Source organism: Triturus cristatus, chromosome 7, assembly GCF_964204655.1.
Source record: "Triturus cristatus chromosome 7, aTriCri1.1, whole genome shotgun sequence".
In the NCBI taxonomy this organism is placed as follows: Eukaryota; Metazoa; Chordata; class Amphibia; order Caudata; family Salamandridae; genus Triturus; species Triturus cristatus.
This window is the reverse complement of record NC_140590.1, coordinates 1019766295-1019910473: the sequence shown is the minus strand read 5'-3', so window position 1 is coordinate 1019910473 and position 144179 is coordinate 1019766295. Positions and strand designations below refer to the sequence as shown.

Genomic DNA, 144179 nt, shown 5'->3' with positions numbered 1-144179 from the left:
CATGGGCAACAGGTGCATCTTAATAGTGGCAGTAAAACACTAAAGTCTTATACTTTTGTAATCTCACCCATTGGTCTCTATGGAGCAACCTAGTCATATTGTAGAAAAAACAGCAGTGTTAAGGCTTTTGTGTGTATGCTTTTGTCAAGCACCAGGTGAGTGTTGCAGACCAATCCATGGAGGCTCCTCCTTCTGTACACTGCTTAGAGGTGCAGTGCCAGCCTATGGTAGTTACAGATCCATCTTACCTCAAACAACAGGTGCTGGAGAAGACAGTTTCTCCTACATCTTCCTAAGTCACCCTTAGCGGTTGCCCGTGTAGCAACCCAAGAAGAGGGCAGGAAGCGTTGTTTCACATTGCTCGCATCTTTAGTTAGCACACATGGATTAACCTTGTAATGGTTTTTGTGCATTCCCTGCACCATGACATGCTCCCTATTCCACCCACAGAGTGCACTGCTCTTGGAAGGGTGATGTAACCGTCTATACTATTCTGCGCACCTCATCGCCAGCCTAAAGCACTCTGCATACATCTCTGTGACAAAGAAATCCCTTAGTTGTCTCCTGGTTAAGGAGTGCAAATACTTTAAAGGACTCACGAAACCTCACATAGGTGCACACAGGACTATCACAATGAATTGTTCATTCTCACCAGCTATCCAGGGCTTGGCGTCAGCCCATTGCCCATCATTGGTTGGCTTTCTAGTCAGTCTCATTTACCAGCTTCTAATTTGATGGCTTTTCATCCCCCTGTTGTGTTTGTCCGTCACTGGAGCATGGTTTCTTTACTAACCTTTTGTTTTGATTGGATGTCTTGTATCCTTCCACTACTCACATTACACAAGCTATTTTGCTTTTAGAACTCCATTGTAGTCATGCAATTTTCTTGCTCTCTCATTCTGTGTTTGCTGGTTCCTCCTTTACACCCCAGGGCCACCATATATTAACATAAATTAAAAGAAGATGGCTCAAAATGTTCCAGTTCTTAATAGCAGTGACAACTTTTGTGCACCTATACATTTTTAAATGTCTGATATGCCAACATGCTCCTGTTTATGTATATAATAAACAAATCAAAATCCAGTGAGACTTTATCTAGGAACTCCCACCCTTTTGGTTGAGGCCCCCCTGATGGTACCACCCTAGCGGGGTGTGGATAGGCACCAATGATGAAGCATGCTACGATAAAGTGAGTGAGGCATTTATTTCAATATCTTTGAGTACTTTGAAATACCTAGGAAGTAGCATCCCCTTTGGACTTTGTCCGTCTCCTTTCTTCTCCTATTTGGCCCAGTTGCCCATTTGTGAAAATAGTGATTTTGGTTGATCGTAACTGGGCATGTAGTTTCTTGCTCTTCCTTTGTCAAAATATAATTTAAACTTGTGACCATTTTGTACTAAGCAGTCCATCGAAACTAGGACTATGCAAAATCATAGTCACATTGCCGTAAATGTACTCCTGAATCTCTGTATTGTGGATTATTTTTTACATATTTTCATTTTTTTTCATTTCACATAACATGCAATTCTGTCTCATTTTGCCTGCTGGATGCTGGTTTACATAGAGACTTTTTTTCTCCTCAAACTTGACATTTTCTCATTGAACTAGACATTTTCTCCTTCGTTTATAACTTGTTGTTAGTGAAATATACCTTTGTGGTTACTGGACTTACCAGCAAACTGTATTTCTCATAACACATATATTTTTGGGAAAATGATGCCTATTTCACAAACAGAATTACACATTTTGCACACCCCTAATCTGAACACACTAAAATATCAATTTATGTATATACTGATCCCTAAAGGAAATATATTTCATGTTATTTTTGTATTCTAAATTATAAGCAACTCATTAAACCTCATATAATTGTACATATTTAACATATGTACTTATTTAGTCATATAAATAATGCAATTAATTATAATTTAAACGTACATTTAAATATATCAATTCAAAGTAAATTATTGGTTTATTTCCTATTAAATTAATTCATATTAACTTAGTTTTAATTCATGATGTTATGTATTATTGTGTTTAATTACGACCCTTCTTCTGTCGATACGCTCCCAGCAAAAGATGCAATGGTAGTTTTAAGAAGTTGGCCTGGTATATGCTGTCCACTAATTATAGTGGGCACCCTGCACCAGTCCAAACAACCCCTTATTGGTAATAGGTTAAAGACAACCTTTATTGAAAGCTATCCTAGTGGTAGCTATGGAGAGCAGCCTTTAGGCTAAGTCTTGAAGGAATGTAAAGCAGCTTGTTTTACCAGTCTATAAACTCTTGAATGGCTAAATGAAAGACAGCCACACCAGGTATATATATAAAATATATGTATTTATTTCTAAACACACCCTCCTAGTCTCTTTATGAGGCTAGAGGTCAAAACACATAAGTTACACTTCGAATATGACAGTAAAATAGCACAAATACACGTCAGGCTCTAGGGGCGAGCCAAACCATATACTAAAATAGTGGTATAAGAACCATGACTTAACTAGACACAAGGCCTAGAGAATGTAGAATCACTGGGACCCCAAGGAACCACCCAAGGTAGTGACACTGGGGACCCACGAGGACCGTGTGCAGTGTGAGAACACAGCCGCGGGCTCCAGTTAGCTTCTATGGGGAAAGTCGCAGTTAGATTTTTAAAGATTAGGGACACTTAGAAATGAGTCAGGACCAAACCTTTTGGGACTTAGGAAGTTCTAGGGTCAACATCCACGGGAGCACCGGAGTACTCGTGTTACCTCTCCCAGGGAAGCCGGGTGCATAGGTGTCAAATAGTGTCGGGTCGTCGATTTCAATGGGAGCTGGCAAAGAAGTGCTGCTGCCAGGAAGATGCGAAGTGTCCGAAGAGATCCAAGCCTGGATCGAAGTCGAGAAGAACCTGAAAGCAGAGGGGACAGAGTCTGGGTCACTAGCCAGTGAACAGGAGGACGATAGGCGGAGGCCCACCGATGTCGGGTGATTTCAGGCGAAGGAGGTGAAGCTTGACTCTTCAGCCACGAGGACCAGGAGGCGTCGAGGATGACCAGGAGCTGGATTCAAGCTCTCCCACAAAGGATGTCGAGTGCTGCAGCGTTGGTGCCAGGATTGGACACAACAAGCCTCGGCAACAGCAACCCACGCAGAAAGAAGAAAGATGCTTTGGTGCAGACCAGCAAGGTCTGAGGGACTCACCACTTGGTTGGGAGTCAGGGCACGTCTGGAGCAACCAGGGAAGCCCAAGGAAAATCAAAGTTACCCCCTCAGCGACCCACCAGTCGATGGACCAGGGATTGTGAAGGGGCCTTGAGAGGAAACACAAAATGGGGGCCCACGGGTCACTCGGGGTGACTAGGCCGACAATTTTCGGTGGATTCTCTGCTCGAGATGTTAATGCACTTGCAAAAGTGCACGGTGACCAGGAGTTCCGGTTCCACACTACTCATGAGGGCTGCAGGTCTCAGCTTTGCTGGGGACTCGGGTCGGCCTCTGAGATGTCTGGAAATCCTCTTCCTGGGCTGCAATTACTTCGGAGTCCAGCGGGAGCTTCTGAGATGTAGACCAGCAAATTGCTTCGTTGGTGCCTGCCAAGCAGGGGAGTCACTCCTTGACCCCAAAGGAGATTTCTTCAGTCCTCTAGTCTTTAGTAGAGCGTCGAAGTTCCAGGATTCAACTTCAGAGTTTCGTCCAGGGATATCTAAAGTTCTGGTTACAGAGGTTCCTTACTTATACCTAAGGAAGGGGTTGGACTAGCTCTGGGGACCCACCTATGGGAGGATTTGGAAAGAGGGGTGGCTACACCCATTTCCTTTGTCCAGTTTCGCGCCAGAGCAGGGGATGGAAGCCCCTGAACCGGTTTGAGCTGGACTATGCACAGGGACACCAAATGTGCCCCCAGTGCAGGACTTCAAAGCACTCTGCCCCAATACACATCATCAGGAAACCTTTTGTCCAGGCCTCCCCTGCCGTAGTTTCGGTCAGCAGCAGGAGGCCAGACCCGTGTCTGTGGCTGCAGCATTCATTTTGTGAGGCCAGGGCTCTATTAGATTTCTACCGGGTATACCAGTACTGCCATGTCTCTCCCTCTAGAAAGGTGGGATCATATCGTCACATCAAGAACTGATGTGGGGGTATGATTCCAAGGTGTTTGACACCAAACACGACATGTTTCCGTGCAGCTAGTCCAAAGTTAGCATTAACCGTTTAAGATATAATGCACTTAAGAGTATATGATCAGGCTGCACCACTGACAAACCCGGAGAAGAGATTCCGAAGGCTGCAGAGGGGCTCAGCTCATGCCTGGGCACCCTCTCACATATAACCACGCACCCTGCCTTCAAGATTGATAAGGCCCGTCGGCCTCTCCGGTGACGAGAGCTTGGCTTCAGGAGGTTGATAAATGTATGATCGCAGAAAAAGAAGTTTTTATAATCCGGGGATGCCCGAAGAAGTGGGATAGAAAATGGGGCAAGTGGAATGTTTATCGTGGTAATCTCTGTATCTCCCCGACGTTGGAGCTGGAAATGAGGCGTGGGGGTGATCGTGCAGCGGAGACCCTGTCAATGTGATCTTTCTGCCACTGTCCATGCTTGTTCATTGATTGCTGAAAAATTGATTATAATGTATGCGTAACTACAATTGGAATTAATACAAAATAAAATAAAAAATAAAAATATAAAAAATAAAAAAGATTGATAAGGCCTGCCATGGGGTGACTGATAGGTTACTATGTGCAGTGATAGGTGAGGTATAGTGAACCTATACCTCAGTAAGGGGTGCATGCACCACCTTACCCAGGCTGCAGGAGCAGACCTGTGGTGTCATTTTGAAGGGCTTTCCAGGGGTGGCACAATACATGTTTCTGCACCTGGTAGGCCTCTGGGGTACCTATGCCCTGGGTACATAGTATACCATTTACTAGGGACTCACAAGGGTACCCCAGTATCCAATCTGGAGTGTACCTAAAGTACATGCAATCAATTTATAAGAGAAAGCAGATAGGCTGGGAACCTGAATAGCAGGTTCCCAGCCAAACTAATCAAAACACCAGGAAAAAAGTGGGGGCAATCATGTAGTCAGATTCCACCTTCCTACATAACCCCCCAAACGAAAGGAGATAAGGCTAACCTTGGCCAGTTGAACCTTTATTGACTAAGTGGCCATATACGAAAGTACCTGCACTAGCATGGTTACCCCCTGTCTTATGGTCCACTAAGCTATCCCTCACCCTAAGGGTATGAGAGGGTCTCCACCATGGGGAATTTCTACCTGTGGTGTGTTTTGGTAAAGTAAAAGGCTGGTGAGGTGTCTGAGTAGGGAAGTGAGGCCCTAATAAAGTTGGTCTCAGCTTCCTCAGATCACTGGTCACCATGTATGCCTCTCTTTCCATGACTGAGTTGCACTTTGCTCTAAGGGTCAACCTTTGGCTGCCTACAGCTGGGGGTTGGGTCCCTTTGGGGGGAACACTGGAGGGACAGGGCAGGTTTGGATCCTTTTGGTCCCAGGTTTACCCTTGCCCATGAGAGTCCTTCTGGGGAAGGTCCCTACACAAAGGTATGGGGGATCCCTCAGTGTGTTAAAGAATTTTCACCTGGCTAGGGCTACTAGACTGTGTGCCCATAATCTGCTGATTGGGGGGTTCCTCTGGACAGGGGGCCCTGTGGGGTCCGGTGACCTACCTGACCTCTGCAGCCCTGGGCTGACTGAGGCAGGTTAGAGAGGGGCAGGTTACCTGCTCCAGACTGGGTACCATCTTGGAAGGGTCCCCTGCCATCAGAGGTGTTTCCAGGACAGGCCTGACTACCTCTGGGGCAGTTCCTTCACTAGGGGTAGGATCAGTTCCCTGAGGAGGCTGGCCCTTACCTAAAGTCTGGGGAGATGAAGACTATCCTTCAACACTTGTGCTCTCTTGTGGAGGAGAGTGGGCCATTCTTTCAGGCTCCATCACTCCAAAATTTCTCTAGGGTTGGGTTGTGGCCATCACAGCCCCACCAACTTTCTCAGGGAGGCCTACCGTTCTTAAATGGGCCTGTATCTCAACTTCAGCCCAGGCTGAAATTTCCAGATCATTGCCCAACAGCAATCTACAGGTAAGTTTGGGGACACTGCCACTCTCTTTGGGCCAGTGACCCCTCCCCAGCGTAGATTGACTATGGCCATGGGATGATCTGTCCTGATACCATCTATGTTGGTCACCTGGTACTTAAACTCAGGTAAAAGCTGTTGAGGGGGGCTAGTTTACCTGTCACCCCTGTGTCCCTGAATTCCAAAGCTTTTTGACCATTGATCAAGGGCTCCTGTCTGTATTTGTCCAAAGGGGTTGGGACCCATGGTAAAAGTGGCAAATCCCATGCCACCATCACAGACTGAGGAAACTTGTGAGGGGACCTGTCTGAACTAGGGCCCATCTCTGTTCCCCATGAGAATGCACCTAACTTTTTGGGTGCAATATTACTGCCTGGGGGATTACTACTAGTACTACCAGGAGGAGTGGTAATATTAGTTGGAGGAACAGTTTCTTTATTGCCAATCCTGGGGCAACAGGGATCAGTTTTCCAGTGGCCAGGCGTTTTACAAACATGGCAATATGGTTTCTTTTCAGGGGAGGAAGGAGTTTGGGACCCACCCCCAGGGGAGGACTTTTGGGGCCCTGTAGGGGACTTATCTTTAGATTTATTCCCACCTTTCTCTTGGGACTTGGTAGAATCTTTCTTCTGGTCACTACCCTGATTTTTAGGCCTTGCCCTGGTTCTAACCCATTTGTCTGCCTTCTTTCCCAATTCTTGGGGAGAGGTCAGATCAGAGTCCACCAGGTACTGGTGTAAAAGCTGGTTTTGACAATTATTAAGGATCTGCTCCCTCATAATCAAATTGTACAATTCTTGAAAGTCGTGCACTTTGCTGCCATGTATCCAACCTTCCAGAGCCCTAGTAGCACAATCTACAAAGACAACCCAGTCTTGGGTCTGAGCCTTTTGGGTATCTCTGAACTCTATCCTGTGTTGTTCAGTGGTTAGGCCAAACCCTTCAATCAATGCACTTTTCAGACTGCTATAATCATCTGCCTCCTCCTCTCTAACAGTGAGGAGCTTATCTCTGCCTTTGTCTGCAAAGGAGAGCCATAAGATTGCTGCCCTCTGCTCCTGGGGAACCCTTTGTACTTTACAGGCCCTTTCCAGTGCAGTTATCCATTTTTGGATGTCATCCCCACTCTGGTAGGGAGGGACAATCTTATTCAGGTTTCTATGGTCATGAGACCTCTCCCTATCTCTAGGGATGTTGCTGCCACCATGGAACGTCCCAACTTTTTCTAGCTCTGTAGAGCTCTAGGCCCTCCTTATCTAGGGCTACCTGCTTTCTTCTAATTTCAAGCTGAGCTTCCTCATACTTCAGCAGTCTCTCCCTCCTCTCCTGTGTGGTTTCCCTCCTATGAGAATAGAGGTCCCTATAGATGAAACAGAATGGTTAGACTCCACTGAGGGAGATCTAGACCTTCTAGGCCCACCACCAACTCTTCCCAGGAGGGACAAAGAGGGGGCCAGTGTGACTCTCCCCCTCTTCTTCCAGGGGAGCTGGACTTTCCAGGTCAAGATCATTGTCATCTTCCTGGTCAGCCTTAGGGGTCAGGTCATAGGGAATTTCACCCCTAGGCCCTTCCTCATGTGCTGTCCCACCCACTCTGCCTGCCCCTTCAGACCCTATAGGTCTTCTGAGATCATCCAGCCTGAGTAACTCTATGAGATGCTGGGTGGTTGGACTTTTGCCTGTCTTCAGTTTCCTAGTAGTGCATAATGCTCTCATTTCCATGAATGGGAGGTTATCATACTTGGAGACAAGAAGCCCATTGGCTTTTGGCAGGGACCCACTGGTTCCTGGCCTTGAAGACATTACTAGTGAGGTGTGGTGTATTGCACTACCTACTCTAGTGTGGCCTACTAAACTCTCTTGAGTTGTAGAAAGGGTGTGCTAAGCCCTTAACACACAACTCTAAGTTCAGTAGAACTTACTGTATTCTAAAGCTTGTATTATATGTACCTAGGGTACCTTTAGTGGTTTTCAGTTAGTCACTCAATTGAGATTATCTGGTAAAACAATAGCAAGCTGTGGGTTCCCTGTGTCACTTCTTTGGGTGGTTCCTTGGGGTTCCAGCGATTCTACAGGCTCTAGGCCTTGTGTCTAGTTAAGTCGTGGTTCTTATACCACTATTTTAGTATATGGTTTGGCTCGCCCCTAGGGCTTGACATGTATTTGTGCTATTTTACTGTCATATTTGAAGTGTAACTTATGTGTTTTGACCTCTAGCTTCCTAAAGAGACTAGGAGGGTGTGTTTAGAATTAAATACATGTATGTTATATATATATACCTGGTGTGGTTGTCTTTCATTTAGCCATTCAAGAGATTATAGACTGGTAAAACAAGCTGCTTACATTCCAGTGTTTCATAGCACACTTGTTCTCCATGCTTAATGATAAATATTCTTATAATTCATTTGCAGTTTGATCCTGGAGTTTCTATCCGTATCTCCTAGGTCCCGAGTGTCTGTCTAGATATGCTAATGCCGGAAAAGCTAAGAATATTTATCATTAAACAAGTGTGCTATGAAAAATTGATCAAGCCTTAACTTTATGAATATCTAGAAAATACCTCCATTATTGAATTGTCAAATATCTGAATAGATGGATTATTCCATGGCCTGATCTACCAAATTCTCTAAGTGGAAAGCACTGTACAATGGGGCTAGAGAGAGATTTATCTCTGATGAATACATTCCTTTGATGATTCTAAATTGACGGAGACAGTTGATAAAGAACAGGATATAACTCTACGTTAACAACTCACTGAATCCCTAGTCCACAATATAGAGTCAAGGGATTGGTATTGGTCCTGAAGAAGGTGATTCTAATTTGTCTATCACCGAAACGTATGTAGACCATAGACTACACATCGGGGAATCCTACTCAAAAAATCATATGAAGAGACAATCAAGAAGAAATGAGAATAAACTGAGTTGTGTTTTTTGAGAAGTTGGCCTGGTATATGCTGGTCACTAGTTAAAGTGGCCACCTTGCACCAGTACAATTCCACTCTTATGGTAGATAGGTTTAAGACAACCTTTTAAAGAGAGCTATCCTAGTGGTAGCTGTGGAGAGCAGCCTTCAGGCTAAGTCTCAGAGGAATGTAAAGCAGCTTGTTTTACCTTATAATCTCTTGAATCACTAAATGAAAGGACACCGCACAGGTATATATATAAATTATATATGTATTTATTACTAGACACACTCTACTAATCTCTTTATGAGATTAGAAGTCAAGGACATATGCACAAATCAACATTTCACAACAAATTAAGCACTTATATGGTTGGGGCCCTAGGGGCGTACTAGACCATATACTAAAAAAGAGGTATAAGAAGAACGACTTGAGAAGGGAGAAGGCCTAAGGTCTTCAGAAGCGCTGGGGCCTCACTAATCCACCCAAGGCAGGTAAGTAAAGGACCCATGGGAGACGCATGCAGTGTGAGAACCCAGCAACGGATCCCAATAGACTTCAAAGGAGCAAGTCGCGGTTGGAATTTTAAAGTTTTAGGATACTTCGGGAGAGTCTACAAGCAAGTCACTTACAGGGTAAGTAGTTCTAGAGCCAACACACACAGGAGCACCGGAGTACTCGAGTTACCTCACCCAGGGAAGCCGGGTGCATAGGTATCTTTTGGTGTCGGGTCGCGGCATCGTTTTCAATGGGAGCCAAAGAAGACTTGCTGCTTGTGAAGACAGAAGAAGTGTCCGGTGGAATCCAAGGCTGGATTCTGAAGAAAGAAGACCTGAAAGCAGTGGAGACAGTGTTAAAAGTCACTTGCCAGTGACTTGGGGCACGGAAGCTGGATGCCCACAGTAGTCGGGTGATTTCAGGTGATCACGGGTGTCTTGACTCTTCAGCCACGAGGTCCAGGAGGCTTTGACAATGACCAGGAGCTGGATTCGGAGTGTCCCACAAAGTTTGCAGCTTACTGAGGTGTCGGCAACTGGATTGGAGCCAACAAGCCTTGGCAACAGCAAGTCTCATGGAATGTGAAGATAGTCAGTGGTGCAAACCAGCAAGGGACTCACCCAGCGAAGGTAAGTCAGGGCAGGCCTGGAGCAACCAGGGGAGCCCTTTGGTTCTGTAGAAAAGTCTTCAGGGGACCCACAAGCCAACCAGCAAGGGATCGTGAAGACACCTCGGGAGGATTCACTTCACAGGAGCCCACGGTCACTCGGGACAAGGTAGGCCACTGATTCTCGGTGGAAACCCTGCTGGAGGCTTGGACCACATGTGGTCCAATGCACAAGTTCGTAGAACATCGTGATGGGGTTGCACTCGACAATAGTGCACGGTACCTGGTTATTGCTGTTCCTCGTCACTCGTGTGGTCCACTCGCCTCAGTTTTGCTGGGGACTCACAATGGCCATCGAGAAGTCAGGAAATCCCCTTCCGGGCCTGCAGGGACTTCGGACTCTGGCGGGAGCAGGAAAGTTTGTGACCGTGTATGCAAAGTTTTGATGCCTGCCAAGCAGGGGAGTCACTCCTTGACTCCAAGGGAGATTCTTCAGTCTTCCAAAGGTAGTGGAACGTCGAAGGTCCAGGATTCTTCTTCAGAGCGTCATCCAGGGATATCTAGTTTGCAATGGCAAGGGTTCCTTAACTTATAATACAAGGAAGGGAGGGACTAGCTCAATGACCACTCCTATGGGAGGGTCAGGGTAGTGGGTGGCTACACCCACTTCCCTTTGTCCAGTTTCGCACCAGAGCAGGGGCTGGTAGCCCCTGAACCGGTTTGAGCTGGCATATGCACAGAGGAGCCTACTACTCCACAGTGCATGACTTCAAAGCACTCTAGGAGTGCACCCACCCAGCCCCAATACACTAAATCCTGTCTGGAAGGTGGTTACACCTCCCTGTGACAGGATGCCTATTGTTGGGCCTCCTCCACTGCGAGTTTCGGTCAGCAGCAGGAGGGCAGCCCAGTGTCTGTGCTGGTGGCATCCATTTTGTGATGCCAGGGCTCTTCAGGATTCTACCGTGTTTCCACAGTAGGTACATGTCTATCCCTCTAGAAGGGTGGGATCATACTCCCACACCAGTTACTGGTGTGGGGGTATGATTCCAAAAGCGTTTGACACCAAACACAACATGTTTTGATGCAGCCATCCCAAAGTTGGTGAGATATAGGGAAGCTATACCTCAGTGAGGAGTGCTAACACTACCTCACCCAGGCTGCAGTAGCAGGCCTGTGGTGTCAGATTTAGTCTGCTTCCCAGGAGTGGCATAATACATGCTTCAGCCCCTGGTAGGCCTGTGAAGTACCTATGCCCTTGGTACCTAAGGTACCATATACTAGGGGCTCATAAGGTACCACAGTATCAAATCACTAGTGCATCTAATATGCACTCCAAGTTGTTTAGAGAGAACAGAGAGGCTGGGGCCCTGATTAGCACAGACCCAGCCAGACTATAGCCAGAAACCAGTGTAAACATCTGAAAAAAAGTGGGGACAACATAAGTGCAGATCCTACTCTCCTACACAACCTCCCGCAAACTCAGGGACACTAAACTAACCTTGACCAGTTGAGTCTTCGTGTTCTAAGTGGAAATACCTTGAGAGTCCATCTGCATTGGCATGTTGGGTCCCAGGTCTATGTTCCACTGTATAGTCCATCCCCTGTAGGGAAATGGACCACCTTAAAAGTTTTGGGTTTTCACCTTTCATCTGTTTAAGCCATAGGAGGGGCTTGTGGTCAGTCTGGACTGTGAAGTGAGTGCCAAACAAGTATGGCCTCAGCTTCTTCAGGGCCCACACCACAGCAAAGGCCTCCCTCTATAGCTGACCAACGTTTCCCTCTAGGGGTCAGCCTTCTGCTAATAAAAGCTACTGGCTGGTCTTGACCTTCATCATTCAGTTGAGACAGTACAGCTCCCACACCCAGCTCAGAAGCATCTGTTTGGACAATGAACTTTTTGGTGTAGTCTGGACTCTGTAAGATGGGGGCAGTGCAAATGGCCTGCTTTATGTCTTCAAATGCCTTTGACAGCTATCTGTCCACTGAAACTTTTTTGGCATTTTCTTTGAGGTAAGATCATTTAAGGGGTCGCTATAGATCCATATCCCTTAACAAACCTCCTATAGTGCCCAGTCAGACCCAAAAAGGCTCTCACCTGTGTCTGGGTGGTTGGAGCAACCCATTCCATGATGGTTTGGATTTTGCTCTGTAAAGGTTGAACCTGGCCTCCACCTACAAGGTGGCCCAGGTACACAACCTGACTCTGTCCTATCTGGCACTTAGTGGCCTTGATAGTGAGGGCTGCTTTTTGCAGAGCCTCCAAAACATTTCTGAGGTGGACCAGGTGATCCTGCCAGGAGGAACTAAAGACAGCAATATCATCTAGATAAGCTGAGCAATAAGTTTCCATACCAGTCAGAACTTTGTTCACCAACCTCTAAAAAGTGGCAGGTGCATTTTTCAAACCAAAGGGCATTACCACAAAGTGATAGTGCCCACCGGGGTTGAAAATACAGTTTTGGCCTTGCATTCCTCAACTAACCTGATCTGCCAGTAGCCAGCTGTTAGGTCAAATGTACTCAGATACTTGGCTGAGGCCAAAGTATCAATCAATTCATCTGCCCTTGGAATTGGATAGGCATCAGTCCTGGTGACTGCATTGAGGCCTCTGTAGTCTACACAAAACCTCATTTCTTCCTTACCACCCTGGGTATGAGGTTTGGGTACTAGGACTACTGGACTAGCCCAAGGGCTAACTGAAGGCTCAATCACACCTAGTTCCAACATTTTCTGGACTTCAGTCCTGATACAGTCCCTGACGTGGTCAGGTTGCCTGTAGATTTTACTCTTGACAGGCAGACTGTCTCCAATGTCCACCTCATGGGTGCACCAGGAAGTCTGACTAGGGATCAGGCTAAACATATGTCTAAACTGTTGCAAAACTTGTCTGCATTCAGTTTGCTGATGATCAGTGAGGCTGCTTGCCAAAGCAACACCATCTACTGACCCATCATCAGGGTTCTGTGAGAGCAGGTCAGGGAGAGGGTCACTCTCCTCCTCCTGTTCCTCATCAGTTGCCATGAGCAAGCCCATGTCAGCCCTGTCAACATATGGCTTCAATCTGTTGACTTGGAGCACCCTAAGGGGGCTCCTGGGAGTTCTAAGATCCACCAGATAGGCGACTTCTCCCTTTTTCTCAACAATTGTATGGGGGCCACTCCACTTGTCTTCTTGGAGAGCTGCTGGGGCCACAGGCTCCAACACCCACACTGTCCTGGATGGTATACAGTCAGCACAGCCTTTTGGTCATGCCAAGTTTTTTGTAGTTCTTGGCTGGCCTCCAGGTTTTTAGTTGACTTCATGTATTCGACCATCCTGGAGCGGAGACCAAGTACATAGTCCATCACATCCTGTTTGGGAGGTTTGACAGGTAACTCCCAGCCCTCCTTCACCAAACATAATGGACCTTTTACAGGATGCCCAAACAGAAGTTCAAAAGGGCTGTAGCCAACCCCCTTCTGTGGAACCTCTCTGTATGCAAACAGAAGGCAGGGAAGTAAAAGGTCCCATTTTCGCCTAAGCTTTTCTGGGAGGCCTTTAATCATTCCTTTAGGGTTTTGTTGAAGCGTTCAACTAACCCATTGCATTGTGGGTGATAGGGAGTAGTGAATTTATAATTTACACCACACTCCTTCCACATTGCTTTTAGATATCCTGACATGAAGTTGGTAGCTTTGTCAGATATGACCTCCTTTGGGAAACCCACTCTGGAGAAAACTCCAATGAGGGCTCTTGCCACCACAGGGGCTGTGGTGGTCCTCAGGGGAATTGCTTCTGGGTACCTGGTGGCATGATCCACTACCACCAGGAAAAACCTGTGCCCAGATGCTGTTGGAGGGTCAAGGGGACCAACAATGTCAATCCCTACCCTTTCAAAGGGTACCTCCACCACAGGTAGTGGTATCAGGGGGGCCTTTCTTGTGCCACCTGACTTGCCACTGGCTTGGCAAATGACACAGGAGCGACAAAACTCCTTGGTGTCCTCTGACATATGTGGCCAATGAAAATGTGGAACAAGCCTGTCCCAGGTCTTGTTTTGCCCCAAGTGTCCTGCTAAAGGGATGTCATGTGCTAGGGTTAAGAGGAATCCCCTAAACTTCTGAGGTATTACCAACCTCCTGGTGGCTCCAGGGGTTGGATCTCTAGCCTCAGAATATAGGAGTCCCTCATCCCAATAAACTTTATGGAACCTACTAGCACTCCCAGCAGCCTGCTGTCTGAGGGGTTCAAGAGAGGGGCAGCACTGTAGCTCTTTGCTCAGATCTTCCCTAGAAGGGCCCCCTGCCCCCAAGAACTCAACCTGATCAGGCTCAAGTCACTCTGGGGCAGTTCCTTCTTCAGGATCTGCTTCTCCTCCCTTAGGAGGGGAATCTGTGATCTGAGACGGAGGGGAAGGCCCTGCCTTAACCCTGCTGCTCCTCCTCTTGGGTAGCATCTGGTCCATAGTTTCGGGATCCAGAGCTGGTTCAGCTTTATGCATTTTGGCCAGTGACCTGGTCACAACAAATACCTCTGCAGGTATGCCCAAAATCTCAGCATGAGTCTATAACTCTACTTCAGACCAGGCTGAAGTCTCTAGATCATTGCCCAATAGACATTCGACAGGGAGGTCTGCACTGACTACTACCGTCTTGAGGCCAGTTACCCCTCCCCAGGAGAAATTCACAATTGCCAGACTATGGTTGGTCCTGACATTGCTTGCATTGGTAACATGGTACATTTCACTCAGGATGATCTGCCCAGGGTCCACAAGATCCTCTGCCACCATGGTGACACTAGCACCTGTGTCCCTGAATGCCAAAGCCTGTTTGCCATTTATTATAGGCTGCTGTTTGTATTTGCCCAGATTACTGGTGCTCACTAGAAAAGACATATCAATGTCTCCATCACACATCAGCAATGCCTGAGTGGGTACTCTGACTAGGCCAGAGTCCACTTCAGAACCCAGGGTCAACCCTACTACACCCTTATTCTGATTACCACCTCCACCAGTAGCTTTACTAGGGGGAACAGTTGCCTTAGGGGCAGGAGTGGTGGTGGTTTGGTCTTTGGACTTGTTACAGTCAGAAGTCCAGTGCCCTTTCTGTTTACAGAATTTGCACCAGAGCTTCTTTTGGCCTTTTCCCTTGTTGGACTGTGAATCCCCACCAGATGCAGATTTTTGGGGCCCTTGTGAAGACTTCTGGTCTTTTGACTTATCCCCACCTTTCTCAGAGCCCTTAGGATCTTGCTTCTTTGTGTCACCCCCTTGGTTCTGGGTTTTCTGCCTCACCCTGGTTCTGACCCATTTGTCTGCCTTCTTTCCCAATTCTTGAGGAGAGGTCAGATCAGCGTCCACCAGGTACTGATGCAACAACTGGTTTTGGCAATTATTAAGGATCTGTTCTCTCATCATAAGATTATACAATCCCTTAAAATCAGTAACTCTACTACCAACCAGCCAACCGTCAAGAGCCTTGGTTGCACAATCAATAAAAAGTCAGTCCAGTCCTGATTCTGTGCTTTCTGGGTGTCTCTGGCCTTCAACCTGTACTGTTCAGTGGTTAAGCCAACCCCATCTATCAATGCACTCTTCAGGACTTCATAATCATCAGCATCCTCTTCTCTAACAGTGAGGAGCTTGTCTCTACCTTTATCAGAAAAGGAGAGCCACAAGATTGCTGCCCACTGTTTCTGGGGGGCCTGTTGTACTCTACAGGCCCTCTCCATAGCAGTTATCCATTTGTTGATATCATCCCCACTCTGGTAGGGAGGAACAACCTTGGACATGTTCCTATGATCTGGAATGTAATCTCTGACTCTAGGGACACTGTGGCTGCCACCAGGGGGTTTTCTAACCCCTCTTTTCTAGAAGCTCTCTGGAGCTCAAATGCTTCTCTATCTAATGCCAACTGCTTGGCCTTGAGGGCAACTCTTGCTTCCTCATACTGTAACAGTTTGTACATTCTTTCAGAAGAGGTCTCTCTTCTAGGAAGATATAAGTTCCTCTGCTGGACAGATTCCCTGCCAGAGTGATATGAGTGGTCAGATTCCCTTGAAGGGGACCTATGCCTCTCTTCCACTATGTCAGTTCTCTTAGGGAGAATTCCTCTGTCCTTTTCAGATCCCTGTGGATCTGGCCCTTCAACCACAGAGTCCAGGTCATCTTGATTTTCATCATCAGACCCAGAGACTATAGCTGACCCACCCCCTGATTCAGACCCCTTAGCTCCTAGAGCTAATCTAAGATCATCTGCTGTCAGCAGATCTATCAGGTGTAGTGTGGAGGGACTCTGTCCTATCCTCACGTGCCTTGCAGCACACATGGCTTTCAAGTCAAAGAAAGTCGTGTTCTTATACTGAGGTTGGGTGGACCCACTGGTTCCAACCCTTAAGGACATTCTAGTGTTGTGCTGTGTTGTACTGCCTACACTAGTTTTGTGGCCTACGGATCCTAGCTTGAGCTGTAGCAGGGATTTGCTATCCCTTCACTCACAGCTCTAAGCTCAGTAGAACTTGTTGATACTAAGCTTGACTTTATATGTACCTTGAGTACCTTTAGTGGTTTTCAGTTAGTAATTCAAATAGAGATTTTCTGGTAAAAAAAATGGCAAGCTGTAATACCACACGCTGCCCACCAATGTGAGAAGTTGGCCTGGTATATGCTGGTCACTAGTTAAAGTGGCCACCTTGCACCAGTACAATTTGACTCTTATGGTAGATAGGTTTAAGACAACCTTTTAAAGAAAGCTATCCTAGTGATAGCTGTGGTGAGCAGCCTTCAGGCTAAGTCTCAGAGGAATGTAAAGCAGCTTGTTTTACCTTAAAATCTCTTGAATCACTAAATGAAAGGACACCACACAGGTATATATATAAAATATATATGTATTTATTACTAGACACACTCTACTAATCTCTTTATGAGATTAGAAGTCAAGGAAATATGCACAAATCACCATTTCACAACAAATTAAGCACTTACATGGCTGAGACCCTACGGGCGTACCAGACCATATACTAAAAAAGAGGTATAAGAAGAACGACTTGAGAAGGCCTAAGGTCTTCAGAAGCGCTGGGGCCTCACTAATCCACCCAAGGCAGGTAAGTAAAGGACCCACGGGAGTCGCATGCAGTGTGAGAACACAGCGCGGATCCCAATAGACTTCAATGGAGCAAGTCGCGGTTGGAATTTTAAAGTTTTAGGATACTTCGGGAGAGTCTACAAGCAAGTCACTTAAAGGGTAAGTAGTTCTAGAGCCAACACACATGGCAGCCCCGGAGTACTCGAGTTACCTCACCCAGGGAAGCCGGGTGCATAGGTGTCTTTTGGTGTCAGGTCACGCCGTCGTTTTCAATGGGAGCCAAAGAAGACTTGCTGCTTGTGAAGACAGAAGAAGTGTCAGGTGGAATCCAAGGCTGGATTCTGAAGAAAGAAGACCTGAAAGCAGTGGAGACAGTGTTCAAAGTCACTTGCCAGTGACCCGGGCCAGGAAGCTGGATGCCCACAGTAGTCGGGTGATTTCAGGTGATCACAGGTTTCTTGACTCTTCAGCCACGAGGTCCAGGAGGCGTCGATGATGACCAGGAGCTGGATTCGGAGTGTACCACAAAGTCTGCAGCTTACTGAGGTGTCGGCAACCGGATTGGAGCCAACAAGCCTTGGCAACAGCAAGTCTTGTGGAATGTGAAGAAAGTCAGCGGTGCAGACCAGCAAGGTCTGAGGGACTCATCCAGCAAGGGTAAGTTAGGGCAGGTCTGGAGCAACCAGGGGAGCCCTTTGGTTCTGTAGAAAAGTCTTCAGGGGCCCACAAGCCAACCAGCAAGGGATCGCAAAGATGTCTCGGGAGGATTCACTTCACAGGAGCCCACAGTCACTCAGGACAAGGTAGGCCACTGATTCTCAGTGGAAATCCTGCTGGAGGCTTGGACCACATGTGGTCTAATGCACAAGTTTGTAAAACGTCGTGAAGGGGTTGCACTCGACAATAGTGCACGGTACCCAGGTATTGCTGTTCCTCGTCACTCGTGGGGTCCACTCACCTCAGTTTTGCTAGGGAGTCACAATGGCCGTCAGGAAGTCAGGAAATCTACTTCCAGGGCTGCAGGGACTTCGGACTCCGGCGGGAGCGGGAAAGTTTGCAACCATTGATGCAAAGTTTTGGTGCCTGCCAAGCAGGGAAGTCACTCCTTGACTCCAAGGGAGATTCTTTAGTCTTCCAAAGGTAGTGAAACGTCAAAGTTCCAGGATTCTTCTTCAGAGCATCGTCCAGGGATATCTAGTTTGCAATGGCAAGGGTTCCCTGACTTATACTACAAGGGAGGGAGGGACTAGCTCTATGACCACTCCTATGGGAGGGTCAGGGGAGTGGGTGGCTACACCCACTTCCCTTTGTCCAGTTTCACGCCAGAGCAGGGGCTGGTAGCCCCTAAACCGGTTTGAGCTGGCATATGCACAGAGGAGCCAACTGCTCCCCCAGTGCAGGACTTCAAAGCACTCTTGGAGTGCACCTCACTTTGCCACAGGATTCAAGCAAGCCTGGCTGAAGACAGCTGAAATGCTAGAAACCGGTCCTAGGAAGCTTGTTTCCGGTCCAGGGGAGGCATGGCTTGGCAGTTCGGGCTGGACTGTTCCCATGAGGCACAGTGTCAGACTGATTTGCATATGGTCATGTCTGAACTGGGGTGGCAGAGTGGGCTAAAGAACGGTGATGGATCAAACCCAGATCTGTTGACTGGGTGTGAGTGTTTGATTGGTTCTGATGCTCCGTCCATCACCACCCCCTTTTGTACCGCTTTGTTCGCCATAAGTTGGCAGGGTATGCTCAGACGTGAGTCCCATACTCACTTTGCCACAGGATTCAAGCAAGCCTGGCTTAAGACAGCTGAAATGCTAGAAACCGGTCCTAGGAAGCTTGTTTCCGGTCCAGGGAAGGCATGGCTTTGCAGTTCGGGCTGGACTGTTCCCAGGAGGCACAGTGTCAGACTGATTTGCATATGGCCATGTCTGAACTGGGGTGGCAGAGTGGGCTAAAGAACGGTGATGGATCAAATCCAGATCTGTTGACTGGGTGTGAGTGTTTGATTGGTTCTGATGCTCTGTCCATCATCACCCCCTTTTGTACCCACCCAGCCCCAATACACTAAATCCTATCTGGAAGGTGGTTCACCTCCCTGTGACAGGATGCCTATTGTTGGGCTTCCTCCACTGCGAGTTTCGGTCAGCAGTAGGAGAGCAGCCCAGTGTCTGTGCTGGTGGCATCCATTTTGTGATGCCAGGGCTCTTCAGGATTCTACTGTGTTTCCACAGTAGGTACATGTCTATCCCTCTAGAAGGTTGGGATCATACTCCCACACCAGTTACTGGTGTGGGGGTATGATTCCAAAGCGGTTGACACCAAACACGACATGTTTTGATGCAGCCATCCCAAAGTTAGCATTTACTGCTAGGTTATAATGCACTTAAGAGTATATGGTTTAACCGCATCCCCAAACAGCCACAGAGAATAGACTCTGAGAGCTGCAGAGGAGCCCTGCAGAGGCACCCCCTCACATGTAAACCAAGCACCCTGCCCTCAGGATTGATGGGGCCTGCCTTAGGGGTGACTGATAGGCTTATATGTCAGTGTATGGTGAGATATAGGGAAGCTATACCTAAGTGAGGAGTGCTAACACTACCTCACCCGGGCTGCAGTAGCAGGCCTGTGGTGTCAGATTTAGTCTGCTTCCCAGGGGTGGCATAATACATGTTTCAGCCCCTGGTAGGCCTGTGAAGTACCTATGCCCTTGGTACCTAAGGTACCATATACTAGGGGCTCATAAGGTACCACAGTATCCAATCACTAGTGCATCTAATATGCACTCCAAGTTGTTTAGAGAGAACAGAGAGGCTGGGGCCCTGATTAGCAGGGACCAAGCCAGACTATAGCCAGAAACCAGTGTAAACATCAGAAAAAAAGTGGGGGCAACATAAGTGCAGATCCTACTCTCCTACATCTTTGTTAAATCTATTAGGCATATGTAGCTAGTAGGATCCCAATCTGGATGTGTATTTTATTGTTCATTTTTTGGTGTGGTATGTTTCAGAGTATGTTTGATGGGAATGAGAGTTGTGAATACATGGTTTGATGGTCTCGTTTAGGGGTTTTCTTCAAATCAATATCTTAATTTATGGTAAATGTTTTAGTGATGTGTAAATAATGTTTCTATGACTATATAAACATAAAATTGAGAAAAAGTACTTTTTGATATGTACAATAAATAAATAACTTGTGATAGAAAAATAAAAAATCTAAAAGTAATAACTATATGTGACGAATTGTTTGTTCATGGGGAAATGTCATCTTTATGAGTAATTACCATTGTGAAAATAACGATAGATCAGATAAGAGGTTGTGTCTAATACGGTCATGGGGGGCTTCATCAAAAAAGACTGTTGCACCAGTTGCCACGAGCACTAAAGACGGCCCTGGTCAGACCCACTCTTCAGTACACTCCTGGTCATGTGTATGCTACAGAAGAAGGACGCCCTGCTGCTTGAGGCATGCCCTGCTTCCTGAGAAGGAAGACTGGACCTGCACACTTCATCCCAAGCTGAAGTGACTCCAAGGGCCTGCTGACTGACCTCTTACTCTGGCCTACATGGGCTCAACAAGCTCCAGAGGCCTTTCTGCAATGCCCAGCAGACCTGCTGCAACTGGACCTGTCTGGACTTGGAACTGGACCTACCTTAGCCCTGTTGACCTCTGCTTGAGTGAGTTTCTGATCCCCAAGAAGTGCCTCCCAGGTCCTAGACCCTTGGTGTGCCATCAGTTGAACTCCTCCTGACAGAAAAGAAGAAATTCTGAGGTTTTGGGCTGTTTGTTACTGTGAACTGGTCCATTGTTGCCAAGACCTTCCCACCTGTGCCGACTGTTAGTGAGAAGCCCCTGTTAACTGGACTTTATCCAGTATTGGGGTATCTTTCATAGATTCACATGCCTGAATCATTCCCCGTCGCCGAGGCGGGAGTCCCCGGTAAATAAAAAAGTAGTGCCAAAATGCTAGTAGTAGTAGTAGGCCCAAAGAAAAGGCCCAAAGCCTGTATCTTAGCAGCCTATCTACCTCATTATGCAAAAAGAACCAAGAATTTGGTAACAACCAATCAGACACCAGCACCCTTCTAGAACCCTCTCAGCAGAGCCAGTTCTCCTCAGATTTTCACCGCACGTCGTGTGGAAGGGAGTCTCCCTTAGTGCCTCTCAGTTTTCTTTCAACTTGCTTCAGCATGTCAGACAAGAAGGCTTTATTTAAGTCCTGCAGGACCTGCACCAAGAAGAGAGTCCATGTTGATGATCAACATGTAGACTGCATCTACTGCCTCTACCCTAAACATGAGGCAAAAGATTGCAAGATTTGCCGCACCTTCCCTACAAAAACTCTCAGGGATAGGGAGGCGAGAGTGCTTTTGTGGCTTAAATCCTCTTCGGCTGAGGAGGATGACAAAGCCTCTACTTCTAGCAAGAGAGCTAGATCGCAGGACAGCTCTTCCAGCGATGGGAAGAAGCGTCAGAAATCGCATCATTCTACTTCTGATGCGCACTCTCCTCAGGAATCTACAGTCAAGCAAACTGTGAGTAAAAGCCTTTCAAAATCTTTGGCTTACTCTCAATCTTCAGTTTCTGTCACCTCGTCTGCTTCTTCATTGACGCAAACATTCACGACGACGGCGCTTACCTCACCTATTATGTCTACGAAGATTACTATCCTCTCAAAGAAGCCCACCGTCGAGGGGTCGTCGACGAAGTCCTCGTCGACGAAGTCCGCAGTACCGCCGTCGACGATTCCGCCATTAAAAAGCCTGTCGACGTCGAGCTCGTCGACGAAGAGCTCGTCGACGAAGATTCCATCGTCGACGAAGATCCCGTCGACGAAGAGCTCGTCGACGTCGAGCCCGTCGACGAAGAGCTCGTCGACGAAGATTCCATCGACGAAGACCCCGTCAACGTCGAGCCCGTCGACGAAGGGCTCGTCGACGAAGATTCCATCGACGTCGAGCCCGTCGACGACGGCTCCGTCGACGTCGAGCCCGTCGACGACGAGCCAGTCGACGACGATAGCACCATCTACGATACCGTCGACGATCCCGTCGACGATCCCGTCTACCACAGCCCCGTCGACGACGACCTCGTCGACGATGATCTCTACTCCAGTTTCCACCAGGACTTTTCAACTAAAGTCTTTTCAAAGGCAGGACATTTCACCGCTTACTCCCTCGCATCTCCTGGAAACTTATGTGCAGTGTGAAGATGATGATTATGTGGACGACGAGGACGAAGGGCCCTTTGGGGTTGCTCGCCATCCTTCGGAACTGCACATCAAATGTCAGGAGGACGATGAGGATGAGGATTATCAAGGGCATTACTATCAGGAAGACATAATCGTTCCGCATCATAGACCCTGCTACACACAAACTCGTAGGAATGAGATGTCACATCTGCCTCCTACTTTGATACAAGACCTACAGGCCATGCTTGCAGATTATAAGCAGCGTTTTCCACCGCAGCCAAACGTTCCACAGGTTCCACAGACTGCGCCGCAGCCGGACCCATTGCCTCTGCCTGAGGGTCCAGCCCCAATGCCTCAACTGCCTGATCCTCCACAGGACCCGCATCAGGATACAACCTCGGAGGAGGAATACGAAGAGGGCGAGTTGCCAGACCCAGCAGACCCTTGGGATTCATATATAATCCCTATGCCTTCGCCACCTACCCCTCTACCATCTGATTCGCCTCCAGAAGATATAGGGGGGTTCCATAACCTTATGCAGCGAGCTGCGACCAGGTTCAGCTTGCCGGTTACCATTGAGCAGTCTGACTGTTTTCTGCATGATTTTAAGGAGGAGTCAAGGAAGGTTACGAGAGCTATCCCTATCATTGACTATATTTGGAAAGAAGGGGTTAAGATCATGAAAAACCCGGCATCAGTACCAGCGGTGCTTCCACGGATTGACAAAAAATACCGTGCTCCAGCCGACAGTCCCTCTTGTCTCACTGGTCAACCGCGTCCAGACTCGGTTATATCTCAGGCAGCCCAACAAAAGTCTAAGAATCCGGCAGCACCGGTCACTACACCACCGGATAGGGAAGGACGCCGACTGGATCTAATTGGGAAAAAAATTTCAACTATGGCAGCTGCTTCCATCAGGGCAGCCAACTCCCTAGCGATAATTGGGTGTTATGACCGCCAGATGTGGTCAGAAATGGCAAGCTTTATCGACCTCATCCCAGAGGATAACAGGCAAGATGCTCGAAAGATTTTGTTGGAGGGTGAGCGTGCAGCCTCAGAGACTATCGACTGCGCACTGGATATTGCGAATACTAACTTTCGCCAGTTGGCTGGGGCTGCGGTTCTTAGGCGCCAGGGTTGGCTGAAAGCTACCACGTTCAGACCAGAGGTCCAGACAAAAATATTGGACATGGCCTATGATGGCGAATCATTGTTTGGAAAACACATAGATGATGCGCTCCAAGCAATTAAAACGGATACTGATACTGCAAGATCGTTGGGCTCCTTGCAATACAAAAGAGGTACCTTCAGAGGAGCAAGGGGCCGTGGATTTTCTTCCAGAGGAAGTTATCATACCCAACAAAATAGGTACCAGCCTCAGTATCGGCAATCATATCAGTCTTCCTACAGACAGACCAATACATCTGGTTTCTCTCGTCAAGGCGGACGAAAAAGATCGCAGAATCAGGGAAGAGACACCTCACGGAAGCAATGATTTCTGCAGGGCGCCTTTCACTCCTTTTCCCCTCCCTGTGGGTGCAAAAATTTCAACTTTTGCGACCAGGTGCCAAGAAATTACGTCGGACCAGTGGGTTCTGGACCTGGTTCACAACGGTCATACCTTAGAGTTTGTCACCAAACCACCCAACAAACCACCCAAGGGACCCCCTCCCCCTCGTCTTCACTTACTATTCAAAGAAGCTTTAACAATGCTCCTCAAGAACGCAATCGAGAAGGTTCCTGCGCTTCAAAAGGGGACAGGTTTCTATTCCCGCTTTTTTCTCATCAAGAAGAAATCAGGGGAGTGGCGCCCAATCTTAGACCTTCGCAATCTGAACAGATTCCTCAAGAAGCAGGGATTTCGCATGGTCACTCTGGCGGAAATTCTAGGTTGCCTCAACGAGGGAGATTTTCTAGCTTCCTTAGATATGGAAGACGCTTACTTTCACATCCCAATACATCCGAAGCATCGCAAGTATCTTCGCTTCACAGTGGCTGGCGCCCATTACCAGTTCAAGGTGCTCCCGTTTGGGTTAAAATCTGCCCCAAGGATCTTTACGAAGTGCCTAGCTCCAGTGGCAGCAGTGTTGCGCTCCCAAGGAATCCAAGTCTTTCCGTATTTAGACGACTGGCTAATAAAGGGTCCTTCGGAAAGATCAGTCAAGACTGCCGTGACAACATCTCTTCGTCTGTTCCATTCTCTGGGGCTTACGATCAACAGGAGCAAATCTCAATTACAACCAAGGCAGATCCTTCCTTTTTTGGGCGCGCTGTTAGATACCGTCCGCTGCAAGGCATTCTTGTCTCACGAACGGCAGGTTCGTCTTCAAAACTTAGCAATCCGAATTTCCAAAAGAAAGTCAGTTTCTGTCCGGATGTTCGCGTCGCTGCTAGGGATGTGCTCCTCTGCAATACACCTCGTTCCTCTGGCGCGGCTCCCCATGCGACCCTTGCAGGAGGAGTTACACCTTCAGTGGCAGCAGGTGAAGGGCTCCTTCGACGACATCATCAGAGTCACTTCAGGCATGAAGAGCGCTCTACGTTGGTGGTCCCATGTTCCCAACTTATCAGAAGGACTTACTTTCATTCAGAAAATTCCAGACTTTGTCCTCACTACCGATGCTTCCATGGAAGGATGGGGAGGTCATCTCCAAGATTTACAGATACAGGGGAAGTGGTCCCCAGAGTACAAAAACAAACACATCAACAGTCTGGAATTGCGAGCAATTTTTCTGTCTCTGCAAGCTTTCCTTCCAAGGATTGCAGGTTCTTCGGTTCTGATTCGAACCGACAATACCACCAGCATGTTCTACGTGAACAAACAAGGAGGAACAAGATCAGCAACTTTGTCCACGGAAGCTCAGGAGTTGTGGGAATGGGTCACACTCCACAACATAACCCTCAGAGCAGAACATGTCAGAGGTCTCTGCAATACATTAGCGGACACGCTCAGCAGATCCCAATCAGATTGCCACGAATGGGAGCTAGAGCAAGCTCAGGTGCTCAGAATATTCAGAGCTTGGGGAACACCACCGCTGGATTTGTTCGCCACGAAGGAGAACAAGAAATGCCGCTTCTATGCCAGCAGATACCCTCAACAGGGCTCAAGGGGGAATGCCCTGTCCATGCGATGGTCAGGGATTTGTGCTTACGCTTTTCCCCCGATACCCCTGATACCGAGGGTCATACGCAAGATGAAGTTGAAGGGCTGTCGTCTCATCTTGATTGCACCCAGATGGCCACGCCAATACTGGTTTCAGGAGCTCCTATTGCTATCACAGGACCAGCCGATCAGTCTTCGCCCGACGCCCACAATGCTGTCAAGGAACAAGGGTCAGGTTCTCCACCCGGACCCTCAGTCCCTACATTTACACGCATGGCTCCTGACTTCTTAGAGTTTAAGGACCTGGATATCCCTCAGGACTGTAGGGATATATTAACAAAATCACGAGCTCAGAGCACGATAAAAACTTACCGTCTAAAATGGAAACGGTTTTGCTGCTGGTGTGAAGCAAAGCAGGTGCACCCGGTGGATGACCCTGCAGAAAAGATCCTTCCTTACTTGTTACACCTGGCAAGATCTGGGCTTTCTTTCCCTTCAGTCAAAGTCCACTTAGCTGCACTTTCAAGATTCAGAAGGGGTGCTCATGGCCCTTCTCTTTGTTCATCCTCTTTAATTAAACAGTTTATGAAAGGACTATTCCGAGAGTTTCCTCCGGTCAGACTTCCGCCACCGGAATGGGAACTCAACACAGTCTTATTGCAGTTAATGAAGCATCCATTCGAGCCCATCCACAAGGCTGACCTAAAATTCCTTACATGGAAGGTTGCTTTACTTCTGGCTTTAACATCAGCTCGAAGAGTGAGTGAAATTCAGGCGTTTACTGTAAAGGAACCTTTTCTACGCTTCACTCAAGACTACGTGCACCTCCGAACTAATCCAACGTTTATACCTAAGGTGCCTTCACAGTTTCATCTTAATGAACCAGTGACGTTAAAGACTTTCTTTCCTAATCCATCCACCCCAGTGGAACGAGCCTTACATTCTCTCGATATCAAGAGATGTCTTAAATTCTATCTTCTGAAAACAAAGAACCTCAGAAAGTCTGATCAATTATTCGTGGCTTATGGCCAAACTACTCTGGGAAAGGCGGTTACAAAATCCACCATTGCCAGATGGATAGCATCTACAATACTTTTCTGCCATGACAAGGCTCACAGGCCTCTGTTGAGGAAACCCAAGGCCCATTCCACGAGGACAGTAGCAGCGTCTACAGCATTGTTTGCTGGTGTGACTCTAGAAAATATCTGCCGTGCTGCGACGTGGAAAAATGTCCACACTTTTACCAGACATTACTGCCTCCAATCTACGCATCGTGATGATACAGCAGTTGGGCAAGCTGTACTACGACATCTGTTTCTTTGAGATACCTTCAGGTACCCTTTTTTCATATTTTAATATGTAAGATGTTGATATCTTTAATATAACAATGCAATGTGTTACAATGATGATTTGCTTTCATGTTAACATGCTTTTCTCTTTATAGATGGCATATTTTGAATTTTAAGATCTTTTCTTATACCTCTTGTTAACAAGCTGTGGATGCAATTAGGGAGTATCAGCACTAGTCTCCCGCCATCCGCAAACGACTGTATACTTGGTATACTGCTCGCTATTCTGATTCAGGCATGTGAATCTATGAAAGATACCCCAATACTGGATAAGAAAACAAGTTACTTACCTGTAACTACAGTTATCCAGTATTGGTATCTTTCATAGATTCACATGCACCCACCCTCCTCCCCGTAGAGTCAGTTCTATATAATTTGGGACGTTCACTTCCCACTTGTGCTACGAAAATCTGAGGAGAACTGGCTCTGCTGAGAGGGTTCTAGAAGGGTGCTGGTGTCTGATTGGTTGTTACCAAATTCTTGGTTCTTTTTGCATAATGAGGTAGATAGGCTGCTAAGATACAGGCTTTGGGCCTTTTCTTTGGGCCTACTACTACTACTAGCATTTTGGCACTACTTTTTTATTTACCGGGGACTCCCGCCTCGGCGACGGGGAATGATTCAGGCATGTGAATCTATGAAAGATACCAATACTGGATAACTGTAGTTACAGGTAAGTAACTTGTTTTCCTTCTTGCTACAGCGACCATCCATGTTGACCAGCAGCAGCCCCTGGTGATCGCCAATGCAAATCTCCAGCAGTGACTATCCGAGACGCCTGACAGAATCTTCGCACTACAGGGATGACCGTTCAAAACCCCTGCTCCCCTTTTCTCGCTATATTGTCACCCATCCGCGATGCTCGCCCTGATCCTTGCAGTCTCTTCCACTGCATATGGAACACTTGTCGCTGGACCTTAGAAGGCAGCTCTTTCAATTGGACTACTCTGGTCCCTCTATCCGGCCTACGCTCCATTTCGGTCAGCGATTCTCACTCTGTCTTGCACAACCGGATATCCGTGAGTGGCGCTAGATTGACAGGCAGGCAGGCAGACAGGCAGACAGAATCTTTAAATCACTTACCGGCAAAGTACTCCCCATGTGAAGGCAGTAACACTTATCTGCGATGTGATGACACCTGATGTACTTAATGTGATGTAATGACTGTTCTTTTGCTTTTGTTCTCTGTGTGTAGCATGTCACATTTCTTTTTTCACTGCAGCAGGATTTTTATTAAATGTTTGGTCAGGATTCAGAAGATGAGCTGCTAATTGCCCTTGTTTGTTACGCCCTTTATACAGTTCTTATGATGATGCATATGGTTTAACACTCGTTATGTTATTGCATAACTCCTGAGCTTGCATCTATTACATCTAAATGTTGTACTGGGGCCTTGACACTTTGTATGGCCTTTAATGACAAGCTGTAACACCGATACTGTGAAATATTCCTCTCTATCCTAGTTGCTCTGTACTTTAAATACCACAAAGGTAGTTAGGGCCTCAATTACAAGTGGGCCATTAAATTGCTGTTCCTGTACAAACACCTGTTTATGAAGGGATTACAATTATAAATTGTGTGAAGTTTATTGCTTCTCAGTAAAATGTAATTCCTTCACTGATGTCATTAATTAACACTAATGCTGCTAAATATCCCACTATATCCCTATTGTTCTGCTTGGCAACCAGTGCTTGACTGAATTGCTTAAACTGTACTCGTACCCATTTCCTGTACTACAGTGTTAGTCAGTGCATAGACGTTTTAAGGCATGGGCAAAGTGTTCTCTGGCCAGGACCCTTGCCCCAGCCTTTCAGTGGGCCCCTGATAGACCTAGCTCTGTTCTGTAGAGAGTCGTGTCCCGAAGGCCTTAAATAATTCTTAAACAGATTGTTTTAAATACCATTTTCCTTTAATTCATTTTTATGTGTTTGATGTGTGAGAGTCTATTACAGCCATTTTGCAGAGAAATGTGTTTCTATTTCATGCAACATCCATTAAAAAAGTTTAATTTTCAGAACAAAACAGGACCTCACATATGAGAATGGGAGGGTGGCACAGAGATCATTTGCAGTAATATTAGCGAGCAGCTGCTGTGTTACAATATTGACAACACACAGCACTATCCCTAAATATTAGATGTAAACACATTTAGAATATGGAGGAGTGTGATTGTGCACTGTCAGTGACCTGGCCAAAGAGGGCATGAAATAGCCAGTGGCGGCTCACACAGGTAAGAGCAGTAAGGCAGGGCAGGTTGGGGGGGGCCGACGCGGAGATGCGACGAGCCCAACATAAGTAGTTTTATTTATGTATTTAATATTACTTATTCTGTCATCTGTTGAATTCCACCACGCCCCCACCCCGCCCCACCCCTCTTACCTGAACAGGAGCCCCCAAAATATGTTTGGCCCAGGGCCCCAAATAACCTTCAGATGTCTCTGAGTCAGTGCCATAACCCCTAGTGCAAGGATGAAAATGTCTCGAAATAACGGCACTCAGTACCAGATAGCTCTTGCCTGTTTAAAGCATTGTCCTAGCTACTTTTCGGATTGTGATATACAGCCATAATCAAGGTTCAGTGGGTCCCTCAGGCCTCTGGACACTGGTGTCACTGTACCTGCTGCACCAGTGGAGGCTACTTGATGTACTATTTCTGTTTAGTAGTGCTATGCAAATCTACTCTGCCGCATGATGTGTCCACACTGCTGAACAACTCTCATGATCCTAAATGATGCCCGGTGTGCCCCGCTCTAGAATCATCCTCATGTAGCGCCATATACACGACCTGCTTCCGTATACAAGACAAGTTCTACTGTATATATTCTACTGCTGGACAGCGATTCCACGGCCTTTAGGCCCGGTTCCACTGCTTTAAAACTATGCAAATAAAAAAGGTATCGTTTGGTACACGAGATTGGGGATTTCTCTCTAAAGGGGAAAGGATGTGGTGCATCGGCGAGACTGCTGACTTTGGTGCTGGAAACCAGGGCTCGAGCCTCGGGGTCGCGTCCACATCCTGTGATTCTGGGCAAATCACTTAATCTCCCCGTGCCTGAATATGTAATGTAAATACGGTGCTCCAATACCTTCGGGTCGAGTTCGCGCTATATAAAAGATGCAAAAAAACATAAAGCAGGAGGGGCCTGCATGAGTTTAAGCGTCCTGTTTGGGTGGGCGTGCCTGTTTTGTTGGGCGTGGCCTGTTTCGAAGTGCGGGGGCTGCTTCAAGGGAATTATTCAGTCAAGGGCGGGGAGTAGTTGGGTGAGTAATGCAGCGAGGGCGGAGCTCGGTTCTCGAAGCCCTGCCCGCTCCGCGGGAGCTCCGCCAGCCCTGCTGCTCTGTGAGGCGGTGGCACTACCAGCGCGAGCCCCGGCGGAGGTAGCGCGAGCCGGGAGCTGCGGTGTTCTGGGGCGCCGTGACTGCGAGAGCTGCAGCTGGGGAAGTCGGCCGTGGCTCATGGACCCGAGCCATGGGCAACACGGCGCACAAGACCCTGCCAGGTATGGGGCAGGGCGGGCAGAGTGACACACAGGCGTGGGTGCCTCCTGGTCACTGGAGTACCAGATCCCACGGGACAGTGCCGGGACAGGCCAGTGCTATCCGGGGTACGGACGTGCTACCGGTGGACCCTTCAGTGAACCGGGATGTGGAGCGTCCTGCCCACCACGAAAGGTGCAACGGTGGCTTCTCATACCCGTGCAGTCCACACAGGGTGCGACCCTAGGGATGTTTGCACTCGTCTGGTCCTTCAGAGCGTGTGTGCTGGTGTCGTCCTCCGCCATCCATTTTACATGTCCTAGTTGGGGCTGGACGCCCCTCACTGAAGTCTGTAGCGCGGGGTCTCGGGTGTTTATTAAAGTGCATTTAGTATAGTTAGAAGTGTCAGCCTCAGTTCCCTCCTCTCCAAAGCTTTGAGTGAACAGTGTACTCTTGGGCAGGGCTCAAGTGTGAGTTTCGGTTTTCCACGACTGGTTTGTTCGCTGTGCTCTAAATGGTGTGCTGAGTGATGGTGAGAGGGTATGGGCCTCTACTCACACATGTAGTGTTACTTTTACCAGTATTGTAGTCCAAAGGTGTGGGGAGTGTGAGTTGAGGATACCTGATTGTCTGCACGGGGCGTTGTATACCAACCCGGCGATGGAGTCCACGCGTAAACTATATTAATTATTTCTGGTCTGTTGTTGGATAGGCAGCACGGCAGTGATGTAGTCTGGTTTCTGTACATTTTGACTTCCACTTACTTGGGACACATTCCACCTGCCTACTTTTGGTGCGAGAGTGATTGGCAGGTGTGATGGGCGGTGTTAATCCAATGTCCTTTTCGGTAAATGCCCCAGCGACTGGATCCGCGCAAAGGCTCGAGATGGCAGGTGCACGTGGTGCTGGGGTGCCGGTCTGTCTTTGTATAGTCTTTGCTCCTGAAGAGGCACGCGTGTGCCCGGTGCCTCTCTATTCCCCTGCTGTGCGCTTGTGTTTGTGAACGGGGTGCTTTTGTTTGCCAGCCAGGCGTGCTTTTCTTTTAGTCTGCTTTGGATGGCAGATGGGGGGCTCCAGGGTGGCCTTGTCTTCCGGTCTTGTTCCGCGGAGCTGTGGAGGAGAGCGAACAGTGACACTGAGAGACGTGTTTGTGATAAGGTTGCTAGTCTTTGTGTACGACGTATCTCTCAAGTGTATCCTAGCGCTTTCGAATGCTTGATTCTGTTTTTGCACTATGTTGGGCGTTCTATGTATGTGTCGCCGTGAATAGCTCCCGGTCAGACCTTTTGCTTTCCGCTGTCTGCATCTTTTGTTACGGGGGTCTTGAAGCCTACATTGAAGCGGTGGGCGGAGCCTAGTCCTCCAGGTCAGTGTTTCTATATATTTCTTACACTGGGTGTACTTGCGCTGTCAGATCCTTTACTGTTTTACTGAGGCGTATACTGGGGAACGAGAACAAAGATGTTTGCCGAGGATCACACAATTTACTGAAACAGAGGTGCCCTGATTTGAAAGAAGTTTCTTCCACTATATTAGAATCCTTTATATGATTACCAATGTGTACATTTGTGCTGCGAGGCGATCAGTGGGACTACGACCCCCAACTTTAACCAGATTTGATCCCAAGCACAACAGCAAACTGCTCCCTCCAGGGCTGGACATGCTGTGATACTTATGAACCTTCTGTTTTAGCTCCATCCGTATAACTCGTGCCCAGTACTGACCATCCCTGTATGGCTCACTGAAAGTGAGGCAATTCCTAGACCTGGGTTTTAATTGTACGGTACCGGTCACAATTGTGCGCCACTGCTCTGCTCGGGAGCTGAGCTGCTTTGATAGGCTAGCACAATGCAGACATGTGTCGGGTGTAAGCCGCAGCTTTAACGCAGGTGCCTGCCGTGCTCGTTCGGTTTCAAGCGCTAGCACAAAAGGCACTTTGTTGTGTGATACAAATATTCCTGGAATTACCTTTCTAAAAGGGGCCACGGTGTGCATAGCTGGTTGGGTGAAAAACGGCAGTAGACCCACCATTCCAGCCGCTTTATAAACATTCATTATTGCTACTGTGCTTTCAGGCACGGTTTTTACCATGTCGGCGCTTTACTGTCCAGTTATTATTAGAAAAATATCTGCGCATGTGGAGCCTGCTAATGGTAACTTCCTGTCTAAGTGGGCCTGCTTGTGTAGAAGGCTTCAATTTACGGAGTCGGTCCGCTTACTGTCCTGATCCAGCCCCACCCCTTGCTGAAACTGGTATTCTTTTAATTTTTGCCAGTCATATAGCCCTCCGTAAATTGAATGGTCGCCTAGCGCCTAAACAAAACTAGCGTGTAGTGCGTCCAGCAGCCACAGTGGCCTACAATGATTCGTTTGCCTTTGTTCGTCGCTAGCGCACGTAGGCATGCTCTTTCTTGGGGTCTTCACAATGGGACCTGCGACAGCTGGGGAGCCTCCTTGGCCCCAGGAGGGCAGCGACAACAAATCCAAGGGGCACTGAGACATCTGCTCGCGCAGCTGAGCTTCAGGCACGTGGTCTGCACACTAAAGAGCGTCCCTGCGCATGGAAACCCCAAAAAAGGAACTATTCTGATTGTGTGCAAAGTCAGCTGTCCAGTCGCACAGGAGCAGGTCGCAGCTCGACAAATGTCTCTTCACAAAGCGCGGCCTACTTTGTGCGCTGTCTGTGGGTTTTAAGTGTTCGTGTATGATTGCTGTGAGTTTACATTTTAAATCGCTTTCATACAGTTCGATGTTGACCTATTAACGTACAAGTAATCCCCGTCTACCCAGTTCCACAAAATCAGTTGAAGCAAGTCATGTAATTTAAGTGAGAGCGAGGGTCTGTGCACAGTGGCTTTGTTGTATAGTGCTACCGATGAGTGGCTGCAGTTTCGGGGAACTTTAGGCTGATAGTGCACAAAATCACAGGATGGTACCAAACATTCGTTTAACTATACTACTTTAGCAAATGCGTTTGAGGGTGTGGAGTTGGGCTACATGTTACATTGGGTTAGTTTAATAGTGTCTGGATATTTCCAATTAACATCTGTGATAATTCCCCCAACTGGTAGTTATTGTTTGCTATTCATTTTTTTGGGGGGTGGGGGGGGGGGGCTACGACAAAGTGGACTGTTCTATTCTTTTTTTTAAAGGTATTAAATGAGAACACAGTGTTCAGATTATAAATCCAGCATCTATATGAAACATTGCTGAACAATTAAACATGATGTAAATAAAAGTATATGTTAACATGGCGAAATATGAGCATGGTATTTTGAAACTGGGGTGAGGGTATGACAAAAAGTAGACTTTGGACAAGACAGCAAGCATACTGGACTAAGATACAAACACCAGAACCAACAGATGAGACATCGCACCGAAATAATATATAAACAGTGATTTATAACACTGTCTTTCCTCAGTATTACAGATATACATACATACTGCCTTGCTGTCAAATTTCAATGTTTCTTCCTGGTCAGGAATCCAGAAAGCAACTTTTTCCAGCTTAGCCAATGGATAAGTAGGTGACATCTAGTTGCTGAATAGTGGTTTCTTTGTTCCAATAATAGCTTTGATCAGACAATTCCTCCGATAAATATTTAAAGATTAAAAAGAACGGTGCCATTGAAATGTACATTTTTTGTTGAGGGTGATCTTTTGTTGCTTACATAAAAGCTTGTGTTACTGTGTGAGTTAATGGCATTGATATGCCCAAGATCAGAGGGATTAAGTGTGAGCCACCACTGCATTGATTATGACCAACTGGTTAGGTTATTGCTGTCCATGTAGAGCCGTTCCAATGTTCCCTCACAGGTAGTTATGATAGCTACAGGATTAGTTCATTGGTTCTTTTCTTGAATAGGTGTCGGAGTCTTTTTCACTGAGTAGCCGGTGATAGGCTTTGATGTGCAAGGTGAAACCTATCTTTGCAGCAGGCAAGTCATCGCGCTATGGTACATGAGAGTGCTGAGTTTGATAGGTTATTGAGCCTTCCCCACTAGTCAGCGCATTGGTAGTGTGCTGGGAGGGGAGCATCACCTCACAAATAGGATAGTGCTTCTGACTGCAGGTATCAGACCGAAATTCATCTTGCTATGGCACTGTTGTGTCGGTAGTGAACTCTGAGTGAGGATTGCATACCCCAACATGACCCTCAGCTTCAACCCTAATGATTCATCAATATGCCTGAGATTTTGGGATAGAAATTATGTAACCTTTGTCCCTCCAGAGAAATTACAGGGCGGACTGCTTGTCCCACCCTTGACATGTAAAGAGGTCATGTGGCAAGAAGTCGAACCTAACAAATGGAAACAAAGGCCCTGGGTTCCTATATTCATTCCTGTCCTTACTTTCATGTCACAGGCTTGCATGTCTCATTTTGTTGGATTCCCTCTGCCATTCAGCAGAGCAAATTTGAATAACTCATCTTGGGGATTCTGGTGTTTGTTTGGCGGCAACAACCCAGAATGGTACTTAATGGCATAGTTGATGATGATATTTTCCACTAAACTGGTTATCCCTGAACCCAACAGCGTTGGCATTGCATGCTGCCTGATTTTACTACTAGTGCCATATATATGTAGCCACTTGGCGTACCATTGCCTCTGAGGGACAAACTGGCCCCACAGTTTTGAGTGCTGCAAACGGTCATCTGTGATGAACTATTTTACCGCTATATTCGGAGGTGAGCCAAGGCCACCTTTCACATCACTGAGAAGTGTGGCCTGCTCCTGCATAGTCCGGGCTCGAGATCTTGGACCACAAGGTCTGAGCAGTCTGTTAACTTAGTGGTGCGGCCTTCACAGGTGCAAGAAGATAATATTAAATAGGGACCTACTTTCACCTGTGATAAGGAGTGTGGCCTATGAAGTCTTGCACTCAAAATTATTTTATAAGCACAGCTCTTCATCTTTGATTGGTCAATGTCTTCGGTGTGTTTTTGGTAAGACGTCAGGGGCATTGAGACTCTCTCAAATTAAGATATTGTGAAAGTAAGAGAAGCGCCTAGACTCGCTTTATCCAACCTAAGCGCTGTACACCAATGGATACCCAAAGTGGCATGTCGTCACTTCACAGTTTCATTTCAGGGAGTATTCCCCATACACGCTTGTGTAGCTGTGGCACAGAGGCTCATAACTTTGGTGGTAGAGCTGTGAGACACAAGGTCATGCCTCATGATGCAGCCGAGTTCTGAAGCCTACTATAGTGCTTTCTTTACATGTGTATTATTTTATGTGGTCTTATGTACAAGCACAGTGCCAAACTTTGTAGGCAAGGTTCAATGTTGCAGATGACCTAGTAGCTTTGTGGCAGCCAGGCCCTGAGTGAGTACATTGTGAACATGTCCACCTGCCAGGGGTGGTGCTGCATGGCCGGTCAGACTTGGTTACTTATTGGAAGGCAGCAGTTGTAACCATATGGGTAACTTAGAGCATTCCTTTCCTTAATGCTTTGAGATGTAAATGAGAGAACTGCATGGAATGTTCATTGTTGTACTTGTACAAAATGGCCAATCCTTGGGATGTACAAGCATTGGAGCCCTGGTGACTTAACCAGGATGAAAGTTCAAACTCAGCAGTGCTTCGAAGGGTCTGGGGTACGCTGGTACATGCAGTGCTTTACATCAGCAGGCATTTCCCATGGCAGAGCGCCAGTATTTCCATGAGAAATGTCTGTTCATTTAAAGAACTGGATTAATGCACAGAAAGCTTTGTGCATGCACGTGGGAAAATATTTCATCTTTCTTCTCTACCACGCATAAGACCTTGGATGTGCTTATAAGGCAACAGCGAGTTTTACACGGGTTCGGTCGATTCATGGAAATCTCCTTTTCTATCTTTCTTTGGTTTGTATCGCTTTACATGTGCACATTGACATGTATTTCTTCATAATGTACTGTAGGGCCTTAGTTCTAAACACATCCTTTCAGGACATAGAAACGTCTGTGGTATCAAATTCAGAACCGCATGTCCCTCAAACGACATCATCCGCTCCCGAGCATGCTCCGTTTCTTTGTCTCTCTCTGCCGAGGGCTTCTTCGTCCTGGAAGTGGTCCCCCCACTGCCCCCTCAGGTTTGAAGGAGGAATCTATGGAAGCCCGGACATCCAGCGGACAATACGAGGATGCACATGGCCTCCTTGCCCTGAATACATGCTTGATGGATAGCCGCTGATGCTAGAAGAGCCTAAATAAGTTTCCAATGCTTTGTAAACATTCTGGAAACCACTGCATGTCCCTGAGGACAGATGGAAATATTTGCTTTCCTGTCAGGAATGCGTTCATTAACCTCTCCTGCAGCCATTCTTTTGTATATTTGGACTAATGGGTTATTTTATCAGTTTTTTTTTCGTGCTCTGTGGGCGAGTGGTTGTTGAACAGCGCAACGAAGAGGTGTTCGCAATGGATGAAATTCAAAAATACTCCAGATTAACACACAATCTGAAACTTGAAATACTTATTAACCCAGTGGCAGGCTATACCCCCCTCTTCTGAATGCGGGTCTTTGTGTGCATAACTGAGGCATTGATTTCTTCTTGTATACTGCGGCAGGAGCCATGAGAAGCCGGTCTCCAAGTGATTTAATGTGAAAAAATGAGTGTTTAACATTTGAAGAGGGTGGAAGGGACATGCAGACATGTGCACGAGCAACCCATGAACGAATTTGTGATATCTTCAGAATCTTCAAACGTATGTCACAGTATCATTGGTAGCTTTACTGTTTTGCCCATCGTCCTTACTGGATGTTGCCCCAGTCCAAAATCCAATTGCTTCTTTTGGTAGGTTAAGCCTAAATGTCGTTTTTTTTCTAGTTTCTCACGATGGTCTTTTGGATGCTTCTAAGCACTTCGAGCCCTATCAGATCAAGTAGCTGCATCATATGGAGACACCATGTTCTGCATGTGTTCCCAGCCTCTTTGGGGAAGCCTTGGTAGGTACTCTGGTCTCCTGCTTCCATGGCCATCTAGTTAAGTAGGCTTGCAAACCTACATGTGTGGAGGTGCTTTCAATTCCCTGCGTACAGAGCCAAGTTGGACACATAGAGAAAGGAGTATTTAGTTTCAGATAAAACCTCTTTTAAGCTTTTCACAATCTTTGGTACATCTCCATCTTTTTCTGAGACCCACTTGCTCATTGTGGTTAGTACTTGCAGACCAGAATCTGAAATACAGTACAAAAGAGTGTTGACAGTGTGGTTGATTCACAATCCTTCTTCGTTGTGCTTTTGTGTGCTTTGCTCTTGTTGGCATAGTTTTGGGGTTCAAGTGTTGGAGCAATGGAAGTGGAGAGAATGGTGGCTCTCTAGCTGTACATGTGGCTACATCTCGCTTTGTGTTCTGTAAATTGATCTCAATATAGTCCAGGTTTTCATCCACATTGCTAATGTATGCCAGTCAAATAGAAAACAAGCATTTGCAAAGCGAGTCGTTCTTATCTGTGGGATCTATTGGCTTTGCCACTGGTTTTTAGCGACGCTGTACAGAATTCTAGGTGCGGTGCAGCATTGCTAAAGAGGAGCAAAAAAAGCATGTGATGTGGTCAGAGATATTATTTAGTAGCACCCACACTACACGGCTACAAAATGATGCAGGTCCTTTATTCTTTTTTTACCAATCCAAGTTAGATTGGTAAATAAAAAAAGTAGCTGACAGGCATTTTATTTTTTAGTGAGTGGGAGCAACATGGAGGTTGTGATGGGGGGCGAAAGAAACACGGATAACTGGTGTGCAGAAACAACACAGGATGCAGATGGTGAAACCAACATGGAGAGCTAGAGGAGAAGTACACGACTCAACGAGAGAGAAACGTGGAGCTGTGGAGGAGAAGCACAAGGACAAGAACGAAATGGGGGAGAAACACAAAAGGGCAATCGTATCATTGGGGGGGCTGAGGGAGAATCACACTGGTGAGGAAGAGCATGGGGGCAGGCGGAGAGGGAGTAAGTACACCAAAGAATCAACTGAAAAACGCTGGCACTCCCATAGAATGCTCAACCAGAAAGGAAAAAGTGGGACTAAAGTAAGACGGTGAAGGAAAGCCCACACAAGTTAACAAATAAAAGGCTAGTAAATTGTGAGAGTGACAAAGCCAAACAATGTTGTGCAAGGAGCGGGATCTAAGCTCACTGTAAACTGACAACAGGTATTTTCGTAAGCAGGTTTTACGGTCTGGTATGCAAGTCCTAAAGATGTGTTGGCCATCTTTCATAACAGTTGCTTCAGCCTCCTGCAGGAGAGTTTTCTAGATTCGGGGATATACTGTTGGGGACCAGTAACTTCCTTTAGCGGTGAGCGCGCTTTCAAGACTTGAGCCAGAGGCCTAGCTCAGGTCAAGGTCCTTTTAAACTCTCAAGCCAATAATGAGCCGAACTTTAACCCCTTCAATGCCCGCCCCTTTCCCCGCCCTGTGCCGGCCGTTGTATTAGCGGGCGGGGTCTATGACGAGCTGGACTCGTCATGGGCACAGCGCCACCGCGGCCCATGACGAGTCCAGCTCGTCATGGGCACTGAAGGGGTTAATGTGGCCTTCTGCCTGCCAAACGCTCTCTACCACCATGCACCAAGAATTAAAACCAAGCACAAACGTCGGTGTTAAAATGGAGAGAAAGAGGTAGCCATCCAGTGGGTGAATTGCCTAATGTTTAAACCATAAAACATGAGGCCAGCGCTGGCTTTCCCACTTGACCAAACTGTGTGATCCTAGCAAAAATTTATATTTGACAAAGCCTCCTTTTTTTTTCTTCATTAGCACTTATCAAGGCACCTTTCAATATGTGAGTTTGGGATGTGCGCTGTACAAAAAATCCCTGATGTATATATGTGAAACTGTCATATTTTCACATGATGTTTGTTGCATGATTCAGATGCCAACTATTGACAGGGCTTAGCTCGTGCGCGGTTCTTAGCGCCAAGCCAATGCCATTGGCTCGGGTCTCCCTGTTAATTTGTTAGCTCGCCCACCTCTAACTTCCTCCTCATGAACTATGAGCCAATTGCAGTCGAAGCTGGTAAACTTCACACAACAGCTTCCATATGAATGGTCTTGTGAGCCACTGTGGGCCGCATTCGTTTATAACTTACACTATCCATCCCATGTGCGCACTCATTTGTCATTTAGAACAATCTACAAATTGCAGAGGAGTTGAAGGTATATCTTGCCTAGACGGGATGTACATCGGAATAATCACAGGGAGTTGTCAGGTAAGTCCTTGTTGTCTTATGTAACAATAGCGTAAGATGTGTAATTAACTGATATGTCTAAAAGATGTTAGTCACATAGTAATTGAGTGAACACGTGGGCATCCGATGTAGTCGAGGACAAAGGTTCAGTCCCTGTCCTAGGCACGCCTTTCCTGCAATGAGGACAAAATATATTTTCTGTTTGACCCTTGTCCCGTCAGTCAGTTTTTAAATCTGTTAAATCAATTCCTTTATTTTTACTTCTTTTTTCCCCTTAAGTTCTCGTTAACGCAAAGTATATTGCCATTTTCTGATGAACGACTGCTGCCCTCCCATGCTTTCTTGCTTTCATTTAATCTGCTTGGTTGAATTAACAAGACCTGGTGTTATTGAACTTATTCTGGGCTTTCAGTTAGCCTTTGAAATTGTCATATCTGACAAATATGGGGTCCCTACCATCTTTTTGGCATCATCTACGCATTCATTACTTTTGAAGTGGTCTAAAATTTGATTTTCTTTAAAAACTTTATGGAGGTAAAATGTTATAACAGAGTAGAGAGTCATGCAGGAGGACTGTTTTAGGATGCATGCCTGTCCCTTTGTGTGCGCTTCGGCTGACAATGTGAGGTCGATTTATTTTAAATAGACTCGTTTTGAAATGTGTTGTAGCATGTGGGAACTCATTCATATTTTTGGAGACAAGTATTCATGAGCTGACTTATGAGAATCCCAAGTGAAATCCAAAGCAAGACATTGACTCTCAACATTTATGTATACACTTCTTCCTTGTTTTTGTAAAATTATCTTGAGCTGAATCCAAGATTGTAATGGTTGCTACATTTGAGGTTTTATTTTTTGGCACAGTGTTGGCTATTCATTGTCATTTTTTTTGCAAGATTTTTGTTGTTTGTCTTCTGCGTCACCACTAAACAAGGGGATTGATTTTGGCACTTGTACAGCTGCTGAAACTGACGGGCTTTAAGTTGTATTTAGCCTTAAGTATATTCATCATTGGTACTAAACTCTGGCCCTCACTATGCGTAGCCCTGTTAATTGCGATTTGTGCGATAATGTCTGTTAATGTGCATATCACAGTTATTAATTTTCTGGTAAATACCTTTGGGTCTACCCAGCTGATTTGTATTTGCGGGGTGGAGGGATGCCCGGCATTTAGTACGGTAAGTCTCAATATCCACAATTTATTTTCCAAAACTCATAATTGGATTGTATTTATCGCAACTGATAAATTCCGACTTGGCAGAGTCAGATTTTACCAGCTATGATATCACTCCAATTACTGGGCGGCTTATATTGACAGCCTCTAGGAAGACTGCTGGTTAAAGCTGACAGTGCCACAATCTCTTATTCAAGAAGTAGGTTGATTGTGGGTAAAAGATGTTCACGGCAGACAAAGATTGCAGTTCTCTTACTATCTTTATCTGCTTTTTACATGACCATCCATGATACTAGCGGGTGAATTTGGGTATATTTAATTATTTAAATGGCCTTCATATAGAATGCTATGGGTTTCCTACCTTCCTTGCTCAGTAGATTCTCGGATCAGTTGCTTTTAAAGACTGTCTGTTACTCAGGGCAGTAGTTTGTGAAGACAGTCTGTTAATGGAATTAGGTCAATGACAGTGGAAAGCCAGTGCTTTCCTTTTTTTAGATGAGTTCCGGAACTGTGGCTAAAGAAAGCACCACACAGAACTCTCAGATGGCATGATTTCTCTGCAGTTGCTTCCCTCTCACGCGCGATCACTCCGGCATGACCACTGTCCGATCAATGTTTATCATTGATCAAGGTAAGAATGGCTTGGATTCTAAAGATACACCCCGGACCACAACATTACAGAAAGTCTTGTAAATGGATGATGGAAATACGGGCTTTTGATCATACCAAAATATGCTTTTTTTCTCGACAAGCAGCTCCTAGAAAGCAGTAATGGCTGAAGAAACGTGTTTCAATGTTTATGGTCGGAAATATAGCTGGCATGTCTGTAGTTCCTTCAATGTCTGTAGTTACAGAAGGTGAAAACTCTTCCTTTCAACTATTAGATGCTGGTTACTTGGACAGGTTCTCTCTTTTAGGTATTTTTCAACTCTTATGGACAGGTGTTGCTATTTTTGGGGAACACCACCATGTTTGGTAGTGAATGAACACTTTTGCCATTTTAACTGGAGTTCCCAAGGAAGGCATATAGAAGAAAAATAGATTAACTGCATATGAAATATTGGTCATTCTACATTTGCAAAACATGCTACACCATATCTTCTTTTTAATTTAATCTGTCTTGTAGGTGTGGGGAGTAACTGGTCACTTTTTGTCGTTATTAAAGCATTTACAGGTGTAATTTGTGTAGGGGAGTAAGGCTTGGAATGGAGGACTAACTTTTAAAACCTGGCGTTAACCAAAACCTTTTGTTTCTAATAACAATATTTGTACAAAGCATATTTACACAGTGCTTTCAGTCAGCCTTCTTTATTCATTCACTGGTCTGACGTAGCGTCCATCACTTTAAGCTTCTACCCTCAACAGCATACTGCAATGACTCAGGAGCAGTTCACTTCAGCCATTCACATACCTGACTGACTCAAGTATTCCTCTTCAGTGACAGAGCTGCAAAGAAAAGTGTGGCAAAGGGAAATCCTCAAAATAAGAGGGGATCAGAGTGTGCAGAAGGCTATCATTTTGTAATTAAACATTGTTGGTTGATTTAAAAGCCCTGGCAAATTTGAGCTCCTGTTTACCTGCTGAAGGTTACAAAATGAGTGGCAATGGTCTTTTGGAAGTTGTAAAGGATTCCTACGGAAATATATAGCCCTTCCACTGCCGAAATTATTATTTCTGTTACTTTGGAATATTGAGATGAATAGATATTTTTTCTGCTCTCCAAAGATTTCCAAATTAGCATTTTCCAGTTGTCCTCCATCTAGGAAAAGTATCATCTCCTCAGCTATGTAGCTCGATGAGATCTCGTTGGTGGTCTGGGACAATTTATTTTTTTGCTGTGTACTTTTGAAAAGCTATGTCCAGGGGCACTACGGATGTGCTTTTGACACTGTCAGTCACCCGCTGCTGTTAAGGTGGTAACTAGCATTTTGGAGGTATCCACAACGTAGCGCTTATGTTTCAGTCATTTCTCACTGACTGGAAAACCCCAGCAGTCAAGCACCCCTTCCTTCTGTGAATAATTCAGCCACAAGAACTTCAAGACTTAGCATGTTACCTTTTTCTTTCCAAAATGTCTCCATCATCCAGCAACGTACAATAACTATCTTTATTCTATAGTCAATCATACGGGTATGACACTCCAGTATCTATCACTGCATATGACCAGGCAAATTAAAAAAGCTCCTATAGTAACAGTTTGAACTGGAAAGATATGAATTCAGAACCACTAACTTTAAAGGAATGCCTTCATAGCCAGACACATTCAAACACAATCCTGCAGTTATACAACCTTATGTAGCAAATTCCCCTCTGTGGAAGAACAAAATAACTAAAAAAACAATGACCTCCCTGTTACCTGAGGAACTGAGGAGGATAACATTGATAAAATCACCTTTGATGTGGTTGGTACACACGACTGCCCAGTGGCCATGTCTGCAGGTCACGAAGATCTCCCTCAAGCTGCTTGACCTCGCCCTTTTTGGAAGACACCTGGGTGACCCAGGAGCAGACAGGTACAGACAGGGAGGGAATCTTCTATGGCACCCACTGCGCTGTGTCTCCTTGTGCCACCCAGGTGAGTCCTCCAGCTGGGGAGATGTCTCCTGAGGGCTTCCTTCCCGGTCAGGATGGCTTCCAGGTGTCAAGCTCTCTGCCTACTTTGTCGGTGAGGTTGTCTTCATCCGTAACTGGAACAGTTAGGAATAAGGCGCAGTGTAATTGAGGGAGAAGAATTTTTTTCCTGCTAATAAAGTGGGGTTTTTTTGTCATAGGAAATGTAGCCAGCGTTCTTAAGGAAAAAGGGGTTACCTTGCTGTATTGTCTATACAGAAATTCAGTCAACACGTAGACTTTGAACATGTAGCATCACGAAGCTGCGGTGCCTGTTGCGCCTACTAAATGTTTTCTAACATGACATGTGGCATAACTTTGGAAAAGCCTTTACCTCTGGTCTACATGCAGTAAGTTTGTGTGCATGGCCTGCCACACATGCAGTGTTTCAGCTTCTTCTTATTTCACAATGCTGTATGAGGTAATCTCCTCTAAAACAAGGCCTTCCATGCCTAAAGCGTTCAAGATAAGGTAAAGATGCTTGCGTGATTACTCACAGCGGCTTAACCATGCAGGTAATAGCCAACTATTTGACCCTTATAGGAGGCAAATACTATGCTGCATGGCACAACTATCCCTGTATCTCTTCTTGGAGACACTCACACTTACAGAGCCCTGGGTATTATTGAGACACCTCCACTTTAGTCCAACTCCTTAAGGAATGTCTTGGAGTTTGAGCTAAGTCCATTAATTCTGCATAGTGACTGGCTCAAACTTTAAGGATTGTTGTTGTGGTTATCTTGTTTTCACGTGGTCTGTATACGTGTGGGTGAACTGCATTCGTTTAAGATCTATACATATTTCATTTAAGACAGTTATAGCTTATTTGATACATCGTGATATTCTGGCATTTTCTCTTAAGGGATGTGAGGGCATAAAGGGGCTTGGACAGACCTCCTTTTCTTACGAAGATCAATATAAAAAAAGAATTGGGGATCTTATATGTGGAAAGCCAAGACTATTCATCTATTCTCATATATAGCATTGCACGGTCATGTGTATTACCCTTGTTGAGTGTGGGAAGGGGGCATGATTTACAAGATGCAGTGGGTCATAATGCCCCTTCATCAAGAGTAATGAATAGTATATTTTACTCTGCATATCTTCTTTATTGGTTTATGTTATGCGTTTTTTCTTGTATAGTGCTTACCGCAAGGGTTTTAAATACAAGACCACTATGATTTAAATATATGCAGAGATATAGTCACAATAATTACGCCTTATGGGTGTGACCCCCATTGTCTTCTCTAAACATATTCTAGAGAATGAAATATGTTCGATAATCGACTGTTTTCTCGATTCAGTTAACTTGTAGTGCAGTAATATCTTTTGTAAAAGCATTAGTTGTCCTATTGGGGTGTAGTTTGGAGATAACCATGTAAGTCCGAATTCTATATGTGTTATTAGTCAAAACTGATTTTTCTTTGGAAAAAGTCAAAACCATTTCCTAAATTAGCACGCAATGAGGTGGTTTAATCATTGACTTTGGCGAACCTGTGACCTCATTTGCTCCACTGCCCCCACCCGTGGGAGCCATCCTGAGTTCATTCTTGCCTGATCAATAATTTTTCAGTAGCACTGACTGGGTGATGTGAGTTGATGAATTGCTTATCCATTCCTTCCTTTGCCAGGCATATTGGATGCTTGGTCAATGTGTGCACTTCCTCACGCTGTTCTTGCTCGTGTTGTGCACACTGCCACATTTGTTCTATCGCAGTCTTCATTAGCGATAGTGGTTGTGTCAAATATATTGTTGATAGCCTTGGCTGTGAGTGAGAGAAAGCGAGTCATGATCATAGAGAGTGGTTAATTGAGAGAACACAGACCAACTTCACAGATATTGGCTATGTCAATAATATAACATAGAGCTTTGGATAGTAGACAGTGCAAGTCTTCTTGAGGGACATTGGCTGCGAGTGAGAGAATGCGAGGCTCCATCGGGTATATTGGCTGTGAGTGAAAGAGTATGCAAGCCAACTTAAGGGATATCGTCTATGTCAATAATACAGGTGAGGGCTTTGAATGTGAGAACGCCACCCTCCATCAGGGATATTGACTGTATCAATGATACATGTGAGGGCATTGACGCTGTCAGAGATGTACATGAGAGTATCAAAGTCACCTTCTGGAGTATTACCTGTGCCTATGACGTATGCTAGAGCAATGACTGTGTCGGTCATATACATGAGCACAGCATAGCCTCCATCAGGGTCATCCTAGACCTCGACTATGTTGCGTACAACTGAGTCAGGTGGGTTTGCAAAGCCCTGTTGTGTCTCGCTGACGGCCATCTTAAGTTTTTAAAAACGTGTCTGTTTTATGAAACATGATCACTTCCCTGGCTCTTATTGAAGAGCTGGTAAAGTAGGCCATCGCTCCCAGGATGAACATTTCTTTGACAACATTTTATGGCTTCCCACGGCTCTGTTTTCCATACCACAGCATGGCTGCTTATTTCTGACTGAAGTCCGTATCGGGCAATGTTTGTCTTTTCATGTCCTCCATGAAGAAAGCTTAATTAGTCAGAACAGTTTATCGGGAGCTATGCGTGCTCCTGAAGCATCGCTGGGCTTGGGCGATGCAATAAGGCGGCTGCCCCCCCCCCAAATTTGTTTTTAAAAGACTGCTCTTTCAGAGAGCGGGAGATGCAAGTGGCCCTACGTGTGACTTCTAGTCCGAGAGTGGAAGCTACTTCATATTGTGGCACTGACCAACAATTGCCTTTTGCAGAATGTATCATCTGTATGGCACACTGATTGGGTGACTGAGAAATAGGAAGAAAAGGCCATCCTCTCTATGGTGAAGTAGAAAAGATCCGATTTCAGTGATAACCTACGCAGACAAGAACCATGCTGACTTTATCGAGGCACTTAATCCCCAGAATCGAGACACCAGAAGAGGCTGTGGGTAGACACATTTCCCTGAGCAACAACTGATATTTAGGTCTGACAATAGCCAAGATATTTTGTTTTTTATACAAGTATACATTCTACATACTTATTTATAAGAACTTTTAGTCTGCCGTCTTCATCCATTTGTCTGCTGTGGTGTCATTCATATTTTGCTTCTGCCCGCCACAGTATTTCTCATGAGGCACAGGGTCAGCACACTTTGTACATTAGAAATTGACACATATCTGCCTTGACTGGGTTTGTCTTTAGTGCCAAGAACAGCCTGAGACACTTCTATCCGCCCCTCAACCGGGCCACCAAAAAACAAAGCTATTGCTGACACTAGTGTTCTGGGGAGCTTTCATTTCCCGTTATGGATATCGGCTGTGCAGGGCCACCAAACACGTGAAGGGGTTTCCAGTTCATTGTTTTTTCCACTGTGAGATTGTGTGAATGAAGCAGACATCGTGGGTAGGTCTTCTGACTATGAGAGTTCGCATTATGCTATTGCATAATGTACACTTCCACACAATACATAGTCCCCTTCAGTGCAATGAACTACTGGTGCAATTCTTGCTTTAAATAACAATAATACCAAAAAAAAATTATATATATATGTGTGTGTGTGTGTGTAGTCTCTCTTAGGCAATGCTTGTTTTCATACATTGTGAGCCTTCATAGAAGAAACTTTTGCAAACAAAATAAGATTTGGCAAGGCCAAAAACGTCAGCAGCCAACGGCAAACCTATTGTCTTTGCCAGTGTTTGTTTACGTTTAAGATCCAAGCACAAGCTCTAACCTTAACTGCACAACGCACCAGACACAGTTTATGTAACCATAGATGTCCATGACAGGGGGTAAAAAACAAGACAGGTCTTCTTCTGTATGCTCCCTACACCCCATGATAGGAAATGAACTGCCCCTCCATCTTCTGAGACTTGCCACCCACACTATTGCCCTTCCTCTTCTCCCCAGCATTACACTGAAGCCCGGCTCATACTTCCTGCGTCTTTGTCCTGTCTTGCTTTGTGCAGTTTACCCGCTGTTCTATGTGTAAATGTGTAAGCATGTCCTACCTGCTCCTGATTTTCTTCACAAGTAATTAAGACTTGCTATGTGTGATAATGGCCTCATAACCTTTGTGCTGTGTACCCCGCTCCCCTGACCCCTAGAGCAAGGTTCACTCCATATGGTTACCGCTAATAAAACAAATAAGTAATTTATGCTGTGCCAGCAATTATGCCAATATTTAATGAAATTAGTTGGTTGGCGTTCTGTGTGTTTATATCTGTAAGTTTCCATGTTTTAGTATGGTTTGGCAAAGCCCTCATGTTTTCCAGGTCCACAGGTGAGTAACTCATCCACTTTAGGTTTCGACTTAGCTTTCTTAGACTTGTAGTCCTGTTTATTCTATTGTGGAGTCAGGACTTAAAGGCCTGGAATGCAAGGCTAAAAGTTGTACTGTGAACTACTCGTGCTCCTTGAAAAGGTTTGGGTGCAACAGAGGCCTTGCTTAGACGTTCTTAGCAGTTGTCACTGCCACCCAGTGTGCAAAGTTTGTATTCTCTGTGCCGCTTGGAGTGCCAATAACTAGTTTGTAGCGTGAATAGGTCACTAGTTGCATAATCTTCTGTCTGACTATTCTTGTTAAATTGGAAGATGTCAGGTTATACTTTCCTATCTTCAAACTTGACTATAGTTGAGCACCTCCTAAGAAATGTTTCCGATGAAGAACATTGGAAAAGATTCTGCCTCACTGAGCACCTCCTAAGAAATGTTTCCGATGAAGAACATTGGAAAAGATTCTGCCTCACTGATCAGACTCTTGTCGGCATCAAAGATTTGTTTTTATCCTCTTCATCTCTTTGATGTAATTGAAAGGAGATACGCACTTCTCTGTGACACTTGTCTTCCACATCGGTAGATATCTGAGCTCGCAGATCGCCTCAAGTGGACTGGCATGCATAGCTCCGTTCCTTACATTCGAGTGGACAGGTGTTTATGTTGTTTTAAAGGTATGTTGAGATTAACAGATTTACCCGGATTCAGGGGATGAAGGCTCACTCCTGACTCGAACCTAGTTCCTCTGTTCCATAGTCAGCAGCTCTGAGGTTACCGCATTGCCTCAGGCTTACAAGAAAATAGAACGATCTGCCGACTGTGCTTGGTCCTGAAAGGCCGGAAGGGCCGGGGCATTGACGGTCATGATTTCCACAAAGACCAGTTTCCCACTGCTCCCAACAGACATCCATGCCTGGCACCGCGGCCCCTCTTGTACCCGGAGCCTTCCAGTTGGCTATAAGGATCTCGACCTGTCAGCGCTTAAATTTGATCCCAGGCAGGTTTAACCCTTGCACTCGGGCCAGCAACTGTTTCCAGGCACGCTGGTTTGTTTTTGTACACGGAGAGCGCTCTCAACACTGACTAGCAACCTAGCCTTAAGGAACCCTTTCCTATGCCAACTAAGGGAGCATAGAGCGAGGAGCCCTACGGTGAGGTGTGTGCTGTAGGACCACATGTTTCTGAAAGGATGAGGCCTAGTGCTTTAAAAACACTGACGCACGCACGCAATGAAATGCTTAAAGTTCAGTCATCATCGAGTGCCAATAATCTGCTTTTCTGATTTAGGAGCACTGGGGTCATTTGCAGCATAGTGCATGCCTTAAGGACACAGTGTTCAAGCTGCATGGGATCTGACACAGACCTTTTCTAGCGTGTCAGCACTTCCCTTTAGGTATACAAAGTTTTTTTTGTTAACTTCATGTTGTAATCTAATTAGTTCCTCGTTATTAACAAGCTAACTATATCCCTTCTGGCCCTGAGAATATACATACTTGGAAGGAGTTAATCCCTAGGGTGTGAATACTTGAAATAATTAATGCATTCTACCAACCCTGGAACAGTGTTTCAAGTTTACAATAAACCGGCATTGACCAGCTAATCGTTAAGCATTTCATAGCGAAAATATTTTTAGCAAGCTCCATTAACACGCAACACAGGTGCGGCATGGGCAGCAGCAGTGCAAGATTCCCTAACATAAAAGGACTGGTACATTGCAAGAGGCAGCTGAACAATTCTCAGTCTCTCCTCCTCTCATTCATTCCAGGTTCACAGTAACCGAGCATTGGCCAGCTATTTTTTTCTGTATTTGTATAGTGAAAAATATTTTATCAAGATTCATGCTCAGTGGTACTCGTTGCTTGCAAATACTGCAGTTACTGCATTTATGATTCCATGTGGCTTTAGTCCTCATTAAGATTGCTTTTTGGTGTGGTTTCTCCTCTCTATACGTTTGTACCATTTTGTGTATACTCATAAAGGAAAAAATAATAATTCTCTCCGCCCAAGGGGGTTAACTCATCCAATAGTTGTTTTAAACATATTAAAGGGCCAAGGCCCCTTGAATTAAGATGATGCGCTGAATGGTCTGAACTCAAGACGTATTGTATAGATAAGGTATGATACGAAGAGATATGTGGAGATAGTAATATTGAGAAGTAAAAACAAGAGCGAAGGAGATAGTGTTATAAATTGGATGTTTAGAATTTTCCTTTCCTTTTTTGTAGTTTCCTTTGCTATACCTCTGGGATTTTAAACTCTAAAAGATTGGGATGTATCCAGTCCTGTCTGGATTCCACTATTAAGCTGGATCCTTAGTAGGGACACTTAAGAATAAAAGGTGGGTGAGCATAACAGAATGACGTATGGTTGCTATTCAATGTAAATGGGGACAGTGAGCTATAATGATCCACCGGAGTGGAGTATGTCATTCTATAGATTGGTTATGAATGGATCTAATTTGTCTGGATAGTGTGCAGTGGAGTGTGAATACTATCAGCTGTTAAGATCAGAAATTCCCATGGTTATTGAACTTTTGGCCTGTAGTACCACTTTTGTGTTATGTTTGTGTAAACTTTTAATTTTGGAAAAGGTAAATATTTATAACTGAATAAATCTTTGAATACTGTAGTAATTTTGGCTATTTTTGTTCAGGTTTTAACTGGTTTTAGGTATATATGTGTGGGAGATATAATTCTGTCCTGAAGAAGGTGGTTAAGTTCTTAGTTATCCATCGAAACGCGTCAACATACAACTTGGACTAAATCTGATGAACTTTGGGATGCAATAGATGACGATTATTGGGAACATCATGTATCTAGGATTGTGATTCAAACTGATTAGTAGTAGATAAAGAATTATGTGGGTGGTCTTATGTGTCTCTCCATTTGCATGGTTTTAATTATGTTTTTTTAATACAATTTTCATTGTTTGCGTTGTACTTTGTTAATGATGTTAAATAATGCCAGAAGAAGCTGTAAAATTCACTGGGATACCGCAAGATGATCATTGCTGTATTACTCTTCATCTATGATAAGGCTGGATGTCTTTTGGCATATGTGGCATTAAAGTTCTTCGCAGTGTGACACTTTTGCGGTACCTAATTTTGTTCTCACTGGGTGCAAAATATTGTGTTGAACAATTGTGACAGGCTTGAGTGAGTGATCTCAAGTGTTTGAGTGTTAAATATTGAGTTTCAAGGGGGCGTTTTTGACTTGATGGGCTTGTAAGGTGCTCTGTCCCTTTGGACGTGGAGTCACTATCTTTTGTTTCAGTCAGTGTGAATGTATGAATATGTGTGTGTGTGTGTATATATGTATATATATATATATATATATATATATATATATATATATATATATATATATATATATATATATACACTTACACGAATGTTTATAATGTGTTTTACCTCAGTGTATTGTTTTATTATGGCATTATAGGTGGGGGGTGTTTGTTTCACGTGGGTTTTGTATGTCAGGATGTTCTTTGGATGGTATTTATGCCCTGGAGGGTGTTGTTTCACTAGGATATTGCTGCGCACCTGGCAGTATGGTGCATGCTGCTCTTTGAGGGTTCTTCACACATGTTGGTGATTTTCCATGCCTGGTGCTCATCCAAGGACTGCATGAAGCGGCTAACCCTGTCTACCTCCAGGGCTGAAGCCTAGATAAGTCATTTAGAAACGTACACTACATTTTGGCCATTTTTATCATGTATTGCCTAACATTAAATAGTGATAAAGTTTCTGGTAAATCAAATGTAATCTCTTTCTGGTAAATCAAATGTAATCTCCCTACCTTATCCGCGCTATGCTTTTTAGGTCCCTTCTGGTTTTTTTTTTCTCTTAAAAAATGTGCTCATCTTGTGCATTGCTTTCCCTTTATGATCCCTACTGCAGGTGATTTTGGGGTAACCCAGTGTGCCAAGTAAGCCTCCCGCTTCCCGTGAAGAGGCCTCGTATACTAAGGAAAGGTTTCTGTGGCCTATACCCAGCCCATAAGGTGCCGTGTAGCTGAGGCAGTGCTGTCGCCATATATCTGTACTTAAAACTCGTGATATGCATTCCAATATTATCTTTAGATCTGTGTATTTAAAAAAAAAAAATTAAGAAAGTGAATCATGTAGTGTATTACATAAAGGTTTTTAGTGAACAAACCAGCTGTAGAAAATGGAGTTGAATTATGACATTGAGCATTGAGGCTTCACACGCTTTAACGTGCGTTCTCTCTTTGATCTTAAGTTATGAATGTTGGATTCCTGTAACTTAAACACAGAAGGGAAAGAGGGCCCGTCCTCATTACGTCAGTTGTAAAATGGTGCTGTTTAAAATAACAAGCTTTGGCAAAGCCAATAAGCCTCGCCTTTTGAACCTGTTGGCTTCATCAATGCTTTTTATTGATGCTGTTCAGCGACGGCAAAAAAATAAATAAATATATATGTGTGTGTGTGTGTGTGTATGTATATATATATAAAATTCACTGAAAAAACCATAGGTTTCACACATGTTATAGTTAGCGGAAATTTTACTGATAAAAAACCAGTGAAATTCCCCCGTTATAGTTAGTGCAGGCAACTATAACTCACGCGACCGCAATCCTCTGCTGATGCTAATACTGTATTTAGACACTTATTTGCCCATGTCTTCTTCCATACATTTTTAGCTATACATATATTACAAATATTTTTTTTTCATAAAGACACATATGTCATCAGCAGAAGATTGCGGTCGCGTGAGTTATAGTTGCCTGTACTAACTATAACGGGGGAATTTCACTGGTTTTTTATCAGTAAAATTTCCGCTAACTATAACATGTGTGAAACCTATGGTTTTTTCAGTGAATTTGCAAGGTTTTTTAAATGCTAATTCCTAACTATAACGTGTGTGAAACCTATGGTTTTTTCAGTGAATTTGTACGTTTTTTTAAATGCTAAGTTACTTTACGCCATTCGTGGCGTGCGCGCCCACTTAACGCAGTTCGTTCCGTGCGCGCACGGTGCGCTTCGCGCACCGTGCGCGCACAGTAAGCACGCGGTGCGCTTCGCACTTTACGCAGTTAGTACCGTGCACGCACGGTGGGCACGCGGTGCGCTACGCGCACCGCGTGCCCACGTTACGCTAGATGGGCCATGTACGCTAGATGGGCCATGTACGCTAGATGGGCCATGTACGCACGATGCGCTTCGCGCACCGTGCGCACATGGAGGACATATGATGCACTTCGTTTTGAAAGGTAATATTTTAATTTTTCGTAATTTTTATAAGCCATGGTGGAGAGAGTGTGGATAATTTTTTCTTTTATTATTTTTTAAAAAAATATTATAGTTTATCACACCCATTATAAGCCATGCACAATTGGTGGCCTTCGGCCACCAATTGCACACGGGGAGAGTGTGGATAGTTTTTTTTTTTTATAATTTTTTACCGTACGCATACGGTAAGCGTAATCGGCGAAATTAGCGAAAAAATAAAAATTACATTTTTGCCCTTGGGGGATCTTTGGGGACTCCCTCAACATGGCTATGTGTGTGGGAGCTGTCTAAACAGCCCCTTTACATGTTTTTGGGCTTTATTTTAAAACCTAACTCTCAGTGCGAGAGAGAAAATGGCGGCCGCCGCTTCCTGGTTTCGGCCGATTCGAATGTTTACTAAGATCTAAGAGCCAATCAGAATCGCGCTCGCGCACGCCACCGTACGCGTACGGTAAGCGTACCGTAAGCGCACCGTAAGCTGGCTCAGATATATATATTGATTTAAAGGCTATTTTCTCAGAATCTACTGAACAGATTTACACCAAACCTACAAAAGGCACTTCCTTGACCTGAGGACTACCTCTCTGCCAAATTTCTAGTAATTCTGTTCAGCCGTTCGGGCTGTAGCCCTGTCTAAAGGTCCTATGGAAAAATGCATGGGAAAAACGCGTTTTGGGACCCCCCTTTTATCTCAGCCCCCGCTTGACGAATCCCCCCGAGACTTTCAGGGTAGGAGCGGAGCGTAGCGCCCCACCTATTTTGAAAAATTCGCGAGGATTCGTCGACCGGCGCCAAAGTTATTCAAAATAGAATGTTGCGGATTTCCTATGGAAACGTGGTCCTAACTATAACTACCTACTGGCGACCGCCAGTAGGTAATAATATATATATATATATATATATATATATATATATCACCAAACTCTCCTCCCTTCAGAGATGAGCAAAGGACACAACGGGGTTTCAATGGCTGTTTATTTGAAAATTGGACGGCATGACCGGTTTCGGCTGGACGCCTTTCTCAAAGGCCTCAGTTCCAAATCCAAGTTCCCTGAAAGGTTTCTGAAATATGCCCCTCCTATCCAAAGATGAAGGGCTCACCTGCAACCCCTTTGCCTGCAGCACGTCACGAAAGTCCAAATACCAGAACTACGTGTCCCATGATTCAGCGTGATGGTAAGTACCTTGTTGCAGCAGGAAAACTCGTGGAAAACTTCAGGACATAAACAGCCTCGAGTCCCCAACTTCCAGCCGACCCCATCCACTGAAACCCAGGCTGGAAACATAAGGACAGTGCCAGCGTCTCCCCAAGCAGTCTTGGTCCGCCATTTGGTGGAAGTCTCTCGGTTCCCTTGAATTGAGGTGGCGGGTCTCGAACATCCGATTCCTCGGCCATAACAACAGATTCACTTGCTCATGAAGTCGAGACCACTTTGCGGAAGGGTCCTCTGTTGCGCGCCACGAGCAGTGCGTTTTATATGGCATATATCCAATTGCAACTGCTCTGGTCAAAACCACGGACCCGTGGAGGGTGGTGCATATACCGGGAGAGCACCCGGTAAACAAGTACCTCAAATCCGTTTCACGCCGCGAAAATGATGCACTCTCAGGAAACAACGAAAATAGTAATTCAGGAAGTCAAATGTGCTTCTACGCTATGCGTTTCGGCAGTTACGCCTTGCTCACGCGATGGAAGTATGATTCATGTCACCAATACATATACAATGTGACCACCACGTACAATGTTGCAATAGACAGAGGACTTGCAATGCAAAACAACCGTTGTACTCATTACAAACAGCAGCCATGTTGGAATAGGTTTGTTTCAGTAATGGGATGTGTTTTACAGGTGTCATACGTACGTTGCTCCTGTAGTGTACCACGAATACTATGTGTTTAAAAAAGTATAAACATATGATAGTTACACATGTGTGGAAAAATAACATCACAAATTGTAAACATTACTTGTGAATTGTACCAACATACTTTTTGTACCACAATATTTTTACGATAGAAATGCAGCGCGTAAATCACAAAATTCATTCAGGTTGTTGTTTGGTAGTAACATTGCTCAGTCCCTAGGGAGCACCTAAACTTGAGAACTGCCCAGAGTTCTCTGCTTCTTTTTTGCATAATTTATTTGTCACTCTATACCTGAAAGGGTATTTTGTTTACTTATACTGGGTGCTCCCTTGTGTCTGGACAAAGTTATACCTCTCTAAAGAGCCCTAATTAGAGCAAAACACTGTGTCAGGGGTTGCTTTTACTCATTTCATGTTGGCTTGGTTGGTATTTTACCAATTCTGAGCTGTAATACTGTGCCTGAAGTGGTAAATGGCTTTTGTCATTTTACAGCTCGGCAAGGACAGCACTGTGCTAGTCCTATGCTTCAAGACTTTGCTGTAGAAATGGCAAAAGACTTTGTCCATTTCTATCTCGGCGTGGATGGCACTGTGCTAATCCTATGCTTAAAGACTTAGATAGAAAAGCAGACATTTGAGGTGAGCAGATCTAGAGTGTCGCTGGTGTTGCGAGTGCTCTATACAGGAGCTGCTTTCTACCTAAACTTGAAAACTACCCAGAGTTCTCTGCTTCCTTTTTTCATAATTTATTTGTCACTCTATGCCTGAAAGGGTATTTCTTTGATATATAGCACTTTGACTCTCCAAACCTCCTTCCGACAAGAAGAGAGACACGAACCACTATATATATATCGAATCATGTCTATTGATACTTCTCCATTTATCCTCCACTTTCGACACGGTTAAGCATGACAACCTATTGTTCCTACTGGAACGAAGGATGGGTCTAACTGGCCCAGTGTTACAATGGTTCACCTCTTTCCTAAATAACAGAACCCAAAGAGTCAAGATAAAGCAATCACTTTCTCAACCCTCCATGGTCACCATAGGGGTTCCACAGGGCTCAGCACTTTCACCCATTCTTTTTAATGTATTTATTTCTAAAGTTTTATATAGCGCCTACTCATAGAACCCCTGACAAACGCACTGAACTCTGCGAACATTCTATATCACATGTATGCGGACGACACACAACTGTATATGAAAATCTCCTCTCCAGATGACTTCATCTCCCTCAACGCTATTTTATATAATACTCAAAGTTGGCTCGCTGGCAACCACCTCATGCTTAACACCAAAAAAACAGAATTCCTTCTCAACTCACCCCTAATCACACACCCAAGATAGACTTATGGCTGAAGCATCTAACTTCCTTTGACTGCACTCCCCACATCATTGACTCCGCGAAATCCTTAGGAGTCACCCTAGACAAACACTTGAATATGCAGGCGCAAATCAATAATGCCACCAATGGAGCTAATCATCAGATGAGTATCCTAAGGAAACTTAAACTCTTCCTCCCACAGACCGACTTAAAAATGGCGGTACAAGCCCTAGTGTTACCAAGATAGGACTATGGAAGCACCACTCTATGCGGTCTTCCCAAATACAAGCTGGCCCTACTGAGGGCATCTCTTAACGCTGCGGCCAGACTGGTCTAAGAAACTAAAAGAAATAACCACATTTCTCCGACCTTGAAAGCTCTGAGCTGGCTACCCATACGAGGCAAGACTACAACTAAAGATCTCCTGCATGACTCATAAAGCCCTGCGTAGCAATACCCCCAGTTACTTAGCACAAAAGCTAGAGCGGTCGGAAGGATGCAGACAATCGCAAAGTGCAAGTTCACTACTACTGAAACCACAATCCTTCCATAAAAAGAGAACAACTGGTTGCAGAGCATTCTCACTGATCGCACCAAAGATTTGGAACTCCCTACCTGCAGATGTACGCAGAATCTCTTCCTTTACCTCCTTCAAAAAAGAAGTAAAAATGCTTCTAATGAACAAATTCACATCCTAAGACTTTAATTCTTTGATGACTACTAGCCACCTATGCTATCCATATACCACTGTCTACCTCTTTTGTATTGAATGGCGAATATCGAATGTATGTATATTATGTATATTACCCCAATCATCTAATGTTTAATAACTGTGTATTGTAAAGCGCTCTGATACCCTTGTGGGTTGTGTTCGCGCTATATAAAACTTTATAAATATATATAAATATATATATATATAATATGGGTGTGTATTATTATATGTGTGTGTATACATGTCACAACACTAAGGCAGCACATCGGGTTGGAGAAGAGGTCCACCACTCCGAACAGGCCCCGTCCTTTTCGGATTCGGGGGCGTTTTTTTTGCAACTTTTCTAATTATCTCCTCCAGCCAATGGCAAGAGGAGAACACGCCCCTGAATCCGAAAGCGCCGCTGCCTTTCTCCGAGGCATTTCTGCTTCGCCTCGGAGAAAGGCAGTGGTGCGTCATCCCCGTCCACTTGGATATCCGTGCTAAACTCACACTTCTTCACTCCAAGTCGAGTAATAAGTGACACATGTGCTTCCGTTGTATTCTTGCTAAGTAATCCGAGATAAAGGTGCTTGATTGCACAGAAACACTGGATTTAACTGCTGTGTAACACAGACCGGCGGGAGTGAGTCTCGATTCATAGAAGGGGCCTCTGACGGTAATCGAAGCTGCCATATATCTTTAACCAAGTGGGAGGAGACCAGAGCAGCAGCCGAACACGGGAGCCGACAGCAGGGTGAGAGGACGAGCACACCACTGCCTTTCTCCGAGGTTAATGCCTCAGAGAAACGCAGTGGCAATGGCAGCTTCGATTACTGTCAGAGGCCCCTTATGTTGTTCGTTCCTGATATTGTTGAATCGCATCACTTTTTAGCTTGAAATGAAAGAAATATTTCCCGAAACTCGTAAAGTACTTTCAAATGGTAAAAAAGACTGAACTTTGTCTATAGCCTTGCTGTGTGCCATATTCAGTATTACATTACGGTACGAATGCACCATTCCAAGATGGCTACTCCACTCACGACATCGGGTTAGTCGTTCCCTGATCTTCCGGATGACACTCATTTCAGCGCCTGCGCATTGAAGTCGGCTGAGAGCTATCTGCGCAGAACGCTTTCCATTCTGCTTGTTGACCGCCACCATGGTGAGTCGAACTGCGATCTGCTCTGGGGCAAAAGTGGTTGTAAGAGGGCAGGGTGGTGGCTAGGAAGAAAGACGGGGGTCGCGGTAACATTTGGGGTGCAACTCGTGTGTTTTGAGGAGAGGCAGAGCTGTGTACCTTAGGTGAATGGCAGGGACAACCACATATCCGCTTCGTGCAGCCCGGGCACTGGCCTCCGTGGACGTCCATGCGCCGGCGAAAAACTAGTTTCACAGCTGGCTCTCTGAGATTAGTGTTCGCGGTAACATCCGCTTCATTTGAAGAAAGAATACTTGACAAGCAGATGCAGGTTGAAAAATGTAATTAAGCTTGTAGGAAAATAAGGAGCCCACAACGTGCGCAGCCAACCCGCCATCAGTGTCTCAACTGAAGACGCAGCCACACATTACAAGCATATAGGTTTCCAAACACAAAGAACGTGCACGTGAAAATCATAACTAAGACATGCACCTGAAGATCATTCAAGTAAACATTTCACTAGTGAAAGAGCTCAAGGCCGCTCACGAGAGAACACCATAACACACAGAAGAACTCGAGAGTGGGACATGTACTTTGAAAGTACAGTACAAGACGCATTCCAAAAATTGGTGCTCTGAATTACTTTGTAGTGCCATTTTTCAAAGTGTAATGGTTTAATACATTTAAACCAGTTGGGCATCAAACACCTTCCCTCAATCGTTATGATGTACCGTTTAAAATCCGACAGCTTGACCTCTGCAGCTTGGCTTCTGAACCTTGGCCTATGACCCAGGTGTCTCAGAGTAATTTTGCAATCAAGTGATGCAAATATTTCATTATGTTTTAACGAAGAGCTGAAGGTGGGTTGAACTTGTAATGCTGTAATACCCTCCTTTAGAGTTCACTGGCAAGTGGAAGTATCTACAGCTAATTTAACCCCCTTTAATTAAGGAAACCCTTTAAAGGACTGCTAGTTAATTGAGCCCACGGACACGATGTAAATATTGCCAGAAGATTCAAGCCTATGGTATTTTCCGGTGGGAATGATGTCACACGTATATTGCTGTTTTATGGTTTTAACGTAAATTATGGTGGAACTATTCTAAATTGTGCTTGAGAATCATAACTCAACGCCGCTGCTATAAATAACTAACTGCGGTATTGCCTGCGTCCTTCCATCTTCAACACAGTATTCATAGTTTAATCCATGCACTCTACAACTGGATCTATGGTAGCGGTGACATTTGAAGTAGCAAAAAGTAAATATGTGTCAAATTTTGAGGTTACTGTGTGGCTCTGTGTGTGTGTGTGTGTGTGTGTGTGTGGCTCTGTGTGTGTGTGTGGGGGGGTGGCTCTGTGTGTGTGGGGGAGGGTCTGTGTGTGTGTGGGTGGCTCTCTGTGTGTGTGGCTCTGTGTGTGTGGGTGGCTTTTTTTGTAGGTGGCTCTATGCGTGGTGGGTCTGTCTGTGTGTGGGTAACTCTGTGTGTGGGTGCCTCTATTTGTGTGTGGGTTGCTCTATGTGAGTGGCTCTGTGTGTGTGGCTCTGTGTGTGTGGATGGCTTTGGGTGTGGGTGCAAATGCAATAGGTCTCGCATTTGAGAGTGATTAAGCTATTGACACTGTAAATAACAGTGCTGTTTCTTTAAATGTTTTAAAAACAAAAACATAAACAAACATAATGTCATGAGCAGTGCCAATAACTTTAACAATGCCGAGACCATTGCATTGTAAATGCTTGTTATTTACTGTTGCAAGATGGCAGATGCTACTTGGAGAAGTAAATAAAAAAAATAATAAGCATCCTCAAAAGCATTAATTTTTAAAGCGGTTCAGTCTGGCTGCAACTTGAAGCTGCCAGTCCCTCCAAATAAAATCTAGAAAAATATGTATTTTATGCAGGATGGTGGGGCACAACAGAGGGGAAGCTATGTAGGAGCTTGAGTTGGAGGAAATAAAAACAAAATCAAGAACAACAGGGTGGGAGAAGCTATGGATGAGGTGAGGTGGTAGGGAGCAGCATGAAGCACTCTGGTGATGGTTCTATAGGATGGGGGAAGAGAGTGCGCAAAGGAGAGAGCAAGAAAAGTCAAGCACTTTAAAGCACCCTAAAAGAAAAAAAATAGGCGGTAAGGGAGGACAGTGGCAGTGTCTCCCGACTCCGCTTGGCGTCAGGTAAACCCTTGTCAGAGCGGAGCATTGAGCATCGAGCAGTCAGCATATGTAGCGTGTTATTGGCATTGTTTAATACGATTTTAAAATCACTTGCGGCGTTATTTTAACTTGCACGCATAATTACAACCACTTTCATCTTGGGTTGTATTTTATTTAGTGGACAGCCTATTGTTCATTTCTGTACTGTGAGGGGCTCTGGGGGCCGGATTCTGTCTTAGCTCGGTGTTTCAGCCTACCCGCCCTGGTCCGACTCGGTAGCCAATACCGTTGAGCGGAGGGCGGGCAGACAAGAGCAAGACACGCCCAGTAACCCCGGAACTGTCGAGCGGTTAGCGCTCTAACATCACTCCACACAGGGCTATTTAGGCGGCGAGGAGGTCCGGTCATTTGCGGTAAGGGAGGACAGTGGCAGTGTCTCCCGACTCCGCTTGGCGTCAGGTAAACCCTTGTCAGAGCGGAGCATTGAGCATCGAGCAGTCAGCATATGTAGCGTGTTATTGGCATTGTTTAATACGATTTTAAAATCACTTGCGGCGTTATTTTAACTTGCACGCATAATTACAACCACTTTCATCTTGGGTTGTATTTTATTTAGTGGACAGCCTATTGTTCATTTCTGTACTGTGAGGGGCTCTGGGGGCCGGATTCTGTCTTAGCTCGGTGTTTCAGCCTACCCGCCCTGGTCCGACTCGGTAGCCAATACCGTTGAGCGGAGGGCGGGCAGACAAGAGCAAGACACGCCCAGTAACCCCGGAACTGTCGAGCGGTTAGCGCTCTAACATCACTCCACACAGGGCTATTTAGCCCCTCGGAGGTCATAGCGCGCAGCGGTTGCGCGCAGAGGGGCGCCATTGACGGCGCCGAAGACAAGCCAAAGACCTGCCCGTCTGCGCCCGTCCGCGACTGGACGGGGCCAGGGGCTATGGGGCCAAACAACACTGACCACCCATCTTCGCCTACTCCAAGGATGACCTATTCAGCACAGGTACTTCATGAGATAGGCGGAAATCAACATCAGCTACAAGAGTGTATGATGGGAAGGTGTCTCCAGTTAGACAGCCCATTTTCTTGCCGCTTTTGTCGAGCTCAGTTTGGCATATTTATTGAGGAGACTTGCCTAATAAAAGTACCTACTCTGCTAGCATTAATACGAATGGAAGTAAAACCGTTGTCGGAAGTAAAAACCTACTCTGTAATATTAGGTCTCTTCCCAAACATACGTCAGAAGTGTGGGATTTAATTTCTACTAGTGAGCCGGATTTTTGTTTTTTCACAGAAACTTGGCTCAAACCCCATTCTAATCCAGCGATTACGTTAGCAATTCCCTCAGGCTACAAAATAATTAGGCTGGACCGCTCTAGTAAGGTAGGAGGGGGGATAGCCATTGTACACAAACAAGACATTCATTGTACCATCTTGGCTGAATTGAGCTCGCCAGTTATTGAATTATTGGTTTTTAAATTGTATTATTCTCCTAAAAACATTCAGATGGGTGCTTTAGTATATCGCCCCCCAGGACCATGCACTAATTTTTCTAATACGTTAATTGAGGTTCTTGCCCCTCATATTAGCATTGACAGGGACTTTTTAATGGTAGGGGATTTTAACATACACAGTGATCTGAAAGACTGCAAAGAGGCACAGTCTGTGTTAAATGATCTATCTCTACTTGGGCTAACCCAAAGGAACTTTGGGCCAACGCACCGGGCAGGACACACATTAGACCTGATTCTATCCAAATTCCCTGCAGTCACATGTTCTCCTCCCACTCAAGTAAGTTGGACTGACCATTATATTATTGAATTTTATTCTTCCCACCCTAATAACACTTTGCACAGACCAATTTCTCTTCCTTGTCTTCGACGGCAGTGGCACAAAGTTAATAAAGAAGTCTTTACCAGTAACTTTATAGAGCCCTCTGTTACTATGTTAGAAAATGTGGAAAGTGCTCTAAAAAAGCTGGAAACGGCTTCTAGAGCAGCCATAGATAAGATAGCCCCCATAAAGAGTTTTAAATCTCGGCCTGCTAATAAACAGGAAATCTGGTTCTCCAAAGACCTTAAAACATTAAAACAAGCAGCCAGGAAGCTGGAGAAAATATGGAGGACCTCCCATTTGGAGAGTGATAGAAAGCACTATTGGGACTCATTATCCAGCTATCATAAAGCAATCCGGAGTGCGAGGAAAATTCATATAACATCTCAAATCACGGCAGCAGGGAATTCTCCCAGGGTCCTTTACCAGGTGCTCAGCTCGTTTGTTACACCAGTAGCATGTGAAAGCACCGAACTTGCGTCTCAAGAGCTCTGTAATGGTATATCATCTTTTTTCTCCAATAAAATTGACACTATTTATGAGAAAATTGTGGAATCTAATAATGCCATGGCCACTGACACAGTTTCTGCCTTTCAAAACACAGAATTCGATCATGGCATAAACACTCTGGACACCTTTCCCTCCATTACTTATGAGGATCTATCTGTATTGGTCAAACAGATTAAAAGTGGTAGTCCAGACGATATTATTCCAGCCAGATTAATGCCCACTCTATTTGACACACTATGTCCCACGATCATTAAACTCATTAATCTGTCCCTGAGCACAGGATCTGTCCCCAAAGAATGGAAACGTGCACTAGTCAGGCCTATCAGGAAAAATACCACCACTGCTTGGACCGAATTATCCAACCTAAGGCCAATTTCACTGTTACCTTTTCTGGGGAAACTTACAGAAAAGTATGTTAATAGACTCCTTTCCAGCTTTATCGAAACTGTGGGCGGCCTTGACCATTCTCAAACTGGTTTCAGGCCAAAACACAGTACAGAGTCTACATTACTGTCTGTTATGGACGACCTGCACATGCTCCAAGATAAAGGCTATTCTGTGATCTTAGTCTTATTAGATCTATCAGCAGCGTTCGACACCGTGTCTCATAACATTCTTATTGACCGGTTGTCGAACGTGGGGGTTAAGAACAAAGCCCTGGCATGGCTGAGAAGCTTCCTTTCTGATCGCACCCAGACTGTCACCATGGGTACGTATCGCTCAGCAGAGGTAAAAGTCTTGAAAGGGGTACCACAGGGCTCTTGTCTAAGCCCAACGCTTTTCAACATCTCTGTGGCTCCCCTGGCAAGAGTGATGCGTAAATTTGGCTTCATCCCCGTGTCATATGCTGATGACACGCAGCTCCTCTTCCCTTTTAAGACTCTTACCTCGGAATTGAGGAGCTCTTTCTCTGCAGGCATGGAAGCTGTAGCAAGTTGGATGTCCACCAACTACTTACAGTGTAACGTTAGTAAAACGGAGGTCATGCTGTTCGGTGAAGCGAAAATACTCTGGACTCCAGACTGGTGGCCTCCTGGTCTAGGCGTAGCACCTGACCCCAAACAGATCGTTAAAAACTTGGGGATTCGCCTTGACCAGGATTTGTCACTAAAACAACATACGAATTATGTCGCAGGCGTATGTTTCCATATTATTAGCCTGCTACGTAAAGTCTTTCCATTGCTGCCTGACCAATTCAGGAAGACGCTGGTGCAGGCCCTTGTTATGAGTCGGATCGACTACTGCAACGGTCTCTTGCTCTCTGCAAATGAGGGAGTATTGAATAGACTTCAGGTAATACAAAATACTGCGGCTCGCCTTGTTCTTAATGCCCCTTTAAGAACAGCATCAAAGCCACTTTTAGAAGAACTCCACTGGCTCTCTATCCGCCAAAGGATAAAATGTAAAACTTGCTGCCTAATACACAAGAGCCTAAATAGACAAGGTCCACTATATCTGGAAAAGAAATTTATTCCATATATTCCATCCAGAATGCTCAGATCCAGCAATGGGCATTTACTGGTAGTGCCGCGTGCCAAGAAGGCCAGGCACGGAAGTAAGGCACTATCAGTGTTGGGACCTAAATTGTGGAATTGTCTCCCTGTAGCTATTCGTTCCTGCTCCGAACACTTGATGTTTAGGAAACAACTTAAAACATTGTTGTTCACAAATGCGATGTAGTGACTTCCGCATGTTCCACTCTTGATAAAGGACTATCCCGTCAGAAGCGCAGAGATACTCCAGCTGGAGTCAATTCTAGCGCTATAAAAACCTGCAAATAAATAAATAGTTCTCCGAGTGTGAGCACTGGAAGGATGCAAGCCACTCAATGAAAACGTTTGTAAAGAAGCTGTGCTCCAAGTAATAGACAAACAAACACATGAAAAAGAATGGGTAAAGCCTTTAAGTAAGAAGTAAGCAAATGAGTGACAAGAAAGCCAGCCAATGGCAAGCAGTAGGCTGTCCATAAGTCCACTGTAAATTTTTGGTATGGTCCATAAGAGGTATTTCGCACACAGACAGCTACAATCTGTCTAAGTGAGAGCTAAATAAAATCAAACCGCACATTTAGTTGACAGTTTGTAAGAAATGCAGCTGAGAAAGCTTACCAAAGATAAAGCGTGGGAGAATCCTTAGCAAGAATTCTGGTGCCATTCTGCACAGTCACAGTACAGTGGTTTTCTTACATACTGCACTGAGACGACGTACATCTATTTGAAATGGTCCACAGGTCTCAGAACATTTCCAAGTTGAAAGGTTGAGCTACCGTGTTAGGCTCCTGAAAGGGCTTCTGCAATGTTGGCTTTGAAGATTTAACTGTGGATGCAGCAATGCCTTTCTGTAAGGAATGCACGGGGCGCAGGGCTTCCTGGCTGGTGGGAATGAGGCATGTTCAGTGATGCTCTGTGAGGTGGTGCTTTGAATTAACATTCTACACTCAAGGCTCGAAGCACTAAGGTACGTTTGTGTAATGGTGTCCCATGCTTGAAAATGCGCCGGCTCTTCAAAGTTTCTGCATTAGGGGTGTTTAATGCAGACAGCAAAGGCAGCGCCATTCCAAGGGAGTAGGTCAACCTTAATAAGTATATTGAGCTTTTTGCGCATTTCCTGTGGCTGCTGGACTACCAAATGGTTCGAAGGTGGGATGTGGATTGGCCTCTTGTGTGGCAGCATTAGTCCTACAGCTGCTGTTCATAGACCTTCAAGGCTTCTGCAGGAAAAGTGAGCCAACGCCCTTTGAGTACAAACTGGCCCCATCCTCTGCCCCCTTTGGTAAATTGATGGAATTCCTGCTCCAGATCTGTTAGTCATTTGAACATTTTCTACTTCCAAGAACTTCTACATCCAACCAAGCACAATTTGTGGGGAAGAGTTCTGGTATATTATGTTATGGTGTGTGTTGTTGTGTTGTACAGTTCTCTCTCACCCAAAAGGGTATCCTGGTCTTGAAGAGTCACAGGTTAACGTCTAAAAAAACTGTTTCTTCAAGCCGTTCGGATTGGGAAAGAAATTGGCCAGGGCACCCATTAGCAAATCAGACCGCTAAAAAGGTGATGCACATATGCAAATTGTCTCAGTTTTGAACTTGCACAGGCATGAGGTATAGCAGTGACGGCTGCTGTGGCATTTAAGTGGGGGAGCAGCAAGGGGGAGCACACGCAGGGGAAGAATGAAAAAAATAATGCTTACCTGCATTCTGCATCACCGATGCTCTTCTGGCCTATGCTCCTCCTTGCGCTGTGATTGGTGTGAGCGCCATAGTTAGGAGCTCACTAAGGGCCTACGAACCTCTGCTTGTTCTCCACCCAAGCTGTAACGCACAGCTTGGGTGGAGAGATCGAAGAGTGCATGACAGTTTGGACAGCCTGCCATGTGCACTTGAAGCATCGCCACCACTCCTCCTCGGACCTTCCTGCAGCTGTGTCGATGTTTGGAAATGGACGCCAATTATCCTCCTAACAGCGACATGTTAATTTCCTCTAGCCAAGTCCAGGCGTCTTCCTGTCCCTTTGGCAACCAACAGTACACGGACATTTCTTCACATAGCAACAAGCAATACATTCGTGGCTAAGGAAGCCAGGTAGGATGCATTTTGAGCGGCAGAACTAGTTTTTGTTTAGTGGCGCTGAAAGATTTTGACTGCCACCGAAGCTGTCTAAAAAACTCTTTATCAAAATGTGTTCATAATTTCTAATTTACCACTGATGCATATAAGTTATTGGCAAGCGTACAATATAGTAGCAAACATTGGAAATGCCAATAAGTCTGGATTTAATATGCAAACGTATCCAGCGTTAGCCCATTAGAGTGAGACAATTGGCGGGACGGATGGTGCCTCAGGACTTGAGACGGCCACAGGAGTGGGCAGAGAGGGTTATGGTTGTAAAGTAGGCCCACATGTAGTTTAATGCAAGCACTCAATTGGGTGGCGGAAGGATGCACAAAAACAGCCAAAAGCATTAGGTGAGAGATGAATACTCCAGTGGACTAAGCGCCAACATCTGAAGCCAGTGACGGAATGAGGCTGGCTGAAGAAAGGCAAGGACTGGAAGGGGCAGACCTAAAGTCCACTCAATGAATGTTGTAAGCGGTATGTCTGTTTGATAGCTACACTGTCAAATCCCACACCTAAAAAACAGCAAAAACCTATCCTGCTGTCCCCTGCTGTTCCTATAAGAGTGATCTGAGCCACACATCGGTAGGCTCACAGGCCTTCAAAGTAAACTTGTAGTTCTCGCAGCTGAGAGATGAGCGTGAAAAGTGGTATTTTTTAAGGGGCGTGTGCCCACTTGTGGGCATAGCTTAGTTGAAAGGGTACTGTGAACAAATCAAATCATCGGCAAATTAAAATTGTGAGTCATGGTAAGGAGTCGGAATAGCGCTGGCACAAATAGAGAAATTACATCTAATTATGTAATGTGTGTATCATGGTGTATATTTATAACCTTTACCCTGCCTGTGGGATGTGACATTCTAAATTAAGGTATGTACGTACACACAAGGATCCTGAATGAATGTTGGAAGTCAGTGAGGGATTGTGTTCTTTAAATAATATGTGGAGCAAAAAAGATTTTTGGAGAATGTATAAATCTACCTTGATTTTATGGGAATGTGGAAATCGTCAATGTAGGGCACACCGTTGGTGTTAGACACCAGCAGACTTCCAACCATGGCAATCCTCCTGCTATATTGAATCAAAAGCTGAGCATCTCCATCAAATTTAACTTGTTTTCCATTTCCGCCACATGCCATCCAGCCAGCTTGCTAGGTTTGGTAAGGCCGCAAGTAGGTCAAGGTAGCTGCAGTCCAGCTGAGGTTCAAGCCAGACTGGCCTCCGCCCCTAGCTCAAGAGGCCCATTCTTACCCTTTTCATTGTCCTGGAAGAGAGCTCACTCTGCCCTACACATCCAGGCAATCCCCAACTCCGCCCTACACATCTAGGCAATCCTTTGTTCAGTTTGCAATTGTTTTTTTTGTGGGGGGAGTGGTGGGGGGGGGCTTTGATTCTTCATTTTTTTTGTTCTCCTTTTCCAATCGTTCTCTTTTTTATTCTCTGTTTCTGCTTGCTATTGGTGTTACTGCCTCATTATTTATGTCCCCTCCATTCTGATGGCCAAAGTTGGATAGCCACATCACCCACATGAAACCAGAAAAAGTAAGGTATTTTAGTGATCGTCTGCCTACTGCGCAAGCCAATCATGGCCATCTGAGGTCAGCTTTTAACCACTCCAGGCTTCACGGTTCCACCAGCTCAAGATTTGCATGGAAACGCAGTGCTATTTTCATTATGGTTAACACCAGATGTCGTTCTCCAACCAAAAACGAAGTGGTGTGCTTTTGTAGCACTCAATGTTTAACATCACTTATGGAATTTGCAATAAATAAGGAGGTTTTGGGGGTGGAAAATCTAAGGCTTGGACTGCCCTTTACAGACCCTAATAGCCTGACGGGTGGTGATGGTGTGGTTGTTGTCCCTTTATGGCTGCTTACACTTTCCACTCCCTCCGCATAATGGACCCTGTAATATCTCTGATGCAATTGGCTGTACATTCATTAGCCCTGCTGAAAGTTCACACCTGTTTGCATTATGACCCATATCCTAGTGAGGTTTCGGTTTTGGGATCACACATGATCCTTCCGGCTCTAGAAGGCCAACGTTGGCTTTCTTTTCTGGGCAGATTACTACTCGGATGGCTGTGTGACAGTGGATACATCCTGCCTTGCACTGTTCCAGTAGTTCTATGATTGGCAGGGAGTAATGTGCTCCCCCAGACGTAATCTTTTCAAGGGGAAATGTATTTAAATCCCCAGGCACTCCTAAAATGGCCAGCCTACTAACTCATAAGTATCAAATATATTAGAAAAGTACACATCACATGGAGCTAAATTGCAACTTTGGCGTTGCACGGGCTGTCTTCTGGGATTTGGATTGGGGCATCTGTGGCTTCAATATATGCTATTTTCACTTTTATGTTTGAACTTGCATGCTAACACCCATTATCAATCTAAAATAAACAGCTCAGTTTGTATACATCTCTTAATCCCAGTTTTATACTGGTCTGTAAATGCTTCTAATTTTTGTCAGTTCAGGAAGCTAGCCTGCTTTGCACAGGATCACACAGATAGTTCAAAATGAGGAAGATGAAAGCAGGACTAGGTTTCCTTGTGGCTGACAGTCAGCAGCTTGTCCGCGAGACCACACTTCCTCTTCATTTGCCTGTGGCTTTCTTTCGTGAGAGTCGCTGACGCCTGCTTTGCCTGCCGGGGTTATTCTCGTGAGTGTGGTTTCGCCCCCTGCAGTTACTGCCTTCCTCCTCCGTCGACCACGTGATGCTTTTACAGACTCCCAGGCTGCTTGTTTATGGCCATGCCTTGACTCCCACCCCACCCCTGCCTGCAGATGGCCTGTTTGCCAAATGTTGACCTGAGTGATTGATGCCCCAGACTACCCGGCCCAGGGGTGGGTTAATTTATGGCCAGGGTGGATAAACGTCTCGTACTGTTTGCCCATGATAGCGAAAACTACGCATTTTCACCGGAAGGGGGTAATAAAGTTTCAACGACAGATTTCAGCTTCGATTCTGTTTGTTAAGTCTAGTTTACACCCTCTGGAGCACAGGTGTTCAGAGGGACGTTCACCTGGGCGAAGACTGGGGAAGGGGACGGCGGCGGAGGGACAGGGGGAATCTCGGGTCATCTTCCTTTCATTTGTGAAGTGTATTTGTCACCTTCTTTTTTAAATGCCGACAGTACCTTAAATATGAACTTTACCTCAAGGTGTGTTCTTCATATTTGTGCTAATTAACCGTTGACCTCTATGGGGCATATTTTCAGACTATGGTGGCACGTCAAGGGGTGAAATAACAAAGCGAATGTTCACGTTACTTCGAGAGTACCGCCCTTTTGAAAACCACGTTTGTACTTTTTTGTCAGTTCAGGTGTTGCACAGGTTCGACTTACCCCTTGCACACTAGCTAAAACATTACTTCGAACCTCACGAACTACGCTACTGACTGCAGGATCTCCGGGAATTCGAATGTCGATTCCATGTTTTTTTTCTTCTTTTTTTCATTTTCTCTAAATCACAATTTCTATATAAGTAATTGAATGTGACAGCTGATACCACCAGCACACATTTTCTTAAATTCAAATGATACTCCTCTTATAGGGTAGCTTTATGCGTGATGTATTTAAGCACAGCAGATTTGTGGGTTTTGGACTCTGGTTAGTGGCGATGTGGAGAAAAGAATGATGTCATTTTCAAAGTCATTAGTTATGTTACTGGTCATTTAATTTACTCACAATGTATACGGGGGGGGGGGCTGGGTTGGGCTGCCTATTTACTTTCTTAAGTTTTCAGTTCTGTGTTGTCACTTTGAATGTTTTAACAGTGTGGCAATTGTGTGTATGTGTTATGCACATATAAAAATGTGAGATACTTCATAATCTTGCCGGCCACTCTATCCAGTCCATTTTGGCTGGGATTTCATTTGGAGGGCAAAGGAATGACTACTTTTGATTTGGGGGCTTGCTTCGTGAAACCTAAGCACTAAAGTATTCACTTATTGGAGTGCTTGATAGAAGGCTGGTAGTTTGTATCCTTCCTTCATTCAGTGAGTGAGCTACAGAAATGAGACCCACTGGGAGTGGTTGCTTTTTTTCAGTAAGATGTCCGAAACAGAGCATCTGTGTGCAGCATGATAAGGATGCATTTACTATGTAAAAATGTGTATGGAATATCGATGATGCATGTCATTTATAGAGAACCCAGAACATAGTAGCAGACTGTTGCAATACACCCCTTCGTCTCCAGGCTTTAGTACTTGAACAGAATTTCACAAATAAACTGTTCTGTTTTCGATACTTACCTCTGGCCCCTCATAATTATGTTTGGTTTTTAAAATGTACATTAAAATGTCAGAACGACCGGGCAGCAGAAGGATGTTTGAGTTTAACCTATATGTTGATATACCATTTAGGGACCATGCTAAAGCGTACAATGGGTTTTTGGCCAGGCTGTTGCTCACCTTTGGCTGGCTTTCTTGGCACTCAAATTTGCTTGCTTATTATTAAATGGTTTTCCTTCCTCTTCTTGTGTTTGTCCCACCTACCTCCCCTGGAGCATAGCTTCTTTTTCGGGTTCAATCCTACATCTGTTATGTTATGTTAATATATATTTGTAAAGCGCCAAATCACCAGCGGTCTCTAAGCGCTACCACAATGACCCTGAACCCAGAAGTCCCCTACTGCCGGATGATCGAGCAGAGATGGGGTAAGCGTATCCAAATCACTCAGTAAATAAGATGGTCTTCAATTTCCTCCTAAAAGGAAGTAACGTGGCTTCCCCACGTAAGCTCTCCGGTAGCTTGTTCCAGAGCTGGGGGATCACCACAGAGAAAGCCCGCCCCCTCCCCAGTGTAGCTCTATTGAAACGCGAAGAGGTCAGCAAATTTCTCCCGGATGAACGGAGACAACGACTAGGCACATAGAGCTGGGTGCTGCTCCCATAGTGAGCTTTGTGTGCAATGCACAGGCCCTTAAACCTGACCCTCTGCTTAATAGGAAGCCAGTGTAATTGTTGTAGCAGGGGTGTGGCGCTAGTTCTTCTTGGCAACTTAAAAATCAGTCATGCCGCGTCATTTAATGTCACCTGAAGTTTCCCCAGGAGTTTCTCAGGGAGCCCAATATAGACTGCGTTGCCATAATCCAGGCACGACAAAATTAATGCTGACACAAACGGTACACATGGTGGTGAATGACAGCAAGGGTACCAGTTTCCGAAATTGTCTCATCAGACTCACGCAGCTCCCCATAACCGTAGCTACCTGATTGTTCATTGTTAGCTTGGTATCTAACCTGATACCCAAGCTCTTCACAACCGGCACTGGTATCTTGTGGCCAGAAGAGACTGGACCAGGGGTTAGCCCCTGTGCCAAGGGCAAGCACCTCTCTCTTGTCTGGGTTTACCCTGAGCGAATTGGAGGTCATCCAGTTCATAGTGAACCGGAGGATGTTCTGTACATTAAGCCGCAGCCAGGGCGATACTTCTACTTGGCCCGAGAACGCGGATGTCTTCACACCTTAAATCTCTCCACTGGCTCCTGATCTGCAAGAGGATCTTTTTCAAGGCCCTCGTTCTGGCTTTCAAGGCACTTCATGATACTGGAGCCCCTTATCTAAGGAAGAAAGTTCAATTCTATCTTCGTCTGCGCTCCCTATGATCCGCTTCCCTGTCGCTGGCACGGGCCCCTGTGTTCCGCCGATCTCGAATAGGAGGTCGATCTTACCAGGTTCAAGTCGCCAAACTGTGGAACTGTATGCCGCCTAAGTTAAAATTGATACAAGATCTTCTACCTTTTAGGAAGTCTCGAAAACTTGGCTGTTCCATCAGTAGCCTTTGCGCTGTCGCTCCCACTTCAGCTGCCACACTAAACTAGTTCCGGGACACTCTGTTGAGTAGCTGCGCGCTCTACAAATAACATAACATTACATAACAAGCTGTGCCTGGGTGGAATTGTCAATGCACGCAATTAGCTGAGTGTCGTCGGCATAATTAAAACACCTGACAGTCCAGTTTTGCCAACTCTTCTACCAATGGCTGAAGATAGATATTAAAAAGCAACAGTGACCATGCCGAGCCCTGCGGGACCCCACACGGCAAGGCGGCATACCTGGATGTACGGTCACCCAGTTGGACTTTTTGGGACTGATGCTCCAGGAAGGAAATAATCCATTGGAGAACTGTCCAAGTAACTCCCAGCCGTCGAACAAGGTTCACCAGCTGTGCATGGTTCACCGTGTCGAATGCGGCTGAGAGGTCCAATAGGATCAGTGCAGAGGGATTTTTCTTGTCCGCTGTGAGCCTTAGCTCATCCAGCACTGAGAGCATCACCAGCTCAGTGCTGTTGTGGGCCCTAAATCCAGCTTGCCGGACATGTAGCAGCTGGTGATCTTCCAGAAAGGACGCGAACACTCGGAGCACATGTTGTTCAAGAACTTTGGCCAAAAAAGGGAGTCTTGAGATAGGTAGAAAGTTCTTTAGATTCTTAGTGTCTGCCCCTGGTTTCTTTAACAGTGGGATCACCATAGCTTCTATAAATTTGTGTGGGACCTTCCCTGTAGCCGAGGACAAGTTTAATAAAGACAGCACCTCTGGACCTGTTACCGGAAGGCCCATTTTGAACACACCTGGAGGGCAAGGGTCCTCTGGTGACCCCGATTTGACTTTGGCCATGATATGGGCTTGGTCATTAGGGTCTAGGGCAGGAAAGACCGAAAGTGTACCGCCCTGAAAATCTAGTAGTGGAAAGGGACAGGGGGTTAAACGGGTGCTGCCTATTTCCCTAATAATATCTTGGACCTTAACTAGGAAGAATTCCTGAATTTTCTCAGTCATCCTGATTGGTGGTCGTCCTGTGTTCTTTCTTATGACTCAGCTCTTTCAATACATTGAAAGTCTCTTTTTGAATGTCTGTGGCCTCCTTGATCTTTGATTCATAGTATACGTATTTAGTTGTAATAATTAGAGCTTTTTAGGAGGCTAGTTTTAGTTTATATTTCTCATGGGCCTCTGAGTCATATAACTTCCGCCAATGCCTTTCACATTGACGAAGGGCCTGTTTTTCCCTTCTCAGTTCTTCCGAGTACCACGGAGCACATGTAGATCTATTCATTATTCTTTCCCTCCGAACAGGGGCCACAATATCCATAGCTGTCCTCAGCCAGTGAGTAAGTTTCTCGTACTCCTGGTCCAGGTCACTAGACTGTGTCCCTGGGTGGACTGTCTCACATAGTGCTGCCCTTAGACTGATGACCTCTATCTTGCGCCAGTTCCGTACTGTCCTCCAGACTGGAGGTAAGTGAACTGGTTTACTTTGTACCGGGATCTCAAAGTTGATCTGATAATGATCTGACCAGCTACAAGGTCTACACTCTGTTAATAGCGTGGCTGAGGACGTAGTCCGTATGAGGTCTAAAGTGTGACCCTTCTCGTGAGTAGGGGTCTCCACAATTTGTTTCAGCCCCAACATGGTCATGGCCTCTCCAAACCCACTGCCACGCAATCTCTTGGCGTCAGATCCCAGTGGTAACCAAAGTCCCTAGGCTAATACGAGGATCTGTTGGTATCTTGAACAGAGGTCACTAATCACTTCATGGAACAGGCAGTTAAACAGTGGGGTTGACTGCGGAGAACGATATACCACCACCACTATTAGACAAGATGAATTAAGCCCCAGTTTGATCCCTAGGGCTTCTGCCCCATCAAGATTCTCTTCGACTATCTTCTCGGTGGTCATGGCCCTGCGGTATAATACTAAAACCCCTTCCCACTTTTGTTTCCCTGTCGATTATAGGTCAGGACAGCATAATCAGGGGGAAGGGAGGCCACTATATTGTGGCCAGAGGCATCCTCTAACCATGTCTCTGTTAGCACGAGGATATCGGGCTTTATATCTCAAGCACTGCAAAACTGAGCAGCCCTTCATTTAAAAGGATCACTGCTCAGCATGTTGGAGATGTCGCCCACCTACATATCGAAGACCCGGAGGAGGGTGGGGTGTTTTATAGTGCGTGGTAGTGATTAATAACTTCTTTGCAACTTTTTGATATTATCCCAGGCAACAATCTATGAAAAGTTTTATGAACATCCCAAAGAACATGGTAGTTACGCTTCAGAACATTGGAAATGCTAAACAAGATTAGGGATTATAGTTGAGGGGAATATGCTATCATGTCAACCCACCCCTCCCCCCTCACCCGCCTCTCAATTGTAATTGACACCGAAAAATTCTCGAGTAAATTCCAGGATGTTTTGGAAGTATTTTGAATTGCAGTTGTCCGCTTGTTTAATCTGTAAGTGTATGGTTAGTTGAATTAGTTAGGGCCACATGAATTCTTACAAAGAAAACGTGAGGGGGAAGCAGCCAAACTTGCTTCTGTTTTTGGACACATGTTTACTCATTTGTCGGCTGCCGAATGAGAACATTCCTATTGGGTAATCCTCCCAACTCCGAAAATAGTAAACCTTTCCTGGGATTCCGGCAACTCCTAACTTAGCTGTCAAAATGTGATTACAGTAATTGAGAAATAAACAAGTGCCTATGACAGGAAGAGTTTGTGAAAACGTTTTATGGTTTTTCCTCATTAAGTCCCGTTTTAGAGATTTTTATTAGACTGTGTTAAATTAAATGTAAACGTGCAGTTAAATGCGATTTTACAGTTACTGCTTAATATCGAGGAATTAATAACTGCATTTGCCTTTTTAATCTTTATTTTGCCTAAGATTACAATTATTTGCTAAAATTAGGTAGCAACGATTTGTAATCGGTTCTCTTGGCTCCACACCTGAAAGCTTAGCGCGTTAAACCCATTAGATCTCTCTGGATTTCCAGACTGCTTGCTTAAATCCAAGGCGCACAATAGTGACCATCTAATTCTTGTGTGTGATGCAGATCCCCAGTACTAGTTCTTCAGAGCACTGGAAAGCCTTCATCAGTACTGACGTGTTTTATGCCCATGGAAGGACATTTCTGCCTAGTAGAATGTGAGACTCATTCACCAAATTGTTGTAAGGGCCCTGTTGGTTCATGTAATATTATCCTAATATTATCGTGTGTGGTGCATGAGTCACATTTATTCATATGGTTGATCACCCTGGGAAGAGCAGGATGTTTCACACTTTAAAAACCTGAAAAGTATGGGGCGTGTCTTGGGCGCATTTAAAGTTGCTTAACGTGGATGTTGTTATTGGCCCAGTGCTTTGTGTATGTTGCTTTTGTAGTGGAATGTTTGACGATAGTGTGAGGCTTTTGTCCAGTGTTGTAGGCCAAATGATGTGTGCCACCATTGTCCTGTGTGCCTGTGGGTATTAAAATAATGAGGATGTTGTGGTATTCAGTGCCATATGTGTGCCAGTTGTCTCCACCAGTCTCTAAGCCAATATTCAGTGAATCCACGAGAGGATGCAGGAGCACTGCCCTTTTAGGAACATGACTAAGATGAGCAATTGGATAGGTGAGTTGTGACACGTTTCTGATAAGATGGTTGATAGTTTTTTTTGCATATGTGGAAGTGTTTTGGATTCAGGTAGTGAAGATAAGCCAGAAAAAGAGAAGGCAGGGTATGGTTAGTAGTGTAGTAATAAGAGGTGGCATAAAAGGATATGGTTATGTACAAAAGTAATTGGAACAGGTAGGTATGAGATCGTTAGATTTTTATGGGGGTTTAAGGTTGTAGAGGAGAGATGGATTGATCAATATTTTGCAGAGGTTAGCATGGCTCTTACATAATTCTTTTTTTTTTACCCAGTTGGCCCAGTGTCTTAAACGCAGACTAGATAGAGTAACTCATATAAGATACTACATTATGCCCCCGAAAACCTATTGAAGACACCAGCCCAATATGAAATCGGTGGTGCAAGGGAGGCCATCTTGTTTATCGTGGCACATATTCCTAGCACTTGCACACAATGGCTTTCTAGTTAAGCTTGAAAGGGCCTCATTCCATTTTAAATATTGGTGGTAAAATACACCTCAGAATGGTATTTGATGGATACGCTACTGTGCATTCTCCAGTAATTGTAGGAGAACCACCCACCAATATAAATGTACCAGTAAATTATTTCCGCTCCTCCTTCACTGCCCCCGTCCAACTCCATAAACGGAGCTTGTCTTGCTAAACGGAAAGGGACGCAGATTGTACCTTCCCTTCTCAAGAAGCGCATTCATGGTTACCTCTGTACCTACCCTGGTAAATGGGTTCTGAACAAAGGAGTTTTTATCTGCCAGAGCGACTTAAAATGACTCACGCCGAGCGTAGATCATTCGAGGATTGGTACCCGATCATCTCTGCCATGGTAACAAAGCTAATTGTAGAGAGGGATGGAATGGATTTGACACTTACAGAGCTTGTGAAATAAAATCTCTTTTTGACGCTTTAGGCAATTTCTTTTTTTAAATCTCGGTGCCTCTTTCCATGCTTTCAATTCGCTCAAAATTGGAGGATGGCAACATATACGGGTGCAGAGCAGTTTAGATGACACACTTTGGCTGAGTGCACTAAAATGTGTGTTTATCTTTTAGAAATCATAGGTACAGGATATTGATGGAGTATTGTTGGGTTAATTCAATACATTTTTGCATAGATTTTTTAAAATCTCTTTTCAGAGACAGGGATGGTGTTCAATAGAGTAATACAATTTTTGATTGAAATAGTATTTTGTAGTGCACACGTAGACGTCTGCAGTACTCTTAATGCAACTTTACATGAATTCCGATGTTGAAACACTAACAGCAGTTTTACATTAGAGTATTAAGTAGGAGTGGAACTCACTTTTTGGGAAATCATATGAATCTCTGAGACCGCATTATAGCTTGAAATGTGGACCACACATGGAATGAAGAACTCTATGCACCGTGGTTCTAGAGCATTTCTTGAAGCCGGAACTACAAGCGCACCCTTAACCTGTCTTTTTTAAAATTATGGTTGTCCCACAAAACGTATTTCATCCCTTTTGATAATATTGTAATGTTTAATTTCCATTCTTCAGTGCCTTATTTGGTGGCTTAAATTGGAAAAGGATACACTTTCTTAAATAGGACCTTAATTTAAACTTGGTTAGCATAGTGGTGTCCACAAAACATGAATGTAAATGTGACGCTGAATTGTAAATGTCCTCCTTTCATTAAGATTGCAAATAATGCAGGAGTTTTGACAGATAAGGGAACTGAAGCATTTGTAGATGAAAGTGGTTTGGCACAGAAGTAGTTTGACCATACGCTACAGCCTATGACTGGAGCTGGTTTGTTACTTGTACTGTTGGCAAGCATACCACATTTCAATTAACCATGTCCATTAGGAGGAGGTGACCAAAGAGAAAGAAAAGCATCTTTGTCACCAAATGTGTGGGATGTTGTTTTTTGCTTGGGTGAGATGTCCTATCTAAGGAGAGACAGGTCATTTGTTTGTTATATTTGAGCATGCAGTTAAAGTGCCCATCTCGCCTTGATGATGGCAACCCCATAGGCACCTGTCAAGACAATTTAAAATGCAGCACCCATCTGAGTAAAGGTCCCTCAAAACTCGTCAGGATACTGCCCACCTTCGGAGCTGCATTAGGTTCCTCTGCCAGCCTGCTTCAGGATCTGCTGTATCGTGTCTAAGGCTGTTACCAACTGCACCCCTTGAAAATTGGTGATCAAGAGAAGCAAGGATCTTCTCCAGATGCACAGGTGCAAAATCTCCAGCCTGGAATCCAGAAAATGAAGGAAAATAATTCAGAAACCAGGCCTTCCCATAATACGCTTCATGAACACGGAACCCCCTGGCAGATGAGATCTACCAGGCTCCAACCCTCCTCCAATTCAGAAAAGAGATGCAAACTCCAGTCTTGAAGCGAATCTTCATCAAAATGTAACCCCACCTCCCCTAAAAACACTCCTGATTACATCCTTTCCCAAGGAAACAGTGCCACCCATCATTGGCTGTCGATTTCTTGAATTTCTCCACCCTCCTTGTAAACCACCATCAGCGTCAGTCAATTTCATCTTTCCTTACTCTCAATAGCCTCCCAACTCGGTATGTTTAAACACTGTTGCTTTTTTGCTCGTTTTTGGCTGTATTAGTATGCATATGTTCACAGACTGCTGGCCTGAAGTAAACGCGTTTATTAAAATATGTGAGAGTATAAGTACTATGCTTATGAGTTTAATCCCAGTCATCATAAACGACTTGCACTAAGGGTCTACGCAAGCTTACAGCTGCCTATTTTGTAAAGTAACTTTTTATTACGTACAACATTCGTGGTATAACTGCTTTGATTAAAAAAAATTTTTCATAAAATATAACCTAATTGTATATTGTACCCTGAAAGAGCAGCATATACAGTGAGGTTGAGTTTTAGGACGTGAGCAGAACAGTCACCTTTAGCACGCTCTGTTCATTTCCTGTAACTAAAAGGCATATGTTAGAGCCCCAAGATTATCCCAGGCCATAAGCACAGGCTTTCGGCTAGTTTCAATAGCTTAGAATTCTGATCCCCGGAGGCCACCGGAATTTGTGTGCAAGAACTTTAATCATATGTTCTGCAGTATCAATATGTTGACGCTGAATGATTTCCAGGTTTCCTACCATTTTCTCTGACGTATCTATAGACCTTGCCAATGTGTGTAGACTGGTTTAAAGGTAAAGGAAAATGTATCCTTGGTTGCAAGTGAAGTGTGCATGTGGTCCTCTGGGTAGTGGCAGAGCTTTTGATGCTGGTGATATTTAGATCTGGACAGGATGCTCTGGGATAGGCCATAGAGCTGGTGACCATGCTCCGGATCAAGCCTTCATAACTGGGCATAAAGCATCAAAAACACCGCTAGAAAGTGGTGCAAAGCTCCCTAGGAAGCTTCGTCACTGACTCCACTGTATGCTATGGATGCCTTTCTCCCCTCTGTGCCCAGCATTCCTCTGAAAACCCTAGGTCTGTTTTTTCAGAAGTCCATCTCTTGCATATTTGTGTGCTGTTTGGTGCATGTTATGACTTAGTCCTTAAATACCATGTGGGTTCACAGTTTGGTAGTTGGTGCTGCTACGTCAAACTGCTAATTTCTGTTTTGTCAAAACTCTTCTTCTGCATCTGTTATAGTACACATGCAGGGGTGCCCTAGAAATTTCAGTAAGGCTTTTTTAGCCTCTGCCGTGTAGTGTTGTCTTGTGTGCGTCCCTTATTGATCAGCCATGTGGCATTTTGCTTTGCTCAAAGAGGACTACAAGGGCCTGATACGTACCAGATTTTTAGGTGGCCCATGAGGGGCACATTTGCATACAGTGAATCAATACAATTTACATAGTCTGTGGTTATCCTAAAAATCTGGATGGGTCCTGGACCTCTTGGACTAACAACATTAGTCACTCATGGGTTAGCATATGAAGTTGAGCTTGTGTGACTACAATTGTAACTAGCAGAATGGAGTGTGAAGTTTGTGCTCTTGGATATGAGAGTGGATGGGCAAAGGGGCATAAATGAGCGAGATCTAGGATGTGAAGGGGTTGCTGTTTTCAATGTCGGCCTGCTTTTATTTTTTGGTACTTTGATGACCCTAAAGTAATGGCATGCTAGCATGAGTCCCTCCCCCGTGTGTCGGGAATTAAAAAAACGCATGTGTTTAGGATGGGCATGCTGTTAACTTTGGAAGGTTCAGTGCTGGCCCCCTCTTTATATTCTCTGGGAGCTAATGTTTTTGTCTTGCTGACATTTGGTGACTATAGTCACTGGCTCATGACACGAGCACTGCAAATTGTGTTCAGCTCCTTGGAGAAGATCCTCTTGGGGGCAAACTGAAGGGGAGGCTACTCCTGAGTGTATCCAACATTCTATTTCTAGCTGCTGCAAATCAGACTCCGGGAAAGTAATGTTTATCCCCACTCCAAACAGCAATCCATTTTCCTACTTTGCCGCCTACTTACCGTTTTTGTGAAGTTTAGTAGTGCCGCAGCCTTTGTGTACATAAATATCAAGGTGACTGCACATTCAGAGCCGCTTCTCCACTCTGCATTTTCTTGGCCCTGTCAAAAATATAGTTTTTAGTTTTATGATAATGTATTGAAAGGGTGGCTTGAGTGTGCTATGTATGCTCTATGGGGTTCCCCACTCACTACAAAGGAATGGAGGTGTTGTGTGTTAGTGTTTCCGTCTGTCTGTCCACCCCTATGAGCTGCCTGCAGTGCTCAGGTACATATCCCAGACCCACTGACTTACACATTCGTCCTTCCAAAGTCAATAAAATTAGTCCCAGCAAGAATTTAATGACATCATGTGTTATTAATATACGGGTCAGTGCTTGTGTTGGCTACATCAAAATGGTTAATACGTAATTAATGTAATTAGAGTGAATGTTGGCCCTTAGTGTGCAGCGGACTATAAGCTCTTTATGTACATCTGGTGTTTGGGCAGAAGTTACTGTTCTCCCTCTGTAACAATATGTGGGAAATATTTCAGTTTTGCCCTTCAACATTGGATGTATGTCAACATTGTGGTGTATGTGTTTTTCCTGTGTTTGTTTTCAAATGTGGATCCCATTTTCTCAGCAGTATTTTCCTCCTAAAATTTCGAATCTATTTTATGTACTATTATAAGGCTAGTAATGGAAAATATAGCGTTCCAGTAATGATGGCGTCACAGCCAATTAGCAGGATCACCAGCCCAATAACAGGCACTTGGCAACTTGTTTTCAAAACGGAAGTTGTTCAGTGACTAAATCTTATTTGACAAAAATTGTACACTCAAAGTAAGTTAGCGGCTTTAATCACGTTGCGTGTTTAAACTGAAAGAGCAAAAATTACAACCTTCAAAGTGATGCAGAGAAGGATTGAAAACAGGAATTTGGCTCGCAGGATTACTTTCAGTGGATGTACTATTATTGTCGTTGTTCTTGGTAGCTGAAAGAGCTGCTTGTTTCCCGCCTTGGTTATACTTCCTCAGGACATCACGTTTCATAGTCCATATTTTCATCTTCTTTTCTACCCTTAAATTTGGTATTTGTTGACCTAACATCAAATATCAAAATAGAATGCATTTGATTCTTAAACTAATCGTAAAATGAGCTACCTGTGTTATATAGGCGACATCGTGAGTTCAACATTTTCTACTGTTATGTCTCTTGTGCTCAAATCTATTTGTAGCAATTTTTGAATATCTTAGTAGCTTTCTGCGCAGCTGAAGACGTCCACAGTGTTGACTGAAACTCAAATTTATGTGTGTGCACTACTTGTTTTTAACTTTGTGCGAAACTCAATTATGCGACTGCCCATGACCAGTGCTTGGATGCGGGAGGAGTGTGATACAATGCTCTGTAGATGTACTGCTAAGTTTTGCACTGACTTTAAGTGGAAATGTCTTTTGACAGCATTGCCATCAGTTAAGATGTTACAGACTAAGTAGTACTTTTTAGGGTGCATCTCCTGTCCGCTTTTAAGCTTGTTGAAGTTTGAAGTAGCAATGCATCTGCAACAATCGGAAGGAGTCGCTCTAAATGCTATAGCATTTTTCATGGACAGCGATGACAAATTGGAGACACCTTATTTTCGGTTTGCTAGGTAATGCCATAAACTGACACGGGTCCCTGACTAAACACGTGTCATCTTGGTACCACACTGATTCGTGCCTGGTCTTTTGAATTTTGTTTGTACCATATCATATCCAAATAAGCTGATGAATCTGAATGATGTATTATTTTATTAGGGTGTTTCTCTGTTGCTTGCTTGATGTTTCATTGATCATTAAAAATTATATTCAAAAATCTGCATGACGCTAGCAATTGCTTTCAATTACATATATAAATGGATAGATGTCTGAGATGGAGTAATTCGACTGAATATACTCATGTTTTTGCCAACACGTGTTTCAACCTTATGCTAATGAGGCATGTAATTTCCCAGTTCAATAATGTGTAAATGCAATACAGTTCAGATATATTTTGAACCCTGAAACAGACTGTGTGAGATAACATATGCGTCCTGCATTTAAAGTGTTGCTTTGCCAAAGCCCATGCACTGTTGATATAAGCATTGAAGCAACAACAAGTATCAAGCTGAACACTAAATGGAATTTTGAACTGCTTGTATATATTATTTTCCACAAAGAATGTTGTGGTGCATCTTTCAATATAACTTCATTGCAGTTTCGCTTTGGGGTACTTTGGCAACTCTCAGGTTCTTTAAGTCCTGCACCTCAAAGTAGCTTCCAAATCGTGTTTGCCAATGTACTGGGAACATACAAAGTGGGCATTTTGCAAAAATTTGATTGGTGTTGCGCTCTTTCTGTATCCATGAGTTAGCCCCACCGACTAACTAATGACACACTCCATCGAAATGGTGGACTAACCATTAAAGCAGAATTATTTTTAATTTCTTCTTCAAAAATGTGGAACCCACACATAGCGAACACATTTCGCTATTCTAAAACCTCTTATTCAAGGTCATGCATTCAAGCACAAGAAGATTCTCATGAGTTCCTAAACGGTATGTCCTCTACGGATGTTCTTTCACTGTAAATATGACTTCCTTGTAGTTCTCTTACAGGAATTGGACATAGTGCCACTCTTATAATTCAGATTCTTAAAACGTGCAATCTTTTACCTGGGACATTAATTACTTCGCAGCCTTGCGGCAAACTTTTAATTTTGCTGTTGTATTTACCTCCATTGGGGACCCTATGCTTTTCATGCTCGTGCATATGCTGTAGTAACAATCGAGTACATGTGATTTGTATGGCTTTGATGCACACTTATTATGGCTGCTTTCCAGTTTCCAAATATTGGGTTAACTACTTCTATTGCTTATGAAGTATTAGTCACAGTGGAAAATAAATGATGCCTTTTTGTTGATTATAAAAATAACTTTTTCATTTATTGCTTGTCACGTATTGTGGTTTTCACAGCAGTAGAAATATTTTGTTAATATTAATCTATTCATTTTGTCCCCTCAAGAATTGAATGACTGAGTCGCCCCAGACAGTCAAACGCAAACGCATTGACCCACTGACCCACTTATCTATGGTATCTTTGCCCCTCACAGACACAAGGAGCTCATGTCCTCATGAAGGGCTTAAATTGATGAGTTTAGGATGATTTTGTTTCCCCAAATGTCTTCTTTTTCCGCCATCATTGAGGCACACTGGTATCCAAACCTCTGTAGTCACTCCCTCTGCTCTTTCCCGCCCACACACATTAGTTGATGAATAATTCACTGTACTGAGAAAAATCCACTGACCTATTTATTCACAAAATCAGAACTCCGTGGGGATCTTCCATTTGCACTTGAATCTGTCATCTCAGATGCCTTTCTCTAGGTTCAGTATTACCTCCTAACCCTACAATCTTTCAAAAAGATTTTTGCCATCCTGGGTGAAATCTCTTGCCGCCCTGTTCAGTTCACGGGCAACCTTTTTTGGCATATAAAGGCACCCACTCTGCCATCATAAGTGTAGGCCTTGTTTTAGTTTGTGCAAGAACTAACTCTGGGCCCTCTCCCTCAAGTCATCTGTTTTTGACAGTCTCTTCAGTCAAAGAAAGCACTAAGTTGTAATTACTGAGGACTGCAACTAGTGAGAGGCTGAGAAACAGGATCCAACGTCCGCTCCCCGGTTACTATTTCTCAAATAGTCCAATCTGGTCTGTTTAGTATTGTTGTTTCACTAGGTGTTCAGCAGTGATCAGTTTGTTTTCTATTTGAAAAAGGCCACTTTAAGTGCCGTCACTGGCCTTTGTACATTAAAGGCACTTGTACCTCAAAGTGTGGACAGTTTGAAATGTAGTCAAGAGGAGGTCTGGTGGGCAATGTCCAAGTCAGTCATGGTATGTTGTCAAGGGGAGTAGGGTGATAGCTCACCATTTTTTAGGTCTTCTGTAAAATGCCTCAATTTTACTCATAGCAGTTTCTTCAGTTGTACTTTGAGCATTACTGTGAAACTGAGATCAGGGTTGTAGTAGTATTTCATCAACATTTTCCTTATTATGTCACTCTCTGGTGCAATGTCGCTGAGACATATATAATCTCTGTCTGATTATTTTATTTCTCACACTAGCTCCACGTTTTCTGCTTCTGTATACCTCTTCTCCTCAGTCTACCACTGTATCACCATTAAATTAGATTAATATTGTTACTAGTATTAACCATGTGAAACTGTAGCTCTGCTTCGCTTATCAATTTACTTCTTGATTTCTTACAGTTGTTTTGTCTTTTTCAATACCACTGTCCAACAAAACACAGCCCGTCTTAGCCATTTTTTTCTAACGGCTGTATTATTGATCACTTTTGTTTGGAATAGTTCAGTATTTGGGGTGCTACGGTAGTTTGACTGCATTCTCGCGTCGTCCTTTTGAAGCAGACACGGTCCAATCCAGAAATGTAATTGCCTGGAAGGAATTCGGGAAATGTCCTGAAAGTCTGATGAATGTCAGAGGTTGACTTCACCCCATCTCTACAGCCTCTGGATCTCTGGGAGAACGAACAAAAGCACTTGCAGCTCAAACATCAATGGCCACTCCGAATTTCGTACACAGGAAAGAGCTCCAGGGGTTAAATCGCTCAGCCCACATCCACCGAGCTTATCAAAGTAGTTAAAATCAAGAATTTCTGGTTGTTTATTTTCTTGCTGGGCAGGGCAGGTGTGTTGCGCCCCAGGCCGGTTGGCATCAAAGGCACTTCTTGTCACAGAGAGCAGCTGCCGCGCGGCAGGTGCAGCTGAATTCTCTTCCGGGTAAGAGGCCGTCCCATCCCGCTTAGAATATCGTGTTGGCCTCCAACAACACTGCCATTGTGTGCACCGAAAGCTAGGTTTATAGTTTCAAGTGTTTAGAGGTGGATGTGCGTAAGAAGGAGTACAGGTAAGCAAATAATTTGTCACGGCCTTTGATGATGGAAAGGTCAGCTCGCTGCTGATGGTCAATATAGTGCGTAAGGCTTATTCCAGTCTCCGTAGAGATCCCATCTTAAGTGCGATTTGCGCACCCAGTTTTGTTTCTTTTTCTTTTCTTTCTGGCTCTTGTTGTGTTGCCTTTCACCTCTTAAATTCAGAAGTACACGTACCAAAATGCAACCAGCTACTCCGACCTTGAACAGCTCGCCACTGTTAATCACACATGGGTGTCCCTAAGGAAAATGTGTGTCCACACATCATCTGCACGACTTGAAATCACTTCCCACCTATCCTCAAAGCAAAGGCAACATCCAACCTCAAACCCACACAGTGTAGCGTGCTACCCTTGTAGATAAGTGCTTCAGGGTTCCACATAGGAGATAGTACGAGCAGCAAATACTATAATTCAATACAAAAATAAAAGACAGTGTCTGACTCGATTCCGAGGTTTATTTCCCAGTAAATGGAAGTAGGTAATGATGTGTAGCAAACAATAAGGAATGTATTAATGTAGTGTACTGGCAGGGCGATGACAACACATGGGATCTGTGTGCCAAAGACTTGTGCAAGTCCTCTCAGTTACTACGACACCCCTTACTCCCCCCCCCACAGGTACCAATGGTTCATCAAGTTCTCCCAGAACTCACCCCTCCCTGATTCTCAAACCTGTCTCTCCAGTTAAACCCAAATTGCTTCTTCGTTGCCTCCCTCTTGGTCTTTCAGTGCCCTCAAGCCTCTTCATAGTCTGCATTAAAACTCATTTTCAGTGCTTTGAATTGACCATAGGGTGCCACATACACTACACATAAAACTCAACTCCCGCAGTCTCCTAGAGACTGATGGCTGCCCAATCTGCTTGCGATTCCATTCCTAAGGGTTAACGACAATTGAGTTTAGTGCAAAGTGTTGCTAATCATTTTTGGGGTGATGGTTCTTTAAAAAAATAACACATTTGAACCAGATTTGATAATTTGCACCAGTGCAGTTGTGCAACAACATTACCAGATGACATTCTTGCACTGCTGCAGGCATGCAATTACACCAACATATGAACTGGCCAACTGAGCCAGAATGTTGCTTTTGCACTAGATAATGTGTGTAAATAGTAGTTTTGCAAACTTGCCCCATTGCATTCCATGTAACTGGCTCCTGTCTTGCTACTCTCCTACTCCACACCTCCCCTCAAGAACAGTTTGATGTACACTGTTGGATAATGAGCCAACAGTAAGTCCAGAGCGTGGAGCAGGCCCTGAAAAGAGGGTGGGTACATGTGAGAAGATGGCACTGGTGGGCAGTGTGTGAGGAGCTGGCACTGTTGGGCCGTGTGAGGGCAACGTGAGGTGCTCACCTTGCTGTGGAAGAGAGCATCACATCATTTACCTTCACACACTACATTGGCCCTCGCACCTTCAGGCATTTCAGTTCACAGAATGTGTTGCTCCAGGAAACCCACAGACTAAAGCCATTCTTTGATTATTGTGTTGCTCAGGTAGATCAGGCCCCTTTTCAATGTATGTATGTGTGTGTTATTTGTACATTGTAAACGTGGTCAAAAGGAAGAGGTCGCTGTACAGGGTGAAAGGCAAAGATAGTCATCTAATGAATGCGAACTAGATTTTAAGGGCAGAGGTGGATAGTTATGTATACATATGTATCTGGAATTGGTATAAGGATTACTATACCATTATTATTATTAATGTTTTGATGATCTACGAGATTAGCCCAAATTTCGATTTCTGATCACGAGGATACATTTATCAGTGTGGGGAAATGAAGAACAAAGAATCGATTATGTGAGAGTGGCACTGCAATTGCAGTGTGGAATCTTTGCCTGATAGGAAGGATGCCAAGATGGCACCTTTTCACAGAAACACTTTTACCACCAGTAAAAAGCCAAATAAACAAACTAGGATAAAACAAGAAAACAGTGAAATGTTAATAGGAATCTGGACCGAGAGTTTAGGATTGGAAGGTGGACAGAAGTTTGGTATAACATGGTTGGTGCCCTGTGAGGAAAATTTGGGGATTTGCGCTAGGCCAGTGCTACAGATAGGAAGGTAGGACTGGAGCAGAGTCAGTCAGGGGTCTACGCCTCATTACACTTTGTATTTTAATGTTTTAATGTGACCTCTTTCACTTTACTGGTGTTCTAAGATGAGTAGTGTGCTTGCCTTAGTGAATTTCTCTAGCCCTCTACTAAACCTCTTGGATCTTGCACATTTAATCCTTGGTGACCCAAAGCATTCACTCTAGTAGGTTTTACCAGCCCGTGGTGACAAGCGCAGGCACTCTGATACAACCCCTCTTTGCAAGGATGCAACCATCAAAAGCACATTGAGTATATTAGCACCGGGCCCAACGGTATAAGTAGCCACATCACCTCAAATATGGCTGTCTTAGCCTACAAAACTTTGGGGTCCTTGGTCCTTGCACGTATTCGGGCTCAGGACACTGTTGCTACGCTTAGTGACCTTGTGTATATTACCCTGTTCATGTGTTTGAGGCGGTGCCAGCCTGTTTTTTGAGAATCTCTGATTGCCTGGCAGAGGCAGAGTGGCATAAATGGAGCTATAGTTATCTGTCATTAATTCCACCAACAACTGTTGTTTCAATACTGGGCCTCCCTTGTAATCCTGATCCCATACAGCAGGATTCCCCTCGCACGCCTCCATTCAGCAATGTCACGGCTGTTCAAGTTGAAATAAAAATATCCATCTAATGTGGAATCCCGTTTGAAGTAGGCAGAGGTTCTATGTTTGGGCCTGTAAAATCCGAGGCTCTCACGGTTCAGAGGCTCCGGCTCCGCAGCGTTGTCAACTGAGCTCATGGAATCTCTGCTTGGACGGGGCTGAAGAGGCTTCAGATGCCTTCATGTGGGCCTGAATGTGGGATAAATCTGAAGCCCGTGTTCACGCTAGTCGTGAGCTCAGATCAGACAACATGCTTAAGTAAGGAAGGGTGGTTAAAAATGGACTATTAAGGGCATACATAGATTTTCTAGCTGACCTGTGCCACTGAAGGACTGGAAGAGAGGTGCAGAGCCAGGTGACTCTCGGGCACACAATACCAACCCACATTCCGTTCCTAAGCATCTAGAGCAGTGATTCTTAACATTTTGACTTTGGTGGACCCCATCTTAATAATTTTTGGAATCCAGGGACACCCACTGAATCATTTTGTACTAAAATAGCTTGAACGGTTGTGGTAACAACCACCACATTCTGTACAGTTCCCAAATAAGAGGGTGCTCAATCCAGGGCCAACCACCCAGGATGCCTCAATAGTTGCAAAAGAAAACAAGCATTGGCATAGCCAATAGGTCTCGCCTTTGGAACCTTATAAGTGTTTAGCCATGCAACAGTTGATGTTGTTGCACCAAGGATATTGGACTGGATAACTAAACACTTATAAGATCCCAAAGGCGAGACCTATTGGCTATGCTAAACCCAGTGATTCAAGCAGTTAAAAGGCTCAGGAGTTTACCCAATCCCTCAGAAAGCAGCATCCCTGGAAGGAAAATGCCACACGCACTTCAAAGCACAACAGGGCATACAGCACCAACAATACACTTTGCTTAAGGCAACAATTCACTGGAATAAGAAGAGCGAATGGACATAGAGGTTTTGGCCATTAGATGAAATCGTTTATAGAACCTGATGAAAGAATATACATTTTTTCATTAAAAATTCTGATCAAATAGTGCCTTGTGTTATGAATAGTTTCAAGGTGCTAAGAAAATATATAAAAAACATCATTGACGGTTATATTCTAGTGTCATAAAAATGTAGGTAACCGCTCCTTGGGATTCACCAGGTTTAGGAAACGCTCAAAAATGTGAATATACTAGAATATAACTGTCTCACTCATTTACATTTTAAAGGAAACTTGGCTATCCTTTGTAGCAGTTTAGAGTGTGACAGGGTACCACTGCAGTGTATTTTTCAATGGGGATAAATAAGCTAATTGAACCATTCATCCTTGATTATCTGTACCCACCACGTATTTAAATGACACCTTGCACGTGGGCAGAAGGTAGAGCAGGACCACAGGGGACTCAAGAAGCAATTAAAAACAAAGCTTCCTCTAGTTTTAGAAGGCCTTTAAATGACCTGTGAAGTACTGTAGTCCTGCTCACACATCAGCTAAAAAAATCCTCTGTGTCATGGAGGCTGCAGCAGCCCAGGCTACAGCAGCACATAAGGGTGGGGTGGATGGTGAAGCACTTTTTGTGCAATGGGCATTGCTTGCGTGAAAAAAATATATGCTTAATTTAAGTCAGCAACCTCTGTTTAAACTACAGGTGTTCTTCAGTCTCCATGCTTTTAATGCACAGAAAAAAAAGTTTATCGCTGTCTCGCTTTACATTTCAATGTCCTTTGTGCCCACGTCTACCCACCCTTGTCCCCAGTGTCCCTCCACCTATAAAATCTTGGGGGAAGGGGGTCATAAATGCTCCACAATTCCTACGCCCCTGTATTGTATCCTGTCCCGTCTACCCGTCTATTTGAAAGGGAAAAAGACATGCTGATATGTTGGACACACAAAGTGTGGTCATACATACAGGAATTGATGGAATACAGGGCATGATCCATAGTCTTGCCACTTGAGTTACAAAGATAGCTCTCTTCCATTCGTGGGCCATCAACTTACAGTTACACAGAGTTGGGCCTTTGACAAAGCCTGTGCTCACTAGATACGGGGTATTAAGGCGGCACAGGTCAGTGGCCATGCTATGTCCCTGCTGCTACAAGTGTATAGGTCAAACAGGGTACCGCCTGCATCGTCATACGTTGCCAAAAAGAGAATACTAAAGTGCACCTGGGGGTGGTGCTTGAGGTTGTATAACTCACTCTAACTGATAAGCTTTTAAGTTTGGCCCATAACCATAATGTCGCTTTTTGTGGGAATTTCTCTGGATTTCTGTATTTTAAATGCAATGTAAGTAACTAATCGCAATAACTCTTAACTAAAGCGTTACCCTGTGTTGATGATGTGTTTTTCAACCATATTAGCATTGCAAAAAGGGCATTGTCCTAATTCTGCCAATTGGGCATGGCCTGTAAGCATGTCCTGTGATTACCAGCCACAGGGAATATTTGAAGGGAAGGCCATGCCCTGGGGACAACGCATGACCAGTATCCAACAGCAATTTGTTGAAGGCATGTGAAGTCTTCAGACCTTCAATATAGCTACAGGGCTGATTCAGTAGCTAAGAGTAAACAGCGAATTTCTGCATTTTGGTGTTTTGGATTGAAACCACAAATGCTTATATTTTTACAGGGAACGTCTACGTTTTTACACAGAATAATTCAGAAGGGACTCACGCAGTGCCGTTAAGTGAACCTGTACGTGGGATCATAGGTAAAAGTTAGCTTGTATGTGAGAGGTTACAAGTAAGAAAAGCTAGTCTTTGGGTAGCCTGGCTGACTTGCGGCATGTCATCACATTGCAAGTCAAGTTACCGAAGATAATTGCTATGAGGTGCGTTAATACACTAAAGCTCAAACATGGAAACGGTGCCCATGATGACATGGAGTGAAGAATTCACCTTAACTTTGAGGGGCACAGGTAATAATAATATTGTTTGTGTTTTTCAGTGGGGAAGGGAGTATGAGGTTTGTCTGAATGGTCATATTATAAAAGAAGTCTGTGAGGTGGTAATAAATTGTGTGCATGGTCAAAGTCAGTTGCAGTTGCGATCCTGTATGTGAAGGGTCACTCGAAACTTAGCCAGTCAGAGAGTTGGTGAGCAGTGCTGGACTGTTGGGATTCAGGACCAGTGAACCAGCCGGGAAGGGGGCGGGGTCAAATATCAAGAGACTGTCTGCTGGGTTGCAGAAGAGACAGGTGAGAGCACTAAGTAATACTGTTGTCAGATATGAAGTGGTGAACTGGTCGTTAACGGTTAGGTAACCACATGCTTTTGTTACCATTTTTGACTCGGACTTACCAGCACATCCCTAAAGAGCAGCTGGGTGGCAGAATGCACTGTCCAGTCCACGGCGCCCCCATCTGGGACACTAATTCTGATGACCAACAGCCGCTTATCCATATCCGCCGACAGACTGCCAAGCATCAGCAGCATGGGAGCTGGCCCGGGAAGTGGTGGCTGGGCCCCGGCAGCACCAGGGCGAGGAAGGGGAGCCCAGCTCACAGATCCGGAATACGGGCAGAGTGACAGGAATGTGGGAAGGAACCTTTATTTCCCGGAACCATATAATGTAGCATCATAGTATAGAACGAGGTAGGGGACCGAAAGAGGCAAGGCCGAAGCCATCGTGGTGAAGTTACAAAACTTTACAAGTCCTAACAAATGCGCCATCTTTGTACGGGAACTTAAAGTGCACTACGAAAAATGCTCTATGAACATCACAAGACGATATAAACAGTATATTGGATAAACGTAGCATAATTCGCTGATTGGAAGAGACAGTGAAAGGTTGCTGTTCTTGCAAATGTTACAGTAGGTTCCTTTCCTATGGAAGCCGATATAATCGGTCTTACATCATTGTGTCGGTGGTAGCGCCATCTTGGTGATGATCGCAGTGTTGCTTCCTTGCTGCAGTGTTAAGGTGGAAAGGGATTTATGGTTTGACTAGGAGGAGGTCATGCTGGTCACAAATGTATGATCTTATCAAGTATTGGCCGCACGGCCGACGCGGCCGCGAAAGTTAAAGCGATCGCGCGTGTGTGCGTGCGCGCATTCAGCTCTTTTTCAAAGCACATACTCGTGCGTGTGATGCACCGCTGCGCTCTCCTGCAAGCTGTATGCCGCCACAAGCACGAGTATGTGTTTTGTAGAAAGAGCTGTACGACGGCTAAAGGTCTCCTATGCACTGCATGTACACTGCGTAGGCGAGACCTAAAAAAGGAGGGAGAAGCACTCTAGAGAAAAGAGGGAGTCTAATAGAGACTTAGATTATAACATGAAATCTCAAATGAGAGTCAAAAATCAGAGCAATGGATATAGATATCACAAAACAAATTTGTTTTGAAGAAGGTCATTCTCTATTTCTTTGCTTCAACTTTAAAATTGCGCTTAAGGACACAGCCAATGCATTTCATCCCGAAACATTGGGACTTCTTCAGGGCTGGAACTTAGGTAACACACACAATGGGAAAAATCTACAATATGTGAGCATTAGCTACACAATAGACTAACAAAACCAAAAACCACAAAGTTAAAAGTTGAAAGCAATATATAACAAACATTAAGAAAGAGATGTCTAGTATCCACATTTAAAATTCTAAAAATATATTTAAAGAAAAGCACAATGGTGCAAACGAACAATTTGAGTTTCAATACATTCTTTGCACTGTATTGCAAATATACAAAAAACTCTTCAATTTAAAGATACGCAATCCATTCACACATATTAGGCGAATAAATCTATCCTTCAATAGCATGTGCCTATATTGATCATACAGTCACAGCAGCTCTAAACAGTCAACTCAGTAAAAAGGATTACCAAAGTATCTAAGGCATGAACTTGTGCAATGTACAATAAGTTGCTTGTAAGTAGGTACTCCCAATAGTACGTCTAATCACCTTTCTTCAGAAACATAGAAAGAGTAAAGGTGTTTAAGTATTCACAAAGAACCAGGATGCTCTTGTTGGAACAGATATGTTGCTATGCTTGCTGGAGTCAGTCCCACTGCAACAATCAAAGGAAGCTGGTCATACCACCGGACTCCACTCGAGTGTACCTCTAATAAATACCGTTGCCTTGTATTCTCTACTGTCTGACCGACTCTTCATTTTTGAGGAAGGCTGAGAGGTGGTCGTGAGTGACCCTTCCTTCACTCTCAAGATGAGTAAAAAGTCAATTGACATAATAAGATAGTAGAATAAGCCAGTGAGTCCACGGATCAAAAAGAAAAAAGTATTGTGGTAAATAAACAACGTTAATTTCCGATTTGAGCAACAAAGTCCCCGAAAGATAAAGAAATTGTTAAGTTTGCCACCACGTTTCTCAAATTCAGTGAGTGATACATACCATTAATACTAAATAAAACAAATACATTGATAACCTAGGAAATGCTTACCGTAAGCCTCAACTTGCGAACTCTTAAAGTGTACTGGGCATCTCATTCACACTGGTAGAATTGCACTGACAGTCCTTTAATAAATACACAAACAAGGAAAAAACATATAGCACAGCCAGTAGACATTCCATATGTATAAGACAAAATTGTGGAAGGAGTATTGATCACAAAAACAAAGGCAGTCCCACCAATTACAACATCACATCTGATCGGCAAACAACTTGCTATAATTATATGTAGAAATCCCCCCACCAAAAAAAAATTATTACAGCAACACCGTATGCTCCACAGCCAGAAACTCAAACCCCATACCATCGTGTGTCAAGTGCTCACCTGCACTGACACATCATCAAATGCTATATATAGATCTCACTAGTCTTTTGCTACACACTTTAATTATGGTCCTGTTGTCCGCTAAGTAGTACCGCTTCCGGTTTCCGGTGACCACCATAAAGTAAATATTATTTGAAATTATTCACCCTCCAATCACTATAGACGAAGTCCATGAGTCAGGTTTAAACCATTATTACAAGAAAATCTAAGCTCTTATTCCTGCTACAAATGTTCCTGTTCTATATAAAAAAAATAATTAATGTAGGCAAAACCGACTGGACAGTGTTCCAACAGAGGACCTCCTCGCTTCAATATAATGGATACTCTTCCCACTCACAGAAAAGAGATTCAGCCCGCGCTCTTGGTCCTTCAAAAAGGTGCACCACACAAAAAACACCGAACTGACTGAGCCTCATTTAAATACCTGCCATAGCTGCTTATAATCGGTCTCACCTCACATTACAGATCTTCCATCGTGTAATAAGGAAAAGGCATCGGCCATTTTGTTTGGCATAAAAGTTTAGTAATCCGAGCATAAAAATACAAGAATTCCTTACCCATATGTCATTGAGTTCATACATAACTCTGTGGTGCACTCGCAAGGCAATTGCCACAAAGCAAGGCACAGTACATCATCCACTTCATGGTTTTGTGTAATGGGTACAAAAACCATATTAACCACAGGGAGAATGGCAGCCATATTGAAATGGCCGAATGCAAGCACGTTCTATCCAAACGCCGCAAACCACCAACACTAGAATGACCCGAAAATGCAACAGGCTAAACGATGACATTCCATGCTCGAATCAGTAAAACGACCGGTCAAAAACTAATTGTACTACACAACAGGGATTAATCAACTCCAGTAGGTGTTATGTCCTTCTCACAATGCCGTGTATTGCACAAGTCACAAGTCGAAAAAGACCTTGCAGCACATAATCATCTATTTAATGATCTGGCTGTCATAGTCCTCGATTTCGTAGGTAAAGCAACCGTATAAATGTGTACAAACTCAAAGAAAAGGAAAACCATCTGGGAAAAAACAAAAAATTAAAGCAAAAAAACAGCATAGATAAATATAGAATGACATGTATGTTATTATTCATTCATAAAGAGGTCAACGAATCCTCGTATAGAAAAATACACAAGTCCTGTTTCCTCATCATTCATGCTTAGTGCCTTCAAACCGAGGCAGAGTATAAGATATAGATTCAGGTAATAATCTTTCATTGTCACACACTTCCAAACATAAACAGAAAAGGTGGAACAGAGAATAGGAAAGAAAGGAGGAATATTCCTATATATGAACAAATCGAGATTCATTCAAGTCCCATTCAATTGCAAATTTCAAATAGGTCACGAGTCTTGCATACAGAAATGTAATATTGTGCGATAATACATCACATTATTTTGTGTTTTCTTGATGCCTTTTTAAGTTTTCTTTGTCTATTTGCCATACAGTTTAACGAATGTATTGAAACCAAAAATTATTGTTTGCATCAAAGTGTTTTTCTTTAAAGACATTTTTAGAAATGTGAATGTGGATACTAAACATCTCTATCTTAATGTTTGTTATTATGTTGCTTTTAACTTCGTGGTTTTTGGTTTTGTTAGTCTATTGTGTATCTAATGCTCACATATTGTAGATTTTTCACATTGTGCGTGTTTCCAAAGTTCTGTTTGTTATAAGCTTTTAACAGTCCTGAAAAAGTGCTAATGTTTCGGGAAAAAATGCATTGGCTGTATCCTTATCTGTAATTATAAAGTTAAAGCAAAGAAATAAAGAATGACCTTGTTCCCCAAAAATGTTTTTGTGATGTCTATATCCATTGATTTGAATTTGATGTTACTCAGATTTTTGACTCTCAGTTGGGATTTCATGTTATAACCGAAGTCTCCATTAGACTCCTTCTTTTCTTTAAATGTGTTTATAGGTGTGCTTCTCCCCCCTTTGTTTTTCTTGCGCATCCACTGAATCATTATTGGAATCCAGGGACCCACACTGAGTCATTGCTGGAAGCCAGGAATCCCTTCTTAAGCAATTTTGATGATTTGGACTTCAAAACTACACATAAAAATACAGGAACAAGCATTCATCAAACACATATGCAAATGATTAAATATTTTATTTCATTCACAAAAAAAATCATTTCAATGGGAAGGGTAGGACTTTTCTAAACCCAACTAAGGCCACCCATAGTCCATGCTATATTCTCTTTGATGCATTTGCACTGCTGTCATGAATCAATCTGACGATACTCGATTCAATTTTAACCTCTAACTGCAACTTCCTTCACATTTACTTAAAATGTTAATATGTTCAGTTTTCATTTTGCCTTTTTATTTACATACAGTTTATCAATAAGTTAATATAATTTAGTTTTCTAAGCAGTTGCTGACCTACTGAGTAGGCTCTGCGGACCCCTAGCAGTCCTGAACCACAGGTTAAGAACCATTTATCTAGAGGTTTATGTTCACTGAGTGTAATACACTGGACTTCTCCTGCTACAAGTCAGATATGTTACAATACGTGGGGCCTGTGCTTCTTTCTGGAGTCAATGAAGTGAATAATGATGAAGCTGCTAATAAATGGGGATGCACAAAGTTTAGCAGCTCCCAACTTTTTGTTAGAAACCTTATGAGTTTCTGCTGCTGTGACTGCCCTCAAGGTTCAGAGGGTGGACTGGTGGTACTTTAAAGACACCCTTACATCTCTCCTTTATCTCTTCCCTTTCCATCCTAGCCCAGGTGGTAACGTCCAGACTTTTCACCACTTATGCCTCTGTCAACTTTCTTTTCCCAAACTCTACCGAGATTCCACATAAAACAGTTTCCCAGCTGCAGGATGATCCTCATTAAATAGGCAAAACATTCTGAGGCTGGGAAATAGACAGGTTGTGTGGGCCCGGGAGCATATGCATTGTTGAACTCAAAACTCTTAAGTTCCCTGATGTGAAGGCTCCAAGCTCGCTCAGTTTTGCTGCCGACAACTAATCAATCAATCAATCAATCAATCATGACATTTGTATTGCGTGCTACTCACCCGGAAGGGTCTCAAGGCGCTGGGGGAGAGGGGTCCGTTACTGCTTGAAAAGCCAGGTCTTGAGTTGCTTCCTGAAGGAGAGGTGGTCCTGGGTTAGCCGAAGGTGGATGGGGAGGGAGTTCCATGTCTTGGCTGCCAGGTAGCAGAAGGATCTTCCTCCGGCGGTGGCTCTGCAGATGCGTGGGACGGCGGCGAGGGCGAGGCTGGTCGACCGTAGCTGGCGGGTGGGCATGTAGAAGGTCAGGCGGCTGTTGAGGTACTTGGGGCCCAAGTCGTGAAGAGCCTTGTGTGCGTGGGTGAGGAGTCTGAACGTGATCCTCTTGCTGACGGGGAGCCAGTGCAGGTCTCTCAGGTGGCCGGTGATGTGGCTGTGTCGGGGGATGTCCAGGACGAGTCGTGCGGAGGTGTTCTGGATGCGTTGGAGTCTTTTCTGAAGTTTGGCTGTTGTCCCGGCGTAGAGGGTGTTTCCGTAGTCCAGTCGGCTGGTGACGAGTGCCTGGGTAACAGTCTTCCTGGTTTCGGAGGGGATCCGTCGGAAAATCTTTCGGAGCATGCGCAGGGTGTTGAAGCACGATGAGACGGCGTTGACTTGTCTGGTCATCGAGAGGGAGGAGTCCAGGATGAAGCCCAGGTTACGTGCGTGGTCCGTTGGCTTGGGGGTGGTGCCCAGGGCAGGAGGCCACCAGGAGTCGTCCCAGGCGGAGGGCGATGATCCCAGGATGAGGACTTCCGTCATGTCTGAGTTCAGTTTCAGGCGGCTGTTCTTCATCCACTTGGTGACGTCTTTCATCCCTTCGTGTGGGCTTGTTCTGGCGGTGGCTGGGTCGTTGGTGAGGGAGAGGATCAGTTGGGTATCGTCAGCGTAGGAGATGATGTTGAGGTTGTGTTGGCGTGCGATGGCTGCGAGGGGGCTCATGTAGACGTTGAAGAGGGTGGGGCTGAGCGAAGGTCCCTGTGGTACGCCGCAGATGACTTCGGTGGCCTCGGATCTAAACGGGGGGAGGCGGACTCTCTGGGTTATTCCAGCGAGGAACGAGATGATCAACTCCAGTGCCTTCTCTTGGATTCCGATGTCGCTGAGGTGCTGCACTAGGTTGCGGTGGCAGACCGTGTCGAATGCTGCGGAGAGGTCCAGGAGGATGAGGGCCGCTGTTTCCCTGTTGTCGAGCAGGGATCTGATGTCATCAGTGGCTGCGATGAGGGCTGTCTCGGTGCTGTGGTTGGCTCGGAAGCCGGACTGCGAGTTGTCGAGGGATCCGTTCGTCTCGAGGAAGGCGGCAAGCTGTCTGTTGACGGTCTTCTCGATGACTTTGGCAGGAAAAGGGAGGAGCGAGATGGGGCGCAAGTTCTTGAGCTCGGAGGGGTCCGCTGTTGGTTTCTTCAGGAGGGCGCTATTCAACTTTTTACAGCCAACACCAAATTCAGATTGTGGAGGTACTTAAAAGTGGCCATTTGGCTATTGATTTGGCTCACCGCCTTCAGTATTCATAAGACACCTCTTTTCACAAACCGTAACAACACAGGGCATTCTCCATTAGTACAATCGACAGTTTTAACATAGCTTATTATGAAATTGGAAGGTAAGTCAAGGATTTTTAAAATGATGTATAACTCTAACACTGTGCTGAAAAAGTGATCTGTAGGTGAAGTATGTAAAGCAAATAGTTTGTCATGATCTAAAGCTATTAACTCCTAGCTCCCGTTGTCAGACAGCTTATTGTGTAATTAACCTAATAATCTTTAATTGCATTATTCTTTTTCATTCTAAAAATAAGATTTGGCAGAAAGTCTAACTTTGAAGCCAAATGCCTTACATGTCAAGATTGTGTGATCATATGTTTGACTACAGGATTATATTGATCTTTCCAGATAGCAAATTGCTGGTGGCTAAATAATTTTGCTGTCCTCTGTCATTGCCATTCCAAATACTTTTTTTGTTTAAAAAAAGTGTATTTCCTTCTTTAGTTGTTTTATTTGTACCATGGTCACACTCACGTACAATAAACATATATTGATTATCCAAAAGAATATTTTTTAGACAAAACTGTATTGGCGTGGCAAACACATGAACATGATCATTGGCCTCCCAACCACATCTTGGACATGTTTGTTTCATGTTCTTGCGAACTGAGAACCGTGTATAGTACATTGTGTAGTAGTGTTTGCAGCTCTATGTAGAAGAGAAAAGTTAAGAAGTCCTCAGACTGAAGAATTATTTCTAAAGCTTCAATAAATGTCCAGCTCACCCTCCCAATTTTTTATGTTTTCTCCCACTATGCTTGTTCTTTCGTTACAAAGTTGTCAGGTAGTTTCCAATGCTTTAAATACATCTTTTCATTTTTTGGGAGATCGCTTGGATTCTTTCAAGTAGAGGCTTTCAATTGATAAATCTAAGGGAAGAATCTGCACAGCGTTTCTGGCTACCTGCTAAAAATGTAAATAATTGTCATTTATGTTAAAACTATGTAAAAGTATCTGGTATGGATATCCTGAAAATCTGTCATGGATCTGGACCAAATACGCTAGCATTGAACACCCAATTCTTTCCGAATTGTTCTGTACTAGAATGATACGATCTGAAAGTCTACTAAGAACGAGATTTGGCCCCCAAAAACTCCAAGATGCAATTGAGTTAGCGCAAGACCTCTATAAGTGGTCAAACTACGTCCGTGATAATTATTCCTGTTGCTTCTTTTGTTTGCATACTGACTACCAATGATGTGTTTGGGAGGAAACGCTACCATACTTCAGTGACTACCTAGTCCTTTTTACATTTCTACATATCATGGAAAGGAGTCCTTGAGTGTTGGTGTTCGTGTAAGACTACCTTAACGTAAATAGTGCATACACTTGTCATTGGGAAAACCTATTGTTTGGTTTTTAACTCAAGGCCCCATATCAATAATCTGATTGGACCAAATTTACAAGCACTAAACTCTGAGGGATCTGAAACAGTGAGCTTTAGGTCACATACATGTTTCTGCTTCAGGTGCATCATCCACCGGAGCAATTTTTCATTTTAGGCCCTTACTTCTCAGTATAGTGCAGGGAGGAGGCTAGGGTTGGCGCAATGAGAGAAGATGGCAGTCCATGTGCCGGTGACTTCAAACATCTTCCTTCTATGGTGGGTTTCTGTTCCAGGGCCGTACTGAAGAGGAAGGAAAGGCTTGACCGGTCTGAAGTTTCCACTGGTGTAGGGGGCGTCTGGGGCCACTTGTCCACTTCGGCTGGGATATCACCAGGCTGTTCGGTCACGTACGTGTTGGCTCTGCATAGGGAAAATCCCAATGCTAAGGAAGTGATCTGTGAATGTTTTTCCCATGAAAAAGCCCCTGGAGCTTCCTTCCGGAAGGAAGATGTAAGTGAGTTTAAGCTGCTGAAAACAAAAAGCAATCAGCGTGTACGTGTCATCTAATATTATTGAACACACTGAGTGCAGACAAAGAATTGAGTTGACTCAGTGCTCAAAAAGAGTCGTCCCTGGATTTCAAAGTGTGACCTGTAGGATAGAAACCAATATGCGCAGCAGGTACTCTACCCACAGAGGTACTAAAAAGCCTCATGGGCCACGCTGCACCCTTGGCACTAGTAATGGGAGGTTTCTGCCTTCATGCCCTTTCTTTCCCAGGCCCCTTTACTGTGGATTTCAGTTGGCAATAATTGGTAGTGGACTTCCCAGACAATGGCTAAAACCAGTTATTTTGTGGTGGTCATGGCTTACGTGGAATGGTACCAGACATCAGAAATCTGAGGTCTCCTTGCCAGCATGATTAGACTCCTCTAAACAATACGTTTGGAAGCAATGATATTATTTACATTGAAGGATCCGCGAGGGGAGGGTTCGGATAGCCGAAGCAGTAGAGAGAAGAGCAGGATATCTGTTTGTGGGCAGTGCGATAGATGTTGGATGCCAGGTGTGAAAGGCACTTTAAGATCGAATGGGTTCTCTTCTGCTTGTGTTGATGGGTAAGATCTAACTTTGCTGGCAGCAACCTTATGGGTTCCTTACAGAGACTAAGTACCACTAATGTAAGCTATCTCTTTCTAGACCCCCCCCCCTTGCCTGTTTTGTTTTGTAGTAGCCAGGGAACACTCTGAATCCGAGTGTCCTGGACTTTACTGACACCGAAGGGGCTCAGGTGCTACATCACGGAGACCCTTTTCCGTTTTCACTGAGCATCTAGGCCACATTTACAGCTATTGCTTTGCTGCGGTGATTTTCACCATTTTTCTGGAAGTTCAGGCAGGAGCTTGAGCATCTTCCCTTGGGAAACAGCCTCTACTACGCTACCGTTACAACGCATGCCATTACATCGCATGGCGTTGCAACGAAAAAGGTGTGCAGCAGTGGGTAGAAGGTGTTGGACTTTACTCAAACACCTTCCCTACTGTTGCACACACTTGAGTTGGAATAGAAATTTTTTCTATTCCAACTTCCAGCGCTCCCCCGACTGAAAGTCGATGTAAAAGTTAGCGTTGCAACAGCATGCGATGTAATGGCATGCGTTGTAACGTCACATATTCTCTTCTTTGCAGGAGAGTGCTTGGAGAGCCGCAGCCCGATAACAAGCAGAGGCCCGCAATTGCCTGGCTTGGATTGGTGTGTTGTGAGTTGATTTGTTTTGATTGTGTCATTTGAAGCCAGCAATCACACGTTGTCTGCTGAAACGTTGTCGGGCTGTCAACAGTCTATTATGAATACAGCCCATGCGGAACCAGACTTTTTTTTGTAATTTCTCACTAGTGTTCTCGGCCTCTGCTATCTCTGTTTATGGAGTGTTTTGCTGTGGGTTAGATATCGCTGGCTGGGCTGGCTGATTTTCAAACTTTTAGGCTGGTCAGTCTATAGTATTGATTCATTTGTGAAGATAATAGCAGTTTATCTTGTAAACCGTGTAGCCAGGATTGTGCATACCTCGGAGTAAAGATTGCCCAGTTTGACAGGAGTTTCGATTGGTGCATATGTAAAACTGATGGTTTTTAGTATACCTGTGTCAATTGGTTTCACACAATCATGCTGAATGTTTTCGTTATTAATTTATAGAAGTTGAATGGTTAATGTTTTTAAAATTGCATTAATTGGGCTTTTAAATTTGCATGTCCTCACAGCATGTCTTCTTCTAATCTCTACAGACAGCAGCCACCACCTCCGCCCACCGGCGTACAGCAGGCCCTACAACACACTACCCAGCAACCTCCATGACCGCCGCTCCACTCTTCCCATTACCGGGACCCTGCGCTTCCACCCACAGGCCAAAGGCAAGAATATCCGCCTGGACCCACACTCCCGCCGGGCTGCCCGCCGCAACAGCTTCTGTAATGGGATCACTTTTAGCAGCCGCCCTATACATCTCTATGAGAAGGTGCGACTCAAGCTGGTGGCTGTGCACCATGGTTGGAGTGGCGCCCTTCGATTCGGCTTCACTGTTCACGACCCTGCACAGATGGGTACCGATGAGATCCCGAAGTATGCCTGCCCTGACCTGGTGACCAGGCCGGGCTATTGGGCAAAGGCACTGCCGGAGCGCTTTGCGCTGCGAGACAATGTGCTGGCATTTTGGGTTGACCGCCATGGGCGGGTCTTCTACAGTGTCAACGACGAGGAGCCCATCTTGTTCCACTGTGGTGTCAAGGTAACTGGCCCCTTGTGGGCGCTGATCGATGTGTATGGGATCACACAGGAAGTGCAAATACTAGGTGAGTGCCAACAATGTTTTTTTTGCTGTTCTTTAAAAATAAATATAATCAATGGCGACAGTTTGAATATGGGATATTTGTCCTGTTCACATAATAATACTTGTAACATTGTCATTCTGCTACAGTTTAAAGGTAATTCCTTGCCCAAAATAAGGAAATTCTACATCATTCTTGTGAATTTTCCCCAAAGGATGGCTTAAAAAAGTAGAAAACCATGTGGAAGTACTTGAATCTAGAGACATGGTTATTAACATGGTAATTGAATGGCATGTATGGAAACGATAGCTTGTCAGCATAAGAGAACATAAAAAATGAAAATTATGTGACTATGTCTTCCGTCTTCATGCATTGAGGTTGTTGGACATCTAGTCCACGTCATAACTAATGGTAATGCAAATATTCCAGCTGACTGGGTTATAAAGTTGACATCAGAGCAGGGAGGGGGTATCTCCCAGAAGATCCTTTAAGGCACCTAACTTCTCTTCCAGAATCATCATGGTCACTCGATCTAGTTTTTATAGTACAGTACTCTAACTTCTCAGCTAAGCAGTTTTACCTCTTAAAGGCATATTTTGTCAAAACACAGTTTTTCAGAGATACCCACTCATGATGTGGCTCAGGCACCCACTTTCATGCCAGAGCCTCACATCCTCCATCCAAAATCACAGTTGTAAGTCGCCAACTACAGACTATTGAGTTCACTCACCAGCAGTAAGGCATCTGTTTTAAGAGATATCCAATGAGCTGCAGGTGCATGCTCCCACACTAGGTAGTGATTGGGTCCTGCTTCAGCTGCTGCCACTATGATGCTCCAGAGATGAAGTGGAGTGAATTGGGTTTCCATGGTCCATACTCTTCCCATAGGTGCCATTTGTATGGATAAGAACCCTCTGCTAAGGGACTGTCGTAAGTAACCACCTCTCTTGGATGGAGGGCAGACGCTGCCAGAAGCCTGTCCCTTATCTCCAACAAGTACCACTTGAAGCTCTTGTATGCATTCCCACCTTATCACTGGGGTGGTTTGTAAAAAGCACAGCACTTACCGCTGGGAAGCCTGTGCTTATGGGCTGCTTATCAGAGGCCTTGGTTGGATTACAGTCTCGTGAATGACTTTCAAAGATTCTGGATGTATACCAGAGTTCAACAAATAAAATGTGCAATTGCATCTCGTGTCCGATGCGATAGCTGTGGCGCGTGCTTTTGTACTTACTCGCATGTTTTGAGCTGTGTCAACTTTGTTTCAGGATTGTTATAGGATTTCTGGGGTTAAAGAACAGGTTTTGCACAGTGTTTTAAAGTCTTTTAGCTGGTGAAAAAATATGAAAAAGAAGAATCAAGTAGCCATGTTTTCCAGTTCCGTGTGTCTTTGTCTTAACTTTTTTTCCAAACACCGCTCTTTTTTCCCAAACACCTATGTTCAGCCACCAAACACCATATTTGGCAATTCCCATTAATACTTGAACTGGTTTGGTGGCAGGGCTCTTCGCCAACAAGGCCCCTCTATCGGAAACTTCCTTCCACTGCATGTGCATCAAGAAACCACCATCAGATCCTTCTGAAAGCACCTAAAGACCCACGTCTTTGCATAAGCATTTGCACCTTAATTTGGATTACTGGCCTGTAGCACCGACTCTCTGTTCCTATTTGCTTGTTGCCCCGTTGCTTCTTTTGATCTTATCAGTGCTTTACAAAAACATTTAAATAGGTAAAAAATTACCATGTGCTTTTTAAATTGAGCCTGCTGTTTGTTGCAAGGCATATTGTGGCTTATCAACAACTTAGAGGGGCTTGAGTCCTGCCCATTCCTTACCATTGGTTGGCTTGCCTAGTGACTCTCATTTGCCTTCTTATTCGTACCCCAACTTGTCAATCTTGCTTGCCCCACCCATGCAGTACACCGCTTTACAATCTCTTTGATTGGCTGTCATTGCTGCTTACACTGCTTGCTTTTCAGGCACTACTTTTTACTTTTTAACTTCACTGTTGGTTACGCCCTTCTGCTCTTTCACAAGGAGTGCTTCCACACACAGAGTAGTTCCTTACAGTGTAGGCATTATTATGATAATGTGTGGTTTTTGAGACCAAAAAAAAGATTTTTCCTTTTAGGCAATTTCTTAAAATATTTGCGAGTGCTCGGCAACTCTGCCAACTTAAAGTTTTAGATAAATCTGAAAACAAAAGCCACCAACATTCCTTTTGGTTTTGCCATTGCTTGTGTTAGAACACCGAAGGCAAAAAGAGTCTATTTTTTTCTTTTTAAATCTAAACCTGACGGTTAAAACTCTTATTAGTTTTCCGGAGCAGATCCAGAGATTTTTTTTCTTTTTGCTTCATCTCTCTTTTCCGTTCTCCTCTGCCTGACCTCAGCAAATGCACCATAAATTTCACAGAATGAAAAAACAAATTAAAAATAGTTTGGAGTTCCAAACCAGAGGCATGAAGAGAATAAACTAAATATTTTATCTTGCCGACTGAGTTTCTGGAAATGCTCACATCTTCTCTGACTGCTGCACATGCTTAATGTAAAGCAAGAAATGTTTGCATTTTGGAGTGAAAGATAGCTTTCTGAGCTTGCTGCTTTCCAACGGCTTTAAAAGAAATCCTATTTTTCACCCTTTATTTTGTGTCATTCGACCCTTGGCCACTGGCATTAGTTTGCGTGGTCTAATATTGTGCATGCTTGCTTCTTTAGGGGGTCCGTGTGTTTTTAAAAGAATGGAGCAATCTCACATTATTACCATCTTCAAATTCTTCTCTGTTTTCGGACAGAACCATGCGATAAAGCGCATTCCGGTGCCTTCTGATTCACTCCAGACACACGTTTCAGTGACATTGCTAATCCTGCAGAGGCCTTCATTTGTGCAGTTTTCAGAATGTTTTTCTCTCTTGGTCTCACTTTCTGGTCACTGGCTCAGCAACTGGATCCAACCCACTCTACCCGAGCTCTGCTTTCCTTTGTTAAGCAATGGCCTGTCAGTGACTCTTCCTCTCAAACCTCTTGTCTTATATCATTGGTACTTTCTGGATCGCGAACCCATTGCCTTTCACGTTCGCTTGCATCCTTGTTTGACTGCTCTTAAGTGGCTATGCCCAGGGTTATAATACCCCTAAGACTACTCAGTCCCAAGAAAGTTGAAGTCACCCGCTTTTTTAGTGTGAGGTAGGTTTGAATGGTGGTTGATAGCTTTGCAGTCCGTGGGAAGCCGACTTTATTTGGATGGTAAAGAGGCAGTGGCGTAACACAGCCCCCCCGCAGCCCCCGCTGTGCGGGGGGCCCAAGTTCCAGGGGGCCCCCTCAGTGCAGTACTCTGCCTGGAGAGCTCCATAATGAGTCCGGAGGGGGGCCCTTCCACGTACCTTGCAGGGGGGCCCCTTCAAGTTTTGTTAAGCCAGTGTAAAGAGGAGCCCAGAGTGTGCAATTGTAGGGAATTGTTAGAAATTGGATTATTGTTTGGGGTGGGCGAATGCCCACATCAAGAAAAAATCACAACTCTTGTCAGGGGGATCCGTAAATTAACCTGAGCCAACCTCCTGGTAGCTATTGCACACAACAGCCAGGCTTATCTTAACTTTGGGCAATGTGTCAAATATTTATGCAGATCAAAAACAGTAATAATGTTAAAATGCCAAATATAAGCATCCCAAACCGAATGAGCAAATAGAGTAACATTTAATAAACAAATTTACACAAAAAAGGAGAAAAATCCAATGAGGAGAATCCGAGATTTGATTTTTTTAAATTTTGCTCAGCACCAGCACCTATTTCTTATCACTGGCATACATTTATGACAGCCTGCCTCATGGTGATGCTGTCTGTCTATAAAGCATATCTGCAGAGTGTTTAACAATTCAATATATATTAAAAAAAGAAAAAGATTAATTACCAGTGTATTAAGGCCATTCTTGCAGCTTTGGGTGACATGGAATAGTAGAAAATTTGTAGGAGTGTGATGGCTAACAGGTAACACTGAACCCTGGCAATTGGGAGCACATGCATAGAAAGTGAGAGATGCAAGCTGCAGTGGCCTTCTGACTCCTGAGAAATATCTTGGACCTGACAGATATTTCTTGACAAAGCAAGAGCTTGATCAAAGCAGAAAAATCCGCTTTTAACAATTCCTTGCTATTATTTCAGTTGCCTCCTGTTTCCTTGTGTATCAACGAATTTGGGAATGAGTGGTTTTAATTTTTTTTTAATATCTGTTCCTGAGGGTTCAGTTGGGCAGAGGCTACCAAATCTAGTTTAAGAGTTAGATTGGGCATTCCTTCCATCTAGGCTGCTTTAGAATGTTTTGAAATGTCCAGAATTATGAGACTGCATTAGTATACGGAGAGACAAATATAGAACGAATGGTGTCCTGCGTACTGCCTCAAATATTACCTCCACTCTTAGTATGAACTATGTCCTTTGAGTGTTGATATCTGCCTCGCTGAAGTGGTCACTCAGGAGATCCCAGACTGACGTCCCGCATCAGAGAGGACCTTATCATCGCCGTTGGCCCTCACTTTGGAAGTTGACTGATGCGGTCATTTCGATGACGTCTGGAGACTTCTCATTAGGCAGCTGAAGTCATCTCTCACACGGGCGAAGCAGATGGGGGGGTGGGGGGGTTGGGGGGAGGAAGTTCCGTCAGTCACCAGGGTATTAGTTCATGCTGTAACCTTTTTTGGTGAATCTGAAGCATAACCACTCTAGTTCTCCAGGTCATCCATCTCTATTGTTCCTTACTCAAAAGCTATTTAGAAGGCTCTGTGTTTTTTTTCTTTAGCACCTGCTGCAGATATCTATGTGTAATCCTTAGGTTATAGGTTTGTATCCCGTGTAGAGCGACTCCTTTTTTCTGATTCTGAGGTGAATAAGATGAATGGAAGTGATTTAGTTAAAAGCACTTCTTATTTAAGCAAAAAGTGACAATATGTTTTAGGTGGCGCTATAAATAACGGTTAATATTGTATTAATAGAATTATTATTATTTAATGCATCCCAACTGCTGCTACTGTCCTTAGCTGCTGCGCATCATCCTGCTATTTTTTATATTGCAAGTTATAGTATAAAGACTATTGCAGGAAGGATGGGTCCAAATGATTGTTGTTGGCAAATAATTGTGGTTGCATGTGAATATCAATTAATAACTTCATTTGGTATGACTTCCATTTCTGCATCTCTCCTTCTACAGACAGCATGTTTGCAGAGACAATGACTTCTGCCTGGCTCAGCACAGCTCGCCTCAGCACATGTCTACCACAGAACAACCACGACTCGGCAAACTTCAGCAACAACGAGCTGGAGAATAACCAAGTGGTTGCCAAAATAGCCAACCTGAACCTGGGCCGGGTGCCAGGACCCCCTACAGACAATCATGTGATACCATGCTGCCCTAACAGACGGGCCAGGGCCCCGGGTGTACCAGCCTTCCTTGACACTGACCTCCACTTTCACCACACCCGGGGGCCTGACGTCACCCTCTCTCAGGACCGGCAGGTGGCCTGCACAGACTGGCAGGAGAGCAAAAGGACTTTGGTGTTCTCTGATCGGCCCTTGCACATTGGGGAAGCCCTGTTTGTGGAGGTGGGACACCTGGGCCTTCCGTACTGTGGGTCTCTCGTCTTCGGCATCACATCCTGTGACCCTGGTACCTTGCGGACCAATGAACTCCCAGCTGACCCGGAATGCCTCATGGACCGTAAGGAATACTGGGCAATTAACCGCGGGTTCCCAGCCTTTGGCAATGGTGACGTCTTGAGTTTTTCAATTTTGCCAAATGGGGAGGTGCACCATGGTGTTAACGGAAATAATCGGGGGATGCTAATGTGTGTGGACACCTCCCAACCTCTATGGGTCTTCTTCACCATCCATGGAGTCATCAACCACCTAAAGATATTGGGTAAGTGCTTCTAAAAAGAACTAAGGTGCATATCGTGTATCTATTCCGGCAAGTGCCATTGCGCTGAACAAATTGTAGTACGCATCAGGAATACAACTTTGACTGGTACAATATTGTGACACAGATATGCATATGTACATTTGTCGGTCTATGCATAGATATAGAAAGAAGTGACCTAAGTGAGTTTTGCCAATTTTGTGTTTGAAATACTGCGGTTGGAACATGACTGTCAATCATTCACACTCTCTCAACAACTAAAATTGTGGTGACTCTGAGAATGTTGTCTTACTCTTGTGTTACTGTACAGTGGGGTTTGGCGGCTTTGTGCTATATTGTCATCTGCCACTGTTGGTCTCTCATTGTGCATGGTAATCATCGAGACTCAACTGGAAATTAAGATGTGTATCAAGAACCTGTTGACTAGGTGGCATGTTGACTCTTTCTAACGAAGATGGAGTCTTTTGGGAGGCCAGCTTTAACCCCATTTTCTGACTCTGTTGAAAGCCTGGCTCTTAAACAGAGTATGTTCTGCCACTGCAAGTCGGACTGCACTCGTCTTAAGGTTTCAGCAGAAATGCAATCCAAGGTCTAGGTGATTTGCGACATTGACTTGCAGCATTGCCATTAAATGCAAAGCATGTATGGTGCTTTTTGGCCAGTTTCTGGATGACAGTTGCAAGTGTACTGCAAGGGTGTTTTGATGACACTGATGGGACAAAGAAGCAATTAATAATTTAACTTTGACATTTGGTTGCCTTGGAGACAAAATGTGGATTTGCTTGGCTAGATGTAATTTCCCTAATCAATCTAAAAAATACACCTGTTGCTATTCCAAAGTAAGATTGTCTGGCATTGATTCATCGTGGTTTGTTTTTTCTCAGTCTCCTTCGTGTACCTCTGTGACCGTAAAGGTCATTTAAGGTCTCAAAATCTCTCAGTTTGCATAGTGGGACAAGAAAGTGAGTTTTTAATACTTTTTGGAACTTCACTCCTGGAGTAAACAATGTTTCTCAATTGCCCATGATACACAGGTGTGCATAGAGGCTAAGAGTCACAACACCTCATCTAGGGGATCAAAGAATGAACACCTTGCACAGAAAAATACCTATGAAAATGTAGGTGTGGGGAGACACATTGCAAAAGCTAGAGGTAATCATAGTAATATCTTGGTGGTGATTCTAGGGTATGTTATGTTATGTTCATTTCTATAGCGCATTAATCACCCAAGAGGGTATCTAGGCTCTTGGGCAAGGTGTGTGATCCCAACTTGCTTATATGAAGAGCTAGGTCTTCAGCTTCTTGCAGAACTCAAGAGGTGAGAAGGAGGCTCTGATGTGCTCGGGTAGGTTTTTCCATGTCTTTGGTGCAATATAGAAAAATGAGCAACCTCTAGTTTTGCTTTTGCGAATGCAGGTAGTGGGTGTGAGTGAAAGTGAGGCAGAGTGCAGGTGTCTGTTGGGTTAGTTAAAGTGAATGCAGGGGATCAGGTATTCTGGTCCTGTGTTGTGTAGGGCTTTGTATGTGTGAACGAGAAGTTTGAATTGCTTCGCTTGGGAATGTGGAGCCAGTCAAGCTTCCTGAGGTGCAGTATAATGTGGGTGTGGCCTGGAGGTCAAGTATGAGTCTTGTGGCTGTGTTCTGAATGTTCTGGAGTCTGTGTCTGAGTTGGTTGGAGATTCCTGCATAGAAGGTGTTGCCACAGTCCAGCCTGCTGGTGATGAGTGCTTGTGTGACAATATGTCTGGTGTTTTGAAGCAACCATTTGAAGCTCTTTCGCTGCTTGTGTAGGAAGTAGCTGCAGGAGGTGCACACTGCATTGAATTGAGCTGTCATGCTGAGCTTGTCAGCTAGGATGATCCCTTGATTTCTTGCATGGTCACTGGTGTTGGAATCTGGCCACCAGGTGGAATCCTATTGGGAGGTCTTGTTGCTTAGACCAGTAAGCCTGTCTTGTCGAAATGGAGCTTCATGCAGTTGGTGAAGTTGGTTCTGGTGGTGTTTGTCCTGTCTGTCAGGAAATGGAGAGTTGGGTGTCATCAGTGTAGGAGATGGCGGTGATGTCTTGTAATCGGATGATGTTGGCGAGTTGTGACATGCATTTGTTGAAAAGAGTGGAGGCCAAGGGACAATCTCTGTGGGACTTTACATATCAGTTTCTTGGTCTCTGATGTGAAAGGTGGCAGCCTGACCCTTTGGGCTCTTCCCATGAGAAAGGAACAAATCCATTTAAGAGGGGATCCTTGTATGCCAATCACGTGGAGTCTTCTGATGAGGGTGTTGTAGAAGGCAGTGTCTTGTTGTGGGAGACAGTGTCTAAGGCCACAGAGAGGTCGAGCAGAATGGGGGCCTCTGTTTCTTCTTGGTGCAAAATGTTTTGAATGTCTTCAGTGGACGCAAGGATAGCGGTCTTCCTGCTGTTGTCCTTTCTGAATCCTGATTGTGATCCTGATTTCTGAATCCTGTGTGTGTGTTAGTTACACATTTCAGTTTTTAACCATCACAGCTGCTGGAAAACCTTTGAAAAAAATCCAAAAAAAAGGGGGCACCTGCAATTTTTTAAAATCTTTTTTTACATTTTCTGAATTCCCAAGCTAATCTTACAAAAGCTCCCCAAAGACACCGCTTGTACACCTGAGAAGAAAATGAAGGAGTTTCAAGTCTTATGAAATGAGGGCTTTTTTTTCATACTTTCCTTCTTTTTCGAGTAAAGGGAAATCTTTGGCTAGCTCCTCATAGACACCTGCCAGTGCCTGAATTTTTCCTTTGTCAATCATTGTGGCACACTTTTCGGGTTTTACAATTAAGTTGTGGTTTCTGAATGGACACAATTGGGCAATGATGGTCTGTGAAAACCCCTACCTTGATGAACCTAGACATGCAATGTGTACTATGGTTAATTGTTTTACCTAGCATTCTATCACCCAATTATTGAATATGTAAAGCCGGTCTGGGGGAATTAACTCATTTCTTTTTGGAAGGAATTTTTTTAGGTTTGACATAAAGTAATTACCCTTCCGCCATTCATGGCTACGTTTGATGTGTAATGGAGTTTGCTCGATTCATGCTAACACGTTGTAATCTATGGCATATGACATTCTCAATTACATCTTGGATCAGCCTTCAGTACAATTTTAATTGCGTGGTCTCTCTTTTGGCTATTTGATATATCCTTCCACCTTCATCCCAATGCATGAGAGCCTACTTTACATCTTGAAAGTACATACTGTCATAACACATTTAATTATTCATCACACCCATGCAATCCTATACATAAAGCAATCCCCTTAATAATTTGCTCCGCCCTACCACAGATTTTGTTTTATTGATATTGTTTTTTAACGAGTGTTAAACCTGTAATGTTTGCCAATGCTTGCTTTCATTTGTACTCCTGTCTTACACAGTGTGCTGCTCTAGCAGTTTTCCTACCTCTGCGACCACAAATCCCCTGTTCGCCTAAAGTCAATAGAAAATAATATACAAAAGGCTTGGGTGTGCCTGCCAGTGTCTGGCTCTAGCCCAGTCCCGTCAACCTATCACAGGCACTGATTTGTCTGCACAACTCCCACTTCCCAAGGCCAGCATGGTGCAAACTAACATCCTCTGAGGAATGGCTTTTAGAGCTCGACTGTCTGTTTTCCGTTCTACAACATCTGATTGTTAACACGAAGAGGCCTGCTTAGGTAAACTCGTCTGGGGAAATGGAGGTGCAAGTGATTTTTCTGTATTTAAAGGGCTTGCTTTACGACCGGAAGACGTGCAAGAAAGAGTGTTTGAAATACTTAGCCTGTGTAGAAAGATAGTATCTTTCCTCTGGGATTACCTTATCTTTGCCCAAAGATATGCTCGTAAAAAAGTTGCTGCAAAGATTGTAACAAGACAGCTTTAGTTAATCGCAGCTTGGGTTCAAGTTGGAGTCCTTGTGTTATTTTATAGGCTGGAGCAAGACATAAAAATAATCTCCTTGTCACTTACTTTCCAAACGCCTTCTCTTACTCCAGCTCAGTAAACATGGCGGCTGCACTTGGCCTCCTGTGCCCTAGGCTGCTGTTTCTACTCTGGGGGCTGGAACTGAGCGTCCTATTCTTCAAGAGAGAGCAGACCCAAAGAGATATGTTGTGCAGGCGTGAGAAAGCTGTGATGTAGCGAGTCCGTGCAAACCATTCAAGTTATCTCCCGTTAGTTAGGCTAAAAGTGCTGAGGGGAGGAGGATGAGAGATGAAGAAGGATCAGAAAGAGGAAAGGCGGCGCCGAGAGAGTAAGGAAGGTGTCTCATGGATGGAGTGATCTCCACAAAATGTGTGTTGTGGAAAGCTGTCATTTGACTAACTGGGTGCAGTCAACGGGAAAAGGGGTAGAAAGGGTTGAGAGGGGGGACTGTAAGATGACTGGGCCTAGACTGAGAACTGGGTATCAGTGTACATTGTTTGAGATACTAGGGAGAGCCTCTAGCAGGCAGGGGACCTCATCTTCCCTCCACGCTGTCTGAAGGAGGATCTATCATACAACCTTTCCTAATGCATTTGCCATTGTGTTCGCAGCTAAAGAGTGACGGGGAGCAGGGTGTTGTGTTGAAGTCTGTAGGTGTTCTAGCTTCCGGTAAGAAAGTGGCATTGAGGGTATAGGCTTGGCACACCACAGGGACATGATGGCTCGGCATCAGCACTCACCTCACCTTATGAGATCATATGCCAATAATACCCTACTGGTGTTTTTTCTCACCCCTGGACATGATCCCCAATCCCCCTCATTGGGATTTTGTATGCAGAAAGTAGCAAGCTGGAGGGCCATGTCCTTCCTCAAACTAAATGGGAACAAGACAGAGTTCATTATATTAGGCAACGACATCAACCAGTTTCTGCGGCTAGGCAGGCCGGACTGCCTGGACACACTCCCAACCCCCAAGACAGCTATTAATAGTCTGGGGGTATGGTTGGACAACTCTTTGGCAACCAAACTTTTGGCCAGCTGCTATGGCATTCTGACAATGCTCCATAAAATTCTGCTCCCTTTTTTCTCCATAAGGCTTGTGGTCCAGGCACTAATTCTCTCCCGCCTGGACTACGAGAACCTTCTATAACTAAGAGCTCCAAAAGCCGTAACCAAGAAACCCTAAATTGTACAGAACGCCGCAGCACGAACCCTACTCAATGGTCCCCAGACAGAATTCTACCCGGAAGGCTCTGGCCACCCTCCACTAGCGACCGGTTGAACAGTAGGTTACATTCAAAGCCCTATGCATTGCACAAGGGCACGCCTAACCAATGGTCTCTCCAACCTTTTGACTTTGATCTCACCTTATACATGGAGCAAAACCCTTAGATCCACCAATGCTAGATTGGTCATTGCCCAAACTATACAGTGAGAAGCGAAGGACGCTTATTCAGCTACAATGTGGCCAAGCTATGGAAACCCCTTTCTCACACTATGCAGCTCATGGACAATGAACCGCTGTTCTGGGAATCTCTTACAATGTGGCTATTCTACAAACTAAAGCTTCCCTTAAACTCCTCTGAGCGTAGTGGTGTAGTCTGATTTGCAAGCACTGGGATGCCCTAAGCTAACCATGCATTCCACAAATGTGAGTAGATTAGAAAGGGGAATGAAGAGTGTCTAGTCTGGCTGTCGATCTGAAATTCCATATTCTGGGTGTGTTTGGTTACCTAACATGGGCTTCTAGTTTGATTCCTCCCACACTCTTGCTCTTGATGTGAGTAGGACTGCTGGAATCTGTTTTTGTCATTCACCCCCTCAGGGAATTTTTCACCTGCTCCAGAAAGCTATGCAAAAAAATGGTCACCTAAGATCTCCCCAATCCTCGAGTATAGCCATTCACTTTACTTGGTCATCCCTCAAAATCCTTGTCAGAGATTGCCTTCTGGAGCTCTTGAACAGGCAACCTTTATCTACCCCCACAGTCATTTTCACTGGCTACTAGTTGTCTAGGTCCATCTTCTCAACTTATGCATCACCCTGTTTGCCTGTGCCTTGCTGAAACGTGTATTGGGTTGCAGCGCAAATGCTGCATCTTTACTTTCTTTCCTAATTTACTTCTCAGATCTGGCTCCCTGTCCCTCTTCAATTCTCCATGTTTTCGAGGTGGAACTTTCTTTTACTTGGCTTCCAGAATCTAGAACTCCGTGCTCACCAATGTCATTCAGAACTGGTGTGAAACCTATCGCTGCCGCCTGCTGGCTTCAGTGTGGTGGAATCCTGATAGCATCACCTTAATATTAGTGATAGGAAAACCTCTTAGGTAACAGCACCTTTTAAAACTTCAAAGTCAAGTCTTTCCAAGTTCAGTACATGTGGAAGTGGAGGGGGTTCTCAAAAGGTGGCTAGGATGTTTTGTTTTTTTTGGAAGTTTTATATAGCGTGAAATCGATCCGAAAGTATCCGAGCTCTTTACAAGTTGCGTTACAGATAGACACATATTCATTTTGTTAGGCACTGGGAGGCTACGTGATTTTCCTAGAATCACAGGATGTTGAGCGTCCCTGCTGAGACTCGAACCTGGTTCCCCAGCTTCGACGTCGATCGCTCTAGCCGTTAGGCCACATCTTTGCAGTCTGTTCCCTGTGACAAATGCAAATGTTTTTTCCCTCTAGGTCGACTACTACAGGTGACATAAAGAAGCATACAATACCACCCTCCCCTTAGAGATGTATGCTTTTGGGACCTTGTTGAGCCGGTCTGGGTGTATTTGCAATCTGGTTGAGGAATCAATAACGAAGCATGTCACAGAATTTCTGTTCGTGAGAGCCATTTATAAGACCTAATTCCTTTCCAGTAGGGGTACAGGGAATACAACAGTTAAACAAGCATTTTCAATGCAATAGATCTTGCATTTACGAGCGTTTGAGCTATTGACATTGTAAATGTCAATAGCTTAAATTCTCGCAAATGCAAGACCTATTGCATTGCAAATATTTGTAGTTTTCAAGTGCACCATGCGGCGCTTTCATGTTAATAGAGGCCACACCCCTTTCTTTAGACGAGCCGCATCTAAAGAAAGGGGTGCCGCCGCCATTAAAGTGAAAGCATGGTTTGGAGCTCTTTTACAAAAAATAGCACCCCATACATCGCTTTCACCTTAGTAGCAGCTACGGATCTTTCTTTAGACGTGGCTCTTCTAAAGAAAGGGACGCAGCCTCTATTAATGTTAAAGTGCGGCATGGGGCACTTGAAAACAAAACACAAAGTTAATAGATGGAGAAAAAAAAACACGTGGCCGCGTTCGGCTCTGCAAATAAACCAAAGGCGCAATTGCCACTGTGGCTTTCTGTGCTATATAAAACCTGCAACAGCAAGCAGGTGAAAACAATTTAAGGAAATAGTGCTCGGAGGCTGTAATTAAAACCTATTGAGTAACAGCACATGTAAGAGGGCCAGTCCTTATGGGAGGTTACAAGATGAGACAAGGCAGTACTATGGAGGGACTACAAAGCCCATTGACTAATGAAAAGCTACAGTTTACAACGGACAAGGACACAAGCCAGTGAAAGATATGGGTGGAGTGTGGGCGGAGCTTCAGGTCCCTACCTGAATACAGCATGCGTCACAGAGCAGCGCATGCGCTGGCCAGGCTCAACCTAAAAATGGGGGTAACCTCTCAATATCGATTCGTTGACAAAAAAACATACAGGGCCATATGTAGGTAACATACTATTTACCGATTCATAAATACCGAATTTTACCGATTCGGTATTTATGAATCGGTAAATAGTATGTAGGTAAACAATCGGTAATTATTACCGATTCGGTAAATATCGGTATTTATGAATAGGTATTTACCGAATCGGTAATAATGCATCCCTTCCCATTCATTCCTATGGGCCTGGAGGCCCATAGGAATGAATGGGAAGCCATTTACTATTACCGATTCGGTAAATACCGAATCGGTAATAGGGGAAGCATAATCATGGGTGGCAGGGTGTCACATTGACACCCTGTTGCACCCCTGATTCGTGCATGTGTGCACATGTGGCGCACATACATGCCCTAAGGGCATGTATGTCTGCCACATGGCACTTTTTAAGCAGCCAAATTTAGCTTTTTGAAAGGTATTCGTTATTTAACATCAACCTGTAGTTGGTGTTAAATACCGAATCCTTACTACTGAAATTCACTCACTTGAGTGCTCCCTACATATGATTTAAGGATTCGGTAATTTACCGAATCTGTATTTTACCGATTTGGTATTTTACCGATCCCTTACCGATTCGGTAAATTACCGAATCCTTAAATCATGCCTCCTACATCTCAAATGCCTAAATACCGGTCGGTAACGGGATATTTACCGAATTTCGGCCGTTACCGACTGGTATTTAGCTACCTACATGCGGCCCACAGTGCCAAGTTCGTTGGCTCTTTACCTCGACCTCTCCTCTCTGAGTGCCAAGGCCTCCAGGCTTGTTCGCCTGAATCCTCCATGTGTGCTGACAAGTAATCTCCAGGCCGGCCTCCTGGAAGTCGCATCTTGATCTCTGCTTCCTTCAAGATTTTTAGCTTTGAGCTGGTGAATTACACATTCCTGCTACTGCAAAACATAGAAGAAACATAAGACGTCATATAAAAAAAACACATGCGGGATAAAGTGTTGTGGTTTATTAATCTCATGTCGGGGTCTGGTGACCTGAGCATATCACACAGCCTTTAGTCTAGTGGTTCAGAAGGTTATCAGAAGCACTAAAGGGACTATAATGCAGCCACATGTTGTGCATAGTTTTGTGTATTAGGTACATTTTTTACATCATGCATGGCGTGTGTATGCTTCTGTCTACGAATGCACGTGCATGCATATTTGTGTGAGATATGGAATACGCGTACACATATATGTGGGACATTAACAACGCGTGCAAAAATATTTCCTAATGGAGAAGATATCAACTTAATAGACTGGTAGCCAATATTTAACATGGCATACGAGCACCCTGTCCCGCAAAAAGTGCATTACATGAATCCGTGCTGAGTTTTATATTCTATTGTATATCCTGCGATTATATTTATGGCGCTGCTCATGCCACAAAGAGAACATAGAGCTATACATTGACAATAAAGTGAGCAATGCCCATTGAGATAGTAAATATTGTCTTGAGCAGAACCTCTGCCATTTTTTAAGGCATAATTTTTCGGGTTTTTCAAAGAGAGGACACATTGAGTAGAATACACATCTTTGACATAGTGCTCTGAATGCAGGCAATTCTCGAAAGGCAAAAATACCCTTTTGCCTGATGGGCTGTGTAAGGGTAGGTGTAGGTCAGGGGCTACATATGTCTGGGTAGGTGTAGGACCACTAGTGTGTAGGCCACTGGCCAAGCACAGAAACCTGCTCAGTCTTGCTTCTGACCTTCCACACCACCCAGTCTCGCCTTCATTCGCCCTACAAAGTCCTTATATGCTTTCAGGAAAGAGCACCTAATTTCCCATTTTTGTAAACTTTCCTTAAGACATTTATTCAGTAGTATCCATGCTGACATTCGATTAGCCTTTCTCTTTAGTGATTTGCCATCGGAGTTATAAGTATTGCGTTTGACGCACCTCAAAATAGTTTTCTGCGCACATTAGACAAGGGCTTAGCTGAGGATTAGTGAATTAAAAAAAGTACGAATTATTGCCAGCGACCTTCCAGACACTCAAAGTAACTCTCACTAAATCACTGTCAATGAAATGAGAATCAATCCCTTATTTTCAGAATCTGTGTTTCATCTCATGAAAAACCTTCTTTGTTTCTGGAATAGTAGACCATTGTAAAGAAAGAAAAAAAAAAGACCGTCTTCATCCAAGAAGACGAACATGTTTGAAATCTCTAAATATGAAACTTGAGATGCAACATAGCTAAGTAAGCGGTGAGAACACTGCTGACAAAGAAAGGAGATGACTTGTGGCTAAGTTGTAAAGTGAAACGGAGAGACCAGAGGACTAGGCCCTGCAGTGCTACTTAGCCAAATTGTGTTATCCTGGGAAAAGGAATCTCCTTTGGCTCATTTACCTTATATCATGAGTGTGCAGAGGCAATTAGGTTTACATTGTTCTATATTACTGTTCAGTCCCCCATAGATTGGTAGTATCCGTTCAGACCTGTTGAGATGTGTATTTTCTGTTTGTTGTGTGTTTTTTGTTAAGTATGGCTTGGCCTACAGCAATGTTCTTGTTCTAGAACATTACTTGACCATAAATTGGAGACTACATCTTGTGTTGTCATTGTGCACTACGTAAGTTCAAAATTACAATCAATCCCATGCTATGATACTGCATTTCATTTGCTTGTCCAGGGATGACGTTTTCAACAGAATTTAAATGTATGCATCATGGCACTTTGCAAGTTTGTTGAGACAGGCTGTAATTAGCGCAAGGAATATGCATTTGTTTGGTGAATACATTGGGTATTGTGGTATGGCTTTTATATATGTTGCCTCACAAGTAAATTTAACAGAACCTTGATGTACTTTCAAATTTGTTTGGCCCCTATGTTTTTTAGACGAGATAAGCAATTGCCATGTGACTTTTGCCGTAACATTAGTCTACCACACAAATTACTTGAATTTCAACTGTTTTCCACAATAATGTGTGATTTTCTTAAAATTATCACTAAGCCTTCAGGTTGATATTGGGAAAAGGGGTTTCTTGCATCACAAATACATCCATCACAAGTCCATTGCTGAAATAGGCTAACATTTAGTGTACAGATGATCTAATGGTCTCAGTATGGGTTCTATGCTGTCCCCTCCAGGTGACACTTTAACCTATTCCCAACTGTGGTTTTTGTCTATTTTTGGGAAGGTGCTTGTTGTTTCCTGTAAGCATCATGTAACTTGCTGTCGTTTGCTCTCTCTGCAGGCACCTTGCAGTCTGTCACTGTCTCCCCCTCGGGATCTCCTAGTGGCTCACAGTATGACAGTGACTCTGACATGGGCCTGAGTGTGAACCGGTCCTCTTCGGCTTCAGAATCCTCACTAGGTAACTATGTCTGCTGAAATCTAATCCTATCTGAAATGGTTGTTTAAATAGTATAGCTGCTTAATCCAGACCAAAAGATGCTGCAACTCCCAAACTGAGTTGTTATTGTTTGAAAGTTAAGAACAAGAGCATTGGTGTAGTGTGAGTGTCTTCTACACCTTACTGTGTTTCAAACTAAAGATACCCTGGAAAGAGAAAAGAAAATTGAATCTCGGCACCTGACCTGGAGAAGGAAGGTGGTTGAAAGAACTATCAAATTGTACCACTGAGGAGCCATTCATTTGAGCAGTCTGCATTTGTGCACTTTGTCGTTCAGATGTAATGAGTTTGGTCCTTCCCATAAGAACCACTGAACATGAATTTTCTGACTGTAGTAAGGAGCAAATGACATCATTTTTGAGCAAGTGTCAGGCATTCCTACCTCCAAAAATGCTATTTGTCACTTACACCTGCCTCTGGAAAGGTGTCTCTTACATCTAAATTCCATTCAATTTCTCCTTTAGTGTTTGTATTCTTTTTAGGACCGTTTTTACCACTTGTATAACAGAAGTGCACAGAGCTGTAGATACTACAAGAGATAACTTTCGCAGCAGGTGTTCCAGAACCTGCAAGAGGGCGTGCTTTTCTGTTTTCCACCTATCATGTCCCTCAGGCTAACAGCCTCATTAGTTAGGCAGAATATGGTGCTGTATTTACCATGCTGTTAAATAAATACCATTACCCCAGGGGGAGGTATTTACCACATGTGGTAAATATCTCCTATTCCAAGTTTTTAACTTGTAAATAAGGTATAACATGTGAAATCAGTATTTAACATGCTAAATTCCACATGCGTTGCCTTTTTACCCCAATACATTTCGGCAGGTTTCACCTGTCAGAATCTGTTGGGGAAAACTGTGAGGTTCTGATAATTATCACGCAACTCATAATTCCGATCCCTGTGCAAGTGGTTACCATACCAAACAAAAGCTTTATTTCGATCACAAAGATCATCAAAGCACACAATAAAGGAATAAAAGATGCAAAATACATAAATAAAAACAAACCCATTTGACAGAGAAGAAAATACAGAAGTTAATACTTACCAATTGATAAAAGCATGAATATTAAGGATAAAAAGAAGGAATGCTTCCTACAGACTAAAAGCCGCAATCTATGACTTGCTAAAACGATCTTCACATGACATATAAAAGAAAAAGGTTGGCTTTGAGATTAGAAATATAAAGCCTGTGTCCCAACAGTAGATACCATACGCAGAATACAGTCCCAATGACCCCACGTCCACATAATTTCATTGGCACTTGGTACGCCTAATCCAGAAGGCCATAAGAAATTTTTGCCACACCAAAGATATGGAGTCTACTTGTACTTGTTTTAAGCATTCTAAAGGCAACCAAGTGACTTCTGGTGCCTAGGTTCCTGCAAAGGGGCACAAACCACTTGGCCAGAAGTATACTGTACTGAGGGCAGGAAAACAATATGTGCTCCAGCGTTTTATTATCCCCCTGTGCATACTGGGCACTGGTCATCTCCCTCCCTCTTGTCATGCCATTTGGCGCTAAGGGCTTTAACTGGGAGGGTGCCATATCTAAACTGCAGGTATTGTTAACGAGCTAGAGTTGAAACGCTTTTTTCAATGGTTGCCTCATAACTCATATAAGGTTTGAATCGATAACGGACATTGTGAGACTGCCTTTGCTCTTAGTCACAGTATCCACAGCAACAGCCTCCCAATACATGTTTTTTATCTTGTCTCTGGAAAGCGTACACAACATCTCCGGAGAGGACCAATAAATGACAAAACCAAACTTCTGCAGAAGGGATTTTATGGTGCAAAACCACAGGTTCTTCTGTACACCCGGTCGGTCCATAAGATCTCTTCCACCATTGCAAATGATTCCAATTCAGCAGTGGTCCACAACCGGTGCCAAAAAGTTAGCAATCTGCATCTGATTTTATGTGAAATCAACAGCTGGGCAAGATCCAGATATAGGGGTGTAAGGGTAGTACTCATGGGAAGAGATAAGGCCCTCAGAAACCTATGTTCCACCATATCAAGACTGTTTGAGTTAGAGGAGCCCCATAATTCGGCACCATACAGAACAGACCCAATACCCTTGACATTGTAGATCTCAAGGGCCCGGGCAAACCCGTCAGGAGATGGTCTTACGATGGACCATTGCTATGTTTACAGTCTGCTGGATGAGCACCAAATAAACCTCTTCCATCTGGAATGCTCAGCTCAGGGTGGGTGTCATTCTGATACCTAGATAGTCAAAAGCTGATACCAAGTCAATGCATGTATTACCCACTTGTACCTGCATGTTACAACGGATCGCCCTGTTTTTGGAGAAAAACATACATTTGGTCTTAGCACTATTAAGCTTAAGGACCCTCGCAACACAGAGAGAAGAAAAAAATCTTAACAGCAATTGCAACCCGTGGGGAGATTTTGAAATCAATAGGGTGTCATCGATGAAGAGGAGGAGCACCAGGCCCCACCCTCCCAAATTTGTGTGCACTACACCTGCCTTACTGAGGTGATCAATCCTCCCATTAATATACAGGGAGAACAGGGTGGTGGCTAAAACACAACCCTGTCTGACTCCCTGAACTACCCTACAAGATATTCATCTGCTGATTTGCTCCCCATCTGATATGAGCCAAGTTTCCCACACGGAGCCTCACCAAGATATTCAAAAGAAAAGTGGGATTTCCCATGTTTTCCAATACACTCTACAATTTCCCTCACAGTACCAGATCAAACACAGCTTAAGTTAACAAAGGCAGCGTACAGCTTTCCCTAATTAAATAGTACCTTGTGCCAGTATATACAAGCAAACCTGAAGACCTGGTCTAGTGTACTAGCATTTTCTCTAAAACCTACGTGTACGTCAGAAAAGATACCCTCCTCTGTAATACAGTCCTGCAGGTGAGTCAACACTTGCTTGCAAAAAGTTTTTTTGAATAGAGTCAATTAGAATGATGGGGCAATAGTTCCCTGGTTTGGCCCAGTCCCCCTTTTTGTAAATTGGCAGGATCTTCGCAAGTTTTCATGAGGAGGGTATCTCAAGGCCCGATGAGATAGCATTGGATAAAATGTTAATATATGGGCCCCACACCTCCAGATTCACTTTATACAAATCATTTGGGATCCTATCGGGTCCTGGGGCAGGAGCTGAGAGGCAAGAATCACTAGCGATCTAAGTCTCATTAAGAGTGAATACAATGGTGTTTACAGCCACATATTGGATAATTTATCGTCCTCCTCTATAGCACCTCTATTCCTATACATTTTACTGAAGTGGATCACCCAAACGTCCGGTTGTACACAAAAATCCATCACAGTTTCAGGACCATGTAGGCAAGTTGATGCTGTACGCCAAAAGTTATGGCTATCTTAAGAGATCAGGGCTTTGTGGAGGGTAGACCACAAGCAATTTCCTCAATCCTTTTTAGCCCTTAGCAAGACCTGCCTATACCGGGTCCTACAAATTATTATATTGGGGCATGAGTTGGATTTAACTGCTGATAAAAGCTCCCTCTTTGCTAGTGTTCAAAAACTATAAAAACCGGGGATTGGTCTTGGACCCCCCCCCCCCTTTTAGGCATTTTAACAAATAAATCCCTAACCTGTGCAAAATGTTGTGCATGGCTCACGCTCAATACCTCCCACCTCGGGTGCGCTGGAAGGGATGATAATGGTCTACTTCTTTCTATACTCTAGCAATAACTGTCTCTAGGGCTAGGGGTTCCATGCAATGTTCTTCCGATTGTTGGTTGAGGAAAGGCCACCCAGATCACCGGGCCCCGGCAAAATGGGTTTTGGTCTGTAATTATCAGATAGAATTAGGTTTGGTGCATGAAGATCACTGTCTGATCTATTCACCTCTTCCATATCTAACACAGCCAGCCATAACTTTGTCAACCAAAATAATAGTTTATCCTACTCTGGTACCCAGGTCTGCCGTATGTCATTCTTCCATGGCAATCGGATGCCATCCTACCATTTGCTGCTCTGCGGTCATAATTAAGGGTTAGGACCAATACCTGCCCTGCTTTGGGGGAGCATCTCACACATGGCAAGTCAAGCTGGGGGATGCCCCACTGATATTGCCTGCCACCAAAAGGTAACCCATCCCTGTTTGTTCAGAAAGCACCACTCGAGTGTTTAAAACCACTGACACAAGTGTTTAAACAGGGATTGGAATTTAGCCTGGAACTTGTAATTAGGGCCTATGAGTATGCTTTCTTCCACTTATCTGTTTCCTGCAACTTATACCTGTGAAGTATATAAAGATGTACTAAGAACTTTTCCTCCGTGCTCTGCTTGGTTAGTAAGAAAAACTGGGCTCTTGATCATAAAGGAAGATTGAAGATAGCCCATACACTGACAACCAAGTAGTGTTTGGTTTTAAACACAAGTCCTCTGAGGGGAGAAACAAGAAACATACGTGCACTAGAAAAAGATAAGTAGAGAAGAATTTGATAGGCATTTAAATTTCATAATAGAAGTAGTGCAATGCAATTCACTTTGGTTTTCAGAAGAGGGGTGTTAGAAATATGGAACGGTGTCTAAAGGTTCACGGTCAAGACCATGTTCATCAAAGTCGTTACATGCGTGGTACAGCCTTGAGGGGCAGTTGTGGGGTCAGAGCAGGCAAATTCCAAAAGGTCAGGAAGAGACAGAGGTGATGCATAGTACATTGTAATTAAGGGTGAAGCTGTAGATTTGTGTTGAAAGTGAAGAGTAAGGAAGAAATGGGCAGGTTGGTTTCATCTGCTAGGCTTAGTTTGTGCTCCAGTTCGGAGTTTGTATAGTGTGTGATGCATGGACCACACTTCCCATCGCACTGATGGGCACTTCAGGCCCTCTGCAAATGTTAAAGCAGATTTATTCAAATGTAGCCCACTCCAAGTGCTGCATTACGTAAGCAGGAGAGAACAGTGCAGAGCCATATTTACTAAATGCTGCTCTGTTCCTCTGCTTTGTTGCACAAACAGGCTACCTAGTACCCCCCTCCCACACACAAACACTTGCACTGTAGAGCATAGGTTTGCAAGTGATTTCTAGAATAGGCATTGTACTTAGAGTATACCATTCCAGTAGAAAATCCTATACCTAGGCCAAGTTTAAAACATTTCATATACTGGATATGTGCAATAAACATTAAGTATGTGAAATATTCGGTAAACTGCAACAACTTATCCAATTTGCCCATGTCTCGAGGAGCAGTTGTGTTGTTTTGATACAAAACCCAGACTAAAAACCATAGGTGGTTACGCTGACATGCTCATGTACAACCAATGGAACATCCCATCGGTGTTAAGTGTGCAAATCCCTATTTGTGCTAAGAAAAGGTTACTTTTTCAGCACTGAAAGTAAAAACCCTATCCAGATTTGTAGTGCTTTGCGTCACTTTGTATGACTTCCCATTGTAACAGTCACACTCACACACACCACCCCCTCCCAATCCAATAACGGTGGAAGAAATACGACTTTTTCCTCAGCTGCCTCTGTCCTAGACTACATAGCGCTCTCCATGCTCAACCTGATTACACTGGCCCCTTTGGCCTCTGCACATGCAGAGGATCAGTCCAAATCTTCTCGTGTTCTCCCTCTGCTGCCGGGTTTCTGCCAGTCGCTCCATGCGTCTGGTTTGCATTTGTCTGATATGCGCTGAAGAAACCTAAGCCTGGATTCCCTCTGGGTACGAGGCATTCACAATAAGTGGCAGAATGCCTTGTAAGTAGTAAACCGTGTGGCTGAAAAATACACTCCCGAGGAAAAATGGAATACCACGTGAACAACCACAAACTGGTCCAGAACTCTGGAAATCAGGAAAATAGCATTCCAAAGCACTTACCATTCCTTCCCAAGTAGAGATGTTAATGCAAGGATTTCAGACCCATTGGGATTTCCCATGAGCAGGTGGTTTAGTCTGGTGGAGGGATGCTTTTTTTGTTTTTTTTTTACTAGTGAGGATGCTACTCTTTTTAATGTTTTCCTGTTCTTTTATTTTCAGTGACGGCACCAAGTTCACCTCTAAGTCCTCCCGTGTCACCAGTTTTTGCTCCTCCTGAGCCGCCAGGCAGTAAGAACAGTGAGTGCACAATATGCTTTGATGGCGACGTCGACACCGTGATCTACACATGCGGACACATGTGCTTGTGCAATACCTGCGGCCTGAAGCTTAAGAAGCAGATGAACGCCTGCTGCCCCATCTGCAGGAGAGCCATCAAGGATGTGATCAAGATTTACCGACCTTAACGTCTAGCCCCCACCCTCCATCTTCCCAGAAACCTCTCTCCATCCGTCCTCTGCGTATGAGCTATCACCCAGGCTGCTGGGGCTTCCCCAGCTCCTAGCTGGTCTGAGACTGGTAAAACAAATCAGGGACTTTCAGCCTGTGTGAACCATGGTCCATCATAGGACTGTGCCACGAAGCCAGAGTAGGCATGTGATGTCGGCGATACCACCATCAAAAGTCACAGCAGACAAGAAACCTTCAAACAACAACACTACCTATTTTCTTCCTATCTTTCTCAATGGATTATAAAGCTGAAGTGCAGGTTTTCTTTTCTATGGACTTGCATCTGTAACTTACATTTGATATATTTCGACACTTTCTGGAATAAATATTCCTCTTCTATCTTTGCTGTTACCCTCCAAATCCTACCTAATGATAGGGATAGAACTTAAATGAGCTCAGCATAGTAGCCAATTGGTAGCCCTTGCATGGGGCAGTCTTTCTGATTTGCGGTCCACATTAGCCATGTGTTCACATAGGTTTATTGTACAATTCCCCAGGTGCTGTTACTAACCCTCTCCTGTAGTTCCGAGGAATCCAATCCTGACCACAGACAGAAATTATTCAATGCACAAAGTTAATTGAATTTTCTGGAAGATGCCTGCACTCACATGGGTGTGGCCTGCATAGTGTGCGCACTAGTTTGCCCTCCACTCACACTAATGTGCCAGGTGCTTCCTGGAATATAATTCTCTTTTCTTGAATACTGGTTCTGGTGGATCCATGATTCATTTGCCTCGCTTCTATGTTTCTCTATTCCTTAGTCTCAAAAAATAAATGTTGGGGTACTGGACTGGTGGGGAGATGGGTTTAGATACAATTGCCATTATCACTAACTAATAATTAGCTCAGAGCCATTTGTTTCACTATGATCTCCATCAAGCCACTCTCAATAGCTTAGAATATTTAATGCAAAAAAGCCAACAAAAGTTCAACCAAAATGAGGTGGCTTGTGGTGCACGTGCCTCTGACCATATATGCCTTAGTTGGCTCTACCCAAGTCATCCCTGATGACACAAAAATACCTTATTGAAGAGAATAGCAGACTACAATGACAAAGGAGATGGTGAACAGTACAGCAGAGCTTCATTAGACACCCTTTGGTAAGTGTGCCTATGCCACTTGCTGGATGTCGATTAAAGGTGTGGGGGTGGGTTTAAAATACACTCAAGCATCAGCACATAAACATATATAAGTGTTACACGTTTGGAGGTGGATGGATGAGGGTGCTTGTAATGTGTTAGTACGTTGTCTTAATCCCATGCAGGGCTGTTCGGGAAATACGTGTATCTGGTGCCAACACTAGTACAAGAGTGTCAGTTCCCTTTTCATTATTCTGCCAGTCGCAGTGATTAAGAACTGTGGTGGCGCAATGCTGATGAGGCTCTCCATCCTCCTACAAAGGTTCAAGTTCTGACCTCAGCAGATGGTAATTCAGCACTCTCAGACGAGTTTTTTGGTCTCTCCATTGTACCCTTTCTGTGTTCTATTCATCTCTTGGGCTCTGGTGCTCACCTACCACAACCATCACCTACGTTTGGAAAATTAAAAGACTTTAAGTAATAATGCATTACACCAAACTAGCGTGTTACCCTTCATTTTTTGGCAATGGAGGTCCGGTGAAGGCAGTATGCGAGGAGAGCGCAGATGTATTGGTGAAACACCTATACGGAGACAAATGAGTAGAGAGAAGGTGGCATGTGTCCCGGAAACAGTGTGCTTGCAGATCCTATTCACTTTGAACAACACACAGTTGAACATGTCATGTGAACATTTGAAGAGCAAAAAAGTGTTGACTTATTAGCAGTTAATCAATACGGTGGATGAAAATGAGTGTTCTTAAAAAGTGTTGCAGTTTCGTTTTCGGTTCAACATTCTTCACTTCTTCAGTTGTCTGATTCATGGCAATTGTCCAGTCAAGAGCTATAGGTAAAATTGCAATTTTAAATTCCAATAATCAAAGATCGGACACGTTAATTTGTGCTCCGTCATACCATGAATAGAACAAACAAATGTCACCCCCTATGCAAAAATAAGAGTACACACTATGGGCCTCATTTACAAGCCCCTTGCACTGCTGGTACGTCAATTTTTCCCATATTAAAAGGGGATGCACTGGTGGCGAAAGGGGCTTGTAAATATGCCCCTATGTATCCAAAGACAACAAGCATCATGCTTCCTGAGAATTCTCACATCTGAAGCCCTCTGGTCCCCCTTCAAACTGTTATCTATCCTTGTGGGCTTAGCTTTGAGAAGAAATTATTGGAAGATGGAAAATGCTGTTTTTAGGATTGGACCCATCATTTGCAAAGCATGGCACCGTTCTGAGCTCTGGCTCACCACCTGGCTGGCTGCACCTTTGACTTGTCTAGGTGGGAGGTTTTCACATCTGGTTTACTATGTGTGTTTAAGTAAACAGATATTCTCATCCATCTCCATTTATTGTGTTTAGCTTTGACAAATCCTTTGTGTAAGTTTTTTTAGCTGCCTATGTTGTAGGCATGTTTTTATATTGCATTTAATGATTTCTGACGCGTACAATGCTGCAGCCACCTTAATCCCCGCCCCCCTGTTGACTTTCCCTTCATCCATAGTAATCAAATTAGACATTAGATATTTGTAGCTCTGCAACTGCCGTGTAGTGTTGGTGTACGTTTCCAAACTATATTTCCATGGAGTTGGATTATGATTCACCCTTCTGGTCAAGTGACTTTGAATGACTCGGTACAAGTCTGATCTTTTTTTAGTCTTTAATATCCTGATTCCATGGTCTAGAGCTATTCGAAGAATATCAACAATTTGCCGAGCCTAGGTGGCCAACCTTGCATCCCCCACTAGCAGAACTTTGTTGCATGATACACAAATGGTTGAAGGTTCTTGATGTATGCAGGGAGTTTTGGATTATAACATGAACAAGAAGAGATGAAAGTGGTAATGTGTTTATATATATATATATATATATATATATATATATATATATACATATATATATATATATATATATACATATATATATATATATATATACACACACAGCCCATCTCCTGTTTTAAGGCTCAGCAAGTGATTTGCATAAAGTTGTCATTTTGTGTTGTATTGATAGACGTGTTTGCAGTTTTAAAGGCATCGTAGAATGCTTCTGCATTGAAACAAGGTGGAATCAAATGAAACTTATGTCAGGTTCTCACAGGATTTGCAGGTCACGAGGGATTTTAATATCAAAAAGGGAGTCCGGCAGGGCTGTATTTTGGCCCCTTTTTTATTTAATTTTTATATTAATGAACTGGATAGCGTACTAAGGGCAACAGGAGTTGATTACCCAAGTGTAGGACGGCGAGGGATTCCCGTCCTGTTATATGCGGACAACGCCGTCCTCATATCCAGGACTGAACTGGGTCTGCAATCGCTTTTATCTGCCTTCTCCAGATTCATGACTGACCAGGATTTGGCAATTAATAATTCCAAGTCGTATGTCATGCAAGTGGGGCAATTGGGGAAAAAGAATTTCCAGTTTAGTGTAGGTGATTCCAAGATCCCCCGCACAAATGTATTTTCCTATTTAGGGGTCCTCTTTGATGACCAGCTCAAATGGGACCCCCTATTACAGAAAAAAAGGGGATCTGGCCAGGGTTAATTCAGCAATTTTTAATTTTGCATCCAAAATAGGGAAGAAACCAACAGGAGCTATGCTGCAAGTGTATCAGGCCAAAAGCTTGGCCATAGCTTCCTATGGCAGTGAAATTTGGAGATACACTATTGCAGAAATCCTACAGATAGCGGAAAATGATTTTTTGAAACGCTTACTATGTGTTCCCCGTGGCACATCTAATTTAGCAGTCCACGAGGAACTGGGGGTTCCCTATTTAAGTGACGCACTTGCTTTGCGACCCCTGATTTTTTGGCTAAAAAGTTGGTTAAATAAAGATCGTTCTCTCACCCACCTGATGCTAAGTAAATGCATGTCTCTGGACAACTCGGCTCGTATTCTGTGGCTGAGATATATTAAAAAAAGCCTTGATGGGTTAGGGCTGGGGGACTTATTTGTCAACCCTGATGTTATTACAAAGAAGGATGTGGATTCGACCAAATTAGCCTTTTTGTCACTGAGGAAAAAGGAAAGGGAAGCCAAGGAGGTGAAAAAAAAAAAAAAAAAAATGAAACTTAGAAGTTGAAAGGAACAAAAAAGTAAATTGGAGATGTTGCGGCTAGAGTGTTAAGTGTAGATGCCAGGCACAGCTGTAACTGTTTGTGGACAAGCATTTTAAACGCCGATTTGTGTTCCAAGTACAATTTCTATTCTTTTTGAGGGAGAAAAAATGGGGAGATAGGCACCTCGTACTGTTGTGTACAATCTACTTTAGGCAGTTTTGTTAACTAAACTCTGGTTGTAGTCTGAAGTAGCTCAGACAGCAGTTTTGCACAAGTGTTCTCGTACTGAGTTATTTGAGAGACACTTGCAATCAGGTGATTACAGGGCATAAACTGAATGTGTTGAGGGAATCTGCACATCATACGATGATGGCAATGAATGTCTCACCCCATTGTGTTATACTCTAGATTGTCTTTACAGGCGAACCTGAAGCAGGGTCCATTCCTGTCAGATGGACCTGAACCCGATGCGTTTTGTTAATACTCTTCTGTTGTTTCAGATACACCTCAAGCTATGTTTGTTCAGGTCAAGGATTCTCGTAGTTTCTAATGGTATCCGAAGGTGGGAGTGCTAAAGCCTTCTTGTGGTTTTAGGAATGGTGCCTGAAGCCTCTTGTTGAAACCAGTTGAGATGTAGTGCCAGAATCTGATGAAGGCTTGATGGAAGTTTGGATATGATTGTTTTTGTGTCCCTGCACTTTATAGTTGTTTGTATTTATTTAAAAGTAAGTTGACTAGTGCACCTTTCTAGGGCTAGAATTCCTTTTACAAAACTCCCTTGTCTGTTACTGTGTTTCTAAGCTCCACGACAACATAGGCAGGTAAAGCCTTGATTTCCTGCTGTACTTTTTTTCAGAAAATGGACTAATATTCCTTTTGCTCTGCGGATATCAGAGAAAAATTCTCCATGTGATTGAAAGTGATGATAAAATGCTTTCCTGGCCATTTTCTTCCTTTTAATTTGATCACTCTCTTTTTTGCTAATGTTAACCTCTGCTTTTCTGGACTTTCCCAAGCATGAGATATTAAAAGAAAACCTGTTTTTGACAAAAAACAATTAGCCCAGCGTATTCACGTTCTGACTTTGTCTCCACATTTGCAAGACTCTCTGACCTGCAAACTGCATCAGTATTTTGCTATCCTTTCTGAGGAACAGGGAAGTCGTCTCTCGACTCCTTCAACAAGAGCATAACATGAATGTAAGCCAAAATGTCTCCCTTCTCTGCAGAAAGGCCACCTTTGAGCACAAGTGCATAATTCAGCGATTATTGAGCCACGTAATTATCAGAAACAAGATGTCCCAGGGTATTTTTAGCTAAAGAGGATTTCCAGAAAATGAACCACATGGAGAGGACTTGAAGAAATTATAAAACATTTAATTGAGCATATCACCCCGCTATTCACAATGCATAATTACCCTACATGCCACACTGAACTTGTAATAATTACATCAGACAGCAGTGGAAGAAAAACATTTAAAATAGTACCACATCTCCATAAATGGCCAAATAACATCCCCACCTGACACACTACCTACCCAGAATAGATATTAGATATTGATAATTAGATTCTGATTTGATTAAGTCTGGTCATAACAGGCCAGATTCACAAGCTACAGTCCTAAACCTGCAGCTCAACTTCTAAATGAGAAATCTTGATTCACTGAATGAAGGCTTCTGTCAAAGATCTACCTATTGAAGGTTTCCTTTTGAGTAAGTATCAGAGGGATTGGACCGCAATGGTAACGCCATATTTTTCAAAACACTCACAAAGTCAAAACAGTTAGTTACACACCTCAAAAGCACTTTCAAATGTACAGGTACAGAATGTTAGGTTGTCTGCTTGTAAAATTCTTTGTGCAGTTGGGAGGCTTTGCTAAAGCACTTGGAGTGAGTAGGGTGAGTGTGGGTTCAGTGTTAGTCCAAGTGTAGTGCCTGTGTATGAAACTGACCTAGATAAGCCCAAAAAGTTACAGGGAGAAGAAGTTTCTTCAAAGGGAATAATGTAACTGCTATTAAGGAAACATTTATAAAAGCATGCAGTGCAAATACAGTGTTCTACCTCAGCTTAAACAGTGAAGTTGTCCACAGTGGAAAAATACCATCAATGAATTTATGTTTTTAGCTTACTCCTGGAAAACTGGGAGAGTTGGAGATTTCCAATTCTCACATCAGTAAAACGTTTTGTCGGTCACAAAAAACATGAATCTCAGGCCACAGTATATTAATTTCTACTCACTTAGATCTGTGGTTAAATCATTATTCTTTGGAGTCTAAACTGCATGTTCTATAAAGAAGAGCTCCCTTTGCTTCTGAAAGCTTGTAGTATCCACTGTAAATTACTTGTGTTGGTGTAAAATAGGTAGCATTATTCCCACTGAGTGTATTAGCTCTTAGGCCACCACTGCCCAGAAACGTTTTGCATAAATGCTACAAAAACTGATCAGGAACATTTTAACCCTTTCGATGCGCATGACGGAACGGTTCCGTCATGCGCATCGGTCGCGCTGTGCGGATGACGGAATCGCTCCGTCACAGCCTCGCCCGCGCAACGAACCTTCAGCACGGCGCGGTAATCCGCGCCGCGCTGAAGGGGTTAAGAGGCATCTTCAGTTATGGTAATAGTTTATTGTGAAGAAGTAATGCTCGAGAAGCTGTTATTGTGGTCTAACAACTTTACACTGTTTCACTTGGCTAGAATTTCTACAATGTATTAATCAATGTGAAAATGTCATTAAACTTCCGGGGCGATCTCTGAATGCTTTTTTGCAGTCCACCTCTCTGAACCGATCTTTCGTGTCTGTAGAACACAAACGGTGTTTGATACAAGACTCTAGTACAATCAATTTCAACAAAGGGTCACTGATGAAAACTGGTCATGGTTTGATAGAAAAGAGGTGTAAAAAGAGGGTGGAAACTTTGCTATGACCTGAAAATCATAAACATGTACTATTGCTACTATGCTGTTTGTCATCATGCCTCAGAAACATTGGCCACAAACCTGCGATTAAGGCCCTGAAAGTTCCAAATAAAAGAAATTGACACATCCAGTTAAACAGCCCGATTAAATAGAATTCTGAAGAAAAAGATGTGTGTTCATAAAAATCAGGTTGTGAACTTCTTTTCCATTTAGAAGTGTGCGTGTCCTTAAGCCAAATCATGAAACTGTCCGAAAGCCTATGTTTATTTCATCTGTCTCTCACCCCCCTGCTTTTGCTCTGACCAATAGACGTTTTTCACTGGGAGTTGAAGAAAGAATGTAATTAATGTAAACGTAGATGATATTGACTTGTTGAAGCACTTTCTTTTCTAATATGACCCTAAACCCCTGATACCACCTCCTTATACAGGATCTGCACCTTAGAAAACCACTTCCAGACACCTCCAGCATGGAAGTTTGATTGCTGAGGTCCAGCACCTGGTACTTGTGGATGACATCTTGAAGGAACACATGATTTCTTTAACTTATTCCCCAAAGTTATGGGACTAACCTCGAATCTACAGCAGTACACATTTCCCTGTGTCACTGAATAATAGATTTCCTTAAAAACATTTTATTTTACCAAAAATCTCCCTAAATTGTGCAATAGGACCTAAACGTATTTGCTTCACAATTAACTGTGCCCTTTGTCTACTGTGTTGGTGATCTGCGATCCGAAATTCCTCTGGCAATGTTCATCTTTGGCGCTATGGTTTTCACTAAGAAAGAGACTTACATGGGGGAAGTTTTCCTTTCTTATGGCCTTGTGGTTTTTCTAGGAGAATATTATTACTGTCCAATTTCTAAATATGTAATTTGTACAGATAATCTGTTTGTGCCTTATCAGGGTGTTTGTGCACTTTTATCTTTTTTTAACTGAGAAAAAAAAGAAAAAAAAAAGAGCACAGAAATCAATGTTTAGTTTTATATATATATAGGAACGTGATGATAACCACTAGACAAATTGTGCTTTTTGATATTGGAGTGAAAAATTGTACTTTTCACCTATTTTTGCTGCCCTCTTTGTATAGTGCATTTACATTTCTTTCCTGCTCCACAAAATCCACTATATTATTGTTGCATTCTGATTCAAGTACTGTGATCCGTATACCGCATTTTAAGCTGAAGATTTTTTGGGTCTGTATAATAATGCTTTTTAAATATTGTTTTTTTTTGCACTTGATCTTCATGTTGACGTTGCGTGATTTTTTTTGTGTTGTGTTTTTTGTTTAGTTTTTTTTGTTTTTTGTTTTGTATCAATACAATTTTACATGTCAGGATACAAAAATAAAAATCTCATCTTGGGAAAGTTTGCATTACTCTTTTTTATTTTTTGTCCATGTTCTGTGTGTTTCATTCTGTTTGCCCACATGTCTGACGATTGACTGAAAACATTGATGGTGGGTGGACAGTGGCGGCTGCCGCTAACAAAGGGTGGTGCGGCAGGTGGGGGGAGCGTGGGAGGACGGGAGAGCGAGCACGGGAGGGTCAAGGGATGGGTAACTAATAATTTTTTTAAATGTCCTGGCTCCGATGGCCGCCTCCAACATCACGTCACTCCTGCTGGCCTCTTCATGGGTCCCAGCAGCCCCTGGGACAGACTCCAGCCAACTGCTGTGCTGCAGAGCAGTGCAGGGATTGGTCTGAGCAGGCTGAAAAGACACCCTGCTCAGACCAGGGAGTCTGTGGGGATATTTTCAGCCTGGCTGCTAAATGGAGCCAGGCTGGAGAAACCTAAGTACGCATGTGTGTTTTGGTTGGCCTGAGACTGCCGGCCAAACACACATGAGCACTTAGGGAGTGCACACAGAACTCCTCCTCCACCCACCTATGCCTGCCCTGTGGAAATGTACCCAAAAGTGAGCACACTGGTGCAGGGTCACCCTCGTGTCCACGGGTCCAAAGACAAACAAAAAGAGATCGGCACTGGAGTTGAAATAAAATAACAAGTTTATTAATCACTCATGAGCGAGACCATGTCCACACAACACTCTCAAGTGTTGTAGGAGGAGGTACACTAGATTCACAAACCGTCGTCCTTTTATACAGTTTTATTGCAATGCAAGCATGTGGACAGAAATGGAAAGAACAAGTTTAGAAATAGCTTTCAGCAAACAAGGGCAGATAGATGACTACGTGGTCAGCAAATAGGGAGGGGGAGCAGGAATGCTTATGGCAGCAGTAAACAGTCAACAGATAACATATAAGACCAGGTGCACCAGCAGCTACAAACCCCCCAGCAAGTACATTGCTGAGCCTTGTCGAATGAGGTCAACTAAAATAGATGACACAAGCAGAGTGAGAAGGCGAACAGCAGAGGACACAAGAATTACGAAGGAAACTAAATGGACACCACAGCCAAAATGGCTGTTGCTTATGCTAATGAAAATATTACAAGTTTCCACAGACGACCCTTTTAGCATAAGCTAAGACATTTTCTTATTTTTTTAAAGGGGTACGATACACATCATGAATGTCAATTAACATCATTTTACAGATTTCTCGTTCTATTGCTAAGCGGGCATTTGCATTTTGGACATTCGTTTTAGATGGTAAACAAGTAGTACAAGTAGAAATACAGGGGAACAGAGCATTGGTCCACATTGAATACATAAACAACAAGAGAAGAGAATTGCAATAATTATGAACAAGGCCGACAATATTTTCAGACCCCATACAGAAAATATGCTCCAGAACCATGCAGTCCAAGTCCATGTTCCTGAGTCTTGATGTATCTCAGTGGCTATTTTATGCATTTTGGAAATGGCATCATAAACAGAAGGGGCGTGATCAGGGATGAACATGCTGCAGCTACTCCCGATAATGCAACATGCTCCACCACGATCAGCTAAGATTACATCTAGAACCATTCTATTTTGCAAAGTCACAATTCTCATAATTTAGAGTTGTTCTGTAATATTTCCAAGAGCCATTGCTGTTTGATTAGTCACAGCCTCTACTACACGGGTCAAGCGTCTAATTTTCCTACTGTTCAAAGCCGCACCAACAAAGAAAAAGAGTCCCATATTAAAGTCAACATATTGCTTTAATGCAGTGTCAGTTTGATCCACTTCATCATTATTTATAGTTCCTTTGAATCGGTTCAAGGAAATGTCATTAAACAATTTTTGATCTTAATGATAAGATGCAAGTGCTAAGAACACAGGGGGAAGCAAGAAGGACACATATAGCATATTCCAGACCATCGAATTGGTAGATGATAGTAACCTTTACTTCCACAAATGAAATAAGTGTTATGTGAGGATAGAAAACTGCTATTGTTTGTTCCAGTGATATTCAGTACTGTTGTACAGTCACTTTTTTCCACTGGAATACTGCCAAAACTACTCACACAAAGATTTGCTCGGGCTCTAGTAACAGCGATAATAGGAGGCCCGTTACCCTTGGCCGTTCGAATGTTGGGGAAAACATAGCTTGTAAGGAAATCTCCTTTGCGAAACTCTTTCATTTCCCATACAGTTCTTTTGGCTTGTGGGTACCCTTCCTCATTAGGGTAACAAACCTTGTTTAATCGTGCATTAAGTCCTCCTACATCAGCTAGAGTAATATTACTATTTTCAGGGGCCACAACAGTGCGAACCAGGCTCTACAGGAGCCATTATGCGAGAATGGCAAGGGAATGAAAGGCGTTCCTCCCTTCTTCTGATGGGCTGGCATCATTGCACATACCCAGCAATTGGTAGTGTTCGTAGCATTATGAGTATGATGCAACAGTTGTATGAAAGTGTAATTGAGATATGACATTCGGTGCATCTTTTTATGATAGGGAAAAGTGAAGTAATAATGTTCTGTGGGGACAGGAGTAGTAGCAGACAGTAAGTTTCGAGCCGGAGTTACTTCCTCCACAACCCACATTATCACAGCAATGATGACAGCAGTCAAAGTTAGTCCAATAATGAACATTGTGCCTTTGCTACAGACTTTTCAGCATTCGATTTCTTGTCCTCAGGCATGTGCTTCTCGTCGGCAAACAACAAAACAGATGGTGCCCTAAGGTCCTGGGCAGGCGTTGGTTTCTTCACTAACGTTAAGACGAGTAGTCACTAAAAGGCTACCCCCCTTTGTAGTCGGTCTTTAACTACCCAGGACAGTGGCTCAAACAGTCTCTTTCTGCGATGAAAGGTCTTTCTTCCTGGATCGAAGCAGATATCTAGATGCACCAGGGATCGTGTGGTCCGGGAAGACTTCCTCAGGCCCTTCAGGTGTCGCTGCTTGTCCTCTCTCGGTGAACAGGATGTCGCGGTCATCTGTCAACACAGCAGGGCTTACAACGGCATGCAGAATTTTTCAGCAATGGCTGGCATGGACCCAATTCTTCCGGTTGCTCACTCGCACTGCAGTTCTGGTAGCAAGGAGGACCTGCTCTGGGCCACGCCACTAAGGTGCCAAAGAATTTGTCAGTTCAAACGATTTCGTCAGCACGAAATCGCCAGGCCGTAGATCGTGGCCTTCACCCTGCGACCTGTCTAGAAGGGCTTCACGTACCTGCTGATGAATAGAAGACAAACTGTCAGTTAACTGGGACAAATAGTCACTCATCAACATGTGGGGAACATCATGTATAGGGCGAGGCTTGGGGAACCCCCAAATATTCATGGGCCTGCCAAAGACAATCTCATATGGCGTAAGGCCAGATCGTGTATGTGGTATTGATCTGATAGAAAGCAAGGCTAGGGGCAGTGCATCAGGCCATTTCAAAGACATGGAAGACTGTATTTTAGCCAATTTCAATTTCAGGGTGTAGTTATAATGCTCCACCAGGCCTGCTGAATGTGGGTGAAAAGCGGCATGAAATTTCTGCATAATCCCCAACCCTTTCATGACATATTGTATAACTTGCCCAATGAAATGAGGTCCGTTGTCACTCCATATGACCCAATAAATGGCGAATCGAGGAAAGAACTCCTTTAAGAGAACTTTCACTGTCGTGAGAGCTGTATTATCCTTCGTAGCATACGCCTCCACCCATTTACTGAAGGCACAAACCACTACTAGGACATATTTTAGATTATTACAACGCTCAAACTGAATGTAATCCATTTGCAGGACCTCAAAAGGTGCAGTTGGTATCGCAAACCCTCCTGTTGGAGTCCGCGTTCCCTTTCCAGGATTATACTGGAGACAGACCAGAAAATACTTGACTATCTTTTTAGCAGTGCCTGCACTATCAGGATGATCCCAAACTTGCATAAGTTGTTTTGCCATTGAAGATGCACCAACATGTGCCGGCCCATGTGCCATGTGAATCAAAGGGTATAAGTATGCTGTGAGTAATTTCCATTTGGTCATTTCTTTATTCCCCAGCAGCCCTCATCATCCAGTGTTTGCTCCTTAGACCCTTGGTCTAGTTCATCAGCAGAGGCAAATTGTTGCTGTCCAGCACCTCTTGCCTGGCATCATGCCAACGTTCAGCTTGTGAATTCACCACATACATAGATGTGGTACTTCGCTGCATTGCTGTCTTACGGGCTGTGTGATCTTCAAAGGCATTACCTGCTCCTATTTTATCAGTCACTTTCTTGTGTGCACTACACTTAAAAATTGCCACTTTCTTAGGATAGGTTAGGGCAGTAAGAAGATAATGCACTATTTCGCCATGTACTATCTGTGTCCCATGTGAGGTGAGGAAGCCCCTTTCTTTCCACAAGCAACCAAAATTGTGTGCCAACCCGAAAGCGTACTGGCTGTCGGTAAAAATGTTAACAAGTAAGTCTGTACTAAGCTCGAGACGCCCTCGTCAGTGCAATCAGTTTGGCCGCTTGGGCCGACTTCTGTGGGATGCGAGCTGTCTCAACTACTGTCTGAAATGTTGTAATAGCATAGGCAGCAGATATAGTGCCATCAGGTAATTTTAAACATGAGCCATCAACCCATAACTCCCCATCAACACTAGAGAGAGGTGTATCTAGTAGGTCAACGCGACCTGTTGTTTGCTCTTCAGTGAGGAATAAACAATCATGTAACTCTTGCGACTGAGACTGAGTAGCTGGAGATGGTAATATTGTAGCTGGGTTTAATATCAAACATCTTTTCAATGTGATATGAGGGGCCAAAAGTGTAAATTCATATCCTGTCAATCGAGCACTAATCAAATGCTGTGTTTTCGTCTGATTTAGCAAAGCATCAACTGAATGGGTACTAACACAAGCAGTTTGTGTGACAAAACTATTCCTTCACTCTGACGTATAGATACATCTGTTGCTGCCACCGCTCCGAAACATCCAGGCAGCACGCGAGCGACTGGTTCAAGGACAGCTGAGAAATATGCACAAGGACGTTGTTTATCACAGTGTGTCTGTGTTAAAACTGAGAGGGCACAACCTTCTCTCTCATGTACATAGAGTGTGAAAGTCTTAGTGTAGTCTGGAATTCCTAATACTGGTGCAGAGCAAAGAGCTTGACGTAACTGTTGGAAGGCATTCTGACATTCAGTAGTCCATGGGAGGGGCATCGGAGTGTCTTTAGTCAAAAGGGCCAACAAAGGTTTAATAATGTGCAAAAAACTGGGGATCCACTGCCTATAAAAAGAAGTGAGGCCAATCAGTGCATAGACATCCTTCTGAGTACGGGGTACAGGAGTATCTAAAATGGTCTGAATACGGTCTGGTGTGAGTGCACATCCCTCCTTAGACAGGAGGTGACCTAAAAAGGTAACCTGCTGTCTACAATATTGCAATTACTTTCGCGAGACTTTATGATTATGGGAGGCAAGAAATGATAACAATAACAGTGTTCCTTCTTCACACTGCTCAGGAGTATCTGCAGCTAACAAAATATCATCGACATATTGGATAAGGATCACTTCCTTTGGTAAAGGAAAGGAATCAAGCTGCCTTTTTAATGCCTGACTGTAAATGCTAGGACTTTCTGTATAGCCCTGTGGAGCTCTGCAGAACCGGAAGGATCTATTTTTCAATGTGATTCCAAACAGATAACGGATTTCAGAGTGAATGGGTATTAAGAAGAATGCATTCTTCAAGTCGATCATCGAAAATGTAGTGGCAGTGGGAGGGACCATAGTGAGAAGAGTTGTGATATCAGAAACTACCGGAGATTGGGGCACTAACATTTTATTAACCTCTCGCAAATCAATAATGAATCTGTAAATGTTAGTGTCAGTATCTTTTTTCAAAATAGGAAGGATAGGGCTATTGCAAGTATTATAAGGGATTTCTACCACTACCCCCACTTTGATCAAATCCTGAACAATGTGTGTTAATGCTTCTTCACCTTCTCGGAATATTTTTATTGGGGCAGATGAGGCTATGAGACACCTTCCCTTACTTGGATATGCACTGGTGGAATAACCATTTGACCCACATAAGTATCTGATCTAGCCCACAAAGTACTAGGTAAGGACGCCAGAGCGACATCCTCATTGATAAGACAAGATCTCTCAACCATTGGATAACTGTCATTCAAAATAACACGCACACCTTCCGGAGAACAACGTATTGTAGCACGAAAATATTTAAGCAGATCGATACCCACAATGTTGTCCGGTGTGTTAGGGGAAAGCAAAAATTTACATGCTGCAGTGAATTTGTCAAGTCCAAATTCAAGTGGCTGTGAAAGCAGGCTAGGTGTAGGTGTTCCATCGAACCCTATCAATGTTATCATTGTGCCAGACCGGGGAGCCCTAGGAACCAATCTTTTAGACAGAGCATTACGGGTTGCCCCTGTATCAACCAGAAACTGATCAGTAGATCCCAAGACATTTGCGTCAACATAAGGACCCATTTGATCTACTGGCACCTCAACCGGTTCCTTACCCCATCCTAGACATCCCTATGCATAATCGGAATCTGAAAGTGCATCAGCAGAAAAATCAGACATTTGGTATTGATTTAGTCTATCAAAAGTATTAGAGTAATTTGGTCCTTGTTCAACTGCCTCATACCTGGGACGAGCTCCTGTACCTCCCCTGTTTCCTGAATTCCCTAGGCGTTTTCTCATTCTACTCCTTCCCCGCTGGTACTGCTGACCTCGCAAAAGGGGGCACACAGAACGCCAATTCCCAGTCTCTTTACAATAAGCACACTGATCAGGGGACAAATTTGCTTGAGGAAGAGGGGGCACTCCAGGTGTCTTCAGTACACGTCGACCTCTTCCACCTCCCCTAAATGGTGAGCCATATACTTGAGCCAACATAACTTTTGTCTTTAAGTCTTTAACCTTCTTATCCTCCCTGCCTTTCGCTTCCTGCTCCTGTCGCTCATAATATTGGGCCATGGTCAAAAGGGGAACTGGGGAAGACGTGGTCCAAGAACTCTCACTAGCCTTTAAGCGACTTGCTATTTCCGGTAACATATTAGCGAAAATTTTGTCGACAAATAAATGCTTACCTGTATCTTCGGCCAATGACTGGCCACTAAAACCATGGAATGTCTCCTCAAATCTTGAAAAGAAATCAGAAACTAACTCATCCTTTTTCTGTTTACAGGACGCTAATATAGTCTAATCTATTTTCTTAGGGTGTATGAGACTCTTTAACTTAGTCACAATAGCTTTAGGAAGGTCTAATGTTTCCTTCTGCGGTTTCTGCGCAGGCTCCCTTTCCGCATCTATTTCTTCTAAATGTTCCCAGGTATCACCATATGCCTCATTATCATCTATTTTACGTATTGTTCTCCACATATCAGGGGGCAGAATAAGCCCAAAGAACATATCAATATTTGGCAAGGTCATAGTGCAGAAGCTGATGGCTCCTTCCACCTCCTCTTAAAAGGCGGCTGGATTTTTACGGGGGTTGGGCAAAGCAGCTTTAAGAGCCATAATATCTGCTCTATTCCAAGGAGTGTGAACCCAATTATATATAAAATATCTCTTTGCATCCGAAGTTTTATCATCATTTGATCCCGCACCATTCGGAGCAACATACAGGGGTGCAGCTTCACGCATTGGTTTCATAGTAATTTCACTACTACTGGGTTTGTTCGCATCCTCAAACATCTGCTTTCTCTGTCTGAGACTTTTCGGTTTCTACAACTTGACCCTTTCTAGCTAATTCTTGCTCCTTTCGTAAACGCAATGTTTCATCTCATAATTTAACTAATTGTCTAATCGTATCAGGTATATCTGAAAAAATGTAAGTCCCATCTACTTACCGCTTATAATCAACGTTCAGATCAGCTGGTTCTGTTTCATCAGAAATATGCCACCAACCATATATTACCTCCCAACAGAATTTTTCTACGAAATATAATTGGTCTATATCTTTCCAAGGTTGAACAATATTTATGAGGATCATCGCTGTAGTAGTCAGATGAGCTTCCTCTTTAGCAGCAGTTTTTAATGTATCTTTTTCTGCTTTAGTCAAAGTAGAGCGAGTCTGTCGCCCAGATTGCCTGTCTTTATCTTTATCCTCTGAAGAAGAATGCTCCTCGTCAGAAGCCTCATCCTCAGGGGCACTTGGAGTGGGAAATGTATGCGGGGGTGGGGGTCGTTCTAATAGGATGCAATCATCCTGAGGAGTATTAAGTAGTGGATAGATAGGGCGCCTAATAGGTTACTGGCCATTTACCTCTAATCGAGATACTCTATCTTCCTTTTCTATTTTTTCCTTCATTTCTTTGTCTTTTAACTCCAACGCTTTTTGATAAATCGTTTTCCGCTGCTCTTTTTGTGCTATAGCTTCTGCTCTCTTCACTCTCTCTCGCACTTCTTTAACCCACATATGTACACAATCAAACATATCCTGTCTACTCTTTCTTTTAAATAAACACTGCTCTACATATTAAACCTTTTTAGAATCGAATGACCCATTCATTGTCCATTGTAAATCGGACTCTTTCTTTGTGTATGTGTTCCACAATGAACTGTACATTATGGGAGAAATACCATATTTGATATACATTTCCCTATTTGGGGCCCCTTCTGGAGGAGCCGGCTGACTTTGCTCTAAAGCTTTCTTGGTACCACAAGAGCAGCAACCCCACTTACGGAGTGTGCTGAGGAACAGGCATGTTTTCACAAGTATATGTAAAATATTACTACTCCAAACAAATATTACCTAAAGGAGAAAAATCTCCACATTACCTGCCTTCAGTCTTTGCAAAGAATGAATATCAAAACCAAACTAAACACTTCAGCGACCTTACCAAACAGAAGTCTCCAACTCCCACCTGCCGATCTCTGGTCGACCTAATGGTCACTGCAAAAAGTATGCCAAAGAAAGCCCCAGTTGAGACCGGCCACCACCTGGAGGGTCAAATCGGGAAAACCGGAAAAGTTAAGTCGGCCTGCAAAGATAAGTGTCTACTCATGCAGTGTGCATCCTCAGTAATATTTCGATCCTCCGTCGAGACCACTCCTTCGGACGGCTGCGTCTCCGATGGGGTTCCACGTTGGGTGCCAACTGTGGAAATGTACCCAAAAGTGAGCACACTGGTGCAGCGTCACCCTCTCGTCTACGGGTCCAAAGACTAACAAAAAGAGATCGGCACTGGAGTTAAAATAAAATAACAAGTTTATTAATCACTCATGAGCGGGACCACGTCCACACATCACTCTCATGTGTTGTAGGAGGAGGAACACTGGATTCACAAACCATCCTCCTTTTATACAGTTTTGTTGTAATGCAAGCATGTGGGCAGAAATGGAAAGAGCAAGTTTAGAAATAGCTATCAGCAAACAAGGGCAGATAGATGACTATGTGGTCAGCAAATAGGGAGAGGGAGCAGGAATGCTTATGGCAGCAGTAAACAATCAACAGATAACATCTAAGACCAGGTGCACCGGCAGCTATAAACCCCCCAGCCCGTACTTTGCTGAGTCATGTCGAAAGGTCAACTAAAATAGATGACACAAGCAGAGTGAGAAGGTGAACAGCAGAGAATGAAAGACTTACAGAGGAAACAAAGTGGACACCACAGCCAAAATGGCTGTTGCTTATGCTAATGAAAAAATTACACGTTTCCACAGCCCCTCCATGCACAAACTGGAAAATGAAAATAAAACGATGCTAGATTATCGTTTTATTTTTTGTCGGCTCTGCTCTAGACAGTGGGGCGACGCTCCTCTGCCATTACGGAGGAGCCGTCACTGCAGGTGGAGTATTAAGATTTAATTGGAAAATATTCCAAACCTGTCTCAATTAACACCAGATGTTAGGAAGGGTCAAAAGGATAGTTGCAGGCTGAAGATTACAATGATATAAAGCAGCAATTCCTAAACTGTGGGTCGATATCCACTGGTAGATTATGAGTCGATTTTTGGTTGTTCAGGACAGGAAAGTCCGAGCAATAAATAAAGATGCCTTTAAATTATCTATTTACCTTGTCCCGTGTGCTGCAAGACAGTGGTCAAGCCTCAGGCTATGTCTTCTGATGAATTGCTGCTTGTGTGTCTTTTAACCCCTTCAGCGCTGGGCGAATTCCGCCGCGGTGCTGAAGGGTTCGAGCGCGGGCGGGACCATGACGGAACGGTTCCGTCATGAGCACAGCTCAACCGTGGCTCATGACGGAACCGTTCCGTCATGAGCATGGAAGGGGTTAATATAGAGAATGGTGTTTACAAACTCCTCTCACTTTGCAGTGAGAGAAAGAAATGTAAAGTAAATTATGTGACGATCGTGCTGAGGTATGTGGAGTATGAAAGGAAAGGCTGTAAGATGTCATTTTGTATGTAACACAATAGAATGTAAATACCTGCATAAGAACTGCACTTATTCAGCAGTTTGGAAAGCACATATGAAGCAAATTTTTTGTTATTCTGAAGTGTGATGGAAACAAAGATTTTCATTAGGTCAAAACAAATCAAGACACTTTACTAGTGCAACTCAAATCAGCTTAAGACAGGCCCAGAAATTAGGCACCTTAAATCACAGGGATCTCGGCTGAGACACTCAACTGGGAAGTTTGTTTTGTGGTTAATATGATTTGTGGGAACTGAAATCCTATGTCTGGTTCCTAGTATGAGGTGTTGTTTAGATTCATACACTTTTAAAAATCTATTTTTAAGTATTAAAATAGTGTGTTGAATGTATCAGTTGTACGTTTCAAACACTATTTTAATACTTTGGCCCTCATTACAGCCTTTCTGGGCTTTGCATCCAGAGGAGCCTAAATCTCTGTCCTGGCTAGAATCCCCAGCCCTAGCAATTATGATTTTTACCTAGAATGGTAAAAACTA

The 144179-nt window shown here is 44.0% G+C and overlaps 1 protein-coding gene across 1 annotated transcript; it reads left to right on the top strand.

Moving 5' to 3' along the window:
• The first annotated feature begins 30022 nt into the window (after positions 1–30022).
• Positions 30023–125240, top strand: NEURL1B (neuralized E3 ubiquitin protein ligase 1B). Its single transcript, XM_085618077.1, has 5 exons — positions 30023–30284; positions 101183–101746; positions 106924–107631; positions 118468–118587; positions 124614–125240. The coding sequence occupies exons 1-5, from the start codon at positions 30254–30256 to the stop codon at positions 124856–124858; spliced, it is 1668 nt and encodes a 555-aa protein (XP_085474203.1). The 5' UTR covers positions 30023–30253; the 3' UTR covers positions 124859–125240.
• The last annotated feature ends 18939 nt before the right edge of the window (positions 125241–144179 follow it).

Excerpts from the sequence above, each read along its gene's own strand:
- NEURL1B (XM_085618077.1), top strand. The coding sequence starts at position 30,254 with ATGGGCAACACGGCGCACAAGACCCTGCCAG. Across the intron at positions 101,747-106,923 it reads ACAGGAAGTGCAAATACTAG|ACAGCATGTTTGCAGAGACA; the intron begins GTGAGTGCCAAC and ends CTCCTTCTACAG. Across the intron at positions 118,588-124,613 it reads GGCTTCAGAATCCTCACTAG|TGACGGCACCAAGTTCACCT; the intron begins GTAACTATGTCT and ends TTTTATTTTCAG.